Source organism: Delphinapterus leucas, chromosome 8 (genome assembly GCF_059928025.1).
Source record: "Delphinapterus leucas isolate spDelLeu-1000000601 "Yukka" chromosome 8, BTC_Dleu_Yukka2, whole genome shotgun sequence".
NCBI classification, from domain to species: Eukaryota; Metazoa; Chordata; class Mammalia; order Artiodactyla; family Monodontidae; genus Delphinapterus; species Delphinapterus leucas.
The window spans coordinates 32235982-32357877 of NC_143136.1; the positions used below are offsets into that span (position 1 = coordinate 32235982).

A 121896-nucleotide genomic window follows, 5' to 3' on the forward strand; every position below is an offset into this window, starting at 1 on the left:
CACAGAATCTATGTCAAGTTAGCCAATATTTTTTCCTTGAAATATCTAAATTTTCTATTAGAAAGTTAGTCTGTTAGATTCTAGCTCATCTTTCCATATTATAGTATTTCAAGCCACATCATTTTCTCTTATCAGTTGTGAAGTCCTATCGATTTTACCTTCTCAGTTCTTTCACATCCATACCCTTCTATCAGTTTCTTCTTGCACTGCCCTGGTTGGCCTTTGTTACCTCTTACTTGTACTATTGCTGCAGCCCCCTAATAGGACTGCCAGATTTAGCAAATAAAAATACAGGTAACTCAACTAAATGTGAATTTCAGATAAACTACAAATACTTATTTTGGTACAAGCATGTCCCAAATATTGCATGGGACATTCTTAAACTTAAAAAAAATATTTTTTGCTTATCTGAAATTTAAATTTAACTGGACACCTTGTATTTATCTGGCAATCCTACTCTTATTTTCTTTGGCTGCACCACGCAGCATATGGGATCTTAGTTCCCCGAACCAGGGATCGAACCCGTGGCCCCTGCATTGGAAGGGTGGAGTCTTAACCACTGGACCACCAGGGAAGTCCCCCTGGCAATCCTACTCTTAACTTATGTTTTTATCCTCTCCGTATCCCAATTCACCTTTTACATATTTCTACATATATCTAAAAAAGTACTTCTGATAATATCACACCATCACTACTACCCTTTCCCTGCTTTTAATTTTTCAGGCAAAAGGAAGTCATTGATGATTTTAAAATACAGGCACCTTACCCTAGCATTCAAGACTATCACAGTATCCACTCACAATGACATTTTGGCATTTTAACTTCATTGTTCTCAATTGAATTTCTGCTAGTCACTGACCCCATAACTCTATGTTTTCCTGTTTCCATGTCTTGTCAACATGGGCCAACTTTTAGAATATCTTTTTATCATTAAAAATTCATTTCAGAAACAAAGAGTAATACTACCTATACAGAAAGCACTCAATAAATATTTATGTTTTAATTGTAATTGTAAAATTATAATGATCAGCATTGTCTTGAGATTCCAAGCAAAGAAAGGAAAATGGATGAGATTTTTTTTAATTGAAGTGAAATAATAATCCAATTCTTATTGCACATTTACTATATGGAACCCCAAGCTCCAACCCAGAAACGGATGTAATACTCTATAATAAATGTAAACACTATTGTGGAAACTAACTCACAATGTTAAATCCTTGACACATGAGAAATCAATTACAGTTATCTAAAATGGAAAAACATGGCATCTATATGTTAATGAAACACCCCACCCATACCAAAAATGCTGCTCCAAAAATAAGCTGCAGTTGTTTTCTACTTTCTACTATCCTTGAGTCACAATTTGTTCTTTCTATTTATATTGAAGAACGCATTTGAATTTCTGAAGGTTTGTCCTTTATTCTAAAATTTGGGTATTTAGCTTGAACTCATATGAAATATATATTTTAACTTTGCAAGTGTGGTTTAAAAAAAGAATAAATAAAATAATCTCAAACATCCCAAATAGATTTTATTATAAGTTTATACACACACACACACACACACACACACACACACACACTCACACAAGCCATCAGGATCCCAGCTTTTACATTAATTTCCAGCTGGGTGTATTAAGAAGGGTAGATATTAACTTTATTTTTAATGGCCCTTTTCAATTTTTTTTCCTTCAGAAAGAAAAGCATTTTTATTTATGTTTTTTTTTCTTTTTTTGGCCACACCACACGTGGCATGTGGGATCTTAGTTCCCCAACCAGGGATGGAACCCACACCCCCTCCATTGAAAGCATGGAGTCTTAACCACTGGACCACCAGGGAAGCCCCTGTATTTTTTTCATTGAAGTATAGTTGACCTACAATATTGTGTTACTGGCCCTTTTTAAACACCAGTAATAACAGTGCTTGCATTGTGCTTTCCTTCCCCCATAATACCCACTTACATGGAAACTTAAGGTGAGAAAAGAGATTGGCTTCTGAGAAATGATATAAAACGACTTACAGTACCTGAGTTCAATGACTCAAGATGGTGAGGTAGAGACAACCTACGTCTCCTTGACCTCTAGTTTTACCAGTTTACACATTTCCAAGTACTCTACATAGATGCTTAACAACCTGCTTCCTTCGCCAATCTTCGAAAAATCTCTCTCCCACTTTGAGAACAGTTAAATTGCTTCTGTATTAAGAACACCAGGTGATAGTCGTAATGGAATCCCTGGCATCCTCGAAGTGCTTGGGAGAATGAAGCATGGGCGAGGTTAAGGGTGAGACCTCAGACAACTGGGAAATGACTCTGGTTCTTCCCAGGGTCATTCAGTCCCCACGGTAATGAATGGATGAGCCAGCACCTTCCCCTGCTGGAGCTGCTGAGTTGGCCTCCAGGAAATGAAATGTCTCCACCAACACCAAACCCCAAACTAATGAGAGGAGCAGTGCTTCTGGCTTTAATCATACCCGCACTCAGCTCTATGGAAACAAGACTGCTGGCTTTGCAAAGAAGCCAGAAATAACACTTCCTCTACTGGTTCAGGCAAGAGCTGACAGACATGTTGAGAGGTCACCGGGTTCCTGCTTCTCTACCTAGAGCTATATCTTATTTACAAAGCATTTTGGAGACTTGTACGTTTGGTTGGAGAAGGGAAAAAGAGCTCCAAGAAGAGAACTGTAAAATCATATGCATCACTGTGCCTGGCACAAATTAAGAGCTCACCTAGTGGGTGCTGGAGCTGGCCACCCCCGGCCCACAGAGCCAGTGTTTAGCCTCGCTTCTCAACTCCCAATTCAGTGACACCATGTGGTTAGTTTGAAATTAGCTGCGGTGGGAGTATGTACACCCTGGCCAGCTGCAATGCTCCGAGCCCTCCTCTCCTTCCCCAGAGAGCCGGTTGTTAACCATTCACCAGCTCAGTTAATGCTTATTGTTGAAATGTATGGATTGCTTATTGCATTCCAGAGATTTTTACATATGCCATCTCACTTGATCATCACAACATTAAAAGCTGAATATAATGGGCAGATATTAGTGTAAAGTAGCTGTGATATCTGTCATCCATCAGAGAGCCAGTGTTCACTATCATTGCCTTCATTTCACTACACAGATGAAGAGACAGTGGCTCACGTGATGAAGTAATCGGTCCAAGGTCATCCAGCCAATATGGGCTATTGAACCAATACTGGGGACTTGAACCAAGGCTGGCTGAAATGAAAGTCTCTGCAGGCTCTGTCACACACACCACTGCCTGACCAGGGCAAACCCAGCAGGGCACTGAGCTGCACTCTGTAGCGATATTACACAAAGAATAAGAAAGTTGAGTTCTTAGTTCTCAGTTTATTTGCTAGAAGCAGCACTGCCTTGCCCTTGGAACCAGGCAAGCAGCGTCCCTACCCTGGCCCATTTTGGGAGCACCTGTGATTTGGAATGCCTTCCCTGAGCTCCTCTCCAGTGCCTGGGAATACCTAGAATCAGCAGTACCATCCAGGCAGGAGCACAAACAGGGACCTGTGTTGGCCCATCCCTGCCTCTCCCTTCGGGGATGCTCTTCCACATTCCAGCCCTCTACCCCAGCCGCTGTACCCACTTGGGGAGGTGTCCACCTGGCCCAAGGAGCTCTGGGATCATGCTCATGTGTAGTGCCAGGCCCCATGGCCAAGGTTCATTCCAAGAAGGTGGACAGCTAAGCGGATTGTTCCTGCTGGCCAGTGGGGTATTTCTTGCCTGGGTCCTTACAGTTATTGAAGTGCCAGAATGGTGCTGACATCCTAATTTGGGATGAAGCTTATTCATATCAGACACAGGATGAATTCAGCGTTTAGGACAACCAGCAATCCTTGTGGTAGGCAGAATGATGGCCTCCAAAGATGTACATAATCCAACCTGGAACCTCTAAATCTCTTATGTTATATGGCAGAAGGGACTGTGCAGATATAATTAAGGTACAGACCTTAATTAGGGAGAGTAGTCTAGATTATCCAGGTGGGCCCAATCTAATCACATGAGCCCTTAAGAGCAGAGAACTTTCCCTAGCTGGAAGCAGAAATGAGGCAGAAGGGAAAAATCAGAGAGATTCAAAGCATGAGAAAGACTCAGCCTGCTGCTGCTGGCATTGATAATGGATTAAAAGGGGGCCACAAGCCAAGGAATGCAGGTGGCCTCTAGGAGCTGAGAATGACACCTGGTTGACAGCCAGCAAGGAAATGGGAACCTCATTCCTGTAACCACATGGAACTGAATTCTGCCAACAATCTGAATGAGCTTGTAAGCAGATGCCTCCCTAGAGCCTCCAGAAAGAATCACAGCCCTGTCCACACCTTGACTTTGGCCTTGTGAAATCTGGAACAGAGAGCCAGCTGAGCCATGTGTACCCAGACTTCTGACCCATATGACTGTGAGATAATAGATGAGTTACTTTAAGCCGCGAATAGGTAGTAAGTTGTTATGGCAGCAATAGAAAGCAAACACAGGCCACTGGTTTGAGCCACGCGTGTACAGGCCGGTACATGGGCTCTAATCTGTCCACGTCCTGACCAAAGTGCTTCCTCTGGCTACAGCACTGAGGGAAGCAGGATGGGGGCAGGTGTGCTTTATGCTGTGCACTCCTCCCCCCCAGTCCCCCCTCTCACCACAGGCTCTTCCAAGTGATGTGCCCCCTGCCTACAATTGGTTGGTGACCTCATGCTCTCCTGGGTCAGTGTTAAGCTGTGCCTGGCATGGGACACCCATTCCTTATATGAATAAGCCCACACTCTTCTCCACCTGCCCACGACCACTTCACCTCTCCTCCCAGCTTGGGTGGTATATGAAAGAGGGAGGTGCAGCCATCATGGAAGAAGATCACGTTGTAGGAATGCAATGATAATGATCTAAAAATTTCAAAAGAATATGTGATTGGAAGATATGCTGTTCCACCTTATGCTACAAAATTCTGAACATGGCCAAAGACCAAATGATCGTTCACGTTTTCCTGTGCACTCTGAGTGTGACTTGCATCTGTGATCATCCTCAGAGAGGTCCAATAACGATCTCAGAGACAGGCACTGGAAGCCAGTATTCACAGGCAGCCTGATGGCCGATGCGGTGTCATGACTAATGCTGTAATCACCATTAAGTAAATGAAATGAAGGGATGGCAGAGGCTGGAAGATCCAGACTGTTTCAGTACAAACAGGTTCTGAAGAACCATGGCATTGTGAGAACAGCGTTGTACCTTTTCCTCGTGGAAGATGTGAAATTATCCAGGAACAGTGCATTTGACGACAAAGAGGTGGTTGCCAGACCTAACCAAGGATCTTCTTGTGCACTAACTGGACAATAAGTAAATCCATAAGTACCTCTTCTCTACCCACTGTTCTATATCTTCATTGACAAATCATATGGGCCTCACATGGATCCATATATTTTTGTGATATGTTTTTAATTAAGTCATTTATACAGACAGGGACCCTGGAAGAAAAATTTGCCCAGACCCCTGCATACCCCAAGGCAAACTTGGCATTGTTAAACCCTTCAGCAATGTGGTGGTGATGGGCTGATTGTTCCCTTCCATGAAATACTTGATCGCTAACCCTCAGCCAGAACTCCCCTCACGTCCTAGACAATGAGTGGAAGCAGCAACATGGAGCAGAGGCAGGGGCTTCTCCCAAGCCCACCGCCACCCTGCCTGGAATGGAACCCACATCACGCCTCTCGGTCATCCCGTGTACATCCCCCCACTCCCCCATTAACTGTTGGGGGACTCCCCATGTTCCCTGCCTGCATAAATAAGGGGTGGTGTGTCATAGGCAAGACACTCAACATAGGACCTTCCCATGGTCCTGACCACTGGTCTTGACCGACAACTTCTGGTTGACTTTTCTGCAGAGGTTAATGCCAGGTCACCGGAGTGTAATTTGGTACAGACCATCAGATCATAGATCATTAGAGGCAGAAAGCACCTTAGAGAATCATCTTCTCCAAAGTCCACACAGTGCATGTTAGGATACTAAAGCCCAGTCAGTTCCTCAAGTCTCCACAGGGCAGACCCAGGGGTCTGTACCCAGGGATGGCAGATGGTAAAAGGATATGAGTTACAGAAGGTGGTGGTTAAGGGCTTGAGCTCTGGGATCAGATTGTTTGAAACTATAGTTCAGTTTTTCCATAAGAAAAATGAGCATAATACTGAGTTAGCCAAACGGTTCATTCGTTTTTTTCCGTAAGATGACTCTAGTAGCACTCAGTTGTCTTTAACTTCGTTCGAAACAATTTTGCTAGATTGTATTGTGACAGCTGTCATATCAGAGTGCATTTTTTAAAAAGTTATCAGAATTGGTGAATTTTTCGTGTAGCCATTCTAGTATTGAAATGGAAGAAAAAGAGCAACATTTTCAGCATATTATGCTTTATTATTTCAAAAAAGGTAAAAATGCAACCGAAATGCAAAAAAATGTGTGCAGTATATGGAGAAGGTGCTGTGACTGATCGAATGTGTCAAAAGCGGTTTGCAAAGTTTTGTGCTGGAGATTTCTCACTGGACGATGCTCCACGGTCAGATAGACCACTTGAAGTTGATAGTGATCAAATCGAGACAGTAACTGAGAACAATCAACATTATACCATGCAGGAGATAGCTGACATACTCAAAATATCCAAGTCAAGTGTTGAAAATCATTTGCACCACCTTGGTTATGTTCATCGCTTTGATGTTTGGGTTCCACATAAGTGAAAAGGAAAAACCTTCTTGACTGTATTTCCGCATGCAATTCTCTACTGAAACGTAACGAAAACATTCCGTTTTTAAAACAAATTGTGACGGGTGATGAAAATTGGATACTGTACAATAATGTGGAATGGAAGAGATTGTGGGGCAAGAGAAATGAACCACCACCAGCCACACCAAAGGCCAGTCTTCATCCAAAGAAGGTGAGGTTGTGTATATGGTGGGATTGGAAGGGAGTCCTCTATTATGAGCTCCTTCCAGAAAACGAGATGATTAATTCCAACAAGTACTGCTCCCAGTTAGACCAACTGAAAGCAGCACCCGATGAAAAGCATCCGGAATTCGTCAACAGAAAATGCATAATCTTCCATCAGGATAACGCAAGACCGCATGCTTCTTTGATGACCAGGCAAAAACTGTAACAGCTTGGCTGGGAAGTTCTGATCCATCCGCCGTATTCACCAGACATTACACATTTGGATTTCCATTTATTTTGGTCTTTACAAAATTCTCTTAATGGAAAAATTTTCAATTCCCTGGAAGACTGTAAAAGACACCTGGAAGAGTTCTTTGCTCAAAAACATAAAAAGTTTTTGGAAGAACTTTTGAAGTTGCCTGAAAAATGGCAGAAGGTAGTGGAACAAAACAGTGACTACGTTGTTCAACAAAGCTCTTGGTGAAAATGAAAAATATGCCTTTTATTTTTACTTAAAAACCAAAGGAACTTTTTGGTCAACCCAATAATAATAGTGCCTAACTCATAAAGTTGTTATGAAAATTACATGAGAAAATATATGCAAATGGTTTAGGACAATGCCTGGTGCTTAGACAGCACTAAATTCACATCACTCATACTACTATATAAGGCTGCCTCACTGGTCAAGCAAGTTTCACCTAACTCTACACCTAAGCCAGTGCACAGAAAAGGAAGGTCATTCAACAGGCATGAGTGTGAACCTGCTACGTGCCACATACTATGCTGGTCCCTGGGGGAGTCTGCACAAAGACTTTACAAGATTACGGACACAGATGTAGGAGCTGCCACACTCCAACCTAGAGGCCATGCTTGCATGTAAAACATGTGGTCCTTCCTCCTGTTGATATTATCCTTAAACTCACTGCAGCCTGTCTTCTGACTGTGGTACTTCCTTGCTCTTTCTAGGGTCACAGGATTACCAAATTCAGAGAACACATGTCTACTCGTATCTTTATTGATATTTGTCTTTCTTTAAACCATCCTTGAAACTCTCTCCTCTCTTGGAGTATTAGTCTACTTGAGTTGCCATAACAAAATACCACAGGCTGGGTGGCTCAAACAACAGACATTTGCTTTCTCATAGTTCTGGAGGCTGGATCTCCAAGATCAAGGTGCTGGCAGGGTTGGTTCCGGTTTGGCCTCTCTTCCTGACTTAAAGATGACACTATCTCTCTGAGTCCTGACATAGCCTCTTCTCTGTGCATGCCACTTTAGAAGACAGTTTGGTGATTTCTTACAAAACTAAACATACTCTGACCATATGATCCAGCAATCATACTCCTTCTTATTTACCCAAAGTAGTTGGAAACTTTGTGTCCACACAAAAATCTACACATTAATATTTATAGCAGCTTTATTCATAACTGCTAAAACTTTGAAGCAACCAAGATATCCTCCAGTATGTGAGGGGATAAATAAACTGTGGTACATCCAGACAATGGCTATTATTCAGTACTGAAAAGAAATGAGCTATCAAACCATGAAAAGACATGAAGGAAGCATGAGTGCATATTACTAAGTGAAAGAAGCCAATCTGAAAAGGTTAAATACTGTATAATTTCAACTATATGGCATTCTGGAAAAGGCAAAACTATGGAGACAATAAAAAGATCAGTGGTTACCAGGGAGTAGGAAGGAGGAGGGATGAATAGATGGCGCACAGAGGATTTGCAGGGCAATGGAAATACTCTATATAACACTGTAATAATGGGTACATGTCATTACACATTTGTCCAAAACCATAGAATACACACCAAGAGTGAACCCTAATGTAAACTATAGGTTGTGGATAATAATGTGTCAACATAGGTTTGCTGGTGTAATAAATGTGCCACTCTGGAGGGGGATGTTGATAATGGGGAGGCTGTGCATGTGTGGGGGAGGGGTATATGGGAAATCTCTGCATTTCCTCTTAATTTTGCTATACACCTAAAACTACTCTGAAATACTTTTTAAAAAATTAATGGATCCCTCATTCATCAGATCCAATCAGTCACCAGGTTTTGTTGAATCTACTCTCCAAGCGGCTCTCAAATCTGCACCGTTTTCTTCACCCACATTACTTCTGCATTTCTTTCTAGCCCTGTTTTAAATTCTCTCTCCCCTGCGCCTCTCTCTCTCTCTCTCCTCTTTACACACACACCAGCCATGGAACAGGTTCTCACACCTCTATGCCTCTACACATGCTTTTCCTGTGGAAACATCTTGGTCATCCTTTAATCACTTAGCTCAACTTTTACCTCCTTCAAAAAACCTTCATGAACTGCCTCCCATCCAAACTTTGGCTGGGCTCCTGGATACAACAGTATTATAGGATGAAACACATGGTATGGTGATGTCTCTTTTCTGATGTCCAAACACCGCTGAGGGTAGACACTGTCTGCCAGTCACCTCAGTATCTGGAGCACCAAAAATCGTGAGAGACAGTGGCTAGAATCACAGACTTTGGAGTCAAGTGATGTGGATTCAAATTTTCCTGCCTCTTAAGCTCTCTGAACCTCAGTTGTCTTATCTTTCAAATAGGGGAAGGAATTAGATCTACTACATAGGATAGGGTTGTTGGAGGGATTATTAAATGAGGTAATAAATGTAAAGCACTTAGTGCGATGCTTAGTGCATAATAGGGTCTTAGTAAATGGTTACAGAGTGAACTAATATATATATATATACCTAGTCCCTACGCTCCCTTGGATCAAGACTTGCTATTGGCAATGCGGAGGTGAAAATCATAATAGAACAGCCCCAATTCATCTGTTGCAACAATGTTGGACTAAGCTGGACTGTCTGAAATAACTGGACCAGCAACAGCAGGGTTTAGGAAGGGGGGTGCTCTCTGGAGGGTAATCTTGCCCAGCACGATTCAGGAAGTTCCATTCCCTGGCTTCTCGCCCTTCCCGCCAAGTCGCTCTCTCCTTTTCTCACCACTATGCCACACGCCCTGCACTGAGACTGCACCTCTGTGCACGCGTGGAATTATATGAACTGGAAACTTGTGGTGCCAAAGTGACACAGTACAAACCTAGTGAGATATGACACTTTTTTCCCCATCTAAGTAGAAGTGGACTTTTTGGCTCTAATTCTGATTTCTTGTAAAATCCAAGGATATATTGACTAAATGAGTTAAGAAAAACCTGATTATCCCCACAGAGGTTTTAAGGACTGAAGCTCTCCTGTTTGGAAGTTTCTAGAAACATAACCACTATGTACAATTTATCAATCTCCATGAATGAAAAATAACCCATACCAATCCAATACCATAGCTCACCAATAATGTAGATTTCTAAAGAGGAAAAAGAAGAAGAAAAACTCCCTTAAAAAATATTTAGAAGAAGTCAAAATCTCCTAGTAGAGTAAACTTTAAACAATTACATTTGAAATCATTCTCATGGTAGCCATTTCAACGTTAGGGAATAAAGTATCTCCTTGCTATCATGTTTACTACTGGTAGTTTTTGTTTTGTTTTAGTGTGGTTTTTAATAATCTGTGTACAGCAAGGTTTTTATTCTCTTTCTTGGGGAAGGTGATACTGGCATAGTTTAGTTCATATCATGGACAGTTTGTCATTCCTTTTGACTGCCTACCATTTATTTGAAGAGTTGCCTTTCTTATGAGTCTTCAAGAAAGTCAGAGCCCACTTGCCACTATAAAAACTGAAATGTCGGATACTACCTTTCCAGGCATCCCCTGCAAGTAGTTATGGGCCCAGGATCCAGGACCCACCAATCAGAAGCACCCACTCTGGACTGTGAATCAGGTACTAGTGACACAAAGAAGCAGCAACTCTGAGACCCTCTCTAGAGGTGGCGGCATTTGCAGCAAGATCATGTTTCCATGGCAGCAGTGGTTTCATGCTGTCGCCGTCCTCTACCTGGAGCACAAGTGTTGCTGCGTCAGTGACAGAGTACAGTGTCCGGCAAGGGCAGTGGCAGTGGTGTCCTCACCAGAGCACTGTGGGGCACGACTGTGGGTATCGTGCCCTGCTCCTGTAGCTCCAAGCCTGGTTCTCCTATTCTGCCAGCAACCCTACAAGCAACCCAATGTCATTTTTTTGGGGGGGGGGGTGCTGGTACGTGGGCCTCTCACTGTCGTGGCCTCTCCCGTTGCGGAGCACAGGCTCCGGACGCGCAGGCTCAGCGGCCATGGTTCACGGGACTAGCCGCTCCGCGGCATGTGGGATCCTCCCGGACCGGGGCACGAACCCGTGTCCCCTGCATCGGCAGGCGGACTCTCAACCACTGCGCCACCAGGGAAGCCCAGCCCAATGTCATTTTAATAAGTGAGGTTAAAGCAGCTGACGTCTGTTTGCATTGCCTACAACTAAGAATTCTGACAGATTCTGAGAACCTAAGGGGAGAATAAAAATTCAGAAAGGTGGACCTGGGCTGTTCCCACCTCTGGGGAGTCTTAGGCCAGTAGTGATGTCTCCTTCTTTTCAGACCCACCACCAGAGAGCTGGCCACCTATGGATGGCTTTTAACATCTCAGCCTGCAACTATGTGTTCAGTGAAGCATAAAAGAAAATAGATCAAAGCAATGAACTGTACTGTACTGAATGTGGAAGTGTCAAGAGAGAGCAAGCAACAGGCACCCATGAACTGTGAACATCTGAAACCACATATTGAAAATCTGTGCTCCCTTGGGTCTTTCTCTTAGTCTGTTTTGAATAAGGCTCCCATTTCCTTTAAGGTAACTCCAGAGGTATGCAAATAAGTGGTTCAGACTATTTACTTAAAAAAAAAATTAATTCAACTAAACTTCAGCAAGGCTGTAGCATGTATAGAGTACCTAGTGGGGTTTGTGAAAGACTCAGAAATGAATTAGATGCAGGCGTCGACATCTATCCATTTATGAAAATGTCATGTTACGTGCTCACACAGTACTCCAATTAATTCCAAGTGTCGCATTCCTTTAATACATCCTATAATAAATATTTTCTGTTAGCAAGGAAATCTTGTTTAAAAAAAAATGCTTCCAACATGTGTGAAAAGAGTTTATTCTCCTACATAGATAAAATATATTCATGCAATCTTGTATGCACTAAACAATATCCCAGACATTCTGGAAAATCAAAAATTCTGGATATAGAAAAATCTCTACCTGGCCCATAGATTACAAACTTTAGATGTACGTACTCTTTAAAATATTTGTTTCTACAAGAATTCAGAAAAATCCTTCATCTTCAGGATTCCTCAGCCAGGGCTTTTGGGGTAACATTATGAACTCTGATTTTGTTGTGTGAATGCCAGATAAAAGAGAAGGAAATAATTTTACTTAACGCACAGTTTTGAGAGTACAATATGGAGTCAGATATCAGTGTGGTCTCTTTCCAAATTAGTCTACTTCCAATAACAGGAATGAGAATAATAAGATTTCAATGCAGGCCCCTGGAGGATGGCCTGCTGGGCCTGGGGCCATCCTGGCACACATGGATAAGGCTTATAGCAGGACCAGATACAGTGTGCTCACAGGAGCATACAGCTGGCCTTTGGCCCTGCATTCTCCATCCCACTGGGTAATGTCAATACGTATCCTGTTGTACCAAGAAAGCCTAGGCAAGACCTACTGCTGCCCCACAGAAAGCCTGGGGTCCAGATCAAATCCATGGCCACATGTTTGCTGTCACTCTGGGTCTTCAGATCCCTGGGACTCCCCCAGGGATCCCTGTATTTGGTGTCCCTCTTTTTTTTTGTTTGTTTGTTTGTTTTTGTTTGTTGTTTTTTTTGCGGTAGGCGGGCCTCTCACTGTTGTGGCCTCTCCCCGTTGTGGAGCAACAGGCTCCAGACGCTCAGGCTCAGCGGCCATGGCTCACGGGCCCAGCCGCTCCGCGGCACGTGGGATCTTCCCGGACCGGGGCACGAACCCGTGTCCGCTGCATCGGCAGGCGGACTCTCAACCACTGCGCCACCAGGGAAGCCCTGGTGTCGCTGTCTTTTGCAGTTTGCCTTCTCCTGCTTCTCCTCTGTGGGTCCTTAGAACAGGTCAGTTCTGAGAGACCACTCACCGTCCATCTGCTGCCACACCCCACACAGGGAACTCCTCAGGAAGACAAGACATAGAAATTCAACTTACTACACTTCCACATGCTCCATGTTCTTTGTCCTGTGATCTAGGTCTTTGGGATGACAGTATGGACCTTCCCTTCTGGAAATCAGTGGCCTAAAGTCCAATTGCCCCACAGCTTCCCACTCAGCCCAGTGCCCCACAACCAAGATATTTTGGCAGAAGTTGCAGAAAACTTCTTGAGTCAACAACAAAATCTTTTCAAGATTTCATGCTCAATTTTTGCTCAGAAAGTAACCCTACAGGCTCCTCCACAAGGGTACAAGAGGACCACCTAAGGCTGAACATGATCCATGTTGGATATTGTGGTAGAATAATAAATATGCTTGGTCTTTGTCCCTGGTTCCTGGTACAGAGCGCCTAAAACCTTGGGATTTCCTGAGTGAGAGGAATGTCTTTCACTATTCATAATGAGCCCCTTTCAATCACACCTGAGTTTATGCTAATACAGTGACTTTGGGTAGGGCCCTTAGATAGCCTTAGGGTGGAGCTGATCACAAGAAAAACCAGGTGATCAGAGTGATGGAAATTTCCACCCACTCAACAGTCTTGGAGTCTGGGAGGGAGGGACTGGAAATTAGGTTGTAAAAACTCTTGAACAATGATGTTGGGAGAGCTTCTGGGTTGTTAATACACTGACATGCTGGGAAGCTGGAGCGCCCGCAGAGGGCGTGGGAGCTCCTTGCCACACTCATACCTTGCCTTATGCATCTCTGCCATTTGGTTGTTCCTGAGTTTCATCCTTTATAATAAACCAGTAAACATAAGTTTTCCTGGGTTCTGTGAGCCATTCTAGCAAATTGCCAAACCTGAGGAAGGGGTCATGGGGACCCCCAATTTATAGCTAGTTGATCAGAAGTACAGGTAGCTCGGAACTTGTGACTGACATCTGAAAGGGGGCAGTCCTTTAACTTGTGGGATCTGATGCTAACTCCAGGTAGATGAGTTGAATTGTTGGACACCCAGCTGGTGTCAGAGAATCGGCTGCAGTCAGAGAAAACATCTGAGGCACATCCACAACTCCACTCTGGGAAAGACTTGGTCACTAGGGCCTTAGTAGACATGGCCTATAAGTACCGCAGTTGAGGAGTTCCTTCTTTTCCAGAATCTAGTTCATTTTTCTATTCCCTTGACAATGGAAAAAGTTAAATGCAAATTCTCGCAGAGGCCACAGACCAATAAATCATAGCCTAGCTCTTGAGGGATGAGATATATTAGTCTGCTTGGGCTGCCATAGCAGAATACCATGGACTGTGTGGCTTCAGCAACAGAAATTTATTTTCTCACAGTTCTAGAAACTAGAAGATCAAGGTGCCAGCAGGGTTGTTATCTGGTGAGAGCTCTCTCCTTAGGTTGCAGATGGCCACATTCTCACTGTGTCCTCACGTGGCCTTTCCTCTGGGTCCACAGAGAGAGAGGAAAAGAGAGAGAGAAAGAGAGAGAGCGGCGTGGGGAGAGAGATTTAGCATCTCTTTCTCTTCTTATAAGGACAACAGTCCTATCAGATTAGGGCCCAACACTTTGATTTCATTTAACCTTAATTAACTCCCTAAAGGCCCTATCTCCAAATACAGTCACATTGGAGTCTAGGGCTTCAACATATTAATTTTAGGGGGACACATTCAGTCCACCATAGGAGGGATGCCTGTATTTGTTTTCTAGCACCAAGCTGAGCTGCCTCACTACCTCCAGTTACTGGATCATAGGATTTTAGGATGTGAGAGATGAAAGGAACATCACCTCCCTCATCTTATAGTGAGGAAGTTGGGTTCCAGGTGGGTGGAATGACTTGCTCATGGACATAGTTTCAGAGTACTGAGGCTGGGAGTAGAACCCAGACTCTCCCCTGCCACGTCAGTGCTCTTTCCACTGCCTCAGCAATGCCCAAGGGCATTGCTTCTCTTAAGAAGAAACTTTGAAGAACTTGATATTTTAGCAAGGGAGGGCTTGAGAACATTACCTGCTACCTGACAATGAAAGATTTTCCTTGGGGGAGACAATGGTATGGCCAATAAAAACCCAATACACATTCCTACATCCGACACTTGGGGTTTTCCCCTGTCAGAATAAGGATCATGGTGTTAGCCAGGCCAGATTCAAAGATCGTAGTCAACTCCACGTCTATAGCCTAAGCAACTCCCTCTGAGCCTATGAGGGTTTTTCTAAAACTTAAAGGGGTGTCAGTGAGCCTTCATATGCCTTGACCTCATTGCCCGGGAGACATACTAATATCATGGTACAACCATCAAGACCTAGTGTCCTACCATCCCCTTGGTCATTCTCACATCTCTTTGGCCAATCAGGAGTCAAATGACCAAGACTGAATGCAAACACCAGTTCCTACTTTTGTCTTAGCTTTGCAAAACCAGGTGCTTCCTGCTGGCAACCCAAAGCGATCCTCTGATAAGCCTCAAATAATCCTGGCACTAACTGCTGAGCCAGGTGCCCCGTGACAGCTGGTCTGCCCCTCTGGGACCCTTAGCACCCCAAAGACCCTGAGCCCCAGGTCTTCCTTCAGGCTGTACTTCGTGGATTCGGCTCCAGCCCTAACACTCACCGCTCTTTCCTGGACTAGTCTTCTCCAATTCAGCCTAAACACTGCAGCTAAATTAACCTCACAGGGTACCTTTTCTCTTTCTCACCTTCAAAATAATATATACATTATTATATTTTTAAGCATGACCTCAAGACTTTATTGTATTCATGATAAAAGAAAAGATGAGGCTTAGAACTGGATCACTTGGCCTTTCTCACCTTAATTCCTCTCAGATCAGCATGCTTGGATCTGCAGTTGGGCTCAACCCATTCAAACCTCAGCACCATCTTCTTCGCGGTTTATGTATAGCTTATTATATATTATGATGTATACTTTCGAAGGTTACACTATGGACATAATTCACCTTTCCAATTCTCCTCTGCACTCTGGGAAATGGCTTTTCTCAATTAATTGAGGGAGAAAAGTCCACTCTCCCTTTTCCTGAGTTTGGTGATCTCATCATGCTTCAACCAGGGGCCCCCCTGCACAGTCACCATCCTACTCCACCCCCAGGGGCAGGAGTAACAATAGTAGTTCCACCCCAGAGTGTTGTCCCTCCTCTGCCCACAGGACCAGAGCACCTGCCCCATTTCTCGGCTGGGAAAACAGCACCCACAACATTCTCTCCCCCAACGCTACCATGCATCAGTGATTGAGCACGGTTAGCTTGGCTTCTAAATAAACCTTCAAAGAAAACTTAATGATGGAAGAGGTACAATTTTCCTGCTCTTTTCCCCCTCCTGACCCCTCCATGAGCCTCTTACTGGACAATGGGGATACAGACAGTCCCACACTTGCAATATAGAGAAGACAGGTGTTGGACCTGTAACCCCACAATTGTGATGAGAGTTCCAAAGGAGAGGGAAAAGTGCAAAGCACGGAGTGCACAAGGAGATCCCATAGAGTCTAGGGGATATGGCAAGGCCTCCTTTAGGAAGTGACTTTTAAGCTGAGATCTACAGCATGAAAAGGACTTACCAGGATAAGGATGGTTCCAGGCAGAGGGCAGCAGCAGATGCAAAAACCCACTAGTGTGATACTTTCCAGAAACTAAAGGAGACCAGTATGGTTGGACCAGGGAGAGGGTAAGGGAACTTAGAATGGAAACAGGCAGATGACAAAGACATGGAGACTCAAAGGAAGAAAGCTTAATATGAGACAGCCTTATGAGGAACAAGTTTCTTCTTTTTATGTGAGGTCTTCTTGATCTGTATAGAGGACAGAGGGCCTTCTCCACCAGCCCATCCCCCTTTCTTGCTACCCCCATTTTTTCTAAAATCCAGAACCCACTTCACGCTCTCTAAACAGTCCTCCCTGACTTCCCTTGCCTACCCTGCCCTTCACGGCATTCGGGGTTCCCTGTGTCCCAATCAGTGGCCTTCCCTAGGCCAGCTGGTGCAAAGAATAAAACACTGGGACAATAGAAAGCAGAAATCACTCCAACTCCTGGTCCATCCCCTTTTCCAGTAAACTGTGGGAAAATGCAAGCCTCACCGGATTTTTTAAATGACGTCTTGGTCATTTAATTTGGAAAGAAGGCTTTCCTGGCTGTGAGAAACATGTTAGCAAATGGAATCCCGGGCATGCAGTGCCTTCCTAATGCACAGCTGCATCTCAAGGCAAAATTTCTCCCCTTGTTCCAAAGAGAGTATTATTGATAGTCACCAAAAGTGTTGCATCTACCAAAAACGGAAACAAAAACAAAGAAATGAGAAAGGTTTTCACCGGCAAAAGGGAGGTGTGACTAGTTTTTAAAAATCAAATCAACCACGTTGCGTCTGAAAGTATCACAGCCTACTCTCCTGATATTGCAGTAAAGCATACGGACCCATAGATGGCGCAAGGTGACTGCTGAATAAACACCTGGTTCCGGATCACCTCACAGAATGAGTCAGGTCTAACCCCCGCTGTCTCAAGGCTGGAGAGCCTCCAGTCCATCTCTCATCTTTGATACAACCATGTGGCTTCCACTTCTCTATTTCAGTTAGGTAATCATAGAGGAGGACTCAGATTTCACTATCTCTTCAAAAAATCTTTCTGGTATTTTAAATTCAATGCTGAACGGAAATTAGCCCAAATTCCTTAGACTGGTGAGTTTCATCCCACCCCTATCCTCAGTGGACAGACATGAATCTGGCCCAAGTCCGCTGCATGACAACTCCAACTCTTTCTCGTGTCTGTCCTTGGCCTCTGAACCTTCATGTTTTCCACAACCTCCTTTGGTTTTACTGCCAAGACCTGGTCACAAACACCAGATCCGTTTGGACAACGACAGTTTGAAGGGCTACTTCAGGTTGTTAATCTAAGTGTTTTTATTTGTTTTATGATCATCATTTATAAAGCCCTATCTTTGCCTAAGTCCTCACACGATGCAATGAATGTGGTGGAGTTACTCCAATTTGGAGGCAAGAAACAAATTTAAGAGGCCAAGTGTTAGCATTTTCTAGGCTTGTGACATCAGGCCGAAGACAAAGCCCAGTGGCTGTTTCAAACCATCTGGCTGTGTCTCTCCATGTCTTGTTCATCTGTGTCCTCCTAATTTTGTTTTGTTGTTGTTTGTTTGTTTAATTACCAGAGCTACAGAGGTGATCTATAGTCAGTTTGCTATTAACTGTTATAGTTTAGAGAATTTACATTCCTGGGTATAACACTACCCCCGCTTTGAGAGCCCTTCCAGAGTGCAGGCACTTTCTAAAGTACTTGCTTAACCATGTCAACTCATGACAATCACGTGAAATAAGTAAAGCACCGTCATTAATCCCCAATTTATAGGTGCGGAAGCTGAAGCACAGAGATATTAAATAATTTCAATAGAGATCACACAACAAATAGTAGAGCTGGGATCTGGGCACAAGCCATCTGGCTCCGGTGACCACATTCTAACCCACTAGGCTAATGCACACTTAGAACTGTTACTGGGGCATGAAATGAACTAAGTTCATCTTCCCTCTCCTTGATAAATTTGTGACAGGTTGCCTTGAGGTTGAGCGTAGGAGTGGAAAGAGCTCCCTCCTGGAACCTCATGGTTCCCAGTCCACACTGGTCCAGGGAATCCAGTATAGACCCAAATAAGGCTGCCACAAGCACTTGGTGAGGCTTCCTAAGTGCACAGTCAGGGAAAGTTAGTGGAGCTCTCATTACCAAGAGAAGAGTGGGTAATATCGCTGATTTGGCCTCTTCCATTTGTTTCTCATTTCTAAAATGAAAATTCCATACAGCTCACTTTAGCCTATACTACACAGGAGTCCCTTAATGGAGGCAATGAGCAGTATCGCCCTGCTGGGGGTAACCCACTGGGGGTAACCTGCTGGGGGTAACCCACTGGGGGTAACCTGGGTCCAGAGTAGGTGGCCCCCCTCTATCAGAATTTCAATGTGTGGTTTCAACACTGGCAAGTTTGTCAAGACTAAATAAAATGTAATGTGCATTTGGTGGCTCCTCAAAAAGTTAAACATAGAATTACCATATGATCCCTAGGTGGGTGGAATTGAAAGCAGGAACTTGAACAGAGGTCTGTACCAACGTTCCTAGCACCATTATTCACAGTAGTGAAAACCTGGAAACAACCACTATGTTCTGAATGTTTTTGTCTCCCCAAAATTCATATCTTGAAATCCTAATGCCCAATGTGATGGTACTAAGAGACAGGGTCTTTAGGAGGTGAATAGGTAATAAGGGTAGAGCCCCCACGAAAGGGATTAGTGTCCTTATAAAAGAGGCCCCACAGAGATCCTTCACCTCTTCCACCATAGTGAGAAGTCGGCCTTCTACAAGGCAGAAGAGGGCCTTCACTCAGAACCAGACCATGCCGACGCTCTGATCTTGGACTTTCAGCCTCTAGAACTGTGAGAAATAAACTTCTGTTGTTTATAAGCTACCCGGTCTCTGGTATTTCATTATAGCAGCCTGAATGGACTAAGACACAACCCAGATGTCCATAGACAGGTGAATGGATAAACCAAGTGTGGTATATCCATACAATGGAATGTTATTCAGTCATAGAAAGGAATGAAGTACTGATGCTTGCTACAACATGGATGAACTTTGAAAACATTATGCTAAGTGAAGCGAGTCAGTCACAAATGGATAAATGTTATATGATCACTTATAGGAGGTACCTAAAATATGCAAATTCATAGAGGCAGAACGTAGAATAAGGTTATTAGGGGCTGAGGGCAGATGGGGATGGTGATGGGGTCATTGTTTAGTGGATACAGAGTTTCTATTTCAGCTGATGAAGTTCTGGAAATGGATGGTGGTAATAGGTATACAACACTGTGAATGTACTTAATGCCACTGAATTGTATACTTAAAAATAGTTAAAAGAGTAACTTTCATATTATGTGTATTTTGCCACTATAAAAAAATTTTAAAGTAAATTGCCTAGGAAATATGGGAGAGACTGCCAGTTGCCTAGCCAATATCCATTCTCCTCTTTTTCTTTACTAACAGAACCTGATTTGTTGGGGAAAGCAATGAGCCCTGCTAAAATTCTATGCTTCCCAGGCTCCCTGCAGATAGGGATGAGCATGTGACCGTAAGCTGTGCAATGAGACGTAAATTTCTTGCTACTGAGTGAAACTTCTGGGAAAGTTCCTTAAAAGGTGGGGGTGGGAGATGCTGAATCATCTGTCATACTCCCTTTTACCTTTGACTTTTTTCCTCCTCCCAGCATGGAACATAGGCATGATGGCTGGAGCTTCAGCAGCCATCTAGAAACCATGAGGATGGAAGTCAGCACTGGGGAGGTAGAGCAGAAGGAGAGAAGGAACCTGAGACATTAATGGCATTGTGGAGCTGCTACACCTTTTGTGGAATGCTTATCCCTGAACTTTACACATTACATGAGAGAAAATGAGAGCTCCCCTCTAGTTTAAACCAGTGTTTTTAAGGTCTCTGCTACATTACTGATTCAGCACTTTAATCCCCATTGTTATTATTGTTGCTAGTGGTTTTATTACCAAGAAGGAGGCTCCCCAGGCCAGGGTTGGTTTGGCAATATCAGAAACACCTATAAGACTGGAGATGTTGTAAAATGAGATATCCACAGGGCTGATACTCACTAGAAGCCAAAGGATCTGGTAAAACAGACCTGCCTGTTCCACAGCCACACAGGCCATCATAAAAAATGGAGACATTGTTGCCTGTCCCCGGAGGCAGCCACATTTTTTGACGCACTTCCTCTCCAGCAAGCTCAAGTGCGGAAGAGTTTTCTGCTCCACAGAGTGGAAAGGGGACCGGAAGACATCGGCATCTTTTCCTTGCCGGATTTAAAGGAAAGCTGAAGGTTTCTCGAAACGCCTTGTACAAGATCACGACGAAGTCACCCGTATGGAATGACTGGCTCATCATCTGGGTGAGTCACTCCGACACCTCCTAGTTCCTTAACTTCCTATGATTCACTGACCTCGCCAGCACATCACCCCACACCAACAACTTCCGGCTGCGGCCACACCCTGGACTTCGTCAGTGGCCGGAGCTGCACCACCAGAATCTCTGTATCTCACATTTCACTGTTGTTCGGCCCCTCCCCCCTGCACTTCTGTTCTTTGGCCTCGTTGTGATGGTCAGTCCCATGGGCGTGTATGTTGGTTCAAGGACTTCCAGTACTATCTATCAAATTTAAATGCACATGCCTTTTGACTCAGCAACCCTCTACCTAGGCATTTATCTTACAGATCATTGGCACGTGCTCAATTAACACACATACAAGATAACATATCTGGAAGAAAGATTTTTTTTAAAAAAAACTTATCAACGAAGGACTTACTAAATTAATTGTGGTACACCCATTGGATTGAATGCTAGGCAGCCAATTTTTAAATTGAGGCTTTTAAAATCTATATGCAATGATATGAAAAGTTCCCCAAGATACATTTGTAAAAGAGGCACAGTAATCTATATGTACCACTTGTGTGGGTATGAATAACATATATATTACCTGTGTCTATAATATATATATATATACACATATATAATACCTATATCTATAATATGAGTATATATATATATATAATATCTATACCTGTAATATATATACACATACATAATCCCTACTATACTATCTCTAAAAGTATATACAAGACACTAGCAATAGTAGAAGATGGAGGTGGATGATGAGAAAAGAAGACTTATTTTTCACTGTATATTTTTTCATACTTGAATTTTGTTCCATGTGCCAATATTACCTATTCAAAATAATTTTCCAAAAAAAGTTCATCGCAGAACTGTTCCCTGCTCTCCTAGTCTCCTCGTAGGTTTGCTGCGTCTCTGACCCTACCAAAATGCATGGTCCATCTGTAGCAGACACTCTCAATGCCCAGTCTTATCCCCTCAGGCCTTATCTTTCAGTGTGCACTGGTAGACCAGACTTCCAACAGTCAGTATCTCTTTGACTGAGGCTTTCCTCTGGCCACCAGAGTCCTCTGTATTCACGCGTGTGGCAGCCCTCAGCCCATGCATGTTTGCCCCAGAGCAGCCGTAACCAATGGCTAATGGGAAGTGGTGTGTAAGGACACAGTCCCCCATGCCCCTCAGGGGAGATAACTCTGAGATGCATTTCCACACTGGCTCCCAGAGTCCCCCTGCAGGATTAAGCTCCCCTCCCATCGTCTGCAGTGTACACCCCTTATTGACTTGTCTCACTCCTCATCTCTCACTTACAAGCATTTTTCCTGTAATCACCTCCCAATAAACTCCTTGCTCTTGACTCTCTGTCCCAACGTCCGCCTCCGAGGATCTGAAACAAAGATGCAGGCTTTTCAACTACACTGTCAATTTCTCTCGACCTTCTGTGTACCTCCCATGGCAAACCTCCAAGTGCTCCTACCTCAAACAGCAAGCAGTCCGGTGCCCCTAAGAAAATCACTGAACCATGCCAAATAACCCTCTCCAAATTCAGTATTTACAACCTCAAGCCTGGCTCCTCAATGCTGCTGAAAATTCCTGGTCAGTTTCTTTCTCCTTTCCCGGAAGCAGCATCTTCAAACTGTAACTAAGCTTGAGTCTAGAGTCCTCCTTACTCCCATTTCCTTCCTTCAGAGTCACCACCTACTTCCCCAAGAAAAGAGAAGCATCGGCAGTGAACTCCTGGTGATTTCTATATCTAAGTTTCGCATACATGCTTATTTTCCCTGATGGATAAGTTTTCTTCTTTGGGATTTTCTTTGTGTGTGTTACAGAATGACTATGGCACCAGATGAGGGAGGTAGGTTCACATCCTGATTTGCAATTTATCAGTCTTGTGACCTTAGCCAATTGACTCAATCTCTCTCCTCTGTAGTAAAGAGATAGGAACAGTACCTACTTCACATGGCTGTCTGAGGAGTAACTGAGTTAATATATGTAAAGCACAGAGATCAGAGCCAGACATATTGGAAGTGCCCAATAAATCTTAGTTATTAGTTTTTGTATTTTCCAAATGTTCTGCAATGAACACTTGTTACTTTTGAAATCAGAAAAACTGAGTAGTAGCATACATATATGGATGGAGGTTCACATATCGTTTCTTGCAAGACCAGAGGTCTCTATTTCCCCATGATAACTCCTCCAGCTGTACTCCCTAACTTAGCCTCTAATTTGTCACCTAAAACTCTGACCCATTAGCTGTCCCCCTTCTCACTTCTATCTTCGTTCTCTCCTTCTCCATTGAATCAGCCTCAAATATGCTCAAATTTTTCTCATTCAAAGAAACAAATTTCCTTCCACCCTGCTGTTATATAAAATTAACTCTTTCCTGTCCTTTGTTGCCTACTTTTCTCACCTCATATTGCCCACCAAAATCAGATTCTCACCCCTGCCATTCTAATAAGCTCCTCTAGCAGTGGCTTCTGACCTCAGTTACCAAATTGCCATTTTTTTTTAAAGTTCTCTTCTACTGAACCTCTTTCTACAGCATTTGAAAATGTCTGTTACCACCTCCCTCTCTTGAATGATTCATCATGACTTATGGAGCATTTACCATAAATGTACTATTATGTACTCTTTTAGGCACCAGGAGTATAGTGATAAGGGCCATCTAAGGTTGTGTTCCTCCCAGGAAGCAGACCCAGAGATAGGAATTCAGTATCAGTAGTTTTCTGGGGAAAGGGATCCCTGTAAACACTGGTAGGGGAGTGAGGAAGTGAACAGAGGAAGTGAATAAGCCAAGCAGTATGGGTAACTTGGCTCAGTCCTGCTTTGGGCCTCTCAGGGAGAGCAGAAAGCAAACTTCAGCACTGTCCCCCACAGGAGGTGAGGAAACACCTCACCTTCTGCCACCAACTCTCACCCCTCGGTAACTTCCCAGCACCTCCAGCAGGCCTCACATGGGGCCAGCGTGCCAGAGGAAGCCTCAGACAGAAAGTCGCAGATGCCTGCAGTGAGAAGCTGCTGGTATCTATGGTAACAGGGATGTGTCAGGGGCATCAGCGGAGTCTGCTCCAAAGACAGGCAAAGTTCCTGTTCTGTGTAGCTTCCAGAGACAAAGAATAAAATGCAAGCAAAACATGAACAATGTAATTGCAGATAGGGCCGAATGCTATGCAGAAAATGAAACAGTGTGATGGGATAGCGATTGGGTATAGGTGTTATGGGTTGAATTGTGCCCCCTTATATGCTGGAGTCCTAACCCCCAGTACTTCAGAGTGTGAGGAGATAGAGGTAATCAAGTTGAAGTGAGATCATTAGCGTGGACCTTTATCCAATATGATTAATGTCCTTATGAAAAGGGGAAATACAGACACAGAGAACCACATGGAGGGAAGACAGTGTGGTGAGATGCAGGGAGAAAACCGGCCATCTGCAAGCCAAGGAGAGAGGCCAGGGGCAGATGCTCCCTCACAGCTCTTAGAAGAAACCAACCCTGCCAACACCTTGATTTTGGACTTCTAGCTTCCAGAACTATAGACAACAAATTTTTGTTGTTTAAGCCACCCAGTCGGTGGTACTTTGTTACGGCAGCCCCAGCAAACTAATACAGTGGGTGTCTGCTCATGAGATGGGGTGGTCAGGGAAGACCTCTCTGTGGAGGTGATATTTAAGCTGAGACCTGACTTAAGACAGAGCCAGAGTGCAAAGTCTGGGGCAGAGCACTTCAGACCAAGAGGGCAGCAAAGGCAAGGGCCCTGTGGGGATGGACTTGGTATGTTCAAAGACTAGAAAGAAGGCTGTTGTAGCTGGATTTGGTGAGTAAAGGGAGAATGTACAGGATGGGGTCGGAGAGCTGGGCAGGGCCAGATGTGGATCCATTTAAGTCATGATAAAAAGCTGGGATTTTAGTTGAAGTGCAATAGGAAATCATTGGACGATTTTCCTCAATGAATGGTGTGATCCCTACTTTGTGCTTTTGTAGAGTGTTCTGTCTTCTGGGTGGAGAATGGTCTTGGTTGAGGGGGGACAAGATCAGAAACGGGGGGACCACCAAAGAGGCTGTTGCAATTGCCCAGGAGAGAGATAGGAGGGTCTTGGAGTTGTGAGGTGGGGGGTTCTGGATAGAAGGGGAAGAAGTGAACAAATTCAGATATGATTAGGAGTTGAATTGCTAAGACTTGCTGATGAGAGAAGGGGGGTGGATAATCAGAAAGATACCTGTTTCCTTCCTTAGGCAGCTGGGTGGAAGGTGAGCCATTTACTGAGATGATGAAGCCTGGGAGAAGACAAGGTTAGGGCAAGAAGGAAGGAGAACGCTCCTCTTCCCTTGGCTTTCAGGGCGCTGCCCTCTCCTGCTTTTCTCCTTCCCTCTCTGTGTTTCTTCTATGTTCTTCTTGCCTCCTGTTTCTCTATTCACAGAAATTTTGGCATTTCATATTCCTTTCTTCTTGCTCCCCTCACTGTCCCTGGGTGATTTCAGCCATTCCCAAGACTCTGGTACCACCTATCTGCCAATCACTCCCAACTCTGCATGTCCAATCCAACCTCTCTCCAACGGTCCTGTCAACTGTAAAAAATGCACAACGTGAGAGTTGTGAATTAATTTTTATTTGAGACAAAATAAGGCTAATAGCCTGGGAGACAGCATCTCAAATAGCTCTGAGGAACTGCTCTGAAGAGGTAGGTGGGGGTCAGGGAGTGTCAGTACATATGTGATTTCGGTGAGGAATACGTGCCGTCAAGCACACACTTTGGCAGAAGGTTGCTGCTAGTCATAAGGAGCAGATGTCTCTGTTAATGATTTTAGTGCTTTTCTACATATGAGAAGATGCAAGAATTTGGGCTTATAAAATCTTCTCCTAAAAAAATATCTAACAATCTGAAGGCCTGTTCTGCCATTTTTTCCCAGAGCACAGAGCGCCTCGTTCCTGATCTCCACCCTGAACTCCTTCAGGATGTGATGAAGGTCAGCGACTGCAGTGGCTAGTGACTTAATCCTTGTAGAGGCAAATGGCGAGTGACAATTTTTAGTTGGCATTCCAGAACTATATTTTCAACTGCCTTGTAGGTTACACACCTGGAACTTCAAACTAAGCCTCTATTCATGCAGGCTTATCCTCAAATCTACTCATCCTAGTTGATTCTGCAACTCAGCTAATGGCTCAACCAACCATCTGACCTCTCTTGTTCTCATCTTCTCCCACTTCCACCCCACATTTTTCCCCAAGCTCCATCATGGTTAAATGTGGTTATGACAACTGTCACTGTGGAGATTTAAAAAACAGGAGAGCATTAGGCATTAGGATTTTAAATAGCATTAATGATTTAGCTGGAAATGGAAATCCTGTTTCCAAGACATCACTCTAAGGTTATGTGAAATATTGTGAGGTTATCTGAAATATTTAGTGATTGGAATGATTTTTTTGATGAAAACATAAATCTCCTAGAGAAAAGAAGAGGAAAAAAAAATTCCCTGGGCCGGAAATTAGGAGCCAAACATTTAAATATAGGCTTTGTCACCTATTTGTCATTTGTTCTTAGCTAATAAGTCATTTACCACCTCTGTGTCTCAGTTTTCTAATCTGTCAAATGGCTATGAAAATTAATACAATTCCTACTCAACTCACAGGGATGTTTCACTGTAAAGGAAAAAAGATTATTATCATGAAAAGTGTCAGGGAGGAAATAAATGGAATCAAATAGAATATTAAAAGAATAATCCATCATGACCAAGTACGGTTTATAACAGAAGTAGAAACATAGTTTAATATTTGGATATCTATTACTATTATATTACTATTACTACATTAACAAATCAAAAAAACAAAGAAGTCATACAATCATTGAGAAAGATGCCCAAAACCCATTTAAAATAATTCAACATTAATTTATGATTTTTAAAACTCTTACCAAGCTTAGCAAATTTTCTTTTAATTTTTGGCTTGCTCAGTTACATTTGTTATGTGTTTCTCATAAGTGTAGTTTTAGGGTGAAAAGTTTCAAAAGTCGATGCTTTCAAAAATTCTTTTCAATTAAAAAAAAACTACCAAAAATGCTTATCAGTGACAACAAGCATGAAGGAATAGAATTTGAAATAGAATTTTGTTATTTGAAATAATCTTAAAGGCTTATACTTATTGCATTATTTTCTTTTTGTGAATATTATTGGTCATAGTCTTAATTTATGGGTGCACAGTCTTAGATCAGAAATGCAATCTCCAATAATATCTGTGAAAGAACACCTGCTCTGGGAACAAAGATGAGCTCAACAGTATAAAGGCAGTGGCACAAAATGAATTTTGATATTTCTTTTCCTTTTCTTTTTTAAAAGAAATTGCAAGCTTTCCTGTCTCTTTCTAGCAGCTCATGCTGACTATATCTAATTGGACCACAAAGACCAGTCATTCTGCTCTCCCACAGCTGACCTTTCTCGCAGCTTCCACACCATGGAGTGAATGCTGGCAGTCCTGAATCATTTCCAAGTCACTGGCAATGCAGGGAAGTTAGCAGAGCTTGTATTTGTCTATTTTCTTCAGTGTAAAAGTGATTTGCCTAGATTTCAAGCCATAGAATCATGGGGCACTGTTATTGAAAGGAATCTGAGCAACCCAGTCTAGACCAGTGGCTTTCAACCCCAACTGCACATTAAAAACAGTTAATGATGCTCAGGCTTCACCCTCAAAGAGCTGGATTTAGTTGGTCTGGTAAGGGACTCTGACTCTGGTATTTTTGAAAAGCTCCCCGAGATGATTCTAACATGTAACCACAGTTTAAAACTGCTGCTCTAGTTTAATCTTTTCATTAAATGAGTAAATTTAGACCCAGAGTGACCAGCCAATAAGGGCAGATCTCATTGACTTATAGGTAACACTTACCTTAAGAAGATTTCCAAAACTTAGAAGGAAGTCAAAAACCTGTGTCTATTTAATGCCTCCTTAAAACACTTAAGCCCACCCAACAGTCATCTGACTCTCCAGGGGAAAGTAACTTTTATTTTACTTACTATTACTATTAACTAAGGCCCTGACATTTTTAAGTCTGTAAAGGTTAGATGTTAACTTGTGGAAAATGAATACTATACAAATGAGTTTTTTATATAATAGAAATAAAAATTATTTCTGTTCCACTGAGAAGATAAACTGAAAGGTTATAATTTTATTGGCCTGTGGGACATTAATAGTTTTATATCTAATTGACCTAACTTATTCCAACATATTTTTCCATTTATATTCTCTCTCCCTTTCCTTCCCTTCCTCCTTCCCTCCTAATAGATCTGCCTTTATCATCTTTCTGCTTACCTCATTAATGAGAAATAAAACTTTGACACTTGCTTACTAAGTATTTATATAAAAATTATGAGTATAAAATCATGAGCATTATGTTTTGACACTTGAAAATGATGTAACTTTTATTAGATGTCCTAAACCATTAAGAGACTTTAACTGATCATTCAAGATGTAATTTATTCTGTTCTCCAAAGAAATTACTCATCAACCACATTCAGAAGCCATAAAGTTGGAGACCTTTGCTCCAGGCAAAATGGAGTAACAAGGACCTAACTAACCCTCCCTCTAAAAACAAAACAAAACAAACAAACAAAAAACCACTAAAAATAAATGGGAAAACTATATGAAATTACAGTTGTTAGAATCGGACACCAGGCAGCAGAGGACAATGATATCTTAGAGAGAGAAAACAAATGAGGAAAGCTCTATGATTGTCTGAGCTTACTGCCTTGAAAGAGTTTCCAAGACAGTTCAGGGAGGAGATAAAGCTGGGAGCCCAGGAGCCAAGGCAGCTAGAGTTTTGCAGAGCAGAATATCAAACAAGTATCACAGAGAAAGCTCTAGAGATCTTGAGAGGGTCCCCATTCAATCTTCAGCTAGGAACTGGTCAGTGTATACAAATAAGGAAACTACCTGAGGTCTGGGAAAGGATTAGAGGAAATAATACTTGTTTCTCACACAAGGCTGGAAATAGTTCCTGTTCCTACCAGCCAGAGTGGAAAATCTTACATTTCTTGACCCATTGGTTAGAAGAATCAGTAGTGAGGGAAAATTGCCCATAGACTGAAGGCTGCTCTTGGTCCCACCTACAAAGCTTAAAAGCAAGCCTGAAAAGAACCAAACTTTTTCCAAGTAATTTAGCTGTATCCCAGAATAAGTATCAAGAATATTCATAGGAATATAAAAATAACCAGCACCCACAATGTAAAATTCACAATGTGTGGCATCCAATCCAAAATTACCAGGCATGCAAAGAAGCAGGAAAATACAATCCATAATAAAGGAAAAAGCAATCAACATAAACAGATCAAGAAATGACAAGAGATACTAGAATTAGTACACCAGGACCTTCAAACAGTTATTATAACTGTTTCATATGTTCAAAAAGGAAGGATTAAGTATGTTTTTTAAAAAGACATGGAATATATAAAAATGACCCAAACAGAATTTCTGGATATTAAAACTATAATGTCTGAAATGAAAAATACACTGGGTAGGATTAACGGTGGATTAGGCATTGTATAAAATAGAATTAGTGAACTTGAAGACATAGCAATAGAAATCATCTACAATGAAACTCCTAGAGAAAACAAGACCGAAAAACAAACGAGCATCAGAGATCTTCCAGCAGCCTAATATGCATGTAATTGGAGTACTGGAGTCCCTAACAGAAAGTGGGAGGAACAGAAAAATATTTAAAGAAATAATAACTTAAATTTTTCTAAGCTTGATGAAAACCATAAACCCACAGATCCAAGAATCTCCAGCTAACCCTAGGCATAAAAAAACAAGAAGAAAACTTCATTAAGGTACAATGTAATCAAATTGGTTAGAATCAGTAATAAAGAGAAAGTCTTCAACGCAGTGAGAAGAAAAACACCATAAAGTGCAGTATCTCCCCTAGATTGTTAAATGTTCAATTCTACACATCCTGGCCTTGTAAACCATAGGAGGTAGAGCCCAGGACCTCTGCACCTAGGGAATATAAGCTTTACTTTTCAAGTAGAGCTCAGAATGCAAACAAAATTTCTAATGTTCTCTATGAATTTTTTCCTCATTGTTGTTTTTCCCTAGCAGGGCAGGAACTAGGGTGAGGCAAGTAAGGCACTCACTTCAGGCACAAATTTTATTGGGATGCCAAAAAACTCAGTAATTAAGACAAATAATATTTTAATGTAATATTTTTAAGTCAGAATGAATACAAACAAATCCATGATAAAATATCAAAAGTTTGAATAAAGATGGGACCTCACCCTGTACTTGCATGCCTCAGTCTCCTCAGTACCAGCCCTGCTCTTTAGAAAAACTGAAATCTTCAGAGAAGTTCCATCTCATCTCCCCTCTGCATTACCCGTGTTAACTCAGCTCTCTACCCACCATCCACTCCATTTACATTTTGATGCCTAGACAAGAAACCTCTAAAGCCATCTCCAACTTTCTTATTAGTTTGTATTTTCTTTGTTTCTCCCCTGGTAGAGTCATAAGAGAATTATCTTCTGCAAGTACGGATTGTATTTCTAAAACTTTTGCCTCTGTGTTAGAAAGTGTTATCAAGAAATCTTCTAGCGATGCACTTTTTTTAAAAAATATAAATATCTTGAGGATATTTTGAGTATTTTATTAGTAGTTATAGCAGTTAGAGTAGTTATAATTCTCAATGTTATTTAATTTTTACTTCAAAAATAACAGAAACAAAACCACAAATAAGCAAGATTATTTACTCAGCAACAATGAACATACAGCAAATTAATACATCTTTAAAATATGTATTTTCAAAATCCTGAGAGATGATATAATTACCACCTTCTATCTATAAAATTCTTTTTTTTAATATCTTTATAATTGCTTTACAGTGGTGTGTTAGTTTCTGCTCTATAGCAAAGTGAATTAGCTATACGTATACATATATCCCCATATCTCCTCCCTCTTGTGTCTCCCTCCCACCCTCCCTATCCCACCCCTCTAGGTGGTCACAAAGCACCGAGCTGATTTCCCTGTGCTATGTGGCTGCTTCCCACTAGCTAGCTATTTTTATTTGGTAGTGTATATATGTCCATGCCACTCTCTCACTTCGTCCCAGCTTACCCTTCCCCCTCCCTGTGTCCTCAAGTCCATTCTCTATGTCTCGTCTTTATTCCTGTCCTGCCCTTAGATTCTTCAGAACCATTTTTTTTTAATTTTTAGATCCCATATATATGTGTTAGCATACGGTATTTGTTTTTCTCTTTCTGACTTACTTCACTCTGTATGACAGACTCTAGGTCCATCCACCTCACTACAAATAACTCAGTTTCGTTTCTTTTTATGGTTGAGTAATATTCCATTGTATATATGTGGCACATCTTCTTTATCCGTTAATCTGTCGATGGACACTTAGGTTGCTTCCATGTCCCGGCTATTGTAAATAAAGCTAGCAATGCACTCTTAATTAATTGGATAAAAGGGAAATAAAAATAGACACAAAACTTTACTTATTAGTAAAAAGTGAAAAATGGAAGGGTGGTTTTTTGGTTTGTGTTTTGGTTTTTTTGGTCAATTAAATTCAATTGAAAGAGGTTTTTTTAGTATGGCTTTAATAGGACTATTGTGTTGCTATGGTTGCAAGTTTGCATTGGCATTTTCACTAGGAAATGATGTGGTCTGAACATTCCTCCCACTTCTCACATCTGCCCACATGCTCCAGACAAGGATTTAGTAACCTGATTTCCAGCCCCAGGCTCCTCTGCCACCCCAGTGAGTGCATATTTCTCAATCCCCTCTCAGAAAATCTGAACTCCTCCAAGATATGAGGTTAGGCCCTGGCTCCTACTCAACATGTGTTGCAAACCCCGGGACATTGATCTGCTTCCTTTGTGCAACTTAATAACATTTTACCTTTTAGCATGATATATACATGAGATCACTATGACATAATTCATTTATTTTAATTATGAGCTCTTTAAAAATGCATTTAGGGGACTTCCCTGGTGGTGCAGTGGTTAAGAATCCACCTGCCAATGCAGGGGACACGGGTTCAAGCCCTGGTCTGGGAAGATCCCACATGCCATGGAGCAACGAAGCCCATGCACCACAACTACTGAAGCCCATGCACCTAGAGCCCATGCTCCACAACAAGAGAAGCCACCGCAATGAGAAGCTCGCTCACCACAACCAAGAGTAACCCCCGCTCGCCGCAACTAGAGGAAGCCCGTGCACAGCAACGAAGACCCAACACAGCCAAAAATAAATAAATAAGAAAAAAGAAAATTTAGGAAAAACGCATTTAGAAATTAATTTATTTTAGGACCTACTGTACAGCACAGGGAACCATACTCAATATCTTGTAATAAGCTATAATGGAAAAGAATATACATATTATATATATAATATATATAGCACTGAATCACTTTGCTGTGCACCTGAAACTAACACAACATTGTAAATCAACTATACTTCAATAAAAAGATTTTTTTAAGTTTTAATAAAAAAGTTCATCAACATTAAAAAAGACATTAATTTATTTACATTTATCATCGTAATGCTAAAGAAGATATCCAACTTGAAATTCTGGGTTTTGTTGTGTTTTTTTTGCAGTACGCGGGCCTCTCACTGTTGTGGCCTCTCCCGTTGCAGAGCACAGGCTCCGGATGCACAGGCTCAGCGGCCATGGCTCACGGACCCAGCCGCTCCACAGCATGTGGGATCCTCCCGGACCAGGGCACGAACCCGTGTTCCCTGCATCGGCAGGCGGACTCTCAACCACTGTGCCACCAGGGAAGCCCAAGGCTAATCTTTTATCCTGGAAGAGTACACCCTGTCTCAGACCTTTCATTGTCTCTAACCTTTGTAGCCAATTTTATTTATAACCGTGAATTGGAATTCTCTACAGTTGTGGTTTCATGATGTCAGATGCCAGCAGGAAACGGAACACTTAAATCAGTGATCCACATGTTTGAAAATATGTGAATGCTTAGTGCTGTGTAGCTCTGGTCCGAGCGGAAGTGAATAATTAGCCAGTCTTTGGGTTACCACTCTCTGAAATCTCTGAGTACTTTTAAATATGTCATCTCATTCCCTAACTCTCTCGCGGTGGCCACAGTGACGACACTCACATTCTGGTGCTCTGCACAAGATGCTTGTTATGTGCAATGGCAGCACAAATTCTGACTGCCCAAGCCATGAATAGGTGTGTAGCGGCAGCGGCTTTAATGCTCCCTGATATGTGGTCCACTGCCCCCCTGGGCACGCCTGAGCAGTGAACGCAGGGCTGTTCTAACCCAAATATATAAGAAGCACTGTGATGTAGTGGAAAAAGCACAAGGCTGCAGGTGACAAGACTTGAATTTAGCCTCTCACTCTATACCTCTGCCTCTATCATGCAATCTTAAGACATTTTCTCTTGCTCTGTCCATTTATCTCAGCTGTAAAACTAATGAGTTGTACTAAATCAGTGTTTCTCCATCTGGAATCCACAGACTGCCTGCATCAGAATCAGGAGGGATGCTTTTTGGCAATGCAGACACTTGGGTCCCTCCCCATCCTACTGAATCATACTCTTTAGTGGGAGTAGGGAGGTGAAGGGAGTTTTAGAGAGTAAGAGAAATCCAAAATCAACATTTTAATAGCTTCTCAAGTAACTCTTATACTTACTAAAATTTGGGATTCACTGAAATAAATGACCTGGTAAGCACCGGTTCCCTACCATGGTCTCACCACACAGTGCTAGGTTACCATCTGTTGTGAGATGTGTTATAAAGAAAAAAAAAAATTTTAATTCTTAAAGTTTAGAATTGTATTAGAATGTAAAATTTGGAATTGTATTTAAAAATTGATTATAGAGAATTCAAGGTGATCACTATCAATTGCCCCGCTTCCATTCATTCCTTTTCTCTTTGATTTCCCTGAGTGGGAAAGCAAAGCACAAATCTACTCCTAAAACCCTAGGAATAACATATTAACTTGCTTCTTATTGTATCTATTCACAAGCTACTGTAGCAGATTTCTTTGGTGCCGACATCACTTCCCAGCTCACCTCTGATTTCAGCATGGCCGTAGGTGGCAGTTTCGTGGGAACTCGGATTCATCTTCAGCTGGCAGTGCCCCCCCTCAAGCACCCACCAAGCAGTTTGTTTGATTTTTCGGTAAGAGCTTTATTGAGATAAAATTCACATTTCATAAAGATCACACTTTTTTTAAAAAGTGTTCATCTCAGTGATTTTCAGTATATTTACAATGTTGTGCATCAATTACCACTAATTCTTTATTAACCTGCTTTCAAGTTCGCTGATTCTTCTGCCAGTTCAGAACTGCTCTTGATCCCCTCTAGTAAGTTTTTCATTCCAATTATTGTACTTTTCAACTCCAGAATTTCTTTTCTTTTTTTAACTGAAGTATAATTGACATATCCAGAATTTCTATTTGGTTCTTTTTTATAATTGCTAACTCTCTATTGATATTCTGTATTTGATGAGTCATCATTCTCTTACTTTCCTTTAATTCTTTGGACATGATTTTCTTTATATCTTTGAACATTTTTATGATTGCTAATTTAAAAGTTTTTGTGTAGTAAGTACAACTTCTGGGCTTCCTCGGGGGCAGTTTTTATTGGCTACTTTTTTCCTGTGTATGGGTTATACTTTCTGGTTTCCTTGCATGTCTAATAATTTTTTGCTGAAAACTGGACATTTTAAATAATATAAGGTGTCAACTCTACAAGTCAGATACCCCAACTTTCCCAGAGGTTTTGCTGTTGTTTGTTTGATGACTTTCCTGAACTTGTTCTTTAAAGTCTATATTCTTTGTCCTATGCAACCGCTGGAGTCTCTGCTCTGCTAGCTTAGTGATCAGTTAATAACTAGACAAAGATTTCCTTAAATCCCTTGAACCAATGAGTCTCCCAGTCCTTTGTACTCGTGTGGGCTTCCGGATGTGCAGGAATATGTCAGAGCCTTTTTTTTTTTTTTTTTTTTTTTGCCGTACGCGGGCCTCTCACTGTTGTGGCCTCTCCCATTGCGGAGCACAGGCTCCGGACTTGCAGGCTCAGCGGCCATGGCTCACTGCCTAGCCGCTCCATGGCATGTGGGATCCTCCCGGACCGGGACACGAACCCGTGTCCCCTGCATCGGCAGGCGGACTCTCAACCACTGCGCCACCAGGGAAGCCTTGTCAGAGCCTTTTAAAACACCCTATGGACATTTAATTCACCAGTTTTTCCTCTCCAGCTTTGTGGTGAGCCTTGGAATGCCAGAATCTTGCTGTTCTTACTAAGATTTGGCCATTTTGCTTTAATAGATAGTCCTTAGATTATTGCAAGCTTTTAATTTTCAGAGTTCTAAAAGAGTTGATTTTGACAGTTCTTATTACTTGTATGGAAAAACAAATTTTTGAAGACCTTTACTCCACCATTCATTCAGAGGGCTCCCACCCCTGGTTTGTTTTTGTGTTTGTTTACCCCATGGCCTTCTCTAAATCCCAACCCAACTATGTGCAAAATAAGCCCAGAATTTCAGCACAGTTAAGCTTCCTGAAAACCCTCAACAATGGATGACTGATGCCAGTCCTTCAGATGAACGATTCTGAGAGGCATTCTATATGCTTCTCCCAGGTTCTGGAACAATCTGGCCCCATTGCTTAATGTGACAGCCTCAATAATGCACCCTTTGCTAGCTTTTCCTCCTTTCTCACCTCACTCTCTCTACTCCTCTACTCCTGCTTCAGAGGATCATCTCCCAAATAAACTACCCATACCTTAGTTCTTACCTCAGGCTCTACTTCAGAGAGGACCCAAACTAAAACACGTATCAGTTCCGGTGAACTGTATATAGTTGTGACACTCATGGATGACTGTGTGCTTTGCTTCACCAAAATTTGCTGCATTTTATCAAATCTGGATCCATTCAATGGGAGTAGCAGTCATGTGTATCCCAGCATAAAAGGGGAGTAGGCATTAAAAAGAGCTGTTCTAAAACACAATGATCTCTAGGACAGAAAAAGAACTGCCCGCACATGGACTTGGGGGGAAAAAAAGCAGGATGACTCCATATGCCACGATCACTTGGCTCTCTAAACTAGATTCTACAACTAGAAAAGCAGTCTTCCTTGCACTGAATTCATCCTGCAGTTAACTAGAATGAGGTCTGGGCAAGTTCTTCTTGGCTGAACCCTCAGATAAAAACCACAGGACCATGTTAATGATGATCATGATGCCGACAACAACAAATAATAGTTACCATTATTGACAGCCGGCCGTGCCAAGAATTCAGCATAACCACTTAAAGCTTAGACTATTCCAGCTCATGAGAGTTACCACCTGATGGGAACATGTGTCTGAGTTCCCTTCCTTTATTGGGTGCCAGAAGGCCATGGTGTTTATCCAAATTGAATTTGGATTTACATAAAATGCATGTGTATCTCCTGACTTTCAAATGTTCTTTCAACAATATAAAATCTCATTTGCAGCATCCTTCCAACTGGAGATTCTTGTTGCTATTCCTAGTGGCCATGGGATGCATTAGCCACTGGCACACATGGTTACTGTTACCAGGTACTTACAGAAAAAAATTGCACTAGTGGTTTCTATCAAGAAGCCTAGCGACAGACTTTGGAAAGGCTTGAGGGGTCCTTGTCATCGCCTCCCTTGTGAGTCAAGGATGATTCTCACACCAGCAAGAAGCCTTTCAGCTACCACTGGGTGAGGGTGGCTAGCCTGACTCAGTGGCAGAGTTACTGAAAATATAGGCTGCCCTGATTCAGAACCAAAGGCATATTTCAATTAAGGACTTGACAGAGGCGACAAATACTAGTTTAAAAATTGCAGAGAGGGCTTCCCTGGTGGCGCAGTGGTTGAGAGTCCGCCTGCCGATGCAGGGGACACGGGTTCGTGCCCCAGTCCGGGAGGATCCCACATGCCGCAGAGCGGCTGGGCCCGTGAGCCATGGCCGCTGAGCCTGCGCGTCCGGAGCCTGTGCTCTGCAACGGGAGAGGCCACAGCAGTGAGAGGCCCGCGTACCGCAAAAAAAAAAAAAAAAATTTCAGAGAAATACTGAATCTACTTTGTGGGATAAGACATATACAGTTTTATGCACTGTTAATTATAAGTGGCATTTAACACACTGTGGTATCAATTCCTCCTCAATGGAATAGTTGTGAAGCCCTTTGGCAAGAGTAATAATAATAATAATAACAGCAACAACAGGTTCTATTTTTTGGGTACCTATTGCATTGCCAGGAACTTCACATTCAGACGTACTCTGTAAGAAGTTAAGTAGTACTCCAGAGGAACCCCATTTTACATATAAAGAAACTGCCATTCACAGAGGTTACCTTGCCTAACTTAACATATGATATTCGACTGAATGAATAGATGAGAATAAATAAATGAAATTAACTATTTTAATAAAAGGGGAAGTGGGACTGTTCTAAAGCTGGTCTGGTAATGCTCCTACTTTTGTCATATTAGTTCAAAATTAACATCTTTTTTTTGGCCTCTCTTCAATACCTCATGCCAGGTTGAGATTTCCCTGATAGTGGAGCCAAAATGCTAATTTCAGAGAATTCTTGTATTTTTCTGTCTGCAATTTCTTATAGTTATATTTTGAATGCAGAGATTTTTGACCGAACTAAAGACAACCTACTGACAACATATGTATTTCTGCCCTTATTTAGTATTTCACAAATCTATGTAATGCCAGAGATAGTGAAAGAACGACTCTAATAATAATGTCTACAAAATACTTATAAAGGCTTTGTGTGAAAATAAACTTTTGTACTTGAATTAGAAAAGTATTTTTTAAGTGTTTTAGCTTTTTTGTTATAAAAATATTGCAGACTAATTATAAGTTTGACAAAACAGAAAATAATAGGAAGTACTATTTATAAACACATATGATATCACTTTTGAAATATAGCCTTTGTTTTCATTCTGTTGCACTCTATTTCCTTCCTGTCTTCTTTCTATGCATAAGGTTTTGTTTTTGTTTTTAGGGAAGGGTATTTCCAGCCTATCATTCTTTCTTTCTCTTAACATTTAATCTTAAAAAAGTTTTTGGCCATCTTTTTAAACATCATTTTTAATGACAGCACATAAAAGATACCAATTGCAGTATTATTTGGGACATAATGTGTATGTCCAACAACTGGAGAATTTAAGGACATCTACTTGAAAGCATTTAGTGCAAAGAATTTTCAAAATTTAGATTTATTTCCTTAGGAGGTATATATATATATATATATATATATATATATAAAATCTTTTTTTTTTTTTTTTAATATATATATAAAATCTTAACTTTCACAGGTTTGGTAAAAAGCCATCCATTTGTTTCCTCACTAATATATTGCTATTTATCACAACTGCTCATGCATGCTACCTTGGGTATGAGAGAAAAGACGGCAAATATTGCTAAGGTGTCTTCCTATTCTAAGGCCGACCAGAGGACCGAATTGCTAGCTTTTCCTTGCTTATTGAAACAAGCGAAACAATACAGTTTAAAAGCATATAAAAGCAAAGCTAATTATATCCCTGAGCCCCCACTTCTCTGCTTCCACCCCCTGAGGTGACTGATAATAACAGTTTGGTGTGTACCTATCCACATCTTTCCTCTTTCCTAGTTCATGATACCAGTACAAACAAACATAAAAATACATGTTGGAAATTCATACTGAAGTATTTCTAAAGTTTTATGGCATTTGGGATTTGCTTAAAATTATTTATTTGCTTAAAAATTTATTTATATGCAAATACACACACACACAAACATCCTTTAACATAAATAGAATTCTATTTTACATGTTAGACCATTATAGTAAAGCCGTTTTTGTTTTGCTTTTTTTTTTTTAACTTCTATCTCCCACCTCCATCTTCTCTCCACTCACCCTTATTCCTCATGTTAATTACCAATGTGTACCCCTCTGTACTTTGTACAATATATACTTTTGGCTACATTTATTCATATTTATTCGTATGTAGTGGGTTTTTGACATTGTTTGCTTTACAAAAATAGAGTCATAGCATGCTACGTATCTCTGTATCTTACTTTTCTTCTTTGACAATACTCTGTGGCAGTCCCTAGCAGTCAACAAATCAGCTTAATGAATTCACATTCTTTTTAATTACTGTATGATATTCCGTGTTGTGAATGTATTCTAACTTATTTATCCTTCTTTCCTACTCATTAGGCATTCACTTTTTTTCCAGTTTTTTTGTCACTATAACAATGCTTCACTAAGCATCTTGCTTTTATTTCTATGAGATTGGTTCCCCACAAGGGGATTGCTGGTTCAAAGGGCATATGAATTTTTAGTTTTAAAAGAAAGATGTATTGTTACTTGTAATTATAGTTGTTACTAGCTTTTAAAAAACAGCCTTTATAATATTTGAATAATCTCATTTTTTCCTATTTTGCTTATAGTTTTTATTAGGAATGATTAATCAGTGTTATCAAATGTCTTTTTAGCATCTATTGATATGATCATATGTTTCTTTCTCTTTCAATTTATTAATGAAATAAATGGTGTTCATAGAGTCTTGTTTTAAATCATTCTTGTAATCATGGAATAAATTCTATATGGTGATGGTATATTATTATTATGATGTATTGCTGGGTTCTATGTGCTATTAGATTGTTTCATCTATATCTGTTAGTAAATTTGGTCTGTAATTTTTTGTTTTTGTTTTGTACTATATCAAGTTTTGGTATTAACATTATGCTGACATCATAAGAATTATTCTATTATTTTCTATGGTCTAGAATAGTTATATAAAATTGAAAATATCTGTTATTTAAAGGCTACATAGAACTAGCTATAAAAACATCAGGTCTAAGGCCTTTTCTTAAATGGTAGGTCTGCAATAACCTAGCCCAATATTCTATGGCAAAGTTTGCTAACTTCATTGATGATAGGAATCAACTGGAGCTCTTGATAAATGTAGAAATTACTAGGTCCCAACACTGAAGATTCTGATTCATTAGATCTGGGATACAGTCAGCTATAGGAATTTATAGTTTTAGCAAGTAGAGGTGATTCTTATCTATAAGAATCTATAAGAGTTATAATCTATTCTTATCTATAAGAGTTATAATTACTATAACTCTATAGTAATTAGTCTAGTCAAGTTTTCCAATTAATTTTGGGTTAACTTGGGTAATTATATTTTGTTGGAAAATTACCCATTTCTTCTGAGTTTCCAAATTTGTTGCAATTGAGTTATGTGTGGCATATTGAGTTATATGTGGCCTTATCTTTCAATCTTCTACTTTTCTGTGGTTACGTTTCCTCTCTCATTCCTAATTTTATGTATTTTTGCTCTCTAGTTTTTCCTTAATGAAGTCCTCAAGGAACTTATCTATTTTATTGAATTTTACAAAGAACCAGTTTTCAGATGTATTTAGCCTATGCGTCATTTTTAAATTTCATTATTTCATTAATCTCAACCTCCTTCTCTATCAGTTTCCTCTTAGTTTTTACACATTCAAATAGTCTATGGTTATCCGTTTTGACTTAACTATATATATTGCAAGATCCCTTCCGTACCACTGTTTTCTCCCCTAAATATCTTCCCCTATCTTGAGTTCTATGGATTTTTATTTATTATTTGTTTAAACTCCTTCCTCAAGCAAATTCCTCAGATTTTGTTAAGGTCTGTTGTGATTATTTACTCTTCTCTATGACTGCTGGCTCCTGGGATGTAGTGCTATTTTCCTTTGTCTATTCTTGGAGGTACTTTAGGGTGGAATCTTGAGTACAGCAGTCTCTTGTCATGTGACCCATTGCATTGATGAAAAATTTTTCAGTCCTTTGCTGAGGGTTGGGAGGATGCTTCTTTTCTCTGTGGGCTTCTCATGCTCTCTCAACCTCAGAAGTGGAGAAGACCCAGCCTCTTCTTTGGCTTCCCGAAGGCCAAAAAGACAGGCACACTCATGCTAGCCAATGTCAATCTTCTCCCTGGGTGCTCAGTGATGTCCATGGGCCAAGCTCTCCCCAGGAATTGCAGCTTTCAAATCTTTCCCCAGGCTGTATCTGGGCTTCATCTGGCTTTAGGGTGGTAAGGGGAAGGGAAGCCCAGCCCTCTGTACTCCACCTGCCTTCCAGCCCTAGCTCCCAGTTAGCCCAGAAGAGGTTTTGGGTTGGAGTTATTAGCAATAAAAGGGAAGAGGAAGTGGGACTTGTTGGCCCATCATCTTCCCATCATGCCCTGTGCCATGTTTAATATATACTTTTATTATGTAAGTTCTGCAAAGATTTAAAATTGTCATTCACAGATACAGTATGTGCCCCGCCTTTGAGCACCTGCCTCACATTACCCAACCCCACCTGGCCTAAACCCCACCTCCTTGAAGAGCAGTCCTGCTCAGCTGAGGAACCAATAAATCCAACTCCAGGGTACCTGGTCCAGAAAGTATGGACATTCATCTTTTTTTCTGAACAACCTTCTCTGGGAGATAATTCCTCACCATCTGTATCTGGAAATGAAAGGTAAAGGCCCTGAAAGTTAAGGTAGAGGATGTAGGTTCTACCAGTCAGATGCTTTCAGCAGAGACTTTGACTCTAACGGTGGTGACACGAAGATCTGGATAAGGCTGAGAATTGTACACGGCAATAGCACCAGCATCGTGAGTCTAGTGAGGGTGGCATTGATGGTGGTGAAACCCTGGCCACGTTTACTTCAGTCAAACCTCTCTTGGCTCTTGTTTATTTTCCAAGCCTAATTCTTTGGTCCTCCCACCAAAAATGTGAATTGCCCAACAATTCTTTTTTCACATAACTTAGCTGGGGTTGATTTCTGATGCTTACAACCGAAAACCCTAAGGAATACAGAAAGCCAGAAAACTCCTCTGTGCTCAAGAACTGATTAGATGACTGTGCCCCAAACCAGATGAATTTCATTGCCAAATCCAGGATGGCGTGCTACACTGGTAGTTACGACTTTTGCCAGTTCTAAGCAACACCAGTTTTTCATTACCATCATTTTAAATCCTACTCTACCCACCCCTACCCCCCACACACACACACTCCTATCTTCCAGTAACTAAAACTCCTATAATAACCAACATTCCTCTCCTGAAATGCAGCCAGATTAAGTCATAGAAGTAAGAAAACCCAACATTTCAGATTACTTTTTTTTTTTGCTTATATTTTTATTTTAAGATAAGAGTCATACAATTTTGTAATAACATCCTCTGGGATATCCTTGGCTTTAGTGCAACAATATACAAAATATTATAATAAAATATCAGGTTGAAACTGGGTGAAGAAATCTTACAGAGGTTATTAGAGGCTATTTGGTAAATTTTTTATTTGGGCCACACAATTTTCTTCAGATTCACCCAGTTTTATTAAGACCATAATTCATTTACTCCTAACTCATTTCTGTTTTTTCCCCCTATACACCTAAGCTAAGAAAATAGGAAATGCCTAGCAAATACTTCAACACCCAAAGTGTTGGAAAGTGAGAATAGTCAATTTATTCATTTCTTCTGTGACGTTTCTTACCCTACCTCACCACCTCGATATACAGTGTAAACCAAAAGAGGTAGTTTTCTTAAAATTGGTTAATTTTATTATTACATACAGAGTACATTTGATTTTATAATTAATTATGTGCCTGTAAGAGACACGGTCTAGAGAGCAACAGATTTTCCATATACAATGGTTTTGACCTTTAATCTCTTCTGGTTTTCAGGGGAATAAATAAATACATACATACTCAGGGTAAATTTGACCAAACTTTATCTTTGTTAACCTCATAAGACTGCTTTTAAGCTTTCTGGATCATATGATAGAAATCTCTGGTTCTGACTCAACTTGCTGGAAAAGTAGATATTATATTTCTTATCACTTACATGACCCCTGTTAAGTCATTGTCTATTTGGACATATGTTAATTATTTGATAATCTTCTAACTTTTATAAATTCTACTTCTGCCTCTACAGAGAAGTATCCCAAAGCATTTGCAAGATCAAAGCATTCCCACTGGTGGCCAAGTCTGTCTCATTTGGGGAATTTTGTTGTTTTCATTCATTTTTTCCTTTTTATCTTTTGGTTCTAAAACTAGATTGTGGCCTGTGTTTCTGTAAGTTTCAGAGTGTTTACTCTGATTCTGGCACTGCACCAAGTGCTTAATGAAAATTATCTCATATGAACCTAAAACTCTATAAATAGGTATTATCGCTAGCTTCATTTTATAGATGATGAACTGAAGCTGGTAATTAGGCAACTTGCCCAAGATCACACAGTGAGTTAGTTGAGCTGCAACTGGAATCTTGGTCTAATTTCATCTGTGCTGTAACCACAATGAATATTGCCATTTTTAGCTGAGTTGTACTTACATACCATTCCCAGCAGAGAGAGCAGAAAGGTAAGCTTTCCCCTTTAGTTAACTACTTGGATTTACCGTCATTATCTAGGAAAAGTTCCAATACCTCATTGGCCTGCCTTCTAATTACTCTTCCAAAGCAAAGCTCAATATCAACTATATCAAAAGCATCATATTTGGTAGATGACCAAATACTCTTCTCCAATATTTAACTGACTTATGGCTAACAACCTTATAAAGCAAATCAAGTCAAGACACCTATGCACATGTTTTGTAATCCATTTATGTTGGAGGTTTCTCTAGAAAGTGTAAATTCTCAAAGCGAGATGTTCTGTCGGTATGTTATTGAGCTTTAAGTATTTTGAAAACTAAAATCATTATGGCCATAATCTAACGGCACGGTTATTTAAATCTAAACTAAATTATATAAATTAAAAGCTCAATTTCTCTGTTGTACTAGCCATATTTCAAGTCTCAATAGCCACATATAGCTAGTGGCTACAATGTCAGGCGACACAGATGTAGAGTATTTCCATCATTGCAGAAAGCTTGTTTGGACAGCTCTGGGTCTAAGGCATACAATTTTGGGGTCTTATAATTGTCTCAGAAAATTGAGATTCTGTATCGTGTTCCTATAATTTCTTGTTCAACTTATAAAATAACTTTTTTACAATAGGAATATATTTCTGGATGTTTCTAATTTTAAGACCATCTGGAGAGTTTATTTTGATTGAGTTAATTAAGGCTTAACCAATGAGGTCATAGTCAGCAGATCAGTTAGCACAAAATTGGTTATTATTTAGAATTGGCAGTACGCAAATAATAATAGTGGCTTAAATAACACAGTCGTTTATTTCTCTCTCATATAAAAGAAAGAAATCTGGAGATAAGAGGTCTTTGGCAGGTATGACCCGCCCCCGCCCTTTATGAGGTCAGAAACCCAGGTCCTTCTATCTTTTTTTTTTTTAATTAATTTATTTTATATTTACTTTTGGCTGTGTTGGGTCTTCGTTTCTGTGCAAGGGCTTTCTCCAGTTGCGGAGAGCGGGGGCCACTCTTCATCGCGGTGTGCAGGCCTCTCACTGTCGCGGCCTCTCCCATTGCGGAGCACAGGCTCCAGACGCGCAGGCTAAGTAGTTGTGGCTCATGGGCCTAGCCACTCCACAGCATGTGGGGTCTTCCCAGACCGGGACACGAACCCTTGTCCCCTGCATTGGCAGGCGGATTCTTAACCACTGCGCCACCAGGGAAGCCCGGTCCTTCTATCTTCGCTCTTTATAACTAAAGTTCTTTCCTTGTCTGCATTTTCCAAGATGATTTGCTATAACAGCCACATTCCAGACCCCACAAGAGGAAAGGGAGAAGTAGGGCATATTCTGTCCCTTTGAAATAGTTTCACAAGTTTACAAATTACTTCTGTTTACATTGTATTGGCCATAATTCAGTCACGTGGCTCTCCCTCACTGTCTCTATTCTAGGTATTCCTATACCCAGCTAAAAATTCTGTTACTATGAAAGAAAGGGTGAGTAAATATCAGTACAACAGAAGTCTTTTTACAGTTTACAAGTAAAACTTCCTATGGAAAAGAGAGTTTTCTACTTTAACAGTTATTTTTCATCAAAGATACTACAAATATAATCTTTTAAGCATTTGAACACTCCAAATTATGTCAGCAGTCTTTGAAACTATTAAATTTCAATATTTTTTGAAAATTTTTTGCTTTTTTAATTAAAGAGCAATAGACAGAAACTCAGCATAATGCTAAGAAACATAATAAGGATTAAATTAACCCAAATTTTATGGTGACTGGTATGCAAATATTGTCTAATATACTTTCTTGTCTTTCAAAACAAGATGTTCAAAACCAGCTCAGTATTTTGTATTTCCAAAGCCTATGTATCAACAGTTCTTCATTATTTCAAGTGTGCTGTTACTAAATATTTTCATTGTTACTAATTGTTACTAAATCAATTGTTACTAAATCGATTTCTGATTTCAGCTTAATTTTACTGAAGTCTGAATTGCTAAATTTGGGGTTTGTGTTTTTCTTTTAGTTCTACAATCATCCATTCTTCTGTGTGCTGGAATCAAGCCCAAATTTTTTTTATAAGAACATCCAGAAACTCTCTCTGCAGACCTGTATTCTCCCCTTGCAGACGATTGGAGAGGGGAGATGTCAGTCTACTTAAATATAGATTCTCAAGTGAGTTTCTCCAGTTCCTTACTGCCTTAAAGGCAATGGCCAGCATAAAATATTTTCACTTATCCAAAGGTGTAACCTAAAGCTCACTGCTGTCCAAGAAGTAATATTTGGAAGGACTTCTTCACTGCACTGGATACACTAAACATTTATCCTTAGATTAAATCAAATCTTCAGAAATATGCAAACTGAGTTTTGCCCCTTATTGAATTGATTTTATTGAGTGAGCTTTGGTATCATTGTGCCATAGTCAGATATTAAAATACAGTGTAAAGAAACTTGTTATTGTAGTTACAGTAAAGATGGTAAAGATGGTGTTACCATGAAAGGATGCTCAACATCACTAATCATTAGAGAAATGAAAATCAGTACTACAATGAGGTATCACCTCACACCAGTCAGAATGGCCATCATCAAAAAATCTACAAACAATAAATGCTGGAGAGGGTGTGGAGAAAAGGGAACCCTCTTGCACTGTTGGTAGGAATGTAAATTGATACAGCCACTCTGGAGAACAGTATGGAGGTTCTTTAAAAAACTAAAAATAGAACTGCCATACAACCCAGCAATCCCACTACTACTGGGCATATACCCTGAGAAAACCATAATTCAAAAAGAGTCATGTACCACAATGTTCACTGCAGCTCTATTTACAATAGCCAGGACATGGAAGCAACCTAAGTGTCCGTCGACAGATGAATGGATAAAGAAGATGTGGCACATATATACAGTGGAATATTACTCAGCCATAAAAAGAAACGAAACTGAGTTATTTGTAGTGAGGTGGATGGACATAGAGACTGTCATACAGAGTGAAGTAAGTCAGAAAGAGAAAGACAAATACCGAATGCTAACACATATATATGGAATCTAAAAAAAAAAATTGTTCTGAAGAACCTAGGGGCAGGACAAGAATAAAGACGCAGACATAGAGAACTGACTGAGGACACGGGGAGGGGGAAGGGTAAGCTGGGCTGAAGTGAAAGAGCGGCATGGACATATATACACTACCAAATGTAAAATAGATAGCTAGTGGGAAGCAGCCGCATAGCACAGGGAGATCAGCTCAGTGCTTTGTGTCTACCTAGAGGGGTGGGATAGGGAGGGTAGGAGGGAGACGCAAGAGGGAGGAGATATGGGGATATATGTATGCATATAGCTGATTCACTTTGTTATACAGCAGAAACTAACACAACATTGTAAAGCAATTATACTCCAATAAAGATATTTTAAGAAAAGATGTAGTTAAAACATTATTCACTGACTTGCCCTATGATCAAAAAATTTATTATTGTCCCCTCATAAAAAGCAGTAGGTGGAATCCAGGGTAGGTTGACCTCAGCTGCTCTTATACCTGGGCCACAGGACAATTGTCAGAATGACCGTTAGCAATGCCTACAGAACATCTATTTGGAAATCATAGCATTTGCCCCTACAATAAAACCCAGAACATGACTCCCTAAATCAACTTAAGAAATTACATTTGTGGAAAGAGCTCCAAGTACGTTTTGGGGACAGAGAGAGAAGCAGATCAAGACCTGAAGTAAATACACACTCATGACAGTTGGAACAGAAATAGGAGCTGCATTGATTTTTGCTTTTTAACAACTGCTAAATCTGCAACCTGGATAATGAAGATAAGAGAATCTGGATTCAGACTGACATATAAAAGGAGAAAAGGGATTATTATAACAATAGTTACCTCCTAGAGGTATAAGAGCTAAATGAGGTAATATGTGTAAAGCCTTTGCCTAACACATGGGAAACCTTATGTAAATGATTATTATTGATATTATTATTTGCGAGTTTTAAGTCTGCCTTTAGCATCAGCAAAAATGAACTGGACTTAATATATCATTCAAAGGGTAAAGACATCCAGTTTAGCAAATAAGAGGAAAGAAGAAAAGGAGGAGAGAAGGATGGAGAAAGAAAAGGAAAAAGGAAATAAGGAAACAAAATTCAGAGCCTAAATTTAAAGTTAAAAGATTATAAGGTCTGGAACTTGTCCTGTTATGAGTTAATCTAAAATTATGCCATACAACTCCACTAAATTCAGTCAAACAATATATATTTTAAACCAGTGCTTCCGAATCAGAGGGCAGAAAACTCCTAAAGAGCTTGGGGAATTATGCCATTGGGTGCATAAATCCCTAGATACAGGTATTGTCACATTTCCCTTTAGGCAGCATTGATAAAAGATGCTGTTGATAATTATATTCACACAAATTCATATAAATTATGTTCAAAGACATTTTTAAACAAATTTGTTTCAAAGTATTACCAAATTCTTAGAGGCTTCTTGTTATCATCGCCTCATGCAAAAGACACTTTTCTGTGGGAAAGGTGATAAAAAGATAAGGGTACATGATATTCTTAAAAGAGATTCGTACTTCTATTTCCAATAATGGCAGCCTAGGTTTTTAGATCAGTCCTTTTACTGAAGATAAATAAAGATATGTAGTTATCATTTTTATGGACTTAATGGGCTTTTTTTGGCATTTGGGAGCCCAAAATGAATAGATTATGTTTCCCACATTCAAAGAATTTATAAAGAATGTACAAAGTGGGAACTATCAATAGTTGCCGAGATGACACAGAAAAATCAAAGTGGGGTAAGTCTCATCTGTAAAGGCTTTTTGAAAGAACTGAATTTTGAGCTATTCTTGGAGGATGCGAATTGCCAGAATGATGTGGGGGAAGGCATTCCAGGTGGCAAAAGCACAAGCAATTTTCCAGAGGAAGAAATCTAAGTCCTGTGTGTGGACAGCAAGTGAATGGACTTGGCTAGAACAGAAGGACCCTCATAATCTAGAATGGAAATCTCTAAGTTCCTGTTGAAGAGGATCTTGGCTGGCACTTCCGCGCGATCCCAACACAGGACCTAGCACAGGCCATTTTCTGAGCACGTAATGAATAAATTCTTGTTAACTGATTGATTTAACCTGACTCCAATGCAACACATATTTTATCCAGCACTTACTCTGGATAAGACAAGAAGCCATAGAGAAATGAGGGGGTTGGAAGGATGAATCACGTGGAGGAAATATCATTGGTCACCAATTCTGAGAAACTGGGAAACTGAAACTAAACTATCTGAACAAACTCTTCCTGGTATTCCTGTTTACTTGGGTCTGTCGAGTAAAGGCCAAGAGATACACAGAGAAATTCCTCCAAGATTCAGAAGCAGAAAGATATGGGTGACTCCTGTCGAGATAACCTTCTGCTGTTTCACTGTTTCAGTTCCTTGGCCTGCTTAAACAATTTGCATGCCTCTCCTTTCCACAGGCTTTTTTCCTACGTGACAGCAAAGGGTAATAGGGGCACATTCAATATTTGAACTGGCTCCTGGAGAACCTATCTTTTTTCCTTTATTCAATCTAAGGACCACTTCTTAAGCAATTGATTCATGGTCATAAAACAAACCAACAATGTATTTACCACTAATCTTTTTTTTTTTTCTTTTTCTTTTTTTGCGGTATACGGGCCTCTCACTGTTGTGGCCTCTCCCATTGCGGAGCACAGGCTCCGGACGCGCAGGCTCAGCGGCCATGGCTCACGGGCCCAGCTGCTCTGCGGCATGTGGGATCTTCCCGGACCGGGGCACGAACCCGTGTCCCCTGCATCGGCAGGCGGACTCTCAACCACTGCGCCACCAGGGAAGCCCTTTACCACTAATCTTTAGATTCAACATGAAAATATTTAGATTTTTGTCACCAGTCTCTGTTGCTCTGCATAAAGTAGGATTTTTGAAGGAACCGTCAAACTAATAACCTAATAAATGACAGCGATGGCTTTAATTTTAGAAATCCATCTTGATCCTTGCCTTCCTGCAAAAATTCACAATTCCTAAGAATATCAGTTCCAATACTCACACTATAGTGTTTAATACAGATTTTAAATCACACAGCACGACTAGGGTCACGGCTACAGAGACCCTTTTTCTAGGTCTTCCCTTTGTCATAAAGACAGAACTTCTGTGTTGTAATAGAAAATGGAAATGCCTCAGAAAAGTCGGCCTCCGGAGGTTATACAAATTGCTAGTTTAGCTTTAAGATTCAACTCTTTTCCCTCAAATATATACCAGGACACGATGAATTGTTACGGGGTTTTTCACACTAAGGAAAATTTCAAAGTTGCAGATTGATAACCTCCATTGAAACAAATGCATTACGTCACTTGAAATAAGAACATCTGTAAATGCTTTACAAAATAATGTTTTTTGTTCAGCAAGGGAAGGCCAGATGATGCAATATCTAGCTTCCGGCTGCGCTTCCCTCCTCTGGTAATTCAGCTTCTTTTAGTGCCGTTTGCAAGACTCCTGACCACTTACTGTGCAATTTTGATGATGTGCTTAAACTCCGTTCTTCATCTGATCACTTACGAGGAAGAGGGAATAGAAATTGTGTGAGAATGCACGTGTGTCCATAGAACATCAGCAAGATGGTTATCTTTCTCTTGGGCATTATTTTTTAAACACAAACAGTGCCGAAGGAAGAGGAAAATCAGTCAGAGACCTTGGGGGATTCGGAGTGAAGGAAATCCTTCCACAGGATGAAGTTATACATCCCATAGAAATTACATAAACAGCATTATAACCTGGATATGGTTGTGATTTGCCTGAAGTTTTACATTTTCCAAGCTTTTAAAACCATTCATCGTTTTAGTTTGCCAAAAGAGATGAACTAATAGGTTGGCTGCCTGCTTTTAGGAGGCTAAAAGACAAGCAGAGAAAAATCCCTAAATGGACCGTAACAGAAATATTTTCATTGATTTAAACATATTCTTAGCACTTAGAATTGATAATATTAACAGGGCCAGATGTTAAGCGGTAAATAATGAAAATCAGAGTGTTGAGCTAAAACAGCTGTTTAATCAGCCATCTAATAGAGGAGGGCGTGGAAGTGGCCAATTAATTGTTTTCTGTTGTGAAGAATAAAACAAAACAAATGCCTGATAAGATTTTTTAACTTTTCAACTTGGTATATGGTCTGAATCCAGAGGACTGGACTTTTCCCTATTTTCTGTAAATTTGTCCCAAGATCAATGTCCTGTGCTCTGGTATACTGAAAAGAAATTTTTTTAAAGCTTTATGACTTGGAAATCTCTTATGTGGACCTTCAAATGTGTCGTGTTGTACCACCATTGTTGTTGGGATGTGGACTAGACTCTCCAAAGGAGTCAAGGGTCTTTCCCTCTCCCATGAATGCTCTCTGACCTGCATGTAATTATGTGCACCAACACCAAGTCCCCCCAGATTAACCACCCTTTGACCCAAAGAGCCAGGTGGGGTTTTGCTTGTTTTGTTTCTACTTTCAAAACCTGGACCCAGCCTGTGTTGGCAGCCATGGTAGAAGTCGAAGGAACTCTCTGATCTTGTCCCCAACTTCCCTGCTCAGCACCATCACCCATGTGTCCCTCCAGGTCATGATGACCACTGGCATGTTGAGATTTCTCAGATGGAGAGAGAACTTCGAAGCATGAATTCTTTCCACGGGGATGCAGCCTATAAACGTCTGTTTTTCATAACCAAACAACAGAAAAAATGCAACCATTTGAGGATACACTTAACATTCCTGGGACTCTGGACGTAACGCCAAGCTCACATAATTCTGTAACTGGAATGATGAGGTAGACCCTGTGCTCTGAGCAATTCATGGCAGATACTTTAAGGAAACATCTAATCTAACGTGTTGTGAAGAGAAATACTGCCTGCGGCTCCTTGGTTCCTAAATGGGTCAGCAGATGCAGTGCATCTTGCACAGTGCATGGCCCACATTAGACTTTGAAACTTTCTCCTTGCAAATGAGCTTCAACTCCACAGAGGCTATGAAATGCATCCAGTGAATTTTCCACTCATTGTAAACAGATCTTGATCCAGTACCTGCCCCAAATCCACTTATGTCATCCCATCTGTGTTTCTCAAAACCACATCCACAGACAACCTCCACTGCAAAAGCTTGGTGGAGTGATGGTTAAAAATGCAGATTTCTGGGTCCTGCCCAGACCAACTGAATCTGCAGCTCTAGGAAAAGGGCCTAAGAATCCACCTTTTTATCAAGCTCCCAAGGTGATGCAGTGAAGCTTGAGAATCCCTGATACAGAGCTTCACATTTCTAACCTTCTATTAACTTAGACCCTGGAAAAAGAATTTTTGCTCTGTAACAACAAAGCCTGTTGCAAAAAATGACTTTATTGTTACTTCTTAAAGTTATGCCCTCTGTCTTTATGGATGGCTTATTGAAGAGCCATCTGAGGGGCTTCCCCGGTGGCGCAGTGGTTGAGAGACCACCTGCCAATGTGGGGGACACGGGTTCGAGCCCTGGTCTGGGAAGATCCCACATGCCGCAGAGCAACTAAGCCGATGCACCTCAACCACTCAGCCTGCGCTCTAGAGCCCGCAAGCCACAACTACTGAAGCCTGTGCGCCTAGAGCCCATGCTCTGCAACAAGAGAAGCCACTGGAATGAGAAGCCCGTGTACCTCAACAAAGAGTAGCCCCTGCCCAGCACAACTAGATAAAGCCTGCGTGCAGCAATGAAGACCCAAGGCAGCCAAAAATAAATAAATGAATTTATTTTTTTAATGAAAGAACCATCTGAGGCTTTGTTTCAGTATCCTCTACACTGCTGAGGTTAAGATTCTGTTCACTCCATAAATCTTTGTGTTTTATACAAGGACCCCATGCCATTCATTCGTGATTTCATTTAGTTTCAGGAGGGGAAAAATCTCTGCTGATGGGTTTACTTGCTTCCTGTTGTCAGAAAATGAAAAATATATAAGTCTGTGTTTCTCCTGTAGCTTTAGCAACTGGAAATCTTACAGCAATTTTCTTGCCCGTGTGGCAATCTGTTCAACTCTGTTGTCTAAATATATTTACTCTTTATCCTCCTTGTAGATGAACTCTGTTTTGTTTTACATTTAAATGACATATTGTACTGTTGTGGTCTGTAGTCACCTCTGAATCACTGACACAGGGTATAAATTTTTATAAACTAGACAGCGTACATTTTTCTTGCAGTGCTTAATTCTCAGCATGAAGCAATTCCTGAATGGCCACTTGAATCAAGGTTAAGAGCTTGCTTGTTATAAGATGCGGGATTAGTAGTACTGTATTCTGTGCGGATGAGTCTCTTAATTGGATTGGATACTGGGTCCAGTTGTGTTGGTTTTACACACCTACTTTTACAAATACAAGCCAGAGACAGGAAGTTATGTTGCATTTCCAATGCCTTCAGAATCTATTCCTTCTTCGTAGGCTATGAATTTCTGAAGCAACAAAGTGTCTCCATGGCTACCTGACAAAATTACTAAGGCTGCCAGAGCCTGCCCCTATTTGGCTATCAACTAAATTAATCACTAGAGCCAGCGCATGATAGATAATTCGCATCTCCAAGCCCTGCAGGGGGAGATGTTGAGCATCCAATGAAAACCCAGCAACCCTCCTTCCAGTGGCTCTATCAAGGTTTGCTTTGGTACTGGCTAAATCCTCACACATGGGAATTGGCGCCATGGGTCATTTTCATTCCCCAAATCTCCTAATACTGTTTACCACTTATGGCAACCACATACTTACGGCAAAGTTTGGGTTGGACCAGCAGTAGCTTTTAACTTTACTTCCCTGTATGATTCCTCAGTTTCCTCAGCACCCTCCAACACAAAAGCACTAGTTACTCAACAGAGCTTCTCAATGTTCCCAGAAGCTTTTTACACATTCCTATCATGAAACGCCTTCCGTGTCTATCCATTTCTAAGTGTTAGGTCCCTAAGGACAGTATGGCATAGAATTTAAGTGCATGGGCTTTGGGTTCAGAAAGACCAGGATTCAAATCCTGACTCTGCCCCTTACCATCTGTGTGCCATTTGGGCAAGTTACTTAACCTCTCTGAGATTTGGTTTCCGCATTTGAAAAGTAAGAATATTTATAATAATACTACCTCAAGAGTGGTTGTTATGATTAAAATGGTAAAGAATTTAGTACAGGGAGATGTTGGTCAAAGAGTACAAACTTCTAGTTATAAGATAAGTTCTGGGTGTCTAATGTACGGCAGGGTGATTATAGTTAATAATATAACTTTCAAGTATTATATACTTGAAGGCTGCTAAGAGAACAGATCTTAAATGTTCTCACCGGAAAAAAGAAATGGTGATTATATGACATGATGGAGGTGTTAGATAACACTATGGTGATAATCATTTTGCAATGTATAAGTGTATCAAATCAACACATTGTACACATTAAACTTACATGATGTTATATGCCAATTATATCTTAAAAATAAGAATTTAGCACATAGTAAGTACTTAATAAATTATTATTTCTCCGTACTCACAAAGTATTTGTTCTGGGATGACCAGGTCTATTGAGAGCAAACTCTTTCTTATACTAAACAGATTAAAATGTGTCTCGTAATAACATCACTCTTTGTTCCAAGTTCTGCCTTCAGAAGCTACCTTGAATGTGTATATTCCTTCTTCCACATAACAGCATTTTCAATATTTGAGGAAGCTATCATGTACCTCTTTTCATATATTTGGGGACAGCTATCATTTTTCCAGTATTACTATTTCTAATCCCTTCAACTGTTTTCCATATGCCTTTGAATCTGTCACCACCTGTGGCAGAGCTGGCTAGATGCTTACCAATCCTGTTTCCTCTTATTGGGCACAGGAACATCCCATTTCCCAACCTCCCTAGATGTAAGGTTGGTGTCATGGCACTGGGTTCTGGCCAAGAAAACAAGGGCAAAATGTACACGTGCCACTTCTACATCAGGTCCAATGTCCTGTGAGAGCCTCCTTTCTCTCTTTCACTCATTGGCCTGTTTAATACAGAGGATCCAGTGGAGGATTTCAAGGATATGCAGATGCCAGAGACAGAAGCTTGAATCCCTGAATCATTACATAGAAGTCTACCTGTTAAACACCTGCCAGACTGTGACAAGAGTGGGAAACAAATCTTTATTGTATTAAGCCTTTAAGACAAGGATTTATTCATTACTACAACATATCCTACCATACCAAGGTTAATACATCTTTGTAGTTACCAGTCTCTGGATATATACCAGCTTGTCAGTGGCTCTCTTAAAAGATGATACAATTTTTGCATCATCTGAATACAATTTTTTCAAATGTAACCAAAACTGAATACAACTTTTCAAATGTGACCTGGCCCTAATGAAAGAAAACTACCTCCTTGCTTCCCTGGGTACCACAATTTTTTTTTTTTTTTTTTTTTGCGGTACACGGGCCTCTCACTGTTGTGGCCTCTCCCGTTGCGGAGCACAGGCTCCGGACGCGCAGGCTCAGCGGCCATGGCTCACGGGCCCAGCCGCTCCGCGACATGTGGGATCTTCCCGGACCGGGGCATGAACCCGTGTCCCCTGCATCGGCAGGCGGATTCTCAACCACTGCGCCACCAGGGAAACCCGGTACCACATTTTTATCAATGCTTTCCAAAGTTGCTTTATGCTTAGCAACACATTACACGTACACAGGTGGCACAAGTTAAACTTTTAGTTGACAACAAAAATGATATATTTTTTCAAACCAACTACTGTTAAGCCAGGGGTGGCCCAGATAGTGTTCACCAAATATCCCATTTGCTCCCCTACACTTCCCAGCCTCCCTGGCAGTTTGGTTGGGGCCAGGTTTACATTTCTAAGAGCAGAAATGGCATGTGTCTGGGCTGAGACAGTTAGGAGATAGTATGTCTCCTCCATCACTCCCTTCCCTGCTGCAGTGAACTTGGAAGACATACGTTAGATGAAGGTAAACTTTACAACCTGAATTGTAAAGGACTTGGCATAAATGAGAAATAAATGTTTATTATAATAAAACACTAAAATTTCAGAGTTTGTTGTGGCATCTGACATTAATTAACTTGACTCCCCAACCTGGTACCTGTGCAATTCATTTATTTATACTTTAATTCAAAACTTTGTATTTACTGCCATCAATTTTAAATTATTTATTGATTATATTCCTACAGAAAAGTGTCATATCTTACGTGAATTAATGAATTTTCACACATTGAATGTACATGCATAACTAACACCTAGATCAAAAAAGAGAACATTACCAGCACCTCAAAAGCCCCTTCATGCCCCTTCTAGACACTGTCTGCCCAAGAGTAGATACTGCCCTGACTTCTAACAGCAAAGATTAGTTTTTATCTGTTTTTGTGTTTTATGGAAATGGAATCATACAATATGCACTCTTTGGGGCAAATATTATGTTTGTGAGATTCATCCATATTGTCATGCATGGCTATTATTGGTTCATTCCTATTGCTAGATAATACTTCATTATGTAAATATGCTGCCTTGTCATTTTCTTAATGGTATTTTTGATAAAAACAGAATTCCTTAACTTTATGTAGTCCAATTTATCAAATTTTCCCTTATAGTTAGCACTTTTTATGTCCTATTAAGAAATCCTTGCCAATGCAAGATCATGGAGTTGCTCTACCTTTCCTTTTAAAAACTTGTTTTATCTTTCTAATAGATTGGCAACTCATCTAGAATTAAATTTGGGGGTATGGTATGAGGGAAGGATCAAGATACAGTTTTTTTCCATTTGGATACCCAGCTGACTCAGTGTCATTTATTGGAAAGACCATCCTGCCCTCCTTGCATTGAGTTACCCTTTTGCTGTAAGTCAGGTAATATATGTATGCAGATTCTGTTTCTAGACTTCATTTTCTGTTCCTTTGGTCAGTTTGCCTCTCTTTTGCAAATACCACACTGTTTAGCTCAGTATTGATGTATCTGGTAGTGTACATCCTCCAACTTTTTTCTTCTACTTCTGAAATGCCTTGGCTATTCTTGGTTCTTTTTGTTCCCATACGTTATTTTTGAATTTTCTGGTTAATCTCCACAAATTAATCTGCAGTGTTTTAACTGGAACTTTGTTGAATTCATAGATTAACTCATGTAGAACTGACTTCTTAACAATGCTGAGTCTTCCAACACATTAGCTTGGTTTCTTTCCTCACTTGTTTAGACATTTTTAAATCTCTCTCAGTAGTGTTTTGTAGTGTTTAGGGTAAAAGTCTGGCACATCTTTTGTTAAATTTATTCCTAGGTATTTAATGTTTTTTTATGCTTTTGTAAATGGTATCTTTTTTTTTTACTCTATTCTGTTCATTGCCAGTATATAAAAATACAATTGGGGCTTCCCTGGTGGCGCAGTGGTTGAGAGTCCACCTGCCGATGCAGGGGGCGCGGATTTGTGCTCCGGTCCGGAGCGATCCCGTGTGCCGCGGAGCGGCTGGGCCTGTGGGCCATGGCCGCTGAGCCTGCGCGTCCGGAGCCTGTGCTCCGCAACGGGAGAGGCCGCAGCAGTGAGAGGCCCGCGTACCGGAAAAAAAAAAAAACAAAAAACAACAACAATTGATTTTTGTATATACGCCTTGTATACAAAGACCTTGCTGAATTCACATATTAATATAGCTTGTAGATTCTTCTGGACTTTCTACATATGCAACCATGTCTTCTGTGAATAATGACAATTTTTTTCTTTCTTTCTAGTCCTTACGCCTATCTCTATTGCATTTTATCTTTTAGTTTTAAGTCCAAAATTCCAACGGGTTGAGGTAATTTCAAATCATGATTTTATAAGCCAGAACATTAGCTGCTTCCCCAACAATTTCTCAGATTTGTGAATGATAAGCATGCATTTTATATGCTCATTCAAATCGGTGTCCAAAAATAATTTTTTAAACAAGAAAAAGCTGAGACAAAGGCACGGAGAATGCCCCAGGAGACTTATTTTCAAGTTGAACTTAATTATTAATTAGTATTCTTTGTAGGCAAGTGTTTAGCTATATCATCACTTGATTCACCCATACATTTCTCAGCCAGTATTCGTTTCTTCACTGCAATATTCCAAGATATTTTGTCAAATTTCCCTTGAAATCCACATGCCTTTTGTGCCACTCTTATCTCTTTAGACTGAAGATCCTATGTAAAATGTATAGAGTTTACTCCTTTCTCTTAATGAACCTATGCTGGCTTCTTAGTAACGACTATTTTTCTTTTTAAGTAGTCATAAAATATCTGCTTAATAGCTCATTCTGTCATTTTTCTGGGATGCTATGAGTGTGAATCTTCTGTCCTTTTTTGGAGACTTCAAGGACCACAAATGTTCATATCTAGTTTCCTGTCATGCCTCCTATCTGCCACAATTTTTAAGAATTATTAACAATAATTCCTAGAGTGCTGATGCAAATGATCTCAGTTCCATGGGTCACAATCTGTATGTGTCTGAGAATGTAAATGTCCTAAAAGCAAAAAGGAAATGTCTCACTATATCCTCACTTAGTGTATTAGTCGGGGTCCTGGCAGGACACAGAATCCCCTCCTCACTCCCAGAGAAGAGACTTTAATAGAAGGACTATTGATAGGGATGTGGGCAGAGTTAAGGAAACAAACAGGGATGGTAAAGCACCAGAGATGATGGGAAGCTGGTAAGACCTTGAATCTATCAAGGTGCCAGCAAGAAAAAGATGACTAGAGCTATGACCCAGTGACATTTGGCTACTTTCTCATCTCTCATCTTTTGGATGTGGACTTTTAAATTCTGAGCTCACCAGCAAACCCTCCTGCAACTTCACTGGTTCTGTTAATTGTTTCTATGTTTTCCTTACTATAATCATTTTATATCACTTTGTCAACATTTCCTTTTACAGGATTGCCATCCACTTTGAATTCTCTTCCCAATTGCAGTCTCTGACCATGAGAAAAACCTCCAAAACATTTGAAATCAGTTTCTGTAAAACAGACTAAGCCCAAAATTGTCTTCATTGACTATTTTATGAGCTCTAAAATGAGTGTAATGTTGGCTTAACATTCCCCAAATGTTGGCTTAACTTTCACTGTAACTATTTTTTCATTGCTATTCAGTTACTCCAGAGTTATGGTTCTTCTTATTGTGTCCTCTTTATCCTGAAGGATTGGGTCACTAGTAAACTGTGTTTTAAAAAACAACATATCAATTGTTTCTTTTAGGAGACTGAGACTTCTATCAACGTCTCAATTTTATGCTATTTTGTGCATAAAATTTTATGCTATTCTGTGCATAAAATAAACTTAATATATACCTGATAATAAACATCAACGTAATAAACACACTGATGTGGAATCCTCAAGCCACAGTGATTCATTAGGGAGTCCTACATTTTGTTTCCACAGACCTGTATTAGTATCCTTACCCTGTTTAGTCATTTGCTGGGAGCAACTCATCGGAAGTTTAGGCCTTGGTGTGAGTGAACATTGCTGAATGCAGTAAGAGGGCAGCTGAGGCCATAGCCAATCATGCTCCTTGAAGCAGGATAGACAAGTGACACATTTTCACGGGCATGACAACCACATTAATTGATACAACTAGAAAAGCTATATTATTAGCTTTAAATGATGTAGGAAAAAATACCTGTTTTAGTTCAATGTCCATTTGTGATTTTAAAAGAATCATTAGCAAATAAGATTAGAAGTAAACATACTTAAATTGGTACAGTCACTATGGAAAACAATATGGTATTTCCTCAAGTAATTAAAGATAGAATTACTATATGATCCAGCAATTCCACTTCTGCACATAGACCCCAAAGGATTGAAAATAGGATCTCAAAGAGGTATTTGTACACCCATGTTCATAGCAGCATTATTCATAATAACTAAACCATGGAAGCAACCCAAGTGTCCATCAGTGGGTGAACGGATAAGCAAAATGTGGATATACATGCAATGGAATATTGTTCAGTCTTAAAAAGGAAGGAGATTCTGCAGTATGTTTACAACATGGATGAACCTTGGGGACATTATACTAAGTGAAATTAGCCTGTCAGAAAAAGATACATACTGTATGATCCCACTTATATGAGGTACTTAGAGTAGTCAAAATCATAAAGACAGAAAGTAGACTGGTGGTTACCAGGGGCTGGGGGCAAGGAATAACGGGGCGTTATTGTTTAATGGGGATAGGGCTTCAGTTTCACAAGATGAAAACAGTGATGCGGATGGACAGAGGTGATTTTTGCCCAACGATGTGAACGCATTTGATACCGCTGAGCTATACACTTAGAAAATGATTAAGATGGAAAAAAAAATTATTTATCATGAAATATATCAAATACAAAGTGTAAATAAAATACATATGTATCATTTAAAGAATAAAAAAAAAAGAAGTGAACACACTTAACTGGTAAAAAGCATCAAAACAAAGCAAAACTAGAGCAAATCTCAAACTTAATGGTGATGAAATCATTCTCTTTTAAATAAAAACAAATATAGGAATAACTGCTCTCACCACTTCTATTCAGCATTGTATTGAAGCTGTTAGTTACAATGAAAAGCAGGAAAAAGAAATAAAAGGCATTAGCGCTGGAAAGGAAACCATCGTTATTCATATGTGACTGTATAATATATATAACACAAAATGATAGCCAGAAAATTATAAGGATTAAAGAGAGGGCTGGGCAAGGTGGTTGGATATAAGATCAATGTGTAACAGCTAATTACATTACTGTATACCAGTAATAAAACATTAGAAAATATATCTGCTATTTTCTTCTTTAAGTTGTTATATATTTTCCAGATTGATTCCTAGGTACCATTTTTTTTTCTTTTTTTCTTTTTTTGCTTTTTATTTATTTATTTTTTTTTGCTGTACGCGGACCTCTCACCGTTGTGGCCTCCCCCGTTGCAGAGCACAGGTTCCGGACGCGCAGGCTCAGCGGCCATGGCTCACGGGCCTAGCCGCTCCGCGGCATGTGGGATCTTCCCGGACCGGGGCACGAACCCGCGTCCCCTGCATCGGCAGGCGGACTCTCAACCACTGCGCCACCAGGGAAGCCCTTTTTTTGCTTTTTAAAATGGTATGTCTTTAGAAGGCTAAATACGTGAAGTGATACACTATGTATTTAGATGGGGAAACTTAATATTACAAATATGTTAATTCTCCCCAAATTGACTTTGAAATTCAATGAAACTCCAATCCAATTCCCAGCAGGATTTCTCATGGAACTTGACAAACTAAAATTAATATAGAAGACCAAGTAACTAAGGTACCCCTGAAGAAGAAAGTCAGAAAGCAAGACTATAAAGTGATTATAATTAGTGGAGGCTAGTTTTAGCTTATCAAAATAGATAACTAGACAATTGGAGGAAAGTAGAGAGCCCATAAATAGATGTATACCCATATGGAAGCTTGATGAAAAGGTGGCATTGAATATCAGTGTAACAGTGGGACAAATGGGATCTATACAGAAAAAAATAAAATTATATCCCAACCTCATGCTATCTTCAAAAGTCAATTTCAAATAAATTGTGAACTTAAATGTGAAAAGCAAAACTTAAGAACTTTTAGAAGAAAATATGTTTATGATCTCAGGGTAGAGAAAAAATTTTTAGATGAAACACAAAACACATAAAACTGAGGGGAAAGACTTATAAATGGAAGTTATCAATTTTATCTCAGCCAAATTTATTAGGCGACACCATAAAAATCAGGTAAAGGTAAGCCACAAGATGGGAAAATATATTTGTAACACATATAAATAGCAGAGAACTGGAATTCAGAAAATATAAAGAATTTGTTTAGGTAAATTAGAAAACAGCCCTCCAAAATTTTTTTTAAATGGAGAAAAGACTTGTACAGCTATTTCACAAATAGCCCCCAAAACTGAAGGAAATGTACTCATTTGTAATCTGAGAAATACAAGTAAAACACATTAAGATACTATTTTATACCCGTCAGACTAGCAAAAATTAAATGACAGTTTTGTTGGCCATGATGTGGAGAAACAGAAATCTTAAACATTGATGATGGGAAAGAAAATTGATACAATAATTGGAAACATTTTGCCATTATCTGGAGAAAATTAGTATAACCAATAACACAGCAATTCCACTCCTAGGTATATATATTCTTTAAAGAAAATTTTTCATGTACACACAAAGAGATAATAGCCTCCTTCCTTAAAATAGGGGGGGAAAACTCAGAAAACAACTTAAATGGGAGACTGGACTGAGATATAGTCAAACAGAAAAATTGTAATTCAGTGAAAATGAATAGTATCAAAATGGATAAATATCTCTTGTCTAATAGTGAGCAAAAAGCAAGTTGCAGTATGAAACATACAGTAGACTCCTTACATACAGGTCAAAAACATGCAAAACTAAAAAATATATTGCTTGAAGAGGCATATATACATGATAAAACAAAGCAAGAAAATAACAAAACGCAAGCCAATATTTTGCTCTGGCAGGGAGAGACGGAGGTGGGAGAGAAGAAGGATACAGGAAACTTCCAGGATGCTGGTCATGTTCTAGTTCTTATTCTAGGACAGGTGTACACAGGTTTTCATTATATTGCTTTATTTTAAACCACATGTATGTGTGTATACACACACACAGACACACACACTGTACAATATTTGTTCTCTTTTGTATGTATGATATATTTTGTAATAAAAATAACACACACACAAAAGAAGACAAGCTCATGAAGGTTTTTGACCCTTCAACCTTCTTTCAGAATGTTATATAGACGATTCAAGAAATGAAGCATAAGGGCTTCCCTGGTGGCACAGTGGCTGAGAGTCCGCCTGCCGATGCAGGGGACACGGGTTCATGCCCCAGTCCGGGAGGATCCCTACATGCCACGGAGCGGCTGTGCCCGTGAGCCATGGCCGCTGAGCCTGCGCGTCCGGAGCCTGTGCTCAGCAACGGGAGAGGCCACAACAGTGAGAGGCCCGCGTACTGCAAAAAAAATAAAAAATAAATAAATAAAAAGAAATGAAGCATATAACATGCAGACTTGAGAACAAGAGCCACATGCTGAAGGTGGTGGCACAGGAGGACAGAAGCAGCCTGCTTTTGATCATGTGGTTGAGCTCCTGTACCATCCCTGGGCAGCCTAGGAAACTTCTTGTGATGTGGGCAATTTGTTACTAAAGCAGGGCTGTCTTTCACTCTCAGCCGAATGAAGTCTTCGAAGATAGAGTATTAATGAAACTCTCAGGATTCTAGTCCCTACTAGAGTCTTCTGTCTTGATCCTCTGGTCACATTAATGTCAATGTGATACGTTGATTCATACCCCATTCTTGTATCAAATCTAACAGGCACAGACCAATTACAACACGTCCCCAATTTCCCTACCTGCTAGAATTTCCCTAACCCACACTTTCTAATTCAACCACTTGCCTCATTAACTATGTCTCTATTGGTGTAGCTCATTATACTCCTGAATGTTATTATATATATTCTATGTAAATGCCAAAAATTCAGGAAAATTCAGCAAAGCTCCTGTAGGGAAATACATTCTAGGATATTATCTTCAAATTATCTCCTCCAGAAGACCTCCACCCAAAAAAATGGTTTTTGTACCTATAAAGATGATATTTTTAGAGATCTCCTTACCTGAGGCAGGAAAAAAGTGTGGCTTCTGGGCTTAGCGTGACCTAAATCTCTCTCCTCCATTATTCATAAGGCTTTTCCTTTTTATGGCTCTTTTTTGATTCATACTATGAAAATTCCCCCCCCCCTTAAATTCAATAGCTTGACCTAAAAATTATGTTTCTTGACTCATCAAGATCTTTTAGTCTAACTATATCGTGCCTCACACAGCTGTATAAAGACATACACATGCACGCACACAGAGGCACATGCATATGTATTGAAGATCAACCCTTTGATTCTTGAGAACAGCATTGTGGAATCTAGAAAAATGGTACAGATGAACTGGTTTGCAAGGCAGGAATAGAGACACGGATGTAGAGAACAAATGTATGGACAGCAAGGGGGGAAAGTTGCGGGATGGGGGTGGTGGTGGGATGAATTGGGAAATTGGAATTGACCTGTATACACTAACGTGTATTAAATAGATAACTAATAAGAACCTGCATATAAAAAAATTAAATTAAATAAAAAAAAAGAATCCTTGATAAAAACGTTTGGCTCTGACTATTCAGAAATCCTTCTGGGAACTAACAAATATTATTGTCCTTGTTTTAGCCATGCTCCAATTACAGGGATAAGATGTTCTGCAATACAGCAGCAGTGCTTTTTGTGTCCTTTCTTCCCAGTGATTAAACTGTTTAGATTTTAAAAATTAAGACTAATTCAAACCATACTAAGCATGGAGTCATTATGGAATCCATGTTAATAAACAAAATAAACTATTTTGTCTAATGTCCATTGGAGATATTGAAGATGGATAGTTTCTGCACCATTTGGTCTGCCCTTCCAGAATAACCCAGCCTACTCTTCTCTCCTTAAACTACTTTGGTCTTCTTCAGGGCAATTCCCTGAAGCTGGACACTGACCTGAGGAGAACAAGAAATCTCTAGCAGGGAGTGGTGATCATCCAGAGAGAGACTAGGAAGTTCACTGATATATATGCAATTACACACTTCTCTTTCCTCTCTTTCATCAATCCCCAACCCAGCCCGTTACACATGTTTAATCAAGTAAATAGATTCACAAAAAACATTTTCAATAGCATGATCAATATGGGCTTGTCATTTAAATGCAGAAGACTAGGGTTCAGCTCTTTTCTCTTCTATGTGTGTTACCATGACAACTACTTAAACTCTCTATGCCTGTTTCCTCATCTACAAAATTGAAACAATAATGTCTACCTCAGCGTGTTCCCATGAAGATCAACAGCGTAAGTATATGTGATAGCATTTCATAAATTGAAAAGTGCTATGTGATTTTGTTATTATTATTATTACTATATTAATTCTCGGCTTCAAACAGGATAAGACTGGTATTAGCAACCTTGTATAGAGGCCAAGGGTATAACCAAGGAGGGTCCTAGACCAACATCCTAAAATGTGGTACAGAACACTAGTTCCATGAGTTATTAATAGATATTGTGTGTGGTTTTTTTAAGTAAAAGGATCAAAATTAGTTGGGAAATATTTGTTTAAAAGGTAAATCCGGTTTTTTTTAATTACAGGACTTCTCAGAACTTTTAATATGTAATGTAGTTGGTGACACTCCGAAAGGAATATCATCTGTAGTGTTTACTCCAAATATTTGCACCCCCAATTTCTTTTTGTAAACTGCAACCTCCAGCAAGTACAATTTTATCTTTTGCCCACTCTCTTCAATTTCTGCACTCCTATTTTCTGTTACCTAATTCTTAGAACACTTTCTCTAATTTCTGTTTTGTTGGATTTCTGTTAACAGGCAGAGAAAGATTTTCCAAAACAATGTTTTATTGGAGCAAAAACCACATGGTAAAGCCCACTCTATATAACATAGTTACAGGAACTCAAGGGAACAAAATATTAACAGGAAACCAAAACATCAAAAACATGAATTGCACTGTAGCAATACTTACCCCTCTCTGACCTACAAAGCAAGATTTCATAAAGGTAATTAATCAATCATCATAATTTATATTTATTCCTTCTTATGAAACAATACTATGATATGAAATCTTAATCACAGGTCTCTTTACTTTAGATTTGTAAGACCTACCATCTCAGCTACATATTTTCAAGTTCCATGGTAATTTTAGGGGGTTGTACTCTAAGACATGGAGCTCAACAGGCACTGGTTTTACACTAATATAAAAACAGAGTGCAAAGTAAGTTTTTGCACTTGGCACATTTTAGGCCTTAGCATAGCCTAAGTGACACTCACTTCCTTATTTGGGGCATGAGAAAGTTCCAGCACACTGTCAAAGTCACAAACTTGCTCTCCTCTGTGTGTGCACTCATAGATGCCTGAAGCACACACCTTCCCCTTCTCTCAAGTGTTTTCATGTCTATGAGTCAGATCATAAGTTCTGGGGCCAAACTCAACTCCCTTGCCCCTCTTTTTTTCCTTTTGTAGCATATTTAGTACTTATAATCCTTCCCGAACACCCAGAGGCCACCCAGGTGTAGTGTATCTCTGATTGTGGCAGTTGTCTTTCTAAACTTCACCTATACCTCCCCCACTGTGACCTCCACACTCCCACAGACCCTCATGGCTCATTTTCTCCACTCCAGTTAGGGCAGCCAGGCACAAGCTCCACCTAATTTACAAATGACTACATCTGCCAAAGCCTGTCTGGAGTCAGAAAACAACCTTGAGTTTGATTTGAGTGTGAAAACCACTGTACTCACTTGTTTGTTAAAGGACTTACGAAGATGTGTTAATCATTTCAATTTCTGGACCTCCCTACACCCCCCAAAAAATGAAGAAAAGAAAAACAAGTGGGAAGGAAACCTACAGTGTTGTTTCACCTCCTTTTGTTACCATGCCATGACACAAAAGTTCACAGACTTGTAGAATCTCTGAATGAGAAGGGGTTTTAAGGTCAAGATGGTTTAAAGCACTTAACCCATGATGAAATTGACATGTGTACTAGTGTAAAGAGAGTAGGCTTTGAAGCCACACAAAATGGGTTGGCTTTGCCACTTCCTAGTCACGTGGCCTTAGACAAGTTACTTAACTTCCCTGAGTCTCAACCCCCTCAAATGAAAAATGAAGAAAATAATGTGCAAGGTTATCATGAAGATATGAGGTTATGCTTAATGTTGTGTCTAGCACCAAACAAATGGTAGCTATGATCTCATTTATTTATTTACTTACTTATTTAATTTCTACATACTTGACAAATGACCATCCAGCTGTCTTAACTTCCCTTCAGGGATGAGAAACTCTTTGCTTTCCTAGTCAGCCCATTCCATCTTTGGAAAGTCCTCCAAGAGTTACAAAGTGTTTCCCTATTGTTGGAATTGCCAACTTCCCAAGGAGGAAGAGACTGAGGTGGATGGCAGCAAGGCCTATGCTAAAGACTAACAGAGGAGGCTGTGGATTCAGATCGATCGGAAGAGAAAAAAATTCAGGCTCAATCAGGTCAACTTGTGCTCATTAGCTCTCCTACACATGTATGCATACCTACCCCTCAAGCCCCCTAGAAGCTTCACTAGCTCAAAATTCAAAGAAGGTTCACTCTCCAGCCTTTCCTGTGTGGATGGATGGGAGGAGAAAAGGCAGTGTGAATTAAAGCAAGGAATCATTATTTCCCCATACTGCCATCTTAGGAAGTTTGGAAGTGGTGTTTAGGAGATACTGGCTATTTGTCCCTCTTATAAGATGTTGTTAACCAAAGCTCTGATGTCAAATAGGTGAATACTCTTTGGGAGCCATGTGCCCATTAATAGATCGGGCGTCTTCCCCAACACTTTGGATTGGGGTGAGGAATTTGAGGACCAGCATCCTGGTCCCACATTTTAAAGAGATCACCCTTCCTGAGCCCAAGCAAAGCACCTCATTCTTGCCTTAAACATATATCTTTTGCCATTTTGGAATGAAAGGGACAGAGGCTTCAATCGTGTTGTTGAATTTAAATTGGTTCCTCTAGGGTTTCAACTCATTGGTCCTCATTCTACATCTCTGGGCCACGAAAAAATGAAACTCATCTAATGCTCTTCTACTCAGAAGGTTTTGAAGACTGAAAACAAATTCATGATCAAATATAATATTCAAGTATCTTGTTTACAGTATGTCAAACACATGATTTCTGGAAATACACAAGCAATTAACTGAATTTTTCTTTTTGTTTGGACAGAAATGACTTCAGACTTGTATATCCTCCTATGATTCATCATGAGGATGAGTTCAAGAATACACATTCCTAGGACAAACAACAATAGATCCCTTGACAATTGTAAAGATGCCCAAAGTCACAAACACCATGACATACAATTTTCCTTCTTAAAATGCAGCTTTTGCACTGTCTTCTTTAGGAGTACTTCTCCACAGGTCCAAGAACTACAATAAATACCATAAAACAAGAGGCAAACTTTTGTGTGTGTGTGCTTTTTTTCTGGGAAAAAAAATTCATAACTTTTAAAAGATTCCTAAAAGGGTCCATGACCGATCAAAAATTAAGAACACTTGAATTTGTTGGTGGCTCACATATGTAATATGAGCAAGTCTACAATACATCTTACACAGAAAAAAAAAAATGGAGGAGGAGTCATGAAACTTTGCTAGTAAATAAGCTAATGTGACATTCCAAAATTTTTATTTTCTTTTGAAGAACTAGAATTTCTTAGACCTGTGTTAGACACAAATGGGGTGGCAGCTCAGCTGACAATGATATCTCTAGAAACCATGCCTGTCCTCTGATTCCCTTCCCCAACAAAGACCCCCTTCCTATTGGCACTTGATCCAAGCTAAGCAAATCAGAATAATTCCCTGAAATTTTTCAGGCTGAAAATCTTGAGGAGGAAAGAGAATGAGAGAATGGAGATTACATCTAGAAAGAAGCAGAAGCAAGAGGTTGAATAAAGTCCTAGGAACATGGGGGTCCTTGTTCCATTGTCTCCTCCCTACCCTACATACATAAGCTGCTAAACCCCCCTTTTTTTTCTACTTGCACTAGGTGAAGTCATGTTTCTGTCATTTGCAACTAAAAGAGTCCTGAACTCTTTATTTTCAACATCAGCTCTACCAGTTATCTTCATTTTCAGGCTCCTTCTCAGTAAAGGAACAAAGATACCCTCACAAGAAGAAGATATCTGCCCTGGCATGCTCTTAGCGGAGTTCATTCTCTGGGTAAGTGACATGCCTCCACAGATGAACCTCATGGGCAAAAATTTCATATTCACATCTAAGGACAATTACAAATTACCATAAGACATGGGCCCTGATGGTTCTCAACAAGTTGAAAGAAAGAGGCTATATAAAGCAAAATGATTAAAAATGTAGCTCTGGAAACAAATTTCCTGAGTTTGAATCCTTGACAAGTCACTTAAATTCTCTGAGTTTCATTGCCTACAAAATAAACAAAATAATAATAAAGCCAAGTGCATAGAAGAGTTGTGAAGATTGGATAAAACCATGTATACAATGCACATGTTATGGACTTGATATTTACAAGCATTCTCTAAACATGGACCATAATATTATGATTGAAGCTTCAAATGTTTGCTTCTTGAATGCCAGTATGTGAAAGCTATACATATATACATGGCATTTGAAAGGAATTTAGACATTATATGAGATGCTGAATGTTCGTGAAGGGTTTCCAGCAAACACTCACTTTTATATTGTCTTTTGACATCTCTGCCTCCAAGCTTCAAAGGCTATGGAGGGTGTTAAAGTGCTCTTGCATAGCAAATTAGTCACCAAGTTAAGTCTCCTGATTCTAAATTCTATAATGTATCCACTTTGCTTTGTTTCATTGCATTGCTGTTGATTTGGGATATGGTTACTTTAAAATTCTTTGCCCCTCCTTCCATCTTGAGATAGAGTCTAATTCTCCTCCCTTTGAATATGGGTTGGTCTTAGTGACTCACTTCACTAATTTCTAAGGCAAACTGCTTCTGTCTGGATCTCTCAAGGGATCTTTGCCCTTGGACCCCAGCTGCCATACTATTAGGAATCCCAGACCAGATGGATAAGCTCTATGTAGGCCAACAGCCTCCAGCTAACAGCATCCTCTGAAACCCTAACTGGAAGCCAACACTGGCTGCCAGACTCTGAAGAAGCTTTCAAGAGGCTCCAGAGACCCAAGTGAGGATTACCAAATTGAGCCCAGTCAACCATCAAACTGTAAGAGATAGTAATAATATATTGTTTTTGTTGTGTGCCATTAAGTTTGGGATGGTTTGTTACATATCAACAGATATGTAGATAACAGAATGGGAGCAGGGGTACAGAGAGAGCACTCATACATTTGGGCACTATTTGTAGGTGTAGGCAACAAACTTCACAGAACCAACTGATCCCCTGTAGGCAAGGCTCAACTGCTCTGCCCACACATAAAAGGAATATAGTGCAAGCTCTGATGATTTGTCTTCGCCTCTCTAATATCAAGTCACCCTGTGCATTTTGCACCAAGAGAAGAATAGAAGAGCTTGCTTTGCAGGAAACAAATCCCCCATAGTCCATTCCTTTCCATTCAGCGCATAGTGCAGCAAAAAAGTCGGGAGCAGCTGAATGCAATGTCCTTTCCCCACAATCTAAAAATAATGGATGCTCAGTGCACTCTGAACATATGTGTATGGATGAGTGGGAGAGCATCGCTCTCCAGCCCAAGATTCATTGCTCCTCCTCCCAACCCTCTACTCTCTCACCGTCCCCAACACTACCACCCCACCTCGTTGCTCAAGGATCTTTACCGTCTATTATTTTCTTATTCCTTCAGCTTTCATCTCTCCATTGCTACTAGATGCCCTCTTTCCTTAGACAGCTTAAATCTTTGCCTTCTAACAAAAATAAACTTTCCTTTACCTTACTATTTTCCTCTTGCTCTTCAATCAACAAATATCTGTGAGCCTGCCATGGCCCAGTTACTACATCATGTGTTGGACTTTGGAGATGCCATCAAGGAGTTCCCAGACCAATAACAGAGCTCAGGTGCCAAGAAGCTTCTCTTCACAAGGAAACTTCTTGCCATAAGTTCAACTCTCTTGACCGTCTTCAGTGAAGACTATTCTTCACTGTCTGATCACAATTTTCCCTGCTAGGACCTCACCTCTAGTCCCACCAGCTCACTGCAATTACTCTTGCCAAGGTCTTAGTTGCTAAATCCATAGAGCTGGTTTCATCCCTCATCTCACTTACCTAACAAACACTGTTGACCACACTCTCGAACTTAGAATTTTCTTCTCCTTTCTCTTCTTTACATTAAACTATATGAGGTAACAGTTTTTGTAAATCAAAACCAGTCAAATAGCCAAGATTTGGAGGAAGAAAGGATGAGTAGGTGGAACAACAGGGAATTTTTAGGGAAGTGAAACTATCCGTATGATATTATAATGATGAATGCACATCACTATACATTTGTCAAAATCTGTGGAACACACACCACCAAGAGTGAACCCTAATATGAACTATGGATTTGGTTGGTAATGACGTGCTGATGGTGGTTCATTGATTGTAATAAATGTACCACTTGGGTGGGAGATTTGATGTGCGGGAGGCTGTCTGGGGTGTGATGAGGGCACGGAGAGAGTATAAGGGAACTAGTTGTACTTTCACTCAATTTTGCGGTGAACTTAAAACTGCTCTTTAAAAATTCATCTATTAATTTTTCTAAAAAGGCCAAATATCAGCAATTTTACATGGTTCAACCCAACAGTTCTACTCTCTTCCTCTCGGGCTGTTCCTTCTAGGTCTTTTCAGGCTTACCTCCCTCAGTTCCTTTCTTAGCTGTTGGTGTTCTCCAGGGTTCTGTGTTTGCTTCTCACTCTGAGATCCCCACAGGAAAAAGCCTTCTGTCATTAGAATCTTGCATATCAGGCTCCCCAAAATGCTCTTCCACATCTCTTATCCTATGACCTCAAAATACTGGGCAACCACCTCCAAATGCCATGAAGGTTGTAGGTTGCATCTCTGCCAATCTCAAACACTGCTTCCAAGTTTGGGGAGGATCGAGTGCCAGGAACTTTCCATCAAAGGAAAAGAAAAATTAGCCTTTTAAATTCTTCCTCTCAGATAACATGAATGCAATAGATTCTTTTATGAGAAGATGTCACTTCCCACTACTGCCAAACATCCTTTTTCTTGCTTCTCTTTGGGTTCCGATTTGTGGTTCCAGAGGTGCTCACAAATTAGCACAGTGTTTGCAACAGTTCCACATGATATTTTGGAACACTTTGCAATCTTAAGCAATTTAAATGATTCAAAATATGTATATCTGTAAACCTAGACATCACGCATGAAAATTGATGCTGATTTTTAACTATCATAGGTTAGGTTTCCTGGGACCAAACTCTGAGACTGAAATTTATTAGAGTTTTACAGGGAAAAAACACTCAGTGGGGAGGGGCAGTGAGGGAAGCAGGATTGGGCACAGGGAGAAATTGAACTTTGATGCAGTTGTTGATGCAGAGCCTCGGTCAATACTACTGGAAGCTTTGGAGCAGGGATGGTTGGCCCCTCAGAATTATCCCAGTGGTAGCACCACAGAACTGACCTACCATTGAACAAAGGCACTTCCCAGGGAGAAGGCATAACCTAGGGTGAGGCAGGTCCCTTCAGCACAGAGCAATTCCTGGAGAGGGAGCCATCAGAAGCAAACACTGCAGCAGCTGCAGAAATGAGGCCTCAGTCCTGCAGGGAATCTGGATTGCAAATCTTAGTGTCCATCACGTTGATGTGGGCAGCTAAATAGACTTTAGATGGTAGAATTGCAAATTCTATAACATTTATTAAAATTTTAATACCTTTTGTTTAAATCTTGAAAAAATTAAACAATTTTCATTTTATTTTGTTGGTTTTTTTTTCATTGTCAAAGGAAAGCCTATGAAAATGACACTAACATGGTTGAAAAGAAAAATGTATACAAGCCAGAATTTTGGCCAAAAATAGAGAAGTCACATATGTCTCACTGTTTATACTTGGCACTGTGAGTTGTGAGTTCAAATGTGCTGCAAGTAATGACATTCTTTGGAAGAACTCAAAGATTACGCACAAAATTTTATGGATCTGCTAAAAGACAGAAATCTTGATGAAACACATAGCAAATCTGACCTTATAACTGCTTTGAACACATGATAAGAATGCCCACTAAATACTATTACACTAAAGCAATTAGACTTAACTAAGTCTAAAATAGATGATACATTAGAATAATTATGTGAAACAATAGAAAATTCTCAAATAAAGAGCAAATTGTGGCCTTTGTTAGAAAATGAAATTATTTCTATACTTGTTCTGATTAGTTATTTGGTATGAACTATTGTTTATTATTTATTACAAAAATAAAGAGATCTAAATGTGGATGTTTTATTTTTAAAAGAAATTTGAAGTATTTTCATTTTAGAGTAAATTATTTTTCTAGATGAAGAGAAACTACATGTGGAAAAATGCAAAAAAAAAAAAAGTGGCATTTTAATTAAGAATAAAGAAATTAGGGCTTCCCTGGTGGTGCAGTGGTTGAGAGTCCGCCTGCCGATGCAGGGGACACGGGTTCGTGCCCCGGTCCGGGAAGATCCCACATGCCGCGGAGCGGCTGGGCCTGTGAGCCATGGCCACTGAGCCTGTGCGTCCAGAACCTGTGCTCCGCAGTGGGAGAGGCCACAACAGTGAGAGGCCCGCGTACCGCAAAAAAAGAAAAGAAAGAAAGAAAGAAAGAAAGAAAGAAAGAAAGAAAGAAATTAGAACAAAAACCAAATCTGTGTGCATAGATGTGAAGGAGAAGATTCACCTATAAATAATCCTGAAACTAATTTTTCTAGAGACTATTTTCTGGCCATTTGAGATCAAGGCACAATCTCAATTGAGACTAAGAATGACAACAAATATAGATAAGTTGTCTCATTGAACAGGAACCCCAAAGAAGATCAGTGTTGCCTGGGGAACCACTACCAGAAGCTAAGAGAGACTGAAAGGATAAGGGTCCAGGCCCAGTAGACCTACTTTGACCTTCTGATAAGATTTCATTAGAAGAAAAATGGGGAAGGATTCTGCTACTTAAAGAAAAAATTTAAGCCACTGATCTAAATTAACAATGTGATTTTTAAAATTTACATTTTTTATTATAAGTATATTTTGAATTTTAAATTTTAATATTTTTTGAAATATTTATTATTTTATATCTACTAAGACCTATCTTTCCTATTGGCCCCTGCAGTTTAGGGTGGCATTTGGGAACACAGGGGTAAAAGAGACCACTCAGCTAGAAGAATATTGAAAGACTTTCCTGGTGTGTGGTATCCTATACTGCAGGGAAGTAAGCCATTGTTCCCATTTTTCACATATATATTTTAATTCAAAATATGACTATAAGTTCCCCAGGCTCCTTCCAGGAGGTGTTCCTTCTCATTAATTCATGTAACAGAAGGAAAAGAAGGTAAAGTCTTTATGATATCTTGCGTGGGCCTTGAATTTTCTGCTGTTCTATGGTCTAGAGCACCCTTAAGAGGGAATGTGTTCAAAGAAGCCAGTGGCCCAGATTCAATGTTATCAGTAACTATGGATACTGTTCCAAGTATAGTTATAGCACTTATTTATTCCAAGTTATCAGAGATTAATTTGAGCATGTCAATAGGACAAGATATTGAGTCAAGTCCTTTGTATCCTCAAGTAATATAATTCATGAGTATTTATACACATCAATAAATGTGAAGAAGGAGTTACCAGTTAGAATGCTTTAAGCTTTATGCAATAGAACATCCAACTCAAAATGGCTTAAATAATAAAGCTATGTGTTGTCTCATATGACAGGAAGTTGAAGGAAGAACAGATTTAGTGTTAGTTCAATCTGCAGCCCAACAATGTCTTCAAGACCCAGGTTCCTTCCCTCTTTCTGCTCTGCCTACACCAGCATGTTCATCTCAGGCTAACTCCCCTCATGGTCCAAAGATGGCTGTCCAGATGCCCCCTGCAAACACAATGCTCTGGAGCAGAAAAGAAACTGTTCGTTTTCATATATCTCTTTCTAAGAGTACTGAGAAACTTCTGCAGAGGCCCCTCAGAACAAAATGTCAGGGCTATTGGTCAGAATTTTGTAACATGTCCACACTTAAAACAATCACTAATGAGAAGACTGGGACCACTTTTCTGGTTTAAACCAACCATTATCTGCTCCCTGGGACTCCTTAGAAGCACATGGCGGGTAGGTAAGTGAACACAATCAGAGTTCTGTTTGTTGCCAAGGAAGGGTAAACAGCTTTTGCTTCTGAATGTCTGAACAATGTCTTAAAATGTGTATTCATACAATCCGTTTCAACAGTTTAGGAAATGGTAAATCTTTATCAGTAGCCCTCACTTTTCCGAAGTCTTTTTATAGCACTTAGTTAGACCAAAACAGCTTGCAAATATTTATCTAAAGAAAGGTATTCATTCATCCATCCACTTATTCATTCAGTTAAGATGTTCTGAGTGCCTATCATATTCAAGATATAGTTCACTTATGGAAGACTCAATAAAGCAAAATTTATGTCATCACTAAATTTATTATTTGGAAAACGCCAAACTTTAAAAATGATGTAATAGTTTCTCATGCTGTAATGTGAAGGTGACTTTCAAATTAAATTCACCCAAGTTCCACAACATTTTCAAGGTTTCTAGCCTAAACTTACAAATAAAATTTTCTTAAGAGAAAGTAATGGAAACAATTTGGATAAAGTATTGAATTTAAGAGTTACAGGGGAATTCCCTGATGGTCCAGTGGTTAGGACTTGGTCCTCTAGATGCCAGAGCCCCGCTAAGATCCCACAAGCTGTGCTGTGCAGCCAAAAAAAAAAAGGAAAAAGAAAACAAACCCAAAAAAAGAGTTATAGGAAATGGTAGATTTATTCCAATAATCCTGATTGAAAAATATCAAACATAAAATATTTATGTCTGTAAAATATGGGAATGTGATGATGGGAGAAAACCCAAAACAATGGCATTTATTTTGGGAAGATTATCCTGGAAGAGTTATAATAACAAATTTGAAAACTATTATAGGAATTAGACTTGAGGTTATTTAGTCTAGCCCCTCCATGTACTGATAAGTAGGAAATAAGAGAAGACTCTGCCATTAACTGAAAAATTCCAGGGACATCCTAAGAACTAACCCCAAACCTGGTATTCTCCAGGACACAAAAACTTATTTGTTTTCCTTGGAGATCTGAACCAGGAAGTTTCTTCTCACATTACTCCTAAAAGACAACCCCACCAGATGTATGTCAGGAAAAACCAACTAACTGAATTAAAATATGCAGAAATGCAGGGAAGAGAAGACTAAAGAAGGGAACCCAGAGAGGAATTGTGATGGTATTAAGAATGATTCTATGTTTTTGTTTTATTTTAACTATTATTCATCCTGGATAATTCCTGTTTTGAAAATGGGTATCTAACTTATTCTATAAAGAGCTCAGTAATCAAGCAGCAGAAAGGTAAGCATTCTGTCAGCACCTCAACAGCCCATAGGTGTGGGCATTGGAGAAAGGCATGCTCTCCAGGTGGGAATAGCTTTTCCAGGAGAGTAGCTTAATAAGGGGATCCTGACTGGCTTTTCAGCCCCCTCGTCCCCTTGGCTAGGGGCCCTTACTCAGGGCACACAACACATAAATGTACACAGGGGCCATGCATGCTGGAGGAGAAAAATTTGGAATTTCTGAGGTTGTTCACCCAGACCCAGAACTTGAATGCCATGTACAAAGTCAGGATTAATCCACTCTACCAAAATCTTTTTTCATTACTGGTATCCTTAACCGTTGGCACAATAATCTTAATCATCTGACCTTTTAGAGGCAATTTCCTCATCTTGGCTGGACAGATCAGGCTAAATGCTACATTTGGCCCTATTTTTAAATTGCCCAGATGGTGTGAATGGGTGTGTGGCGCAGGGTGCCCACATAGGCTGGGCTACTTCCAAGGACTATTTGTACCTTGGGTGTAACCAGCAGCTGCAGACAGGAGTGGGGAATGGAAGTGAAGGAATGGTAAGTGTAGGGTCGATGCCTTTCGTATCTGAGTAAAAGTGATGTCACCAATTACCCTGGGAAATGCTGAGCTTTACTTTGGATTTCAGAGGGGTCACTCTTGGTCACCCATAAAATGGCAGCCAGGTACCCAACTCCCAAGTTCACACATAGTCACACAGCCAAACTGATTCCTTCCAGCCCTACCAGTGCAAATAGTGGCTGGAACTCAAAGACAAGCTTATAGCTAAAACTGTGGCTTGGGTCCAAGCCCAAGCTAGCAAACTGCAGCCTGCAGCCCAAATCCAGCCCACCGTCTGCCTCTGAGCAGCCCATGAGCTAAGAATGGGTTTTTACATTGTGAATGGTTGGGAAAAAAAGTCAAAAGAATACTAATATTGTGTGATGTGTAAAAGTTACATGAAGTTCAAATATTCACAAATAAAGGTTGATGGGAACACAGACATGTTCATTTGTTTCCATATTGTCTGTGGCTGCCTTTGCACTCCAATGGCAGAATTGAGTAGCTGCAAGAAACCGTATGGTCACAAAGCCTAAAATATTTACTATTTGGCCCTTTCCAGAAAAAATTTGTCAACCCTAAGCTAAGACATTAAACATGTTAGAGATGGTAGATAAGAACATCTCAAAAAATAAGTTTCAGGCAAACCAATAAGACAAAGGATATCAAATAGCCACATTCAAGTCTGAACCCATAATTAAGACTAAGTGATTACCCTGAGGATTAGGGTATTAAAAAAAAGAAGGGACATGCAACATCTACACTCTGCACTTGGTAAGCGTGGAGATAATAACACCGTGTTGCTTGCTGCCACATCTCCATCCTAGGCCACTTCTTAGAGCTGGGCAGTGCTCATTAAATAGTTATTCAGTGAATGAAAAGGAAGGGAGTAGGAAGAAACATAAAACAAGTGAAGCAAGAGTTGCATAGGGTTAGGAGTGCAAAAGGGACCCCAAGTACAACGACTTGTCTACCCTCATGTAATATGTCACGATTCTTCAAAGGTAATAGAAATGCACGTTTTGGAAGCTAACATATCAAATGCTAAGTGTGTGCCCAGGAGACTAAGAAATGACTACGTAAATACGGTGACTGCCATGATGCCCATTCAAGCCCACCTTGTCCCACTCCCTTCCGCAGTCACCAGACACTCGTCTATTTAGTCCAGAGACTAACTTCAGACTCGGAGATTGAGGGGAAGGAAATCAAATCTGAACCTCATGAAATAAACAGCACCACTTGTCACTGTTGATCTTTGATTAACTCGCTCTTTTTTCCGAACCAGGGCCTCTCTCTCTCTCTCTCTCTCTCTCTCTCTCTGTGTGTGTGTGTGCTTGCAGGTGACACCCACACATATCCTTCAGTGTTGGCAGAGATGCTCACTCAGATAACAAATGGAGTTCATGCTGCACATTTTCATCGTCGTGTGTCATCATCACCAAGCAAAACCACAACTATAGGAAAACAAAGCTGTTTGCTGCTCTTCTGTCTCAACTGACATTTCCACCCAGCTCTCACAATTTGTTCTTTGGAGCCAGAGGAGAATTTCAATCTGTCACTGAGATAGCTCTGCCAGTTGAAGTGTAAGTAGAACCCGATCCACCCCTACTCGAAGATAAATTCACCTTTCTGTGACTCTTTGTCCCCTAGAATTCCCAGCATTCCAAAACTTTTCACCGAGTTTACACAGGCAAATAAGATAAGGAAATGGGCTTGGGAAGTCCACATTCTGGCCTTTAGAGTGGCCTCAATAACGAGGTCAGCTCAGAACAGATGAAATATCCTTGGATCATCCATATTTAATCCTTAATGTTTTTCAAGCGTGGAACCCAGTGTCCATACCCTGAAAAGAATGAAAGGCACACTGAGGAAGTGTGCTCCATTCTTCCCTGGACAGTGGCCTGGGTCTCTAAGTGCTGAGAGCCTGGGAATCTTCAAGCGGAAAGCACTCATTCCTTTGGGATGCCAAATCAGAGAAAGTTGGGAGGTCCACCCAATCAGATTCATTCCAGAAGAACCAAACTTCTTCTGAGCACCACTATTGAAAAGCCAAGAGCTAGTGCCTCAGCTAAGGAGATGCAGATAAGGTAACAAACAAGTTTCTGGTGTGACTCCCAGACCATCCCATTTGCTGTTGCTTAGGGCAGTGGTCAGGGCTCCCATTATGATGGATCCAGAGTTTTCTTTGATTTTTCTCACTCATCCATTATCTCTGTTCCAGACAAGGAGAGGGAGAAAGTATACTGCTTTAAAAGGGATCAATCTCTTTTAACAGACTGGATTTAAAAAAGTGAATTCAGGGCTGCAGCAAACTACACTCTTCACCTAGTTATGAAGTTAGAACGTGGTGGGAGGTCTGTTAGGTGAAGTCATGAAGTTTGCATTTTATTTCATTTTGCACTTGAGTTTCAAGGTGCTAGAACCTTCTCACAGAACTAGGTTACACCACTTATATTAGCCCAATAAAGGAGTGCTTATTGAGCTGATACATTTAGTGCCAGAGTTTTTACCAACTTATCCTTCTCCAGTTGATTTGGTTTGTCCAATCAAACTCATGAGCTAAGTCTTTCTTGGAGTAACAGGTTTTGGCTATCTTTATCAAGTTTAATGAGCTCCATTTCAACGAAGAAAATAGTCCATTTGGAGATGAACTCATAACACACCTATGTGACGTCAGGCCACACTCAAAGCACAATTTGCAATGAAGTAATAGGAGTTATTACATGAAATATCAGACCAGCTCTTGTGTCTCTTGTTCAGGGGCCTTTCCCTACCCACAAGAGGACAGCAGTGTGTGTGTATGTGTGTGTGTGAGTGTGATGATTGATATGCCTGATTTGAATTGCCAACTTGCTCCAAATGCCACAATTTTGTCTGTCGTTGTTCTTTTATTTTAAAACTATTGCAAGCCATTAGCATGCTCAGTTATGAAAAGAGCATGACAGGTGAAGAATCTGAAATTGTCTGTCCCCAGCATTCCCATCCTTGAGCTCTTTATGAATCACAGCCAGGCAAAGCATTTATAGAATTTGTTGGGGGCCAAGGGAGAAAAAATAAAAAGAGCAGCAGTTTAGTAGTCGGATGGGATTTTAACAACAAAGCCACATTTTCAGAAGTCTTAGACTAAAGGCATGTTTAAAACATAGTCAATACTCCATTAAGAGGGAAGTTGGGGACTTCAATGGGAAATCAACTTAATTTCAACTGTGGCTTATTTAGCGTGACTTTTTAAGATGACTCTAACAGTATTGGTTTTCGTCACTGCACAAACATTTCTAAAATGTAAATGAACTTATAGCTACCAGGTTTTCTTTCACCAGGCTTGGCTGTGTGTATGTTTTACATCCTGTCTCGCTAAGAAAATGGATTTTTGAGCTTATTAATAGGAAAGTGGAAAACAGAACTGACTCTCTCCTCAGAGTCTGATTAGTACATTTAGACTGACAATTAATTCACAAAGGCCTGTGAAATTCACTCATTCAGTCGATAAATATTTGTTACCTGTCAGGCACTGTTCTGGGCACTGGAGATATGGCAATAAACAAAGCAAAGTTCAATCCCTCCTGGAGCTTGCATTCTAGTTTGGGGAATTAGACAGTGAACAAATAAGTTTAAAAGTCAGGTATAAGAAATGGTGAAATGCTATGGAAAAACAAACAAGCAAGGAAAGTTGATGGGGCTTGGGGAGATTTTACTAGGGTAGAAGGTGACACTTGAGCAGGGACGTGAAGGAAATGAAGGAGCAAGCCAGGTAGATATCTGGGGAAGAGCATTCCAGACAGTGGAAACAGTATGTGTAAAGGCCCTGAGGTTGGAACATGGCTGTGATATTTGAGGAGGAATATATCAGAAAGTATGTATATACTTATAAGAAAGAGATTTCCTCAGCCTCAAGAGCCCTTGCAGATACCAAAACCTGTGCAGTAACAGGTCTATAGCAGTGATGATTTTGGTTCTAGGTTCATCACTGCCACCATCTCCAACCTCCAGCATGTAGTTAAATTTAACACTTTGCGATCAATCCCCAGGCCTGCTGTTGCTCCTGTGCAGCAGTACAAAAGGGCAGGATGAGGGATATGATATCCATTTAACCACCAACATCCCCATTAAATTAGCCATGAGAACTAGTGGCTCAGTTAGTTAACCTGAGGGATTGATGGAGTTAAGGCTGAAGTTTGATCTCTCTGATAGAACATTTACATCACACAGAATGCACAGGTAAGCCCAGCCTGACATCTCAGAGATATAATCCATTGGTCTGATGAGAAGTTGTGACTAAAGCCAAGCAAACAAACCAGAAGTGTACTTTGCTTTGAAATGAAACTAATATTTAAAAGTCTGGATTTTTTTTTTCAAGGCTAAACTAGAGATTTATAAAAAGGGTTTATCTCATACCTTTTTTAAATAACAGGTTTTCTCCAGATTCATCACCAAAAGTGAAGCATACCTGCTCTGAAAAACAGTATTAAAGCACAAATTTAAAACAGGCACATGGTAGTTCAGTAATTTTATCACTGAACACAGAACATAATGTATACTTGGTCTCTTTATTTATTTATTCTTGTTTGTTTGTTTGTTCGTTTGCAGTATGCGGGCCTCTCACCATTGTGGCCTCTCCCGTCGCGGAGCACAGGCTCCAGACGCGCAGGCCCAGCAGCCATGGCTCATGGGCCCAGCCGCTCAGCGGCATGTGGGATCCTCCCGGACCGGGGCACGAACCCGTGTCCCCTGCATCGGCAGGCGGACTCTCAACCACTGCACCACCAGGGAAGCCCACTTGGTCTCTTTAAATTGGTATGCTCATCCCCAAATATGTGAGCTCACAATCAAAAATTATAGAACCACTATTAATTATAAGACTCTTACAATAATAGCAGCAAATTGTTTTCTTCATAATTGCCATATCTGAAACTGTAACAGCATTGCTCCAACCACTGTTCTTAAACCATTTCTTGGTTCACAGTAATAGTGAAAACGGACTTCCCTGTTAACATTTCTACTTTGGTTCTGTTCAGAGTGAGTAAGAAAAATCTAAAGTATGATTCATCTTCAGTAAACCTATTTTTCCCATCAGAAAATAAAACCATTTATTACCAAAGAGCAAATCTTTCCATTTTTTAATTTATTTTTTGTCATTGCCCTTTCTAAAAATTCTCCAGCTCTGTCCTTTTCAAATTCAATCTGATAACTTGGATTAAGGAACTCTGTATGCCAAGAGGCTGGCGATTTGGCACATGTGTCAGTATAAATTCAACAGTTTTCATCACCCAAGGACTGCTAAGTTTGACCTTCTTTGAAATAATTTAATTCATGGAATGGAAGCCCATTTAAAAATCAACCAAAGTACAATATTCTCTGAATGGAATTATAAGATTTCTACCCCTCCCCATGTTACCAAAAAAAAAAAAAATTAGAGAAGACCTCTTTATATACATAAAAGTGAGAGGCAGAATGCTGTACATCTTATTGCGAGCTAAAATATTTTGAAACAGGAAATGGGAGGGAGTTTAGAGGCTTTCAAATTTTGTAGCACCTCATCCCTGGGTAGTGAATTTAAATTTGTGTTATAATAGTCTCTTCCTTCTCAGGTCATTGCCCAGTTTAATTTTTATACATAGTTTATCTATATGACAATAATAATAATAGCTAACATATGTCAGGCATGGTACTATGTGCCAGGGCCAAGCAGAAAAAAAAAAGACAAACTTGAGACGTGCCCTCATGGAAATGATAGTATAGGAACAGACATTTGTGATCACTATCTTCATTTTATAGTTGAAGAATCAGAGTCTTAGAAAGGCAGTGACTCGCCTGAGGCCAACTAGCAATAGTACTTGAGCCAGGCCTATCTGCCTCTAAAACCTAGACTTCTCCAACGTCTGAATGAATCGAAGCACTGAACAAATTATAAGGGCAGCAGTAAAACCATTCTTCAAGGTCCCCAGACATACTCCAGTTGACCCAAACTGGAGCCAGAAAAATATTCATGGTGTTTCCAGGGTTTGGCCTTGCCTGGTATCTTGAGAACTTTGATGCTATCTCAAAAGCATCAAACACTTTTCCATGTCGATGGACCTCCAGGGTAAACAGGCAACTGAACCACAGAGCTCTGGAGCTCTGAGCCCTAAAGCACAGAAAGTCCCAGAAAGAAGCTCTCACCATTTCTCCTTCTGCCTTCTGTCTTCTAGAAAACTCCTACCAGATGCCAGCCACCCCTGCGGCATGTGGCAAGAATTGTGTTGTTCCCTTCAGAAGTTTCTCGAGACCCATCCCTCATACTCTAATGGAGGCTAACATCCCTTTTTCACAGTATCGTCACTTCTCCAGGAGATGCACTCTCAGCATCCCGCTGTAGATCTCCATGCAGACAATAAAGAAACCAACTGAGCAAACCTAAAATACATGGAACAGAAAAGGCCCCTGTATGATTCGACTGAAATGAGCTGCTAAACAAATAACCCTTCATAGTATTCAAATAATTTTGACATCAAGTGACCTTATTTCCTGACATATTCTTCCTTGGTGTGGGAGGACTACTTTATTCTTTTGAAATCATATTGTGAAGACTACCTTGAATTCCCATCACAGGGAGTAAGGAAAGCAAGTTGGTTTACCTCCCATTGCTCTGAAGGGATTCCATTGGTCAAAATGACTAATAGGACCAGAATTCATCAAAAAGAATGTCTACATCTTTACAAACTAAAATAAAACAGCACTAAATAGGAACTAAGTGACTCATTTCATGAGTGAGAGACAGTGTTTTAAGGGTTTTTTAAATGTTTATGTCCCCCTCCCCCATTCCAACTTATCTCCACCCAAAACCCCCATTTAATCAAAGAGAATGATTTCCTAACCTTTTCTTCTCCATCTAAAAAGTCTTTCGATATCACACTTCACTTGACCGCAATATGCAGGTGAGTTAGAAAGGAGTGGAACTGGAAGCAGATGTCAGGGCTAACAGAATCCGCTCACTTTCAGTTTTCTACCCTAACCTCTCAATCAAGTCAATAAATACATGGTGAGTTTGAATTTGGGCCATGGCACTACACGAGTCTGCCACAGTAATATTCTTTAACTTCATTTCAGAGTCTCAAAATGATGTTATTCGGCCTATTTGTTCAAGAAAAATTAGCATTGGTGGCCTAACAGGAGGCCAAGGTGGCTGGCTGAAGACGAGGCAGTCCTTTCCTATCCAGAGCAATGGTGTTGAGCAGGTGAAGAGGGGCCAGCCGGCTTGCATCTGGATAGGCGTCCGTGTCAGGAACGGTAGGCTGCAAAGTCCCGTGCTGGCGCATAGGGCTGGTAGTGCTTTCGGGTGGGCCCCGGCCTGCGAGGTGTCATGTTCATGTAGTCGCTCTGAAGCATCCTGTTTCTTTTACTCTTCATCTGCAGAAAAGAGAAATGTCACTGTGAAGGGGGCCAGGGACACAGAGGGAGATATCTGGGAGGAGTGCTAAGATTTGGGGGCAACTCTTCAGAACACAGTCAAAGGAAGCTGAACAAACCAGAATTCATTGAGCACCCTGGACTTGCATAATGACCAATCAAACCCAACTACTTTGGACTCTTCCAAATTAACCTGAAAAATCTGAATCAAAGAAAGTATTTTAGAGAAATGCACTCCTGTTACTCTCAATGCAGCCATTTGAACTGAATTCCAAAAGCATATCTAATTAACATATCCAACTCTGATATGTGAATATTCTTGAAGGCCCTTCCTCCTTTGAAAAGGTTGAGCATCCCCAATGCAATCTTCTTGTATTAGTCATTTGCTCAAGAAGCCATTTTTTTTCATGATTAACCAAAGAGGACCTTCAGCCCTCCAGAGTCTGGAATAGTCACACTTTCATAGCAGTGGAGTCCAAATTAATTGGATGTTACAGTTCTAGACAACTAGTTACAGTCCTATTCCTTTATATGTATGTATATTTCCATAAATAAAGACAATAGCGTCATTCATCTCCATCCCTGAGACACAGCTCCCTCTGGATGAATTTCTACCAGGAATGAGGGGTGATACTAACCCTAGAATTAGAGTTATACTCACCACGAATCTTAGCAAAGTTTTGACTGAAGGTTAGGAACATATTTTCTCAATCAGTGTGATGGTAAAATTTACATGTTTGATAAAAGTTCCATAAAAATTCTAAAAGTAGAAAGCCATCCAGATTTCTGGATTCAGAATTCTCCAGAATGAAAAAAAAAAGTCTATTTCTTGGCACACAGGCCTGGCCTGATGCGTAAGTAAATATTGATACGTTGGACATGAATGTCATGAGCACCAGAATAAATAAGCCAAAGACTGGCCTTATTTCCATGCACTCCTACCTGAGCCCTTCCCACCTTCCTTATCAAAGGGGCAGGAGTAAGTGTTAAAGGTTGGTAAAAAATGGACCTAAATAAAACTAACATGTCTTCAGGCCTCATCTTTTGAGCTCTCAGCAGCATTCTAGATTATCCGTTCCCTTCTGACATGCTTCTGCTTTGCCTTCCGTGAGGTGCTACCACCCCAGTTCTCATCCTGCCGCTCTGGGGCCACTCCCTCCTTGCCTCCTCTGCAAGCTCTTTCTTCTCTAACTAGCCATTCAGCGTTAGAGTTCCTCATGGTTTGGTCCTAAGCCTTCTCCTCTACTCATGCCATCCTCTCTCCCTAGGCAACCTCGTCCACATTCACAGTTTCAATTGCCACCTATTCACCCAAATGTATATCTCTGGACTAGACCTCAAAGGTACTTGATACTCAACATGTCCAAAAAGAAACTCAAGATCTTCCCCTAAAACCTGGTCTTTTCCAGTGTTTCTCGTCCCAGTGAGTGACACTACCATATACACAGTTGCCCATACCAGACCTCCTAAGCCTCATCCTTGACACCTCCAACTCCCTTATCCTCTGTCCCAGAGGACATTTTACAACATCTTAAGACATTTCGGGTTGTCACACTGGGATGAATGCTACTGGCATCTAGTGGGCAGAGGCCAGAGATGCTGCTAAGCATCCTACAATGCACAGGGCAGCCCCTGACAACAAAGTATTATCCAGCTCAAATGTCAGTAGTGCCAAGACCGGAAATCCTGATCTGAAGAGTCTGATCATGAAAAAGAAAGGAATGAAAATGAAGCAATGGATACAAGATATATCACCAAGTGAGAATGAATATTCTTAGACTGCCTGAGTCCTCCTTCTTGCTCATACTCAAAGATGACTGATGATTTGAGCCTGGGTGAGCAGGAGGTTGATGGTCCATCCATAAGTATAAGGCAAGATGATAGGAAAAGTGGATTTGAAAGAGACTATCAATTCAGCTTCGGTCATTTGGGATTTGAGATGATGGATGAGGTTATCTAGCTGAAAGTAAGAAGAGGACATCATTAAACAGACATAATTGGGGGATGCATTCAGGGATAGGTAGCTATGGAAACCAAGGGGGTGAGGGAAGTTGCCCTTCAAACATCTTGGTTCTACATCCTTTCTATAAATAAAGGACTAGAGTCCTCTTGGGCACAGGGTTATGGCAGGGCAGGAGTAAGGCAAGGAACTGTCTGCCCCCCAAATAAATGTGGAAGGCTGCTGCTGATATCCTGGGAGGCATTAGAGTACCTACTCTAACTCTGACGACTTCCCTTGCCAGACTCCTAAGAGACAGACTTTGCTTCTGGACACTCAAATTAAACTATAGCTAGTTAGAGGGGCCCCCATAATGAAGATGTCTTGGCTCTGAGGTTCTCTGGGTTGCACCAAACTTATGAAAGATCTGTTGCAATCCGCTCCCATGCTTACCCTCGTGCTGTTATCAGATGGCAGATTTAGTCACTTTCACCCTAACTGTAAACACAACAGTGGGATGGAAATGAGACATGCTGGGAACAGTATACAGAACCCACAGTGTCCATGTTCATCTAGCATATGCATGTACGTGTGCAGAGTACTCACCTTACATGTCTCTGTGACTAAGTCATTTAGCCCTTCAACATTCACTGTCTGCTAAAGATGTGTGATTTCAGGACCACTCCTCCCTTTCTCTTCCTTCTACTCCCATCCTTACCAACTTGTTTCTCAGAAGCAGCAGAAAGACACAGGCACACACAGGGCAATTCATTTAAAGGACATGGCCTTCAAGAACCCACTGGATTTAAAGGCAGATACTACCTGTACACACACTATCTATATTGCCCACAGTGTGATTTACAGTGGAGAAAACTGTGTTTTTTAAAGGCCCCTTTAGACTAAGAAGGAGGATGGGTTTACCATCTCAACGGAGTGAACTGAGGATTGAGTGAGAGTGACAGGTGCTGGTCTGTGGCTGCCTGGCAGAGGCGAGCTCTCTCTTTATTCAAATGTCAGCTACAGGTCAAGAACTGAGATAGAATCTGCAGCTGTTCCCAGAAACTCACTCAGCCTAGAACTGCCTACGGCAGTACATCACAGACCCTCAGGAAGTTCCAGAAAACAGCATCTTACACCGAGGCACAACGCAGACCAGCCAAAAACAGGATCCCAGAAAAGTACCCTGGAAATGGCTAAACTCTAGGGATGGATCCCTGATGACCTGGCTGCCTATCTCAGCAAGTTGTTTAAACAGTATCCAGAAAAGATGAGCCCTGGGTAAAAATGCTCTGTTATTCTATGAAATATACGTATACATTTATTTCACACCCATTTGGTCAGAGAGTACAAAGACCTATGTTTGAGATGCAGATAAAGGGTACTTCTTCTTGGGTAACCTAATTAACCACAAGAGGCCACAGAAGAAGATAAGGTATGCCAAGCACTGGGACTTCCCAATTTTCAGGGAGCTCATGAGACAGAATAAGACCAAAATAAGTTTTCTCAAGACAAAGGAAGATGAACCTCACTAGGAATTAGTAGTGCTGCCAAAGGAAAACATATTGCATTTATGATGTTTCCAATTTAAAAGTAAACTTTTTTAACTCATTAAAAATAGAAGCTACTCTTGTCCCTTTGGGTAATTCGAGTCACTTAGCAAATTAGTCCCTGCTTATAGTAACTGATATTCTAGTGTATATTGACAATAAGTTTTAAATGGTGAGCATTACCCTTCTGGCCACTGAAAGTTAAAACAGTTTTCCAAAACTACTTCTTACAAAGCTGGTAAAGTACATTGACTTAGGTCAGCATACTACAGGGGAGCACCTGTCCTGGAAATGTACCCCAAAAGGCACTGCACCTGGCTTTTAGATTAAGAAGTTGATATTCCAAGGGGATCAAGATAAAAACAAGAACTGAGGGCTTCCCTGGTGGCCTAGTAGTTGAGAGTCCGCCTGCCGATGCAGGGGACGCAGGTTCGTGCCCCGGTCCGGGAAGATCCCACATGCCGTGGAGCAACTGGGCCCGTGAGCCATGGCCGCTGAGCCTGCGCGTCCGGAGCCTAAATTCTAATGTTATTGGCAAACTCCACAGAGGCTCAAAGATGAAAGGTAACTAGGATGAAGACACCAAGATCCAGACTCAACTGACATCAGAGGAAGAACTTAGGCAATATTTCACTACATAAAAAGCCCCCATCAGGGTTGGGCAACTTGAAGAAGGCAAGATAGGCAAATTCTCATGATCTGATATAAAGGATTTTCAGGAACAAGCAGCCACTTTGGTGGTTACAGATTTTGTTGGAGGTACAGATTAGGCAACAGGAAGCCTGACAAGCATCCATCTGCCCCCTAGTCTCCCAAAATGGGAGTAGCATTTGGGGAACAAGGGAGAGGCAAACTTTGGCAATAGGCTGACAAGAGTTTAAAAGGATCCCAGGCTGAATCTATCCTTGGCATGACTGTGAACCCAGGGCTTCCTTCCTCCTCCACCCCGACCCTGCCCAGCACCAAGGCTATAGTAAATAGGATGGCTTCAACATGGCATGGCTTCCAGAAATCACTGATCCATGTATGAATTAGTTAGATGTATGGAATATGCCTTAAAGATAAGTATGATACTTCAGGCATGCTCATTTAAGTCCTTAGTTTGGCCTCTATGGGGGCTATCAATTCATCCGTTCATAAGCATTCTTTAAGCACTAAGCTAAATGTACCTAATACCAGATGGATGGTGAATGTCAAGAGAAATAGTCCTCTATCCTTGAGAAGCATACATATCCTGTTGAGGAAATGATTCATACATGAATCTAACTTCTAGAAAAAAATTCAAAGACAATATGGAATCAGTGCCACACTGTGTACATAAGAACTGGAAGTTCTTGAGTAAGAGAAAGGAGAGAAAATAAGGAGGTCCCTGCCTCGCAGTAGATATGGTGATCAATATGCATTCAAATCTAGGCCAAAACTTCAACGTTGAAGAAGGTAGAGAAAAACACACCAAGTTTATTGCATGAACATTTGCAAAAGTTCGTAAACTCCAATTCAGTGGTAAGAGCTCAGAAAAGTCTAACTCCCGTTATAGTTTCATAATGACAGCACCATACTTGGCCTCACAAAATTCAACTGCTTCAGAGGAGATAAAAATATGACTCAGATAAACAGACCTAGTTTCCTTGCTAGGTTTGAATGCATAATTTCAGTAGACAAATTTCTCATGATTTTTGACCCCGAACCAAAGTTATTCATTGGCTTCAGTTTCTTAGATTCCCAAGTCGCTTAGATTTTTATACATATGTATATATTAGAGCTATTTTATATGTCATAATGACATTGCAAAGTGGGGAGAAGAAAGGTAATTTTCTACCCTAATTTATCTCCCACACTTATTTACCTGTTTAGCTTCTTACTCTGCTTGGCCACCTAATCAGATTTTTATCTCAGATAAAGTTGGATAGGCTAAAAGAGAACCTACTGAAACCTAGCAGGGAAAAAGAAAATAATCACATGTTCAACAGAAAATAAGCCACATAGGCAAAATTCTTGAATATGTCCAATTGCATATGCAGTAGAAAAGTTACATGAAAACAATGCTGTTTCTCTTACCCAGCAGTTAGAAAGAGCCACTGTTGCTAGCAAGCTATAGAAAGCTAGGACTCCGTTTACCACCACAAGTGCCCAAAATGGCTTAGAGGACTCAGGAGACCGGGGAGCTGGACAAAGATGTTTCTCTGAAAAATAGAATAGATTAGATTAAATGATATGGGAATGTCACTTGGGTACATTTCCTTCCTTCTTCCTAGAGGAGAATGTGAGAGGAATCAAAATATCACTGGCTTAAGAGGTGTAGACTTCCTCGTTGGTCTGTCCTCTTTGGGAGTTAGCCAACCCCACCACTGATCATGACCTAGTTTTCAATACTGCAGTTGAAAACCACTACTTGAGAGTGGACACTGGTCGAGCCGTGCGTTACCTTTCACATGGATAATGGTCCCATTACTCTTCTCATTGTCTATGTAAGGAGGAGGATACAGAACCTCGATTTTGCAGAAATAAATATCCGTTTGGTTAACGTACAAATCCTGGAGGTAGAATGTCACTGTTTCGTTGCCCAAGTTCACAGTGCAGTTGAATTCCTTATTTGTAGACTGAAGTGACTTGGAGTGATTTCCATTCACAGCACAGACCTCCACAGCACTATCTACTCCCTTATAAAGGGATGCCCGGAACTCCTTCGAGAAGAGGTTGTAGGTATACTTGCAGCTGAGGTTGACCTCATTGTTGTTTACCACAAGCATGGGCGACTGATTCACCAAAATCTTGTTTTCTGGATGGGGAAAAAATCATTTGCTTAGAACAAGAATATAAGGACTTTTTTTCTGAAGTCAAGTTATATTAGTTAACAAAATAAACAGATCTCCAGCAAAGGATTTCTCTTGGCAGATGAAGACGCAGGAGCTCTTTGGAAGACAGTTATCCTGAGAGTTTACATTTTGATATTATTTTCATCCTCCTTTGAATGGAACAGTGGAGCATGTTTTCACTTGGAAGGCAGAACGTGGCCTTCTGTTGGCATTGAACATCACAGCTATGCATTTGGAATTTTTGAGTCTGTGCTGAGGTTCCTAACATGTTAATCATGCTCAATTAATTTTCTAATTGAGTGTTTTACTTGGAAATGGCTTTTAACACCTGACATAAACAAATAGATTTGTATTTTAAGTTGTGATTCAGCCTTTTGTGAAGGAATTTAAATGTTTTGAAACATTTTGACTTCTTTTATTGGCTGTTCCAAGAGTAGGATAAAGAGGTAAGAAAAATGTAATCCAAAGAATTTAATTTATCCTCCATAGCAAATTCTGAAAACAGCCTTGTCAGGAAGTTTGCATTTTTGTTTCTTTAAATCACAGAAGATGGAAGAGGCCCAAGAGGCCCACAAGAGTTCTTTCTCTAGCCCATCTTCTACCTTTATGCTATCCTAGTAAAGGATCAAAGAATCTGGAGACCACCTAGTTCAATCTCTTCACTTTTAAAGCAAAGAACCTGAAATCTGCATGATGGAAGAGAACATATCTATTCTATCCTGTTTTTTCCCCACTATACCCCATTCCCTAGCACATGACAATATATTCCCTTTTCTTGTAGTGACTGTGTGAGGCCTAGAAACATTGGATGATCTGTCTAATATCACTGAGCAGATGGTGAGCAAAGCAAGGACTGAAACCCAAGTAAACTACAACCACCTGAGCAATGGGCCACTTAAGCACTGAGAATCGACTTTGCAACCAACACTCTCCAAAATTTCTTTAAAACAATAAATCACTTTGTGTCTTTGATTAAAAATTCAATACAAACAAAAAACATTTTTGCTATTGTTTTTAGGTATACTAACAATTGTCTGCCTGTTCACATTTTTTTTTAAGGGTTATTTGAAGCAATACCCCCCATACCCATACTAAAGGGTCAAATCATCTATTAAAACGAAATTTACAATTTAACCTGGATTTGAAGCCATGTACTCAAGTATTTTGTTTTTGCTTTGGAGAAAACGGAGCTGCATAGAACTAAATCACTAATAGCTTTTCATCTTTTACATAGTTCTCAATGCCAGCTGTACATCAAGAACCTGTGCCTGGGTCCCGTTCCCAAAAATTCTGATTTAACTGGTCTGTGCTGGTGGAGAGAGGGATCCATTCTTTTCATTTTTTTTATAACAACTTATTAAGATATAATTCATGTACCATAAAGGTCACCCTTTTTTTAAAGTTCACCCTTTTAAAGTAACCTTTAAAAGTTCAGTGGCTTGGGCTTCCCTGGTGGCGCAGTGGTTGAGAGTCCACCTGCCGATGCAGGGGACGCAGGTTTGTGCCCGGGTCTGGGAAGATCCCACATGCCGCGGAGCGGCTGGGCCCGTGCGCCATGGCCGCTGAGCCTGCGCTCCGCAACGGGAGAGGCCACAAAAAAAAAGTTCAGTGGCTTTTTATTACATTCACAAAGCTGTGAATGGATCGCCACTCTCTGATTCCAGAATATTTCATTACCCGCCAAAAGAAATCCCATACCCATTAGCAGCCCCCTCCCCATTCCTTCTTTTTTCCAGCCCCTGGCAATCAAGAATCTATTTTCTACCTCTATGGATTTGCCTATTCTGGACATTTCATATAAATGGGATCATCAATATGTTGCCTTTTTTTTTTTTAACATCTTCATTGGAGTATAATTGCTTTACAATGGTGTGCTAGTTTCTGCTTTATAACAAAGTGAATCAGCTATACATATATATATATCCCCATATCCCCTCCCTCTTGCATCTCCCTCCCTCCCACCCTTCCTATCCCAACCTTCTAGGTGGTCACAAAGCACCAAGCTGATCTCCCTGTGCTATGCGGCTGCTTCCCACTAGCTATTGGTTTTACATTTGGTAGCGTATATATGTACATGCCACTCTCTCACTTTGTCCCAGCTTACCCTTACGCCTCCCCGTGTCCTCAAGTCCTTTCTCTAGTAGGTCTGTGTCTTTATTCCCATCCTGCCCCTAGGTTCTTCATGACCTTTTTTTTTTTTTTTAGATTCCATATATATGCGTTAGCATACGGTATTTGTATTTCTCTTTCTAACTTACTTCACTCTGTATGACAGACTCTAGGTCCACCCACCTCACTACAAATAACTCAATTTCATTTCTTTTTACGGCTGAGTAATATTCCATTGTACACATGTGCCACATCTTCTTTATCCATTCATCTGTCGGTGGACACTTAGGTTGCTTCCATGTCCTGGCTATTGTAAATAGAGCTGCAATGAACACTGTGGTACATGACTTTTTTAGAATTATGGTTTTCTCAGGGTATATGCCCAGTAGTGGGATTGCTGGGTCGTATGGTAGTTCTATTTTTAGTTTTTTGTTGCCTTTTGTATCTAGCTTCTTTCACTTAGCAGAATGTTGTCAAGGTTCATCTATGTTGTAAACGTATCAGAACTTCATTCCTTTTCATGGCCAAATAATATCCCATTGTATGGATATACCACATTTTGTTTCTTCATTCATTAGTTGCTTTCACTTGTTGGCTATTGTGAATAATGCTGCTATGAATATTCATGTACAAGTTTTTGTGTGGATGAATGTTCTCAATTCTCTTGGGTGTACACCTGGAGTGGCATTGCTGGGTCATTATGGTAACCTTGTATTTAACTTGTTAAGGAACTGTCAAACTGCTTCCTAAAACAACTGTACCATTTTACAGCCCCACCAGCAGTGTATAAGGGTTCCAATTTCTCCACATCCTTGCCAACACTTGTTGTTGTCCATCTTTTTTATTATAGCCATCCTAGAGTTATGAAGTGGTATCTCATTGTGGTTTGATTTGCATTTCCCTAATGATTTGAGCATTTTTTTCATGTACTTATTAGCTATTTGTATATCCTTTTTAGAGAAATGTCTATTTAGATCATTTGCCCACTTACCTGGGTTGTCTTGTTAGTGTTGAGTTATCAGAGTTCTTTACATATTTGTGATACAAGTTTCTTATCAAGATATGTGATTTGCAAATATTTTCTCCTATTTTATATGTCGCGTTTGGCATTGGTTTAACAATTCCCCTGGTTGATTCTAATATTCAGTCAGGGTTGAAAACCACTATAGCCTAACAGAGTTCTCAAGCTGACAGCATATTAAAGTCATCTGGAAACTTTAAAAACCCTTGATTGCCAGGCCAATTAAATCAGAATCTTTGGGTGTAGGACCCAGACGTCAATATTTTTAAAGTTTCTCAGAGATTCTAATTTGCAGTCAAGTTTGCGAAGCAGTGGCTTAACAGTTGAAACTCACTTTTAATCCTCAATTCATAGGCTTCCACTAGCATTTCCAATCTCATTTCCTCGAACCAAAACCCTCCCCATTAGCCAGATCACTTAGGGCCACACTGTGAGTACTCATCTCTCTCTGTACTTTGTTCACCGACTTTGTTCACCGACTCCACGGCCTACAATGTCTCTCCCTTCTCAGGTCTCAAAATGATTACTCTCTGTTCTACATTTTGAACACCTCTTGTTTCATAGGCTTCCATTTGTTTAACTTTTGATTTGTGTGTATTTCCTCTACACCCCTAGTTTCCAAGTCCCTTTTGAGCAAGGACAAGGGGTTATGCTTCTTTGCATGATACTGTGCAAACAATAGCATCTCATTAAATAATAAGTGAAAGATGGTGATCAGACTGTACCATTCTTAGCAGCAGCTAGCTCTGCCTAGCATCTCATTAAGTCCTCATTCAAAATCTGTCTCAACAACAACTTTAGCTTCATTTATTATTCATTATAACAAATACTCTCTAAAAGCACTGAAAAGTAAACACGTAAAGACTCAAAAAGTTCAGCCTGTCTTGATAGGAAAATCCAACTCATTTTCTGTTTTGTTGTATCTTCCTTGGCCTTTTTCTGTGCTTACTGAGCAAGAATCACTGGGCCGGTTCTGATTGGAAGAGCCAACCCCAGCAAGAAATGCCAACTTCTGCGTTCCTTTTCAGCTTAGGTATCTGTGTTTCTGCCTATTGAGGACTCCAAGAAGTGTGTTTCTGTTATTAATTACTTGAATTCTGTTCTAATGGGCATTCAAATTCTTCCTGATCTTCCTTTGAGAGCTGATGTAAGAAAAAAGATGAGAATAGGACTCCTTTGCAGGGATTTTTAAAGAGCGGGAAGGGGAAGCATGGGCAAGGAAACTGAGTAAGGCTGAAGAGAAATCCTGGACGGTTGCTCAGTTTGGCCTCCTTCTCCCAGCACCCATAGCAAGCTGGAGAGGGAGGGGGGCCAGAGAAGCTCAAGCATCTACACTCCAGTAGTTTGCTTAGTGCCTCTTGCATAACTCAGGGTGAGACACCGTCCCAAGAGGCGCTGGGAGAGAGAAATTGATTTCCCAAAGGTAAGCAGGGCTCAGTGACTATCCTTGGGCAGCTCACAATCTGGTGGGAGAAGAAAGATACAAAAACAGACACCAACTTTAAAAAGAGTGGCAGAGTGATCTGCAAGTGTTAGTGAGGGCAACTGGGGAACCAACTAAGGATTTCTGGAGGAGGTGACTGCTGACCTGAGTCTTATAAGGATTATACACACATTGATTCAACAGGTTTTTATGAAGTAAAAGTTATCCTAGCTAAGATGAGTCTTTGTGTTATGGGGTGCGGGGGAGGTAGGAGAATGTGTGTTGGGGTAGGGGTGAGGTAGGCGACTGTGGGGAAGATAAAGACAAAGAGAAAAAAAAAAGAATGGTCTGGGCAGAGCAGATGAGGACGAAGGAAGAGTATGGCAGGTGTTGGGAATTGCGCCTACCTGGATTTGCTGGACCTGAGTTGTAAAAGACAGGACTGGCAAGGTAAGCATAGTTCATAGGTTGGACTCTCTCCTGCAGGTAATGAGGACCTTTTGAAGGATTTTAAACAGAAGAGTCATACGTACAACTTTTCATTTTATACAGATCCCTTTAGCACAAAGGTGGAAGGTGAATTTGAAGAGAACAAGAGTGAAAACGTGGAGACCAGTTAGGATGCAATTGTAATAGTCTAGGCAAGAGGTGATAAGGGTCTGGCCTACGGTTAGAAAGAGGTGGATGAACTCAAGAAATATTTCCAGACTGAAGTTAGCAGAACTCAGCATGGGTTTAGATGTGATGAGTGAGGGAGTTAAAAATGCTGTCCTCAGGCCACACAGACCAACCAGTAAGTAACACTGTTTTCCTTTTGCCTATGTCTTTTCTTCATTCATTACGTGACTGGAGCAGACAGCTCAGAAACTGAGGTGAACTTTGGACATCTGGGCTGTGAAGAAGACATTCTTCCAGCCTAGGGGATCATTGCAAAGAAAAAGGAAATTACCTCAAAGGCTCCTGGGCACATAGTTGACGCCCTGGAGCTTAGTCAGTATTTGCTGTTTTTCAGAAGAGGGAGAAGCAGTGGTCTTCCTCTGCTTTCCTTCACAGAGCATGATATAATGAGATAACTGGAAGATAGATTTCCCTTCTGTTCATGATGGGGCCTCCAAATTCAAACCTCAGCATTGTTAAAACGGATCACATTTCTCCTGAGCCCAGACTCCCTCGGCACTACAAAGTGAGAAACTTCTTGGGGAAGAGCAATCAGAGGTCCTAGGATCTAGGCTGGCTGTTACCTATTCAATATTTCCCTGGTTGATGGCCTATCCAACAGTTGAGCAAGGGAAGGAAAAGTCACTTCCTGTGTGACCCTATGTACTAATATTTTGTTGGGAAAGAGCTTGAAAAATATTGGTTACATGGTCATTTGAGGGAAAAGAGATGTCCAATTTATCTGTCAAGGTTTACTTTCCTCCCTCTTCTATGTCAGCACAGATCATTTTAAAATTAGGTACTATGCTTGAAGTATCCATAGTTCTCTTAATATGTGCTAGTGTGTGACAACAGCCTCCTAGCTGAGGGTTCAACTTGAATTCAAGTTTGACTGATAGAACCTCTTGTTTTTGAACATGTATCTCCTCATAGTACTTGCTTCCACCTTGATTCATGTCAGTCATTCAGAGAAACCTAAGTGAGAAGCCATCTCATCTGCTTTGGAGAGACACTAAGGGAAGGAAATTCACTCTGGGTGGTGGGAAAAGATAATCAATTGCTCTAAGTGATATTGAATATTTGTGATCATTATGGCTTCCCATAGAAACAGTAATTCTGATTGCTCTCATTTTTTCTTAAAAATGGAGCATGTGTGAAAATGCATACCCCTTACTCTGCGAGAGTAAAGTAATAACATGGATCAGTGAAAGCGACAAATAACCAGAACACCAAATGACATTTGGCTTTGATATGTATCTTGGTTCTCTGAGTTTCAGGGAATCTACAGTACTTAAATGATTTAAGGACATATTGTAAAATTTAAGGACATATCTAGACTCAGAAGAAGAAATAAGAGAAATATTTAGCTTCCCCATACTAGCTTCTGTTTGATTCCTTTTTGCTTTCCCGTTAGTGCTAGGAGTGGGAAGCATCCTTCTCATGTTAATTTTTTCTTAGCAGACCTACCCCTTTCCCTGTAAATATTCAGTTTTCCCTCTTGTGATTAGTTAGGCAAGGTCTGCCTAGGTCAAACCTACTAGGTTAAAAGAGAGACGTTGTCAATCTATCAGTTGTATTCGCTTCTGGTATCAAAAGATTGGCTCGACTGACATGGCTCTAATTGAATTGGCAAGTTGTTTTGATGATGAATTTAGTGCTTTGCTTTTCAAAGCCTTTCCTAGCAGCTAAACTAGCTAAAGGTGTGGAGACAGGAAGCAGTAACCTCAAACCTCTTTCCCTCACAACTCCTCCTTGACAACAGGCAACATGAAGAGTAAGATTGGAGGTGAGAAGGTGCTTATCTGCTGCCTATGAGCAAGGCAGTGAGAGCTGAAAGATTTCCCCCAGATAATCTGTGAATTTTGTGATATAGTTGACTTCTGGAAAATTGAAAGTTGCTTGTGCTTCCATGAGAAAGGGGGGAAGGGAGCTTGGTTACCAAAAACAAAACAAAACAAAACTTTTCCTTTTTGCCTATGGTAAATAGGTCAACTACTATAATAATAAACAACCCTCTGCACAGGTGGAGTGGATAACCATCTCTAAGGTGTGGCTCCAAACACCAGAGAAGGAGCCCTGACCCTAAAAGGACACTCCCCACCAGCCCAGTTAATGCTTTGATTTCAAAATAAGGTGAAGCCTAAAATGCAATGTGGGAAATACATTGACAAATTAGTAACTATGGTCTATATTCATAGGGCTACAAAGTGCTTTCTCCTATTTTATCTCATATAAACTCTACATTAACCTGTGAAATAAATAAGCAGGACAGTCATCTTTATGCCCATTTTATAGATGAGGAAACTGAGGTCAAAAAGGTCTAATTCTTGCTCAAGGTTACAGGACAAGTACATGACCCTTAGGACTTGGCTCAAGCCTCATGACTTCTAATCTAGTGTTCTTTTCCCTCTGCCAGGTTGCATCAAAATTTCAATCAATTTTGGTGATTGTTTCTAGACCTTCTCAAAGTTGGACTTGATAGTTGGATGGCACAGAAGTGAGACTTAGGAGGAGAATACCATTGAGCAGGGGAGTAAATGGAGTGGGAAGAGGACAGGACCAAGGTAAATTTCATTTTCTACCCCGTTTTGCTGGAATACCATCCCGCAAAAAGTGCTCAGCTGGATGGGAAGTTGGAGATGATCTCAGGCAATCCCTTATTTTACACAAGAGGCAACTGAAAACCAAAGAAGTAAATGGCTTTCTAAACAAGGTCACAGAAATTGTGGAAGATCTAAGATATTATTTATTTATGATTCTAGGAGTAATATTTTAAATCATGAATGAATAGAAAACCAATTTTGTACATTCAGCAAGTTTGACTTGATTTCATGTCAATCTTGACTTTTTCATATTTAGAAAAAGTCTGTTACCAAACTTGCTTTGCCTCTACACAAAAGATTTTGCTTACAATTGCAGAGACTTCCTGAAGGTCATAGATGGATCCCAGATAAAGCCTACAGACAATATGGTCCCATGAAATGCCTCTTATAAATTATTTCAGATCCACACGCAATAATTACACCATTGCAACAATTCCATTTCAGCTTGCCCACATGTCCAAAAGAGTTTGAACACAAACATTAGTCAATACATAAAATCACTTTCAATCTAAACCTCATTGGGCAAGCCCTTAACTTCAGGGCCTTTGTGAATTACATTTATTTGTCATGATTAATTTAGGATATTCCGTCTTTCCTTTTCCTTATCATTAGCACCATAGAGAAATCAAATGGCACACAGAGGCTGGTGAACCAGAGAGTGGAACACGCAGCACTCAAGACTGAAGGCCGCATTCCTTAACTAAAGTTAAGGAAGCCCTAAAAAGATAGAGTAAATGTTTCTTTAGCAACGTCATTGTCCTTTGACCTCTTGACCTTGTTGTCAATGTCCATTGACCTCTTAAGAACTTTGTTGGGTTCCATCTCTGCACACCATGATCAGAGTTTCTTCTGCAGTTTAACAATCAGGTTGTAAAGATCCTAATCACGTTGCTTCCTTTTTAAAATTCTGACTGAACAGAGTTTAGCATGTTAGGCAGGAACCAAAGAAAATGAAGCTTTCTCTTTTCAACCATCTTACCCTGTGATGTTTGTGAACACATTGTGAAGGTGACACTGGTTTCCCTGGCACAGAACACCTCCTTCCTGACCACAGAGCTGGTGAAGTTACTGTAACTTTCCTCTGAGCACGTTTCCTGTTCAGGCCCAGGATACCTTTCAGCACATGGCCATCTGACCACTTCCTCCTTTTGCAGACTCCATAAGGGGCAGGCTGACCATAGGTCAACGCAGTGTTGGGCTCAGGAACTTGTAAGACGAACTGTGCTTTCTGGGAGGACTTGAATGCTCAACCATCTGTGGCTCTGGTAACTCTAGCTTGTGGCTTGGATTCATGGAGATGTGAGAAAGAGGAACACAAGACACTCAGACTACAGCATCTTTCACCATCCTCCTCAGTGAAAACAAAGAGAAAAACAATGCTATCAAACTTTGAATGGCTCCAGACTCTCTGAAATCCATGTCAAAATGGGGGGGGAAAAAAAAAGGTAATTCAGATTATGTTTTCAAAATAACTTTGTGGTCATTTCATCTAGTTTTCTGTTGACTGTCATCTTGAAACTCTCCTTATTTTCACAAGGAATAGAGATGTAAGGAAAGCCTCTCCAAAAAAAACAAAAAGTCTTTGAAAAAGCATGGTCCATATACGTATACATGGTCTCATTCAGGATCTTAGCAGAAAACAGATGGCACACTCAAAACTGGGCGATAGGAGGTGGGTTTATTTATAAAAAGACTCTTGGCAGTGGTTTGGAACCACAGGGGATAGTACTAGAACCTGTAGCTCATAGCAGCAGAGTTATAACCACGCTCAGATCTAAAGGGGCAAGGGGAGGAGGAGGTTCCAGAATCAGAAGGAGAAGAGAGTTGTGTAGAGGAGGCCACCACGACAGAAGCAATGACTTCTATAGGGAAAAACAGTCAGGCCAAGCAACCAGCCCTGCCCAAGAGTGCATATACACAACTAGCAAGTTCTATCAAGCACATTAACTCTTACCCAGAGCAAGTGTGACTTTCAAACAAAATCTAAAGAGACCTTAGTTCAAACAAGTACATACGACTACAGATGATAATAGGAATAGGAGTTGCTATTGGCCAGCACCAGTCTAAGCACCACCTTCAGCCTCGATCTGTGTTTCCAGACAGGCAGACACTGTAATGTAGAGGACCATCATCCTTGGCCTTTTAAAAACTTGTTGTGCTCCAGGCAACTGTCAGAAAGTAACTCAGAGGCCAGATAGTAGCAAAAAGTCCCATCCAAGCACCTAGACCTAAGGCACTAATTATTGAGAGAGAAAAATTATCAATACAATCAATGAATTCTTTCTGAAAAGAAATTTCAGTGTGTCAGAAAATTGTTCTGGTATTCCGACTTCTGCCTTGACAAAGTCAAGCATTCACTCAGCAAATAAATAATGGGGTCTATAGTACTAGGTTCTTGGGATATGGGAAGATGTAAAAGAAGTGGCAGCCTCTTCCTTCTAGGAGAAACCCTAAAGCAGGTTCACAATTAGCTACACTCCAAAACCAGGTTTGGTGTGTGAGCCCTGTAGAGGGTCACTGACAGTCACATGGAAGACCCCTTGTTTCCAGACAAGATGAGTCTGCTTCTGTACAGACTGGCCTTTAACTGGGCCATGAACTTTGGAGTAAATTTAGACAGGCTAAGGTAAAGGAAATGCCCTTTAGTGTAAGGGTTTATTGGAAACAAGCTGAGCATTTACATAGGGGGGAAGTAAGTGAAGATGGCTGATACCAATCATGGAGAACCTTTATAATGCCAAGAAAAAGGCACATGGGTTTTACTAGAAAGGCAATGGGAGACATTGAAAACACCTGAGCTGAGACTGGGACGGTAAGCACCGCTTTGGCAAGATTAGCACAGAGGGGCAGGTGCATTTGCTTGGAGCGAGGGCAGGGCTGAGGCAGAGACTAGTCAGGAGGCTGAGCCAATAGCATCAGTGTGAGCCCCTAGGGCCTGAGCTGTGGAGGTAGCAGCTGGGATAGAAAGGATGGACAAGGTGTTGGTGCTGGGTTATGCTTGGTGATGGTGAACAGGAATCAAAATGACGTGGAGTACATGGACTGGGTAAGGGGCTATTAACAAAATTAGCTACGCGAAGAGAGGAAATCCGTTTGGAAAAAAAGCTGTTGGGTTTTAGATATGTTGGGTCTGAGGGGTAGGTAAGGCATCCTGGAGGAAAGGTCCAGGAGTTTGATGAGTCGGACCAGAGCTCAAGAAAGTCAGAGATAGACATGTACATTGGGATGTCATCTGTATTAGGGTGACAGTTATTATTAAACCTGCTAAAAAACCACTACCTGTACTACAACCCATCCCTACCACTCAGAGACGCTACCCAGCAATGCAGGGTATGAGCACTCTAGGACCAAAACTTCCTAAACACAAAGCAACATAAACTTGGGTGTGATGTGACCCAGGCCCTACCATTCAAGGGTCTGTGTTGTCCTCTCAGCTCCTAATGCTGGAAGAACCATCTGAGAGGACAACATGACAGAGCACCTGAATTTATATGAAAGAGCTACCTGTACCAAAAGCCACCAGACCATTCCAAAATTCAAATTTTATTACCTTAAAAGGTTACCTGTAGTTCAGACAGCAGGTAATCAGGGCTTTATAGCTTTCTACACAAATATTATGACAGTAATCCAGTTAACAGATACCCACAGGTATCTAGAGACCTCATGTATTAATATATTATATCCTAAATACATATTTTAATCTGATAACCAAATTTGGGAACCATATTTTCCTCCTGAGCCACCATCATTCTAAACCCTCATTCAAAACAACTCTGTAAAGAAGACGACAGTACATCTTTCCTGTCTGTTTCATTCTCCCTAAATCTTATACCTTTGCAAAGTCTGCTTAGGGCCACCTTAGCACATTCAGATTCTTCTACGTAAGAGTCATGGCCTGGAAGTTTGAAAATAATTACTGTGTTAAACTTTAACATTATGCTGGAAGATAGGGGAGAAAAAAGGCAATATTGTCCCCCAAAACTCTGCAGTCATTTCTAAGCACATTAGCGTCTAAGATGCTGGTTCACAATCTCTCCAAACAATTTCCAAGATGGCTGGTTGCAGTTCTTGTATTTTCTCTATCATATCGTAAGAGCATCCACAAAGGGGTGGGGTTGCCTTGCTAGAGCTGATAAAAGCTAGAGCTTTTATCCCACTTAAGAAGCATTTTTGAGCCAGAAATAGACCTGAGATGCCTTCTCGTCCAACCCCCTCATATACCAGATGAGGAAATGAAGGCCTAGAAAAGTTGTCAGAGTGTAACAAACTAAAACTCTTCATTACATCCCCCTACCTTGATAAATCAGGGGTTTTAGATTTTGAGTTTGGAAAAAGAATAATAGACGTGGCCTCCCTAGGGTCAAGGGCAAGCCACCATGTCCTTTCTCTGAAAAGCACAGAGAGTTGCTAAGATTAACATCCCTGACTGGAAACTGGAACCCTGCCTGTGATGCTGGGCAGGCTTGGTCTGAACCTTGTGACCCTGTTATCACAGCCGTGAGCTGAGGCCAAGCCCAGCCACAGTGTGCAGTTTTGAAGACTCAAGCAAATTTACAGTACAAACAGGTTAACTCTTCAAAGTCGAGGTATATTCTATCCCAGTGGCCCTTGTTGAGACAGGTTTAACACTATGACCTGTCTTGAGAGAATCAAACATATATAAATATATATTTGCCAGTATGGAACCACTCATCTACCCTGGCTTCATCCTAACACATCTCTACCCCTATAAATCTCTACCCTTCCTCCCGTTCTTCTTAGACATTTGTCCTCCTCTCGCTAATACTCCCATTCTCCAAATCTCCATCCCCATCTCCTCAAGAAAACTGCCTCCATTCTCTTGTTTTTCTCTCCCTCTTCCTCTTGTCTTTCCTAGTAGCCCTCTCTCTCTTCCACCCATGCAACACACACACACTCAAAACCAACACTTGGCTCCTTCCACCTGTCGAATATAGTTAAGTCACTCAGTTGCAAACATTTATTACACACCTACTGTGTACAAAATACCGTGGTAAACGTTACAAGTGTTATAAGTTCCTGACTGTCTTCACTTTATCTGGCAATTTCCTCTCCTTTTCACTCTCTCAATTTTGTCCCCCTCCACCTTTTCTTAAACCTTCGAAGTGTTATCTTCCTTCCCCATCACTTGCCTAAACTCAGAAGCCCCAAATGGCTTCCTTTTGGCCAAAACCAATGGCCTTTCCAAGTCATTACGCACTTCTCCTTCCCTTATGCGGTCAATGCCATTAACCACTGTCTCTCTGGAAACTCTTTCCTCTTTTGGCTCTAGTGACATTCCATGAGCCTCATTCCCCTCTTCCCTCCCCAAACACATTCTCTGTCTCCTTCACTAGTTCATCCTCCTCTTCAGCTGACTCCAAACCAGGCCTATTTTCCAGACTCCGTTCAACACTCTGCTTTTCTACAGTTATACCCTCTCCTTTCTATTAGCTATCCATTTCCACGGCTTCAATTTTATTCCAAAGTTGAGGATGCTTAAATATTTTATTCTTACCCAGTTCCCATGTCTTCAGCTTTGTACCAGACATCTTTCTGATACCTCAAGTCCTTACTTCAGACCCAGTGTGTCTAAAGTCAAACACTAATTTCCTCCAGAACTCAGTTACACAACATCTTGATTTCAGGCGGAGACACCACCATTCCTCTTAAGCCAAAAATCTTGGCATCATTCTTTATCCCTACCTCTCTTTCACAAACTAGGCACTAAGTCCTGAAATTTCTACTTTCAAAACATCTCTCAGAATAGTCACTCCTTCCTGACAAAGTGACAGAGTGTTCTAACATGATCTCCTGGTCACTAGTCTCCATACACTCTAGACCATCCTGCTTCCACAAACTTTCAGCTGTTTCCCAATATCTTGAAAATTTCTATTATCAGTATTCAATCCTTTGTTGGACCTGACTCTACCCTGCCTCTCCAAGCCTCTATACATTCAGACTGGTCAACTGTTCCAAGAGCATGCAATGATATTCCTGGTTTAATTTCTTCATTTGTATTTCTTCTCCTTCCTGTGGCAACATGGCATTAGTAAGAACATGAACCCTGGAACAAGTGTGTATGGATTGGCTCCATTACTGTGTGACCACAGGCAAGTTGTTCCATCTGTTTCATGCCTCAGTTTTCCCATCTTACAGACAAGATAATCATAGTAACTACCTCAAAGGATTTAAGGAAAGAATAAATGATTTAATACAGGGAAAGCCACATAGAACAGTGTCTGGCACATTATAAGTGCAAAATAAATATTAGCTGACAATTATTATTGACAACATCATGCATTCACGTCCTATCTAGCTTTAAAGTCCAGCTTAATTCCCAGCTTTCCATAAAAGCTTACTATTTATTTTATGCTGCCCCATTTTAGTACTAATTCATTCATTTCCTTCAAAAAATATTTGTCCAGCACCTACAATGATTCCTTCACTGTACATAGTACCGAGGTTATAAGGATGGATATGACATGATCCTGTCTGCAAGAAGCTCACAGTCTAGGGGGAAAAAACAGATGTATCAACACACAATAATAATTTTAGGAACCCTGATGAGGAAGGAATTCCCTCACTTGGCCATGTAGGGTCTCAGAGAAGACTTCTTCAGATGAGAGGACTAGGGGGCATAACAGATTACAAGAATAATATATGCAAAGCCATTAAGGCATTGAATAGCATGATGAGGTAGGAAACTGCCAAGTTTTATTTATCTGTTTCCAGCTGTTATATCCTGTCACATATAGTCTTCTCAACTAGATCTGAAGTCTGTAAAAGCACAGAGAACTTGATTAATTACACAAGCAGTTCTTGTGTGCTAATGAAGTCTTTATAGTTCTTTTCCTCTTTTTATATTCCTTCAGATCCCAATAGAGACTAAAATATAACAGAGGTTTAATACATATTTGTTAGATTGTGTTACACTCCCATTGGGGCTCCTCTTATAAGACCGTAGTAAAGGCTGAATACCCAGGGAAAGCTTCCTCAGGGAGATGGATCTTGCACTAAAGACATAAAGTGAAAGTCAAGTAGGATTTGGATGTGTGGAAAGGGAGAGGGAATTCCAAAAGGGAAACAGTATCAGAAAGGACATAAAGTGCAGGTGTGTGAGACATTGAAGAAACCCTCAGTATTTAGGTTAAGGATCTTGTATTGGGGTATAAAAGGAGATAGATTGGATAAGTAAAATGGGTCCAGCCTAAAAGCATCCCAAAATGTCAGGAAACATTGCAATGTCATCTTTCTATTAGCATCTTCGAGGAACCATCAACACAACTTCCTTTTCTATAAATTGAGAGATGTCTAAGTTCCCTCCCATCTCTAAAAAATGTCTGTGGTTGAATTCAACAGTTCTGTGGATGCTTTGGCTTATCATTGTTTTCCATGAAATAAATTAGCATGGATAGGAAATCATTCACAGTGGTCCTAAACTGAAAGAGAAAAAAAATTCTGGAAAGGTTTCACAGTTCTCATTTTTAACTTCATTGTAGCTCAAACTGGGTTTTTGTACCAGTCACAGAACCTAAAATAGCACATAGAGGATGTTAATAAATACCTATGGAATGAGCACATGAAAGAAGATCTGTCTTCCCAAAGCATAAGAAGGAGCAGGAACTTTAGAGAACAGTAACTTACTAACACCCTGCTTTAGTCCCCACAGGAGCCTCATGGTGGGAGGAAACATTCTCCTCCTCCTCTGTGCCCATTCTCATCCACCTCCTATGGGATAGAGTCTGTGAATTGGAAATGGAACCCTCCTGGACTCAACATTGCTGAAGCTGGTCTTAAATTATGTACCCTTATTATTAGTACTGTTGAATTTCAACACAAGTCGTCAGGTCACATGGAAGCTGCAAATACAGCCACAGTGATGTTCTGACATCTTATCACATGTCAAGTATCCCTAAGAAATGAAAAGCACAGCCCTCTATCTTCTCAAGTTTAAAAAAAAGAAGCACCTACCTAAGTCCTTAACACGGGAATCCATGTCATTGTTAAAAACGTAAGACATGTCACTAATTTAGATTCTTGTGTGTGAGAGAGTGGGTAATGACTAGGAGTTACTGTTATAATCAATACATTAAGTGGTGGATTGTGAGCCAGAGAGGTGACTCAGATACTGCAGAAAGAGGCTCACAATTAGATTAGAGGTCAGAGTGAACGGTGAGTGGGTGACTCTTATGACACCATCAGGAACCATTAACCTGGTTACCTTGGCAACCAGAGTCCCCAAGATAATAAAGATGATGACAAATGAAAAAGATGATGGTAATGGTGATGCAGAGATAAAGCTGCAGCTCAGAGTTAAGTAAGAAATTCACCACCACTATGCATTCGTCTTCCAAGAACGAAAATATAAACTCACATAACCTGAATGGTCACACACAGAATTAAGATGCCTATGAAATCAGCATTGAAATCCTAAGGCCCAAGAAGTCTAAACTCTCTTTTTCACATCCTCTAATAAAGGGCTGAGTAGCCCTCGAACCCATCCAGGACACCTCTCTTCTAGTGTTGAGGGTCATTAAAATGAGAGTAAGAAGCAAGAAATTAGACACCTACTTTCCGTAGGGCTTGGGTTACATTCGCTCCAGCTTCTGGGACCAATTCTCATGCAACCATTCTCAGACCGAAAGTTCTGGGTACATTTTTGGATGACAACATCATGTCATTGACCAAAAAGGGTCAAAGAAATTAACATAAAAGAGACATAGATTCCTCAACAAGTCTTAGAAAACCAGAGACCCCTTCAGTCTGTCACAAAGCCACCCAGATATCATTCCTGAAGTTCAGCTAAACTATCTACTGGGAAGAAAAGTCCCAGCCTCTGTGAAGTTTTATAAATAAGAAATGTCTTGAAGAAAAAGGCAAACAAAACTTTAACCAAGATGAAAAGGAAAAAGGATAAATAACTGTGCTCTGAAGGAGGGCCTGCCCTCTGATTTTCAGACAAGAAAGTCTGCAATGAACCATGTATCCTTATCAATGCCTATATGCATTAATAAAGAGCTATTGTTTTAGAGATGATAAACCACAAACGGAATTTTCTTCTGCCATGTTGGTGGCATAATTTTCATTTTGTAAATGTCAACACACTGCATGCAGGCAGTACTTGGAGGAAGATAGCCACCCATGATAAAAGGTGAATGGTAGTCACATGGCATTTTGATACTCATGAAAATAGAGTAAGGATATTAAAAAGGAGGAAAGTTTATGTTTGAAGGAAAGGCAGCGAGATCCTCCCCCACCCCCCATAGTAAAGGGTTGAATGTGAGAGATTCAGAGTAACGATCACAGATTCATTTCTTTTTCTGATCTATCTGTGAAAATGACTCATTCTATTTCCTGGTACTGATATATTGGTATTAATTTTACATTCCTTGCTGTAAAAGTTCTTTCTGGATGGTTGCCTTTTTTTAAAAAAAAAAGTATCTTAGGGTGTGAAAGCAGAGTAAAACCAATTCTTAAGCAATGGCTACACTTTTGAAATGTCCATCAAATTTACTGGAACTGACAAAACACTCAGTCAATTTTTTAACAGTCAGAAGAACTGGCTACTGTGTATGGGGTGTCATGTAGACACAGCAAGCTGCTGGTTACATTGCATTTTCTATGTCCATCTTTTTACCTTACCTTCCCAAGCCCCGCCTTGGAGCAACACTTTCCTGAGAGAAGTAAATGATTCTTTTTGTGTACAACTACCTCAGAGGGGTCATTTGCTGAACTAAAAATAAGGTCTTTAATTACCTTGCTTTGCTGATGTTTTTTTATTAAATACCAATCATTTTCCTGCCGTCTGTGCCTCTCTCGGAAAAAGAAGTGCTGGGGGGAATGCAGAAGCACTGCAGAAACCAGTTGTGTTCAAATTGGCCGTTTTTGACAGCTTCTTTGCTAAGGTTTGGGAAGAAATGAAAAGAAATGCTCTCATCGAAAAAAAAATGTGTTGTCCTGATTTTTGCCTTTATCATGGATGATTAGCTTGCTGAAAAATAACCAATATTGGCTGAAAAACCTATGAACAATGCTATATATTATTGGCACACTTCTATCATCAACCACGAATTGATTCCCTTTCAAGGGCTGCAGTTCTATGCTGGATTCATATTCCAAAATCCAACAAGATCCTCTATTGTGGATCTCAATTGCACAATTATCTGGTAGAAAACATGTCATGTTAGTAAAGAAACTGTAAGTTAAGGTTTTCTCATGCTTCCTAAGTCATATTTCTTTAATTTAGCCATAAAGATCTTTCTATAGTGTTATTAATCATGAAGCATCGGGTTAGGTTTAAAATACTTCATAGAATAAGTATTTTAAGCTATGCTGTGAGGCAATGAGTTAGACTTATTAAATTAGTCGGGGGAAAAACTGTTTTTCATACACACACACACACACACACACACACAAACACATACACACACATATCTCAACACAGACATAGAAGTAGTCTCTCACAATCCTAGGGGAGGACAAGTACACTGTGACCAGCAAATGTCCTTAACTGTAACTTCTTCGTGGAGGGTGAAGACAGAAACAAAAAGCACATGGACGATTTTGCACCACTGATTAGAATGGATCATTAGACATTTTTGTATGTTGTAATTATTTTTTCTCATAAGTTTTCTTACTGGAAGAGACGTTTTGAAAGTGCCTTCTCTACCCCTTTCCTACTTCATTAGATGGCCATTCAGCATCAAATCTTAAAAGTTTTTATGGGGGTGAGTTGGCATTTGAAAAGTAGAAGTACCTCAAAGTCAAAAACAGTTTCCATGTGTGTGATCTCTTCACTGCTTTTCTAGCTATCCCCCTTTTAATAAATGTTCTAAAGGAAGAATATAAAGCTTTGAGTCTTACAAAAAATATCTTCAAAGGAGAGTGAATGAAATGATGATGGATGGCTCTCCACAGAGAAAAGTATTTTGTGTACAATTATCAATTTTAAAGTTTTCTGTCAGAGTGAGGCTTCTCTCTCTTTTCTGCCCATTCTTTACTGCCTAATAAATTAAGAAATTTTAAATACTCTTTAAAAATAAATTTTAGAGATCCCTTAAAAACAAAGTTTTTTTAAATCGATGTTGAAGATTCTTTTAAAATATACTTGGTAACTCTCAATACTGGGTTCCAGATACTGGAGCATAACCTGTCTCATCACCTGTTCATGTCTTTTATTATATCAACACCTTTTATAAATACACACAATTTGTAAACGTGCTTACTGGTACCTCAGACAACAAAACGGATGGGTATATATGTAGCTAGCGTACTTGTGCAGGTGGGGTAATTATATTCTTTGGAGGTCATGTACATGATATTTAAGAACAACAAAAAATCATGCAGTCCCCACATTACCAAAATAAGTGAGAAAGAAAATGGAAGATACTGGCTTTCCAATGTATCTTCAAGGGGAAAATAACTATCCTTATTTCAATATGCCGATTAACCCCTATCAGTCCAATTTTTGAGCCAAGTGGGACCCTTTTCTAACTCTGAGAACGAGTTGAACAAACATCTGACTCCAGCCCACATAAGCAACAAACTCTTTCTGTTTGGAATTGTAATTTTCCAAAGATGATTTAACCTTGGACATATCTGGAGCTAAAAAGTTATAAAGCACATCATGTTAGGCGGAGTAGCACAGGCTCTAGAGTCTGTTCAGACCCTGGTTCCAATAACTCCTATATGTATATCCTTAGCCAAATTAACATTCCTACTCCCATCTCCTCATCTGAAATGCAGTTAACTGTGATAGTGTCAAGTTTTTTAGTCTCTCCCCATCACCACTGGAAACATAAAAGAATTTCAACTAAGGAAACAGATTTCAGCCAACTGTTAAAAAAAAAAAAAAAACTAATTTATTAGCATCTGTATTGTACCAGCTTCTGTGACAACTCCAGAATTCATTCTGGCACTCATTCAGTTCAGGTATACATGGTAATTACAAGCAAACTTTATCTTGCTAGCCAAGCACTGACTGTGCTAAACATTTCACATGGATTGTTTCCTTTTATCCTCACAATGACCTTGAGATGAGGTTATTATCATCCCCATTTTACAGGCAAGGAAACTGAGGCTTAGAGAGTTTAAATACTAGCCTAAGCTCAGCTAGCAAGAAATGGATCTGTACTGTGAATCCAGGCAGTCCAAGTCCAGAGCTTTCAGAACCAACCTGCTTACAGCAATTTTCTTACATTTCAAAATATATATGTACAGACAAAAGCTAACAATTCTTGGGACACTATCAACTGATAGCTAAATAAATCTGATTTAATTCCAAAGGCAGTTCATTAAAACATTTTGCTGGCCATAGTCTGAGAATCAGTGAGTTTCTAAATAACAGGTTGCCATTCATAGCAAAAACTACACTTCAAATGCCCAAATTTCATGAGTTCTTTGAAATTTGAAAATGAACCAAAGACCTCAAACAAAAACGTTGGGGGAGGAAAGAAATCAAAATTGTTTACCTGCTACTTGAATTGAGGGGAAGAAGTTGAGAGCCAGGAGCAGGCTGAGGATCATCGTGCTAACGGTGGGCCAGGGCTTCCGCCCCTCCTCCCTGAGAAGCCCAAGTGTGAGGTGAGCTGGAGACGCACCTGAGCAACCTGACTCGTCATCCGCAGCCACCACCACCGACTTACTTCTCTCAGGGCACATGATTAAGGGACTCAAACCACTTACTTCCCTCGGGGCACATGATCAAGGGACTCAAACCTCAAACTTTTGTGACTGCAACATTTCACACAGGATATCACATTGTTTTGATGACTTTTGACTTTTCCTCTTCTTTTAAAGGCAAGTGTTTTCTTGTCACTGAAAGACAATGTCAGTCACTCTATAATGGGCTCATGGAAATCATTCTCTGTGGACGGGTGTCAGAGCTGTGAAAAATGGGTGCTTGAAATCCAGCAGGAATGTAAGGGTAGAAAAACAAGGTGTTCTAAAAGGGGAGAGAGTTTCATAGGATGGAGATAGACTGTGTCCAAAAGGCACCAATAAGAATTATATTGAGGATTTGAGAAATATTTGTTATCAGTGTTGAAAGGAGTTATGAATATTAGAAATTGAACGTTTGTGTTGGATGTAAGCGGCCCCATGGAGCATTTAGCACACACACTGCTTAGTTTATGCCAAGCCTTTCCCGTCTCACTTCTAGGAACTTTGAGAAACACATTTGCAAGCACCCCGCCTCCTGACTATCTGGAGAGGTCCCCTAAGCAAAGGGAGAGTCAAAAGTATCGGGCCTCCCTGGTGGCGCAGTGGTTGAGAGTCCGCCTGCCGATGCAGGGGACACGGGTTCGTGCCCCGGTCCGGGAAGATCCCACATGCCGCGGAGCGGCTGGGCCCGTGAGCCATGGCCGCTGAGCCTGCGCGTCCGGAGCCTGTGCTCCGCAACGGGAGAGGCCACAACAGTGAGAGGCCCCACATACAGCAAAACAAACAACAAAAAAAGTATCACATGTCCTTAGGAGGACAGTAAGGTAACCAAAAGCCCGTTCATGGTCTCCATGTCCCTCAAGGAATCATTCAGGCTAAGTGACAAGCATGAAAGGAGGCTCCGTAGCAGCCTCCCCAAGGCTGGTGCCCTTGCCCTCTGGCCAAGCCTTCTGCATTTAGGGTCATCCCCCTGGCGTGGCCAGCTCCACTCTCCTCTTCTGGCACCTGGGTCAGGATCCTGTACTCGATGCTTTCTCAAAAACTTTCCAGTAACATTTTTCTGCTTTCCTGAAAACCCTAAGCTTTATATGACTACCCTAGTTTGGGGTTTGTGTATGTGGTTTTTTTAAAAAAACACAATTTGTATTGATTTTTATTCTGACTATAAAAGTAGGACATATTACATATAGAAAATTTAGAAAAAAGATACATTTTACTTTTTTAAATGTCAAAAATAATCAGTAAAACAAAACTCACCTTACCTTCCATGTGTTTTCCTATTAAGATTTTTACGTATTTAATATGAGGTTTTACTTATCATTTTCAACAGATCTATACTATTATCTGTTTTATCTTGAATATTTTTCCATGACCTGTAAGTATTCTTTATAAACATCATTTGACATTGATGCATAATATTTCATCATATAATCACCTCATAAGTTATCTAACAATCCCCTGGTGTTGTCACCAAATTTTTGCTATTTTCAAATGCCACATTGAACATCTCTCATGATTTAGCTGAAGTGAAAGAAGGCTTCGTGTCCCTCCCTCTTTGTCTGATAAATGACAGATCAAAAGTATTTCCCTCCTAATAGACCCTCTTTGTCCATATTTCAGCGTTCTCACAAACACAGCCTTTGTGACCCCCACCCATACCAGTATATCTTTCTGCCCTTTGGAGCAATTTGTCCTTGGCTATGGTTCACTTACACTTCTGAACTAAAGGTAAATGATAAAGTTACGTCACCAGTCTGAGAGGAGATTCACTTCTAGAATTTGACCCAGTATTCCTAGCTCTGACTCTCTAAGATATAGGGGAAGTTATATCTTACCCAGGGCCTGATATCTTTCTAAGGACAATTTATAGAAAGCAGTATGCCCTTCTCTAAAGGGTTACCCTTATTCAGGAGTCCCCAGACCACCCAGATCTAGAACAAGAGGCTCTGAAATTCATCATAGAGATGAAGAATATGTACAGTAGAAACAAAGACTCCCCCAAATTTCCTCTGATTGATAACAAAAGGTTAAGGAGCAAATTAATAGCTGCTGTGAAGCATGTAAAAGAAATATGCTTCAAGCACGTAGCATGTAGTTAATAATATGTATATGGTAATGCTTAATTGAATCAACATTAGCTGGAAAGAAGGAGTGCAATTATCTGGTCCAGCTCCTTTATTTTGCAAAGGAGGATGCTGAAGACCAGAGAGGTTAGTTGATTTACACAAACCCACAAACAATAATTAAGTACACTTGATTTTATTAATTGACTAACCGTATTTGGTTTTCACTCCTTAGAATAAAAAGAAACACAAACTTTGGCATTTGCCTTCCTTTTTTTTTTTTTTTTTTTTTTTTTGCGGTACGCGGGCCTCTCACTGTTGTGGCCTCTCCCGTTGCGGAGCACAGGCTCCGGACGTGCAGGTTCAGCGGCCATGGCTCATGGGCCTAGCCGATCCGCGGCATGTGGGATCTTCCTGAACCGGGGCACAAACCCGTGTCCCCTGCATTGGCAGGCAGACTCTCAACCACTGCGCCACCAGGGAAGGCCGCCTTCCTTTTTTTAACACACTAAAGAAACAAATCATTTCATTAGAGTCCTTTCACATTTGCTCTTGAAATTCAATGGCATTCACTTATATAAGAAGTAGAAATGATAGAGATGAAATAAGGGACCTTAAATCCATCAGTGCATGGAGTACTGAGACCCTCCTACATTTCCCATAATAATAACAGTTATGAACAAAACACTTTACATGCCTGATCTCATTGAATACTCACACAACCTGTGAGAAACATGCTATTATTATCCCCATTTTACAGATAAGAAGACTGATCCCGAGAGAAGGTTAAGAAGTCTCAGGAAGCAATGGAGCCAGGATTAGAATGTACACCTTTATAACTTGAACTACCAAGCCATAATCACAGCACTTGACTGCCTCCCTACTGTCAACCCTCTCCAGGATTGTAAATTCCTTCAGGACAAAAGAATAGGGAATGTACATTACCTTTCTGGTACAAGTCATTTAACACTATGTCTTATTAGAGCCTGAGTGACCAGGGGGTGGAGAGGAAACGGGGTAGTGGCCCAAGAGGGCACTGGGCAGACTTAATCAAACTGTGTTTCATAAAAACCCACCTGTATTTTTCTGGAGAAATTCCAGATTCCTTAAATCCACACGTGCTCTTGAAATTCAAGGACAGATGCGCTGTGATGAAACAAATGACCTTAATAAATCAACATGTATACTGAAGTCCCACCTATAATACATGGCTCGTCAAAGAAAAATGTAATACACATGACCAAATTCTATAGGCTGTTTGAAACATAATAGGAATTAAGCCTAGGGGTAAGAGCCTTAAAAAAGAGAAAGAAAAAGAAAAAGACTCTTTTTTGTGATATATTAAGAAATATGTATTTTGGTCTTCATCCTTGGCTCCTAGCAAAAGCTCCTAAAACCTGTGAAATTCCCTAATCAATAAAGATGCTAGGAGTATCTTTTGTTTTAATAGTTGGGTTTTGACCCCAGTTCCTGACACAGAGCTCCTAAATCCCTCGGAATTTCCTGTGTGACAGGAACATTTTTTTTTTTGTCCTAACGAAGGGACTCTTGGTGGGCTCCTGGACAGCTTTAGGATGGGAGCTGGCCACAAAAAGATCAAGCCATGATTAGAAGCTTGGAACTTTTAGCTTCACCCCCTATTCTCTGGGGAGGAGAGAAGGGAGGGAGATTGAGTTAAAAATTAATCATGCCTAATTGACAAAAATTTCATAAAAATCCCTGAACTACAGGGTTTAGGGAGTTTCTGGGTTGGTGAACACATCACAAGCTGGGAGGGTAGTGCACCCCAATTTCACAGGGACAGAAGCTACTGCACTTGGAATCTAGAACTCACCCTACATACCTCTTCATCTGGCTGTTCATTTATCATTTCCTTTATTGCGTAATAAACTGGTAAGTCTAAGTGTTTTCCTGAATTCTGTGAGCCACTCTAGCAAATTATTGAACCTGAGGAGGGGGTTGTGGGAACCCAACTTGTAGCCAGTTGGTCAGAAATACAAGTGATAACCTGGGACGTGCAGTTGGCTTCTGAAATGGGGCCGGTCTTATGGGACTGAGCCCTTAACCTGTGGGATCTGACACTAACTCCAGGTAAATAGTGTCAGAACTGAATTGAATTGTAGGACAGCCAGCTGATGTGGGAGGAGAAATCACACATTTGGGAATTCCAGTGGCTAAAAGCACAGGACATGAAATCCCATGGGCTTAGGAGTCAAATCCCAGTTGGGTCACCTTGTAGCCATATAATCTTAGAAAGTCATAATATCAACTCCTCGTGTGTAAAATGGGTATCAAAATGCCTCACTCAATAAGTTGTTTACATGTCACACAAAGTGTGAATCTCCCCAATAAGATTTAATGAATCTCCACGTCATTCTTTTTATAAGGGGCTGAATAAATGTTTGTGGGATCAACCAAAATAGACCATTGAATATGTGTTCCATCTATTTCTGTGGACTGATTTTACTTCATAGCAAGAGTGCCATCAGAATCATTTTAGAAATTAGCCCAGTATTCCTCCTTGCCGGACAATCCTTTAATAATTACACAAACCAGTATAAGCTACAAAGTATCACTGAAGAGTCTTCAAGAATCAGAGTGGCCAAGCTAGTCAGTGGGAAAGCCTTGGCAATCTCTAACTCATATAGAGCAAGCCTACCAGGATAATATCTTCTTTGATCTAAATTCCAGCTAGAAGCTTGCCTTTCATTTTAGTTTCTAAGTTTTCCCAAACCTCTGTCTCACAGAGGTTCAAATGCTCACATGGCGATTGTGGGAAAATAATGAGGCCTTAGATTCTCCCTTTGAGCTTTGATTCTACCCCAGGTGTTTGTATGAAAATCTTATTTGAAAAATAGACAAAAATGAAGTCTAAAAAGTCATGCATATTATCACAAGCCAGCAGGACCAAAGCCTGAAAAAAGTTAGGCTACCACTAAAAAAAACAAAAAACAAGAAATAACTGCTGTACTGATTGACTAATCCCACCAAGTAAAGAAATATTACAGAAAGATATATTTGCAGGAACAATCTGGGAGGCTTTACCAAGGATTACATGAAAAAATATGGTGAAAAGTAGCTTAAAACAATTACCTAAAAATCTTTTGACCACTAACAGAGGCAGGCCTATCTCTCCATATGGTAAAAGCAGTTGCTAACATTTCCTGGGGGGCTGCCAGCTAGCAGGTATGTGCTAAGCATCAGGCATGCATTATCTCCTTCAATCTCCACAACAACCGTAAGAGGTTGCTACTATTAATATCTCCATTTCATAGGTAAGGAAACAGAAGCTTAGAGAGGTTGAGTAATCTACCCACAATCACACAGTAAGTAGCAAAGCAGGGATTTAAACTAGAGTCGAACGTCATGGGAGAAGTAGACACCATCCCAATCAAATCAACCAACAGCTCGAATCTGTGACTGATAGTGCAGTGGGTAGGAGCATTGTTTCTAAAGAGGCATGTATCCTCTTGATAGACACATCTATGATTCAGCACCAACTTCATAAAAATTCAGCAAGAATTCCATAGGACTTGCAAAGTCTTCCTCAGTCAGGAGTATGGGATTCTCATACTCCCCTGCTGACCCTATATTCATGGAGACCCAGTCAAGAGGAAAAAACAAATTTTGTGTATTCCTGACATCATCCTAGAGGAATGAATCCTGACGAGACCAGGAATTTGTGTGCTGTCAGCAAGGATACATCACGAGCCCAGACAATGCTGATCTGAGTTTTAGGACGGTTCTATGACAACAAGTTCATCCACTTGGCAATCTGAAAAAAAGCAGAAGGGGAGTGGTAAATACAGAAAACCTCGATCACTGTCGTTAAAGATTGAGGGAAACTATTGCCAATCAGACTTGGGCAAAACCATTAGGACAGTGTGACAAGGGACAGTCTTAGGACCCAAAGATGTTGTCATCAAAGACGTCTACTGTGCTGCTCTCCAGTCCTATTATTCTGGAAATCTAATGGTCTCATGGAGCCACGTTCCTTCAGTCTCAGAGAAGACCACCCCCTGCCTTATTGTCGGCATTAAACAAAGGTACCAAGGGCCCTGAGTTGGCTGAGTTTTTAAAGCCGCTGGGACATTTTGGATATTTTCTAGAAAGAGGAATGTTAATTAAACATGACTGAGGTTGGGAGGGCAAGGTAAGGAATGTATTTCACTCCACAGCTTGTCTTGAACCCGATTTGACCCTCCTCTATAACCCGGCTTTGCAATCGGTGGAATGGTAAGGAGGCAACCTCTGACCTCTTCAGGAAGTACAATCTTGTCCAGGTCTTGGGAAAACCATCATGCCTGGCTTTCCTCCTTTTGGAAAAAATGTAAGGGGCTTTGTCCCCTCACGTTTTTTAGCACGGAACCTACAGGAAATAGGACTGTTAACTTCAACATTGCTTTCAATGGTCTCTCGTGTTACTGGGTGCCCATGGGAACCTTCCCACCCTCCCCCTTCTTGTATCTTCCTCCCCCCTACCCTTTCCAACCATTCCCACACTCATTGAATAAGGAAGGTCAATCTGAATACATCTGTCCCCATCTCTGGAATGCCACAGAGGAGTAACAGCTGTTGACCTCTGTTCGGAACACATGATCCTGTTTGTCCCAAAAGTAGCTTGGGTGAACTCCAGATAATATATACAATCTCCACTTCCTATGGAGAATGTAGGGCCAGGAGAGTATATTCCCCACACTTGCTTTATTATAAAGACAACCTGCTTTCAAGTACTGGATCCTATGCCTACTAAGAGTAATATTAATAATTATAAATAGAATTGTACCTAAAATTTTTTAAGCATTTGCTATATGCCAGATATAGTACAAAGTTAGAAGCATCCCAAATTTTTAAGCCTTAATTTTTCCTTTCAGTTTTGGAAAAAAGCAGTACTTTTCTTTCTTTCTGTACTTCCGTATCGTAATACACACACACACACACACACACACACACACACACACACACACACACACACACACTGAAAACCTTTGCTAACCTCCTGTGTGTACAGGCAATAAGATTGATGATCTTGTGTTTTCTTCTAGAAATATTGGAGGGGAAAAAAGGAAGTTGAGGAAAAAAAAAAAAAAACCTTTGGACTTTCCTGGTGGTGCAGTGGTTAATATCAGCCTGCCAATGCAGGGGACACGGGTTCAAGCCCTGGTCCGGGAAGATCCCATGTGCCGTGGAGCAACTAAGCCCACAGCACAACTACTGAGCCCACAGGCCACAACCACTGAGCCCACATGCCACAACTACTGAAGCCCATGCACCTAGAGCCTGTGCTCCTCAACAAGAGAAGCCACCGCAATGAGAAGCCCACAGATCGCAATGAAGAGTAGCCCCTGCTCACTGCAACTAGAGAAAAGCCCGTGCGCAGCAATGAAGCCCCAAAGCAGCCAAAAATAAATAAATAAATAAATAATTTTTTTTTTAAAAAGCTGTAACTGGGATGTTACAAAAGCCCAGTAGTAAGAGTAAGGAGCAAGAATACAGAGGCTATGGCCCAAGGCAAGTTCTGGACAAATCTAGGATTTGTCTAAAAATCCATCCAGAGACATCCATTAACACAACGGTACATATGATGTCTTTTATACATGATCTTAAGGAAAATTCCAGACTGAACTTGTTCTCACAGCATTTAGCTTCTGTTGTATTATAGGCTGCTTAGAATTGGGGTGACTAAAACCTCATAATTCTCTTCATTGAGGGGCTAGAATCAACATTGGAAACATGGGGAAATCTCATCCATGTCAGGAATCTAACGTACTCTGCTTTTTCATGCTGTTGCTCATTGTATGAAATGTGCCTAGCTTTGCTATACCAAATTGTTACAAAGGACTTTTCTAGAAAAATTGGAATTGTTTAGAGGGCTTCAAAGCAGAACAAACAAGAGTAGGAAAATCTAGAATGATCTTGAAAATGCACTCATCCTTCCAAGAAACTTGGATTCAGAGCCAACAATAGGGAAGGCTTTGTTCTACACCCTGGGGAGCCAGGGGAGATGAAAGTGGTACCCATGTTCCCAGGGAACTCAAGTCTGGAAAAATACTGAGGAAGAAGCCCCTAACTTACCAGGAGAGGCTTTCAGGGAAGAGATGCTATGACATGGAGGATAAGCAAAATTGGACAGAGCAGCGAAGGGGAAGAATGGGACTTCCCTTCCAGGCAAAGTATACACTATTTGCAAAAGCCTATGGTGCATGGCTTGCTGGGGGAACCAAGGAGCTCAGTGTGGCCACAGCAAGAAGAACACTGAGGAAGGGCAAGGGAGGTGACAGGCAGTCGGGGCTGGTCAGGCCATGGTGAGAAGTTTGCTCTTTGTACTGAGTACAATGAAGAGACATCACAATATGGGTCAGTGTGCAGGTCAGGGATGCTGTTACCAGTTTAGGAGGCATCAGAATATTGGATCCAGGCTCTCAAATAGGTTTAATCTCTTACATTAACTCCAACTGATCGTTCTCAACTGCCTGAACCACAGCTGAATGGGATTTCTGAGACCTCATACCAGATTGATGGGAGCATGGGAAGGACATGAGGGAGGATAGAAAAGGCTCTCTGACTCCCTGACCAGAATTATAATAAAGCTATGACCGCAGACCAGATTGCAGGCTGCTCTTCCCCACCTGTCGCCTAAATCTTGGCATTTTTCCATTTTGAGGGTTTGAGGTGGCTAATAAATTATGTCCTTCTACTTGCTAATTCAGTTCCTTTTCTGTTTTTGAATTTTATTTTTTTATACAGCAGGTTCTTATTAGCTATCTATTTTATACATATTAGTGTACATATGTCAATCCCAATCTCCCAATTCATCCCACCAACACCATGCCCCGCCCCGCGCCGCCAGTTTCCCCCTTTGGTGTTCATACGTTTGTTCTCTACATGTGTGTCTCTATTTCTGCCCTGCAAACCGGTTCATCTGTACCATTTTTCTAGATTCCACATATATGCGTTAATATATGATATTTTTCTCTTTCTGACTTACTTCACTCTGTATGACAGTCTCTAGATTCATCCACGTCTCTACAAATGACCCAGCTAATTCAGTTCTAAATCAAATAAGAGGGGCTAGGGAAGACAAAGGAGTCACAGGGGTGGAGATGCATATATCACTGATAAAGTACCACTGGAGGATGTGGCTAAGTGTGCAGCCACAACGAGCATCCCAGACTCACACAGACTTACCCACCAGTCATAGGCATTGCTAGAAAACCACAGGCCCTGCCTGCAGGGGCGGAGTCTTTACCATTCAGCTACCGCGATGCCCAGAGCAGAACACAGGCTCCCTGCAGGAAGGCAGGTCCCAAAAGTGGGGACAGGAGGCAGCAGGAGCCAGGGGGAGAGGAGAGGTCAGGGGAAGGTTTGTTCGGAGTGGAGAGACAGAGGGAAGCATGTTTTCATGCTCAGATGTGGAAGACATTACAGAGAGAAGGACTGAAGAAATAGGAGAGAGAGGATAATCTGTGGGGGGAAAATGGAGATGACAGGAAATAGGCCTAGGACATAAGCTAACACCTTAGCATTAATGAAAAAGGAGGAAACTACTTTGAGACCATCACGTTTGTCTAACAAAGTGGAAGTTACAGGAGTTAGAGATTAACTAACGTGGACCGTGCACGTTTCAACACACGCACATTATCTCATAAAATCCCTGTGTAGGAGTCACTATTGTAGGTCCATTTTATGGATGAGAAGACCTGGTAAGTAAGAGAAAAGGACTGAAACACTCTTCTTCCAGCTATGAGACTGTGATCTTGGGAAAGGTGACAAACTCCTTGAGTATGACTCCTTGCTCTTTGCCATTAAACCACCACTTCAGGAGGAGCTTCCTCTAGACAGGGTGAATCAACAGGCGAAGCATCTTCAGAAATGATCCTTCAGTTTGTGTGGTGGAGGCTGGAGGGTCGGAGCGAGTGAAGAGCCTCTTAAGCTTTCAATTCAATTTCCAAAATCTCTGAAGAAGTGAACAAACACCTCTTCTTCCCTCTCCTCCTCTCCCTCCTTTCAAGATGCAGAAGTAGAAGCATGTAATTTCAGTAGCAGCATTTTAATTTCAGCATTTTCATTTCTTTGGATGCCACCTCAGACTTTTGAGAAACCGGGCTGACTTCTCAGGGCTTTGCTGCTGGTACTCTGTCTCTGCTGAGAAATTAGACTTCCCAAAAATAGCCTCCATCAAGTGGGAGAGCACTTGGCTGCTGATTTGTGCTGGGCTTGCCTCGGTCATCTCTTAGTACCTGAGGCTTCAGCCCAAGGGAATGGGGAAGGCTCAGGCTGGCTGGCTGGACTGTCACCAGGTCCTGCAGGTCAGAGTCTCATGAAAATGACGTCTGTTTTCCCAGATCTTTAGTTAGGAAAGGTTTGTAGAAATGTACACTTCATAGCCAAGATGGTAGGCATGTTCTATCAGATCTATCTCTGGTCTCCCTGGACCTATCACTCTCTTTTTGTTTCTCGGAAATTCAGTCTCTGAGGTAGTCTACAAGCTGCATAAAAATATGTATGTGTTTCTGCAGAGATATGGGGTTGGCAAGTACCTATTACCTCTTTCCCTTTTCTACTCGGTCCAAAAGCAAAAATGGCCTCCTATGAAAGTGGATGTGCAGCTTTTTTGTCCCCAACATTCCTATTACATAGTCCAACTGACAAGACTGTATATAATAAGTCTGGAAATTCTTTTTATTTTTGAGTTTTAATATATATATATTTTTAACATCTTTATTGGAGTATAATTGCTTTACAATGGTGTTAGTTTCTGCTGTATAACAAAGTGAATCAGCTATACGTATACATACATCCACATATCTCCTCCCTCTTGCATCTCCCTCCCACCCTCCCTACCCCACCCTCCCTACCCCACCCCTCTACGTGGACTCAAAGCCTGAGCTGATATCCCTGTGCTACGTGGTTGCTTCCCACCAGCTATCTAACATTTGGTAGTGTATATATGTCCATGCCACACTCTCACTTCGTCCCAGCTTACCCTTCCCTCTGCCCGTGTCCTCAAGTCCAGTCTCTATGTCTGCGTCTTTATTCCTGTCTTGCCCTGAGGTTCTTCATGACCTTTTTTTTTTTTTTTGGATTCCATATATATGTGTTAGTATACAGTATTTGTTTTTCTCTTTCTGACTTACTTCACTCGGTATGAGTCTCTAACTCCATTCACCTCACTACTAATAACTCAATTTCGTTTCTTTTTATGGCTGAGTAATATTCTGTTGTATACATGTGCCACATCTTCTTTATCCATTCATCTGTTGATGGACACTTAGGTTGGTTCCATGTCCTGGCTATTGTAAATAGAGCTGCAATGAACATTGTGGTACATGACTCTTTTAGAATTATGGTTTTCTCAGGGTATATGCCCAATAGTGGGATTGCTGGGTCGTATGGTAGCTCTATTTTTAGTTTTTTAAGGACCCTCCATAGTGGCTGTATCAATTTACATTCCCACCAGCAGTGCAAGAGGGTTACCTTTTCTCCACACTCTCTCCAGCATTTATTGTTTGTAGATTTTTTTTGATGATGGCCATTCTGACCAGTGTGAGGTGATACCTCATTGTAGTTTTGATTTGCATTTCTCTGATGATTAGTGATGTTGAGCATCCTTTCATGTGTTTGTTGGCAGTCTGTATATCTTCTTTGGAGAAATGTCTACTTAGGTCTTCTGCCCATTTTTGGATTAGGTGATTTGTTTTTCTGATATTGAGCTGCATGAGCTGCTTGTATATTTTGGAGATTAATCCTTTGTCAGTTGTTTCATTTGCAAATATTTTCTCCCATTCTGAGGGTTGTCTTTTCGTCTTGTTTATGGTTTCCTTTGCTGTGCAAAAGCTTTTAAGTTTCATTAGGTCTCATTTGTTTATTTT

General features: G+C 40.5%; 1 protein-coding gene across 4 annotated transcripts; it reads right to left on the reverse strand.

Annotated features, from left to right (window-relative positions):
- Positions 1–54788: 54788 nt before the first annotated feature.
- Positions 54789–109992, reverse strand: CD28 (CD28 molecule). Of its 4 annotated transcripts, XR_016394034.1 has the most exons (5): positions 109772–109989; positions 89098–89451; positions 88731–88855; positions 82655–83186; positions 54789–80252 (listed from the first exon to the last, which is right to left on the reverse strand). XR_016394034.1 is itself a non-coding variant. In XM_022567478.3 (4 exons), the coding sequence occupies exons 1-4, from the start codon at positions 109959–109961 to the stop codon at positions 83058–83060; spliced, it is 798 nt and encodes a 265-aa protein (XP_022423186.1). In that variant the 5' UTR covers positions 109962–109989; the 3' UTR covers positions 80871–83057. The 4 variants fall into 4 exon arrangements, 3 of the variants coding, with proteins under 3 accessions (XP_022423186.1, XP_089772615.1, XP_089772614.1); XM_022567478.3 differs by lacking the exon at positions 54789–80252 and having other exon boundaries at positions 80871–83186; XM_089916489.1 differs by lacking the exons at positions 54789–80252; positions 109772–109989 and adding an exon at positions 94449–94533 and having other exon boundaries at positions 80871–83186.
- Between the last annotated feature and the right edge of the window lie 11904 nt (positions 109993–121896).

Bases quoted from the DNA above. Each gene is read 5' to 3' on its own strand.
- CD28 (XM_022567478.3), bottom strand. From the start codon at position 109,961: ATGTGCCCTGAGAGAAGTAAGTCGGTGGTGGTGGCTGCGGATGACGAG. The intron at 89,452-109,771 runs GTAAACAATTTT...TTCCCCATCCAG, and splicing joins CCCCTCAATTCAAGTAGCAG to AAAACAAGATTTTGGTGAAT. The intron at 88,856-89,097 runs GTAACGCACGGC...TCTATTTTTCAG, and splicing joins GACCATTATCCATGTGAAAG to AGAAACATCTTTGTCCAGCT.